This window comes from Hyaena hyaena, unplaced genomic scaffold, assembly GCF_003009895.1.
Source record: "Hyaena hyaena isolate Hyena2069 unplaced genomic scaffold, ASM300989v1 scaffold_78, whole genome shotgun sequence".
Taxonomy (NCBI): Eukaryota; Metazoa; Chordata; class Mammalia; order Carnivora; family Hyaenidae; genus Hyaena; species Hyaena hyaena.
Genome location: NW_024080710.1, coordinates 3,380,436 through 3,521,744, shown reverse-complemented (window position 1 = coordinate 3,521,744; position 141,309 = coordinate 3,380,436). Strand labels below are relative to the sequence as shown.

Sequence of the window (141,309 nt, the reverse complement as noted above, 5' to 3'; positions counted from 1 at the left end):
CACACTAGGTAGCAAGTAAGGGCTTTTTTGTTTCCTAGAATGCTTCTATGTCTGATGTCTGGGTTTTTCCCCCCCATTAAATCATATTTATGGCAGAAACTAAAATCATTGATCTGAACCAAGCTTGTACCCTTTTTTTTTTTTTTTAATGTTTATTTTGAGAGAGAGAGAGAGACAGTGCATGAGCAGGGGAGGGGCAGGGAGAGAGGGAGACACAGAATCTGAAGCTGACTCCAGGCTCTGAGCTGACAGCACAGAGCCCGACGCGGGCCTCCAACCCACCAACTGTGAAATCATGACCTGAGCCGAAGTCAGATGCTCAACCAACTGAGCCACCCAGGTGCCCCAGCTTATACCCTTTGATGCTACAGGCTGCCCTCCTGTCTGCTGCCCGGAAGAGGGCAGAATCTCCACCACCTTGAGCTCCATCCACGTAGGTGGACTCCTACTTTCCCTCAGACAAAAAAGAAAATCCTGCAAAGAAAACTAATAGAAGAATCGGTTGTGCCGTTATTGGGTCTTTGCTGCAGATGTGGGAACTGTCAGAACCGGGGCTGCTAAGTAGAGCTGTGTAATCTGTTTCCGTTAATGTAAGATGTATCACAGCTTACAGAATTCAGTTTAGAGAACTTGAAGTCAGAAATTACCAGACCGGTTACAGGAAGTTTTTCCTTGTTTTAGGATGGGGAATAAAGTTATAAATCATACATTTGCATGTTGCGAGTGTGTCACAGTGCCCTACAAAATGGGGGCCAGGCCCTGCCCCTACCTCCCTGACACTCCCCAAACCTTCTGTTCTGCCCACTATGGAAAAAAACTTTTCAATCAATATCCCATGGACCAGCCTGTTTTGTTTATTTTTAATGTTTATTTTTGACAGAAAGACAGAATCCCAAGCAGGCTCCTCGCCGTTGGCACAGAGCCCAAAGCAGGATTCAAAGTCACAAACCATGAGATCGTGACCTAAGCCAAAGTCAAGAGTCAGACACTTGACCAACTGAGCCACCCAGGCGCCCCAACCTATTTTAAATTGTCACACCCTACTCCCAGATGCTATTTCTACTTTCTTTTTCTTCAGGGCATTTATCTCATCTAATATATGTCCTGTTTTTGTGTTTGTTATATATTTGTCTTCCCTATGAAGGAAGAGAGCTTTGTCTCTTTTTCTGCTATATCCCTTGCACATAGAAGAGTGTCTAGCACATAGTAGGTGCTCAATAAATATTTGTTTAATTCCCCCCCCATTTGCTTTCATGTAAGATTGTGTCTTGAAAGTGACTTGAAACTGACAGTGTCGAAAACCTGTAGCTCCATAAATAATTGGGTTTTCCCAAGGGGGAGAGGAGTGCTTTCTGGACCTGCCTTTTGTTCTTGCTTTGGATAGGTTTTCATTCTGAGAACTGAGAAGATGAATACTATTATAATCACAATCACCTTGTTTTCCAATATAATTGGAATATGTTCTCCTGAGATGGTGACATCCTTTGGGGAATAAACTGCTGTCTTGGTAGTTGAAAAGCAAAGCAAGGAAAATTCCCTGGGGACATGTTGCCTGACAGGGATTAGTACCCAGCAACCTCTAAAGGTCTGACTGGCTGCCTGACCCTTGTCTCCAAACAGCCATGGACTCCCCAGGGTCCTCACCCCTAATTTTCTATGATATTCCTCCTCCTCCAACCAAAACCCTCCTGGGGCTTCCTATCACCAAGACTAAAATCCAGAACCCATCCTGTGGCCTGTAAAGCCACGAGCGAGCTGGCCCAGGACTACTAATCCCTTTCCATCTTACCAGGCCTGCTCTGTACTACTAGAACCTGCCAGACCTGCTCCTGCTTAGGGCCTCTCTGCTTGCTGTTCCCTCCACTAGTCCTGGAGATAAGCACATGACTCACTCCTTCACCTCTTTAAGGCCTCCACTCAGGTGTCTCAGTAGTGCCTACCCCAACGTGCTATTTAGGTTAAATCCCTCACCCTGCCAGCCCAGAACTCTATCTCCCCTTTCCCTGTCGTTTTTCTTGTTTTTATACTTTGAGGATATTTTATTGGGCACATACAAATTTAGAATTTTTTTATAACTTCCTGGTGGAATTGAAAGCCTTTTCAGTAATATGGGAGATTAATCAACATCTCCTGAATTTTCCATCCTTCCCGGTACATACACCTTTTGTAATGTGACTTTGCAGCTCCTCCCAGAATCCGGGCTGGCCTGGTAACTTGGGTTGGCCCAAAGAACACGGCAGAAGTGATAGAGGTCTGAGCTTAAGTCTTAAGGAAACTTGAACGCACCCACATTCTCCCTTGGATCCCTGCCTCCGCCGTAAGAACAGGCCTGGGCTAGCCTGCTAAGGGATGTGAAGCCACATGGAAAAGAGCTGAGGTCATCCATGCCAGTCAACAGCCAGCAGACCCCAAGCATGCAAGCCAAGCCAGGATTAGCATAACCACCTACCTGACCTGAGGCTGCCCACAGATGCGTCTGTGAGCCCACCCAGGGCAGACTGCCCGGCTGACCGTAGACTCATGACCAGTAATAAATAGTTCTATGTTAAACATCTGCATGTTGGAGTGGTTTGTTACACAGCATTATTGTGGCAACAGAATTGATGGTTAATGCCTCCTCATTTGGTTCTCACCCTCAGAAAAGCTTTCCTGACTATCCAAGCAAACCAAATCAGCCTCCCAGTCCATAATACCACTGTATTACTTTCTCAGCAACGCATCACTCTCCAAAATGATTTGTTTACTTTTTTGTTCTCTGTCTCCCATACTAGATTGCCAACTACGTGAGGAGAGAGACCTTGTTCATTTTGTCCCCTGCTCTATCCTGTGCACCCAGCATAGTACTGCTATGTCCCACTGCGTGTGTTCAGTGAATGCTGTAAATGTGGCCAATCCAAGTTAAGATGTGCTGAAAATATAAAATACGCACTGGATTTCAAAGGCTTAGGACCAAAAAACAAAAGGATATAAAGTATCTGAATAATTTCTACAGTGATTAAATGTTGAAATGATATTTTAAATATATTAAGTAGAACATCTTACTAAAAATTACATCAGTTTCTTTTTACCTTTTTTAATGTTTATTTTTGAGAGGAGGAGGGGCAAAGAAAGAGGGGGACAAAGGATCAGAAACAGGCTTTGCACTGATAGCAGAGAGCCCTTACATTGGGCTCAAACCCATGAACGGCAGCGAGATCACGGCCCAAGCCAAAGCTGGGCACTTAACCAACTGAGCCACCCAGGTACCCCTCATTTTACCTTTGTTAAAGTGACTACTAGAAAAAAGAAATTTGAGGGGTGCCTGGGTGGTTCAGTTGGTTAAATGTCCTACTTCTGCTCAGGTCATGAGCGCACGGTTCGTGGGTTTGAGCCGCCATGTCAGGCTCTGTGCTGACAGCTCAGAGCCTGGAGCCTGTTTCAGATTCTGTGTCTCCCTCTCTGACCCTCCCCTGCTCATGCTGTCTCTCAGAAATAAAAAACATTTTAAAAAAAATTTTAAAAAGAAAGAAAAAAGAAATTTGTGACCTGTTTTATATTTCTATCAGTACTGATACAGAAGTTCAGTAAATATTTATTGAAGACAAATATTTGCTAAAGGCTTACTGAAAGGAGATATTAAGCCACAAAATGACATGTAAGAACCTTAAATACATATTACTAACAGGAGCCAGTCTGAAAAGTCCATGTACCATATGATGTTCTGGAAAAGACAACACTGTAGCGGTTGGTGGTTGCCAAGGATTTACGGTGAGAAAGCTGGGAACACTGAATAGGTGAAGTGCAGTGGAATTTGGGGGGCAATAAAATGATTTTGTATGATACTGGAATTGTGGGTACATGCTATTATGCATTTGTCAAAACCCATAGAAGTGGACAAGGCAAAGACTGAACCTAATGTCAAGTATGGACTAGTTAATGCATCATATTGGTTCATTGATTGTAGAAAATATACCACACTAATTCAAGACAGTAAACTATGAGGGCAGGGACAGAAGTATATGGGAGCTCTACTATAGCCTCAATTTTCATGTGAACCTAAAACTGTAAAAAAAAAAAAAAAAAAAATGTTTTTTTTAATGAATTCACTCAGGGCACCTGGGTGGCTAAGTCGGTTAACTGTCCAAGACTTGGTTTCAGGTCAGGTCATGATGTCACCGTTTATGAGTTCTAGCCCCATGTCGGGCTCCGCCTGCTTGGGATTCTCTTTCTCTCCCCCTCTCTGTCTGCCCCTCCCCTGCTTTTGATCTCTCTCAAATAAATAAACTTAAAAATGAATTCATCCTTGCACAGCCACCAAAAGGATTAAAAATATAAATTTAACCACTTTCCTGTTTTAAAACAAGTTCGGTGACTTCCCATCACCTACTAGAATAAGTTAACCCACTGCCCGACCCTTGTAGCCCCTTCGGCCTGGAAAGTCCTTCCTGTCCATTTGCAGAACCCAATGAGTTATACACCCTCCCATATAAGTCAAACATCCTCTATTCCTTGTTTCTATAAATTCTAAATTAAAAGTTGATACAGAAAAATGCATATGAAGGTTTGGTCATATTGGAGCTTTGTGCCTCTTTCTAAGCTTGGAAAATGGATATGGAAATGTTGAAAAAAAGTCTGATGGCCACAGGCAGGCTGGGGATTAATCTCCTTGAGATGGAAACAGCGGAAGCAGAAGAAGGCTATTTAATGTCATTGAAGATCTGCTTGGGCTCATCTCCCGGGCAGGAGTCAGTGGGATACCGTGCTGGGAGCAAGATCCATCCCAGCAGCAAGGTGGTGTTAGCTAACTGCCTGCCTCTGGTGATAGGAGACAGGCCACTGGGCTGTCACCTGCTCTGAAAGCCAATCTGCCCCTGACTGTTGCTCACCCAAGCCAGGATACCGGGGTGATTGAGTTTCAGGTATTTTACTTCCAGAGCAGAGGACAGTGTGGTAGTGGTATTTCCCTCTCTACCACCATATAGTGGGGCCTCAGGAGAACAGTGAAACACAGGTGAGCAGGCTTTCAGGTACTGTTTACGATGCAGATCTCCCTACATCTCCTCCTTTTCAGGAATGTTCTAATTTCTTTTTTTTTAATTTCTTTTTTTATGTTTTATTTATTTCTAGGAGAGAGAGAGAGACAGCGTGAGCAGGGGAGGGTCAGAGAGAGAGGGAGTCACAGACTGAAACAGGCTCCAGGCTCTGAGCTGGCAGTCAGCACAGAGCCCGACGCGGGGCTCGAACCCATGAACCGCGAGATCATGACCTAAGCAAAAGTCGGACGCTTAACCGACTAAGCCACCCATGCGCCCCAGGAATGTTCTAATTTCTGACCACTTTGCCAAAGGGAAATTTAAGGTATACTGAGCGAGGATAAATGACTTACTCAAGATCACTCAGCTACTTGACAGGTATCTGTTTTTCTCCAAGGGTCATGGGCATAAAGCATACGCTACCCTGGGTCGTTAACATCACACCAGGTAGAGGAACCCTGTTCTTTTAATGTCCTTTCCAGCCAGAGGTCCATGCGCCCTGGAGGAGTAAGGATATGGTTGAGACCTCAGAGGTGTTTAGAGGAAGAGACCAGGTTGGAGTCAGAATGGACTTGTGCCTGCGGGAAGGTATAACAAGCCAGGGAGATAATGTATCTGTGAACACTGAGGGAAGAAGGGCGGATGGGTGTCTACAAGGCCAGGCTTATTTACCAATATGAGGGCAAAGCACCTTGTCTTAACCAGATGACATACAGTCTCTTCCCACCCTGTCCATTGTGTCCTCTGACAGCATCCAGATGTTATTACTAGGATGGGTGTCAGGGATCCTCTACCATAAGCTGTTCTTCCTCCCTTCTCTCTGTCACTCGGCTGATCCAGGGAATCCACAACTGGCACTTGAGGCAGAGAAAATGCAGGAACTGCCATCTGTAAGAAATGCTTATGAATAACCTGGGCTGGCATTTCTTCAAGTGACATCTCCAGCCTTTGGGTGGGTAGGAGAGCTCCTCAGGGAACCCCCACCTCTCTGTATACCCCCCAGCCTGGCTCACTTGGGCAGCTCTGAAGATTCCCTGGGCTGAGCGGCCTATCCCAGGAGAATGGGAAAGAATTCTTTCCTTTGTGTGACTTGCTTCATTATGTATGAGTGTTACTGGCTCCCAGGGTTGAAAAATGATCATTCCTTTATTGGATTTTCCCAGCTTGAGGCTTTTGGAAGACCAGGCTGTGCCTGGGAGGATTTAGTGGATTAAATAACTCTGAAGTTGGGGAATTGTGGGGACCTGGCTGCATTCCAGGACCACAGTGGTGCCCTGGTCACCTCCACAGCTTCTCCCCAGCACACATGATTCCTGGGCAAGTGGAGTCATAACCTGCACAATTGGGACCCCATATCTAGCAGGGGCACATGCCCCAATTTGCTCTCTCCCTGCAAGGACAAGTAGAGAGTACGTGATGTCCCCATTCTAGGCAGAATCAAGTTGATGGCTTGTGTCATCTCATCCCAGGTTACTGCGTGTGCAGGACTTCGAACGCTGCATAGCAAAGAGTCGGCGCTCCTCCCAAAGTGACCGCGGGCACCATTATCGACGCTAGCAGCTGGGCAGGGCGAGGAACCCGACTTGATAAGATTTTGGCATTAACCCTGACAAACTATCGAATGTGGACCGGGAAACTCACGCCAAGGCTTTTGAAAAGCACCCGCTGTGACACCCTTTGGTGTCCTCTGCCGCCGCAGTAGCCGAGCGTGTTAGGCTCAGCCCGCCCGGCCAGAGGCACCCAACCTGGCGGTGGTCAGGGCTACCCGAGGACACCGGAACCCTAGCGGCGGCTTGGCGGAGGAGCCGCAGGCCGGGTTCCAGCCTACGAGCACCTGGGCGGGGCCTGGGCTCGGCTCCGCCCGAGGGCAACTCGGCGGGTTCTCTACCTGTGACCTGGATTCCTCTGCGCCAGGAGGGGGCGGAAGGCAGCGCCGCCGGGGTCCTCAGCCCGGAGCTTGCAAATAAGGGTCTCTTGATTGGGAAAACTCCAAATCCTGGTATCGGTGCACAAAGCAGCCTTTTTAAAGCGAGCGGCCGGGGCTGTGTAATAATTTACCCGCGTTTGTCTACGCACACCTGCCTCTCTCTTTTAGACCTACAAATGTTTACCCGGTTCCCACCCAAACCAAATGCCGGTTTGTTTATTAACCCCAGAGGTTTCAGCCGGCTTTCAAAGAGACAGATCCGGGCCGAGAAGGAAGCTTCAAAAAATTAACATTTCAAATGAAAGCGCTCCGGAGTTGTGGGGGAGGGGAGCGGAGTGGGGGCGGGTGCCAATGGTTGCTGGTGCCGCGGACTCCGCTTTGCCTGGGGGCGGGAGCCGATATTTACAAGACAGAAGGCGCCGCTCGGAGCTGCCTTTGTTGTGCGGATGACCTCGCGGGCATTTCCGAGACTGATCGATGGCCTGGGGGGACTAAGCCCGGCTGTCCGGCCGCGGCCCCGGGAGCGGATGTGGTGTGAAGAGCCAAGGCCCGTCCAGGAGCTGCACGGGTCCGGAGAACACGTCGGGGACGCTTTCGCCGCAGCGCCCCCGCTCTGCTGTCCCTCCTGGTGCTCGCAAGCGGTTGAGGGACGCACCGTGCAGCAGCAGCAGGGTTGGCCCGTCCACCTCCACCTTCGTTCCTCCTGCCCGCTGAGTCCCATCGGGGTGCGGCCTCTGAAGCTCCAGGAAGGAACTGTGCGTGCGAACCCGCGGCCGGGAGCTGGCCCTAGGCGTCCAAGGCCGCCTGGTGGCGCGTCGCGAGCTGCCATGCCCATTCAGGCACGCTTCGCGCTGTCGCGGCCTTTACAACCAGGTGCACGTTTCCTGGACGTCTCTGCGGCACTCACGTCTCCAGCGGTCACTTAAGCGTTGCATCCTCCGTCCCGCTGAAGCTGTTGTACACAACTGCCTCGGGGCCCGGCGGCTTCTCCGCCCTCAAACCCCTTGGCGACCCCTAACAGAACTCCATGAAATTGAGGTTACACTTATAATTAGCTGTGCACCCTTGGCTTCCCCATGCCTCGGCTTCCCTCGGGACAGGGTCCTGGGTCTCCTCCAGAGAATGAATATTTGCATGCAGGGTCTCCCATACTCACCTCAGGCTGTGCATCCTCTCCTCCGGAATCAGATACTTCCCAGAGGACCTCTGGGATTATGGAAAGGGAATGAGGTGCCAGTTTTGCTAAAACAAGGGCAATTTATACCAGACTCCCCTCCCCCTCCCAAAAGGGTTTTAGGAGGTAGCTCTGAGTTAGTGGCCTCGAGACTTCAGGCTCTGTTGATAAATTGCAAGGTCCAATCCCAGCCAGCTTTTGAGCTTTATCTCGCTCTGCCCAGAAACTGTGGGTCTCCTGACATTGCAGACTCCACAGTAGTCTCAAACTTTGAGGAATGGATGTGCTCTGTTAATTCGGTGCCCTGAAAAATACACGTGATCTCCCCATTTTGTACCTCGCTTTAGGCTCCAGGCGGTAAAATTTGTCCAGGCCCAGGTTTAAGAATCCTGTTCCAGAACCTTTCCAGGCTCCACTTAACCTGCTTAATCCTCCTTTCTCCTGCCAAGCTGGCTTACTTGTTATTCTCTAGCAGGTATCTGGGCCATGCAGCTTCGGTGTTTTTGTGTAACAGGCAGCTGCCTACACGAGTGCCCCCACTTGAAGTTCTTTCCCCACACTCTCCCCCCAAGCCAAGGGTCATCACCCCTCAACTGCTACAGAATTGGTTGAACCTTCTACCTGGAGCCTGCTGTCTCCTAGCCTTTGTCTTCATTGGCTTTGTCTCAGTCCCCATGACTGACACTGCCTGGGACAGGGCATTGACTTCCCTCTTCTGTGTCCCCTCTCCACCCCTGTAGTCCAGCCCACTCTCAGAGTTTATCACGTTGCACTGGTGACTTTAGGACCCATTTGATGACTTCATCTCCAAGATAATCTCCCAAGTGCCTAAGATGGTTCAGAAATCGCCAGAAGACACACAGAATAAATTCTTTTTTTTAAGTTTATTTTTTTTAGTAATCTGTGATATGGGAAAACAAAGGCAAAAGAAAAATAAATTTGCTTACTACTTACAGCCAGTTGACAAGTTCTTGAAATAGAGTGACCTTCCTCCAGGAAATCAGTTGCCTCCATGTTGACACTTTGCTAAGGGCAAAGGGCAATCTTAGCCTGACCCCCCAGAATCCTATGAGTCTACTTTAAACATATAGAAATTCCTTTGGAAGCCTCCTTTATCTCTATCTGCCAAGATGTATCTTGGCAATTATACTCCAAGCATATGGCCTACTGATAAACATTTGAAGAGCCTAGGACCCATTTGATGACTTCACCTCCAAGATAATCTCCCAAATGCTGCTTTGGTGCCACAAAGATGGTTCAGAAATCTCCAGAAAGCACACAGAATAAATTCCTTTTTTCTTTTTTTAAGTTTATTCATTTGAGGGAGAGAGAGAGAGAGGAAGAGAGAGAATCCCAAACAGGCTCCAACTGTCAGCGTGGAGCCTGATGCAGGGCTGGAACTCAAGAACCATGAGATCATGACCTGAGCCAAGATCAAAAGTCAGACACTTAACCAACTGAACCACTCAGGCATCCCCCCTTCTTAAGTTTATTTTTATTTGAGAGAGAGAGAGAGAGCGCGCTAGCAAGCAGGGGTGAGGCAAAGAGAGAGGGAGACAGAATACCAAGCAGTCTCTGCACTGTCAGCACAGAGCCTGATGTGGAGCTCAAACTCATAAACCATGAGATCACAACCTGAGCCAAAATCAAGAGTTGGATGCTTGACTGACTGAGCCACCCAGAATAAATTCATAAGCATCAGAAACTCTGCAGGATTCTTTTGCCTACAAGAAGCAGCATGGCTGGAGAACTATTTGGGGGTATCCCCAACTGAGGTCTCTGCTGATATTCTGTGGGCTGCTCTGAGCTCAGTGTAGTAGAACCACAAACACGTGTTGACAGAGGACTACTGCGGGCCAGGCAGCAGGTAGAGCGTTAGCAGTGTAAGGAGTGTGGGGTCTAGAAGATGTCAGCCCCAGTGTCTGCTCTCAGCACTTCCTGAGCTGCTCTCCCAACTGCATTAGTTTCTCCTTCCTCTGTGAATCTTTCCTTTCCTTTCTTGGGGCATTTACTCCACTATCATTTGTTACTTTTATCAGGGCTCACCAGAGCTAGGCCGGTACCCATCTAAAGGAAGGCCACCAAACAGGTGATAGTCAGGACAGCCTCCCACCCTGACTCTCAAAGGACAGCCAGGAAAGGGACAGGATTCCAAAGTTGGGCACTGGCCAATCTGGGGTGGTTGGGCCTGGGGACTCTAACAGGTGTTTTTAAATTTGGCTTTCTTTTTCTTTTCTTTCTTTCTTCTTCTTCTTCTTCTTCTTCTTCTTCTTCTTCTTCTTCTTCTTCTTCTTCTTCTTCTTAGTGAGCAGGATATAAAAATTATATCTAGCTCTCAGACCTTGGTTTCAAATACCATTCTGCAATTAAAGGAACCAGGAACTCATGGAGAAATGGCTGATTCCAGGACTGGTGCAAGAAATGTGTAAGACTGTGCAACTGAACCAATGTGAGTTCATTGCTGGGTGAGTCAGAAATTGTACCCGTTTGAGTTGTCGCACAAAGAAAACTTTCTGTAAAATATTTATTTAGGGGCGCTTGGGTGGCTCAGTTGGTTGGGCTTCTGACTTCGGCTCAGGTCATGATCTCCTGGTTTGTAAGTTCAAGCCCCAAGTCGGGTTCTGTGCTGACAGCTCAGAGCATGGACCCTGCTTTGGATTCTGTGTCTCCCTCTCTCTCTGCCCCTTGTCTGCTCACAATCTATCTCTCTCTCTGTCTCAAAAATAAACAAACATTAAAATTTTTTTTTTAATGTTTACTTATTTTTGAGACAGAGAGGGAGGAGGGAGGGGCAGAGAAAGAGAGGGAGAGAGGATCTGACGTGGGCTCCACTCTGACAGCACAGAGCCCAACACGGAGCTAAAACTCCCAAAGCACAAGCTCATAACCTGAGCCAACAGTGGACGCTCAACTGACTGAGGCACCCAGGTGCCCCAGAAAATTTTTGCTTGCAGCAAATAAGAAGATCACAGGGAATGGCTTCCAAAGCTGAGACTCCCTGAGCAAGGGTGGGTAAGTTCCTTTTATTTAGGGTTAGGATGAATATTTAGATAGGGAAGTCTTGGGGCACTTGGGTGGCTCAGTCGACTGAGCGTCCGACTTTGGCTCAGGTCATGATCTCAGTTTGTGAGTTCAAGCCCCGCATCAGGCTCTGTGCTGAAAGCTCGGAGCCTGGAACCTGCTCAGATTTGTTGTCTCCTTCTCTCTCTGGCCCTCTCTCACTTGTGCTCTCTCTCTCTCTCTCTCTCTCTCAAAAATAAATAAATGTAAAAAAAAAAAATTAGATAGGGAAGCCTTGTCATAGGATGCAGAGGCAGGCATAGGGGTTGCACATGCGCGTTAAGGAAACATGCCCATACACATTGCATGTTATGTAAATGTTCCTCCTTGGGCAGAGATTTTAGTATTGTAATGAGATAAAGGTAGTTGTCAGTTATTCTGCAGGTACCTCTATGGTCCATCTGCACAGGTATGCAACAAGGGTTAAGTTCAAATTGGTCTGGGTAGTCTGGGTTGGCTGGAGCTCTGGTCAGGGCAGTCGCTGTGGCTCATAGGTAAGCCGGAAAGAAGAGTTTAAGAGAAGATATGGGACAAAGGTCAGTGAGTACAAGCAGATGGGCAGTATAGGTCAGATCTTGGGGTCTAGCTGGTGACAGCAAGCCTGGAGTATCTCCTTGTGCCAGAAAGGAAGTACTGAAAAACAAACAAAACCCCACCAATGTGGGGGTGTCCAAGGGACACAGAAGCCAACTGAAAGTGCTCCTGATGGCTAAAACTGGAGCGATCTGAGTGATATGAATAGCACTGGATTGTAACCCAAAATATAAAATAAATATCCACGAGTCATACTGATATAAATGATTGGAAAAATAAATACATGGGAAGGAAGGGACAAATCTTCCATGCAGAAGAATTGCAACTAATGTATGTCGCTGGTGTGAGTTAGCTTAATCTCGCTATTCTTTTTGTGTGTAAGGGTGCTCCTGGGTTTTAGTTGTAATCTGACTTTAGGACACGCCGGGTTTGATCTCTAGTTCAGTATATAGTTCTCAGTCATGGCCACAAGTTAGAATCTCTTTGGGAGCTGCTAAGACCCAAAGTAAATTGCACTCCAGACCAAAAAAGTAAATTTTCCGGGCATGCAATCACGAGATACAGTAAGTTTTGAGATTCCCCAGGTGGTTCCAATGTTCAACCAAAGTTGAGAGCCACAGTTCCAGAGGGAGCCGGAGAGCCAGTACCAGTGGGATTGGCCTCCTTTTGTGAACTGGCTCCAGAGTCTGGGTCTTCCGGCATCACGTGACTCCTCAGACATACCAGGCTGAGTGTGGTTAGGAGTACTGTAAACCTCACCGAACGCGTGAGAATCCTGTTCTCTCATCACTGCCTTAACTTACACCTAGGAAATGGTAAGCCAATGAATTCAACTGATACTGGAATTTTATCAAATTACTGCTCAGACTTTGGGTCTGCTTTTTGGGTCTCTCATCCTTATGGCTACAAGAGGTTAGTACTTATTTTAGCACAATCGTAGAAAGTCCCTGGGCTGTTCCTTAGATTAAGAATGTATAGCATTTTCCTTCTTTTTAACCTGAAAACAATCTCAGACTTCCTTTTTTTTTTTTTTAACCAAAACCATTTGAGAGTAAGTTGCTGACATGATCATCCAATAATACTAAAATTCAGGTTTTCTCAAACAGGGTTCCTCAGTTGAATGACAGAAGAGGAGAAGATGATTTGAGTGACTATTCCAGTTTATCCCGGATGGTATACAATCAGCAGCATTATGCTAAATAGAGAATTAATGCATATTATATTTGGGGTGCTTCAGATATTAGGGCTTACTTCTCTCAGAAAACTAAATGTGGGGGAGCCTGGGTGACTCAGTTGGTTAAGTGTGTGACTCTTGATTTTGGCTCTGATCTCACAGTTTGTGAGTTCAAGCCCCACACTGGGCTCTGTGCTGACCCACGGAGCCTGCTTGAGATACTCTCTCTGCCTCTCACCCACTCCCTCACTCTCTCTTAAAATAAATAAACTTTGGAAGAAAAAAAATGGAAAGATGGATAGTTAGACAGACAGACAGACAGAGAGGGAGGGAGTGTGTGTGTGCATGTGTGTATGTGTGTGTGTGTGTGTGTGTGTGTTTCCTTTTGCTATCCAAGGAGCCTGGAAGACCAAAGTCCTAATAGCAATGAGCACACATAGCATCCAGAAATACCATTTCCCCTAAAAGAAGCCAGTGTTCTATAGCAAAATGGGAGATTCTAGGCTTAGAGCAGGGAACATACAAGATGAGCCCAAAACATCTTTAAAAAAATTTTTTTAAATGTTTACTTACTTGAGAGAGAGGCAGTGAGAGAAAGAGACACAGAATCAGAAGTGGGCTCCAGGCTCTGAGCTGTCAACACAGTGCGTGACATAGGGCTTGAACCCACAAACCGTGAGATCATGACTGAGCCAAAGTTGGACACTTAACTGACATCCACCCAGGCACCCCCAAACATCTTTGTAAACCAGAAAGCAAAGACTTGCTCAAGAATGTTGGGAACATGTCAAACAGACCTATGAGCCAGCATGAAGGGGCTCTGTGGTAGGAACCCCTCCCTAAGGAGAGAAAAAAAAATGAAGAAGAGAGGAGAGAAGACTTCAAGGTCACCTAGATATGCGCCCAGGTGCCTTTATCCCCCATGTTCTTGTAAACTGAGACAACTTAATCAGACTGCATGTTTATGTGTGTTACCATATATGGGACAAAGAAATAGAAATGTATATAAAAAAAACTATGCCATGTGATGTGGGCCACTCAGTTCTTTGGGTACAAACCCAACTGAGCAGTGCCAGCACGAATAAAGTTGCTTCCTGGAAAGAAAAGCCTTGGTGTCACGACTCTCTGTGCGAGAATCCTGCAACAGCTCCTCTGATCAAATCCGGAACAATTTGAGCCAGTCAAAATAAAGAATGACATTAAGAAAATATATCCCGAGGCACCTGGGTGGCTCAGTCAGTTGTGTGTCTGTCTTCGGCTCAAGTCATGATCTCGAAGTTTGTGAGTTGGAGCTCCTCATCGGGCACTGTGCTGACAGCTCAGAGCCTGGAGCCTACTTCAGATTCTGTTTCTCCCTCTCTCTCCCCTTCCCATGCTCATGCTCTGTCTCACTCTGTCTCTCAATAATAAATAAAAATGTAAAAAAATATATCCCATTGAAATAAAATAGTAAAGCATGAATCTATATGATAGATATTGATAAACGTATTGATAAACGAGTAAATTGATGAGGAATGGGGTATTAACAGAATTTCAAAATATCCACCAAATACTTATTAATTTCAAAGGGAAAACAGTGCTTATCAGTGGAGAAGCAGACACCCACTAACCATGAGATAATGACCTGAACCTAAATCAAGAGTCAAGTTAACCAAGTTAACCAGCTGAGCCACTGGGGTGCCCCCAACTTTCCTTCTTGAGAACCACGAATTCACACTCATACCTACAGTTCCCAATCCAACGTCACAGGATTTATGTTATTTTTCTCCTTCCATATTTGTAACTCACTCTTCTGACAGTAAGAAGCCTGGCTCCAATTATCCTTAATATATTTACTTATATGATCAATCCCCTGTATGCAAACCATCTTCCAGCACTACTCCCACCCCCACACGAGCACAGATGCCTTCCTCAAATACACTTGGATGCCAGCTCCCCACGCCAGTCTGTCTCTCCCACATGGATGCCTTCTTCATCCTGTGCCGGCTCTGAAAACCCATGTCACTCTTCCCTTCCGTGTATATGCCCTCCTCACTCTGCTCAGGGTCTGAGACACCACAAGTGGGCTGTCTCTCCATACCTCTTGTAGTTTTAAAATATATCTACAAATCCTTTGATACTCTTCTCTTCAAAAGGTGTAACCTATTTATCCTCTCCTTGATTATGGGTTCGATTTAGCAACTCACTTAAAAAAAATTTTTTTTTAATGTTTTATTTATTTCTGAGAGAGAGAGACAGCATGCACAGGGGAGGGTCAGAGAGAGAGGGAGACACAGAATCTGAAGCAGGCTCCAGGCTCTGAGCTAGCTGTCAGCACAGAGCCCGATGCGGGGCTCGAACCCACGAACCGTGAGATCATGACCTGAGCCGAAGTTGGACGCTTAACTGACTGAGCCACCCAGGTGTCCCTCACTTTTTTTTTTTTAATGTTTATTTACTTACTGAGAGAGAGAGAGAGAGGAGAGAGAGGGAGGGAGGGAGAAAGAGGGCACATGTGGGGAAGGGCAGATAGAGAGGCTCCATACCACAGTCAATGTGGAGCCCGGTGGGGGGCTTGAACCCAGGAAATGTGAGATCGTGACCTGAGCCAAATCAAGAATCAGCTGCTTGGGCACCTGGGTGGGTCAGTTGGTTGAGCATCCGACTTCAGCTCAAGTCATGATCTGGAAGTTCCTTGTGTCAGGCTCTGTGCTGACAGCTCAGAGCCTGGAGCCTGCTTCAGATTCTGTATCTCCCTCTCTCTCTCTCTTTTTTTAAATGTTTTATTTATTTCTGAGAGAGAGAGAGAGAAAGAGAGAGCGTGAGCAGGGGAGGGTCAGAGAGAGAAGGAGACACAGATTCTGAAGCAGGCTCCAGGCTCTGAGCTGGCAGTCAGCACAGAGCCCAAGACAGGGCTCAAACCCATGAACCATGAGATCATGACCTGAGCCAAAGTCGGACACTTAACCGACTGAGCCACCCAGGCGCCCCTGTCTCCCTCTTTCTTTACCCTTCCCCTACTCACCTTCTGTCTGTCTCGTTCTCAAAAATAAATATATATTAAAAATTATTTTTAAAAAGAGTCAAATTCTTAACTGATGCCATATGACTGTCTAAACTAGTTCATTTAAAAAGAGATCACTTCTTCCTGGCCTGCTCTCTGGGATCACTGGCTTTCAGGGAAGCCAGTTGCCATGTTGTAAGGATACTCAACAGTCCTGTGGAGGGAGCCATGTGTGGATGGGCTACATAGAAAGAAATCAACCGTTGTTAGTACTGACTTTTCAGGCATGAAGTGAGCCACCGTAGAAGCAGATCCTCAAGCCTCAGCCAAGACTTGAGATTATTTCAATCCTCAGCCATCAAGTTTGCCAGGCTAGATCTTAGACATCGTGGAACAAGCCATTCCTGCTATACCCTGTCTTAATTTTCAACTCACAGAACCTGTGAGATAGTAAATGATGATTGTTCTAACCTACTAGGTTTGAGGGTAATTTCCGGTGCAGCAAGAGAGAACTAATACACTTCCATTACCCTGCTCAAGTTGTGACATCATCACTGAGCTACCTATTGGCAGTGCGGTCCTTCTCACCCTTCTCGGGCTCTGACACCTATGCCCGAACACCCTCCTCCACAAATGCTCTCCTTACCCAATTCAGTCACCGCTACCTCACTCTGTGCCACCAGCGCTCCTTCCACTCCAGGTACGAATGTCTTCCTTTGTCCTACCTCGTGCCTTTAGAACTGAATTTTCCAGGAATGTAAAGGAAGAGATGAGAAGAGAAGAGAAGAGAAGAGAAGAGAAGAGAAGAGAAGAGAAGAGAAGAATAAACAAAAGTGGAAGAGGAATCAAAAGTTATGACCTTGTGCTTCTCAATCTCCTTCCTTCAATTGTCCAGCAGAGTCCAAAGCAATGGCATCACCCACTGTCCTTGATTTTTTTAAAGTTTATTTATTTCTGAGAGAGAGAGAGAGACAGAGTGCAAGTGGGGGTGGGGAGTGCAGAGAGGGAGAAGGAGACACAGAATCCGAGGCAGGCTCCAGGCTCTGAGCTGTCAGCACAAAGCCCAACGCGGAGCATGAACCCACGGACCACGAGATCATGATCTGTGCCAAAGTTGGATGCTCAACCGACTGAGTCACCCAGGCGCCCTAGCCACAGTCCTTGAATTCCTTCTTTCCTCTATGGTACTTTCTGATGGCAGCCACAAGAAGCCCCAGAGCCCTGCCTCAGTGGATATTCCATTATAGGCAACCCTATGCAATAGTTAAGTCAGTGATTTCATCATCACATGATGAGAACCTGCAAGTTCCCATCCCTAAATAATTACTGTTAGTTATCTATTGGTGCATAACAAATCACTCTACAATTTAAGGTATCAAAACAACACATACTTATCTCAGAGTGTCTGTGGGTCAGCATCTGGGCACAGTTTATCTGCACCTTCTATGTCAGTGTCTCTCTCAAGGTGGCAATCAAGGTATCAGTCAAGGCTGTGGGATTATCTGAAAGTTGACTCAGGTAAGATCCCTAGTCAAGCTCTCTCACCTGGTTGCACACAGGATTCAGTTCCTTATGAACTGTTGATCAGTTCCTTGTCATTTGGACCTCTCTAACATGGCAGCTTGCTTCATTAAAGCCCGCAAAAATAGAAGGTCATATGGCATGATGGACGTCACAGTCACAGTCTTTTGTAACTTAATCATCCCATCATTTTTGCATATTCTATTTGCTAGAAGCAAGTCACTAGATCTGGATCACACACTAGCTTAAATAGGAGGAGGGGAGGAACTTTGGGAACCATCTTAAATTATTTTATTTATGTTTATTTATTTTTGAGGGGGGGAGAGACACAGAGTACAAGCAGGGGAGAGGCAGAGAGAGAGGGAGACACAGAATCCGAAGCAGGCTTCGGGCTCTGAGCTGTCAGCACAGAGCCTGACATGGGGTTCCAGCTCATGGACAATGAGATCATGACCTGAGCTGAAGTCAGATGCTTAACTGACTGAGCCATCCAGGTGCCCCAAGAACCATCTCAAAGGTTGCCTCCAACAATTATCTTCAGCACTATCTAGGGAAGATGATCAGTTAGTCTCGTATTTTTTCCCTTTCCCTGGCAGTCTGTTGCCTACGCCTTATACCTTATATGAACTACTCTTTTATTCAGGGTTCTTCATTGCAAAATTAAAAACCAACTCTGGTTAACTTAAGCAAAAATTGTATACAACTAGGCTTAGAGTTCTAAACAATTACTGATATTCTCAAAACCACCACTAGACACATAGTAAACATTTCATGCGGTTTTGAGTGAGTGAGTGAGTGAGTGAGAGAATGAATGAACTAACAAACTATCCTACAGTAGCTGGATGTTATTTGCTGGTGTATTCAGTTTGGGAAAACTCTTAAAAACCAGAGCTTTTTTTTTTTTAATGTTTATTTATTTTTGAGAGAGAGAGAAGTGCACGCATGAGTGGGAGAGGGGCAGAGGGGAGGGAGACACAGAATCTGAAGCAGGCTTCAGGCTCTGAGCTGTCAGCACAGAACCCGATGCAGGGCTCCAACCCATGAACTGTGAGATCATGACCTGAGCTGGAGTTGGACATTTAACTGACTGAGCTGCACCCCCCCACCCCTCCGACCCCAGGTGCCCCTACAAACTGGAGCTTAATACTATGAAGCTATTGTTTGAAAAGCAGGATATCTATATTTACTCATTTGGAAAACTTTCAACAATGCATTAGTGAGAAGAGCAAATTCTAAAACATGAACCTGTTCTGAACAAAAATTCAGTTACATTTCATTCCAAAGAGTTATCAGCTTTTCACAATGGAGAAAAAAATAAAAATTCAGTTATTTATTTATGAAATTTGGAGATTTGCATTTCATTTCATTTCACTTCATTTCATTTAAAAATGGGCTCCACTGGGGCACCTGGGTGGCTCAGTCGGCTGAGCCACCGAGCCTTGATTTCTGTTCAGGTCATGATTCCAGAGTCAGGGTCAGAAATCGAGCCCCACGGCACTGAGCATGGAGCCTGCTTAAGATTCTCTCTCTCTTGCCCTCTGCCTCTCTCTCTTGCTTGTGCTTTCTCTCTCTCCCTAAAATAAAGTAATAATAATAATTAATAATAATAATAAAGTAGACTCCATACTCAATGTGGTGCTTGAATTCATGACCCTGAGCCAGCCAGGTGCTCCAAATTTGGAGTGTTTGGTTGTTTTTAAAAGTAGGCTCCATGCCCAACATGGGGCTTGAACTCATAATCCTGAGATCAAGAGTTGATTGCTTTGCCAACTGAGCTAACCAGGTGCTCCAAACTTAGAAAATGTTTAAAGAGAATTAAAGTAGTATCCCAGAACACATTGGACACCCCAAAGAGAATCAATATTGAGGGTTCTACCCCTTCTATGCAGAAGGAACTTTATCAGTTTTCTCGATGTCACACATTCTCTCAAGACTTAGGGACTTAAAATGATGGCAATAATCTTACTATCTCTCGCTGTCCCTGTTGATGGGGCTCAGCAGGCAGCTCCCGGTGGCATCTCTCATGCAGTTGTAGTCAAACCATAGCTGAGGCCTGGGCTTTCTCATGGCGGGAACCTCAGCGAGGCTTCAGCTGGCTCATCCGTGTGCTGGCCTGGGTCTCCTCACAACACGGCATCTGGATTTCATTTCACAAAAACTTCCTAAGAGGAGAGAGGCAGAAGCTGATCTGCTTTTATGACCCAGCCTTGAAACTCACGGCCCGTCACTTCTCTATTCTACCGGTTAGAAGCAAATTACTAGGGACAGCCCGTATTCAAGGGAAGGGGGATTAGACTCCATTCCTGATGGTGAGAATCTTCAAGAAGTTGTGGACGTATTTTAAAAACCACCACAGGGGTCGTTAAAGGAGACTGCTCTGGGCTCTGCAAGCAAAGGCTTCCCGGGCAAATGCAATGGCAGCTGAATGATGGGGAGGGCACACGCCAACTTCAGGGGACACAGAAGTGGGGATGGGCCCTGGATGTGCAGAATGGTCCATCCTCTGTGCCCAGTACTGGACCTCATCCCAGGTGCCCAATGTGCCCACTGCTTGAGTAGGCCCCTTCCTGGGCAGTGCTGTCTGACCTGGCAAAGGATGCAGACAGACCTGTTTCCCACCCCAGTGATGCTGCCTACTACCTCTTGAACTTGGATAAGTTACCTCCTATCTCTTTAGGGATTCTATCAGTCAGGGTCCTGGCAGAAAACAGATGACACACTCCATTGAGTAATTTGAGGAGAGTTTAATAAAAAGACTATTTACAAAGGTGTGAATAAGGTGTCGAGTAACCACTGGGGGGTTGTGCAGTACCCCAAGGCTGGGGACTAGAGACTAGGAACAATAGGGCCATCTGTCACCTCCCCTGGGCCTGAAGGACAAATCCTGGAGATAGAATGGCTGTGTGGAGGGCTACCCTACAGGCGGTGGAACCGTGGGTGGCAGGCAAAGCCAGCCCGTGGGGGTTCTGCAGCGGGAAATGGGGAACAAACTTGTCAAGTGCTTGCTTTCCTGTGTAGCACCTCCTGCTGGTGCTTCCCACTGGCCAAACCCAAAGGAAAGCCAGAGGAAGAGTGAGCTGGCTAATTCTGTCTCAATGGCTCAGCCTCTGGGGCACACAGTGGTTGGATAGGGGTGGCAAACAGAAGATGCCATTTACAGAAATTAAATGGAAAAATGAATGAAAACTTCTTGGCCCAGAGAAGACACGCTATAGCTCTAAGTACCTACATGCTGTTCAAAAGATGTAGAAAAGGTGATTCCAATTCACTGAGCTTTACTTTGCATAAAAATGCCTATGAGTGTTGGCACGCCTGGGTGGCTCAGTCGGTTGAGTTTCTGACCTTTGATTTAGGCTCAGGTCATGACTTCACAGTTTGTGAGTTCAAGCCTCTTATAAGTTCCTCTGCTGGCGCATCGAGCCTGCTTGGGATTCTCTCTCTCCTTCTCTCTTTGCCTCTCTCTTGCTTGCAGTCATGCACATGTGCGCACTCTCTCTCTCAAATTAAAAAAATTAAAAATGCATATGAGTGTGTCCTAACACAAAGGATTTAAATGAATGTTGGTTGTTTCTCCACTGGAAGGAGGAAAGGCAAACATCGCCTGCTGGAGGCATATCACAGCCTCTAACAGCATCTAGTGGTGGTTTAATGCATGGAAAAATGTAGGATTCAGGATATCCCCATTAAGGCAACCATTACAAACCTCACTAATAGTTTCCATCCAAATGTCATGAATTATCCAGGCCTCCCAGAATTTGGACACCACAGTTTAAATCACAACGTCCTTGGAACCCATCTAAAGATGAAACCAAGCAAAGAGCGCCGGCAGAAGATTCAGAATAAATTTCATAATCAGAGTGAGATGTGCTGCCTGACAAAAATAAAAATGGATGGGCGTGCTGGGTGGCTCAGTTGGTTAACCATCCGACTTTGGCTCAGGTCATTTTGTGAGTTGGAGCCCCGCGTTGGGCTCTGACACCTTGGAGCCTGGAGACTGCTTCAGTTTCTGTGTCTCCCTCTCTCTCTGACCCTACCCCACTCAGGCTCTATCTCTTTCTCTCTCAAAAAATAAACACCAAAAATAAATAAAAAACAAATAAATAAAAACTGCTGGTGAAGAGATCACTCCCATGTTCATAGCCAAGTTATGGGAAAAACCTAAGCATCTCTGAATGGAAGAATGGATAAAGAAGATACGTATTACCATATGATGGAGTATTTTTCTGGCATGAGAAAGAAGGAACTCCTGCCATTTGTGACAATAGGGATGAAACTTGGCAACAGTATACCAAGTGAGATAAGTCAGATAGAGAAAGACAAATATTGTATGAGATCTCTTATATGTAGAATCTAAAACAAACAAACAAACTCAGAAAGACAGGGGCTAGGGTGCCTGGGTGGCTCAGTCTGTTGATTCTTGGTTTAGGCTCAGGTCATCATCCAAGGGTCATGGGATCGAACCCCATGTTGGGTTCTGCACTGAGTTCCATTTAGCTCATCGCCCCACCCACCACCCCTCAAGCAACACTTAGTTTGTTCTCTGTATTTAAGAGTCTCTTATGGTTTGCCTAATTCTCATTTTTTAAAATGAGATACAATTGACATGGAACATGGTGTAAGTTTAAGGTATACAACATATTGGTTTGATGCATTTATATTGCAATATGACTGTCATTGTAGTGTTAGCTAATATCTCTGTCATGCCACATAATTATCATTTCTTTTACTGGTGGGAACAATTAAGATCTAACCTCTTAGCAAGTTTAATGTTTACAATATATGATACAGTTTTGTTGTCTGTAATCAGTGTACTGTGTATTAGATCATCAGGACATACTTCTCTTCTATTGTAAGCATGTACCCTTAAAGCAACATCTCTCCCATTCTCCATCCTCAGCTCCTGTGTTCAAAAAAAAATTTTTTTTTTATTTTAAAGACATTTTTTAAGAGAGATAGAGTGCAGGTGAGTGCATGTGTACACTGTGGGGAAGGGCCAGAGAGAGGGAAAGAGAGAATCCCAAACAGGCTCTGCACTGTCAGTGTAGAGCCTGACATGGGCCTGAAACTTATGAACTGAGATCATGACCTGAGCTGAAGTCCAGAGTTGGATGCTTAACCTACAGAGCCACCCAGGCTCCCCATATTCTACTTTGTTAAAACAAATATGCTTGGGCCTGAGAAGGATGAGAATGTGGAGGGAAAAACTCGATCAGACAGGCTTGGATATGTATCACTTATTTAGTGAGATTAATTATGCATTAAAAAGTAATTACAACACAAGGAGGGATAGTTCAGCCAGATAAGCGTCCGACTCTTGATTTGAGCTCAGGTCATGATCTCACGGTTTGTGAGTTTGAGCCCTGCATCAGGCTCTCTGCTGACAGTGTGAAGCCTGCTTGGGATTCTCTCTCTCCTTCAATCTCTGCCCTCCCCCGCTTGTTCTCTTTCTCTCAAAATAAATAAACTTAAAAAAAAAAAAAAAGGTCATTATACCACAAGAAGATACCACTTCATATGCTTTGGGGATCGCTATTATCTTAAAAAGTGAAAAATAAGTGTTGGCAGGGATATGGAGAATGTGGAGCACTTGTACGCTGCTGGTGGGAATATAAAAAAGATGCAGATGCTGTGGATAACAGTTCAGTGGTTCCTCAAAAAGTTAAATATAGAATTACCATATGATCCAGCAATCCCACTTCTCGGCGTATACCCAACAGAACTGAAAGCAGGAATTTGAACAGATATCTGTACCCCAACATTCATAGCAGCATTTTTCACAACAACCATGAGATGGAACCAACCCGGGTGTCCATCAACAGATGAATGGGTTAACCTGTAGTGACACATTTATATTATTAATGAAATATTAATCAGCCTTAAAGAGGAGATTTTGATACATGGTACAACACGGATGAAGTTTACAAAATGTTACGACAAGTGAAATAAGCCAGATATTAAAAACCCAAATATTTGGGCGCGTGGGTGGCTCAGTTGGTTAAGCTTTCGACTTTGGCTCAGGTCATGATCTCACGGCTCATGAGTTCAAGCCCCACATCAGGTTCTGTGCTGACAACCCAGAGCCTGGAGCCTGCTCTAGATTCTGTGTCTCCTTCTCTCTCTGCCCTTCCCCCACTTGCACTCTGTCTCTTAAAAATAGACAAACATTTTTAAAAAACCCTCAAATATTGTATGATTCCACTTATATGAGGGCTGTAGAATATGCAAAGTTACAGAGACAGAAAATAGAATAGAGGTACCAGGTTTGGAGGGAGGGAAAAATGTGGAGTTAGTACGCGGTGGGTTGTTTGGAATGATGAAAAAGTTCTGGAAATGGGGATGACCGAACAATGTTATAAATGCACTTAATGCTACTTAAGTGTATACTTAAAAATGGTTAAAACGGTAACACATTCGTACGATGTCTTTTACCATAATAAAAAAGATGTATAGATCCAAATGAAAGAAAAAAAGCAGTTATAAATCTCTTTATTGAAGTTTTATTGGTGTTTTCAGAGGAGTGAAATTAGATGCACATTTTAATTCACTTCTCTATCTGCTCAGTGAACATGTGTTAAATGAATAAATGAGTCAGATCTAAAAGAAGTCTCTTTGGATATACCCAGAGGAGCAATAACACTTGCCTTCACCCCTGAAGCCCTTTGTCCCACCCATCTGTCTTTTGAATTCAGAAGCACCATATGATCTCACGATCACTATTTTTAAAGAATCATACAATTTCAAATTGTAACTATGTTCCAGAATGTTCACTCTCACAGATTCTCTATCCTACCTTACCCTCAAGTTTTTACCTCCAATCACTAATTGGCTATCACCATCACCCGTGTGTATCTGTCACGGGTCCCAACAAGCTTCAGATCCAGCCTGACCTAGGACCCAGGACGAGCAGCATCTTCTCAGGAAAGCCTCTAGTGTTCTGACGTCTGATACCCACCCCCCACTGCTGCCCTGTAACACACACACACACACACACACACACACACACACACACACACACTTTTGAGATTTATGGGACCATTTTACCCTTTTCTCCATTTCTTTTCCAGGTACAAGCCTGGAGATCCCTTATTTCCTCTGATTTCCAGTTAGAGAACCCCTAATGCAATCTAGAATCAGATTCTTCAAGCAATGGAAACCAATTCTGACAGATTTAGGAGAATGGAATGTATAGAGTGAATTTAGGGAGATTTGGAGACACCGGCCTGGAAAATAGGCAAGTCCAAGGGAAGCTATGCAGCTAGAGATGCAGCAAAATTTTATGCTCTAACATGAAACCAGACATGTAGTGAGTAACTGCCACATCTATTTAGTCTGTCAATGTGGGACGCAGAATATCACCATTGCACCTATTGTTAGTCTTGGACGCTACTAACGTTGGTTTCAGGATACCTTCACTGCCCCCAGGACATAGATGGTGGCTTTGCTACTGGTGAAGACCTGGAAAGGATTCTTCATACCATTAGTTCTCACTTCAGGTTCTGGGGAGGATGCAGCTGATTAGCTACTGACCCTGTGTCATAGGAGCCTATGCCCTGTGTGCAAAAGAAGCGGGAAAAGCAAGTATTTGGCCATTATGGCTTCCATAGTGGAAAATGATGTCTCTGCCTTCCAGCAAGAGTCATAGGCAAGTTCATATGCCTGGAAGCCCTAAAAGAAAGTCAAAGCTCCATTTTACCATCTTCACTTAGATTTTTTGTTGCAGCCTCTGTGTTACTGGGCTAGTCACTGCCCTGGCATCAAATTTCTTTGCAGTGCACCACAGAGTCCCAGCAGATTTAAAGAAAAATTTTTTAAACCAACTGAAGAATGACCTCTGACATTGGCAATGAATGATGTTTGCTTGGATGGAGAAGGCTGTGTGTATGAGTCAAATAATTTGATCACATCCTCACTAGATTTGATGATGCCATTGTTGCTGGGTCTTTCATAATTCATTTTTTCATAAGGGTAATACTTGCTTCACATGTCAAAACAATGTTAAAAGGTCCATGCTTAGAAATCTTGATTGCACTTATGCCCCCAGTCAGCTCATTGCCTTCCCACCTGCCATCTATAGAGAACCACTTTTATTCATTTATTGTGAATCCTTCCAGTGTTTATTTATGCAAATAGAAGTACATACAGGATGTAATGTACAGCATGGTGACTATAATTAATAATACTGTATGAAGGGGTGCCTGGGTGGCTCAGTTGGTTAGATGTCCGACTCTTGATTTAGGCTCAGGTCATGATATAATGGTTGTGGGATGGAGCCCTGCGTCAGGATCCACGCTGAGTATGGAGCCTGCTAAAGATTCTTCCCTTTCGGGATGCCTGGGATGGTTCAGTCAGTTAAGCATCTGACTCTTGATCTCCAATCAAGTTATGATCTTGCAATTGGTGAGTTCAAACCCTGCATCAGGTTCTGCACTGATGGTGTGCATAGTCTGCTCGGGATTCTGTCTCTCCTTCTCTGTCCCCTGCTTGAGCTCTCTTTCAATCTCAAAATAAATAAATAAACATAAAAAAATTAAAAAAGGATTCTTCCCTCTCTCCCTGTGCCCCCTTCCCCGCTCATGCATTCTCTCTCTCTTTAAAAAATAAAAAAAATACTGTCTTGCAAATTCAGAAGTTGTTAAGAGAGTAGATCTTAGAAGTTCCTATCATAAGAAAAATTGTTTTGTAACTATGTGAGGTGATGGATGTTAACTAGACTTACTGTGGTGGTCATTTTGCAATATATACAAATATTGAGTCATTATGTTGTACACCTGAAACTAATATAATATTTCAGTTATACTTCGATAAAAAAGTGAATATAGATACATTTCTATTACTCATGAAGTTGTATCCATTAAATTTGTACAGCGTTTTGTATGTCAATCATACTTTAATAAGTGGCTTAAGAAACATTTGTTTTCTATTTCTCTCTTTTTCTTACAGAAACAGGTAGTACATTACTTACACTATTCTGTTTCTGCCTTTTCTTTTTCACCTCATTTTTTAAAGTTGAGATATAATTGACATAGTTGGCATATAATTAGTTTCAGTTAACATCTGTCACCACACAGTTACAAATTGTGTGTGTGTGATAACAACTTTTTTCTTTAAGTTTATTTATTTATTTATTTATTTATTTAGAGTGTGAGCAGGGGGAGGGGCAGAGAGAGAGAGAGAGAGAGAGAGAATCCCAAGCAGGCTCCGCACTATAAGCACGAGCTCGAGCTCCAAGCCGGGCTTGAACTCACCGACTGTGAGGTCACCCTGAGCCCAAATCAAGAGTCAGATTCTTAATCCACTGAGCCACCCAGGCACCCCAAGAATAGGTAAATTTAAATCCATCCCAAGGCTAGCCAATCATAAAAGTTTAATGAGCTGTATAATTTTCCAGGTTTTCAATGTATATATAGATTTTTATTTTTATATAGAAAGATTCACTGGGAACATACTAGTTTTGAATCTGTTTTTTTTTTTTTTTAACTTGACAATACTTTGAGGACATAGTGGCTACATCAAGAGGTATGGATCTACCTTATCCTTTTTAATAGCCTCATGGGCTATTGTATGGTTAACCAAAGGTTTAACTAATCTACTCTTTTTTGAGAGGGGATTGGGGAGTTGCTTCGAACTTCATTTGAGAAACAGAAGGTAAACGTATGAAAAGAACTTACAGGTTGGCCGGTGGCGATGGTCAGTGGTGGCTACTGAGGTGGAGGGTGAACCGCAGGGCTAAGGCCTTTACTTGTCTCCAGGCTGCTCGGCTTCCCAGCCACTGAGGCCTCAGGCTGCTGGGCATCGAGGCCTCCAGGGTGAGCCTGCCCTCAGGGTACAAAGAAGATACCAGGGTGGAATCCACACCAGGGGGCAACGTGTATTTTTGAGCAGAGCACGGGGAGAAGTAGCCATGCCCGTCCCACGTCTCTTCGCGCTTGCCAGTGATCTTCCATCCACTACGCAGTCCTTGCTCTTGACCGTCACCTCCTCCGAGGCGGAGCGATGAACTTCCTGGGACACGCGGATCTCCCTGATGCTGCCGCTGCGCTACTGGCGGAGCCCGAGGCCGCCGGCGGGCGCGGCCACCGTGGTGGGGCCCTTAGACCTCGGCCAAGGGCAGCAAGCGCACGTAGCCCGGCCAGCCGCTGTGGCCCAACCCCTGCGCTCACTCCCCGGGCAGCCCCGGCAGCCCGAAGGCCTGGTGGGAGAAGCGGCTGTGGGCCGAGTCTCAGTCCCAAAAAGGGTCTGAGCTGGGGCTCCGCAGGGGGGAGAAGGGCACTGGGCCCTCGGTCTAGCTGGCTCAGCTCCCCGAGTCTGGCTGAGGCTTGGAGGAGTCCCAATGTACTCTGGATGGACTTTCCTCCAGTTTTCTTATAATAAATTTCCTATAGTAAATAATGCTACAAGGAAAATCCTTGTACATCCGTTTCAGTTGGGCAGATGTTCCCATAGGATACGTTTGGAGAAGGGGAATTGCTTGATCAAAGAGTATACAGATGGAAACATTTTAATTTATTAAAATTATCTTTTTTTAAAAAATATTTTTATTGATTTCTAGGAGAGAGAGAGAGTGAGAGACAGCGTGAGCAGGGGAGGGTCAGAGAGAGGGGGCCACAGACTCTGAAACAGGCTCCAGGCTCTGAGCTGGCAGTCAGCACAGAGCCCGATGCGGGGCTCGAGCCCATGAACCCCGAGATCATGACCTAAGCGAAAGTCGGACGCTTAACCGACTAAGCCACCCAGGCGCCCCTATTAAAATTATCTTAATGTTAATTTATTTTTGAAAGAGAGAGAGAGAACGCAAGTAGGGGAGGAGCAGAGGGAGGGGAGGGAGACGCAGAAAACAAAGCAGGCTCCAGGCTCTGAGCTGTCAGCACAGAGCCCGATGTGAGGCTCCAACTCAGCAAATGCAAGATCATGACCTGTGTGGAAACCAAGAGTCAGACCCTTGGCGGGGGAGCCACCTAGGTGCCCCTGAAATTATTCTTAGTTGTATAAAATTATATGCATAGTCATAGAAGGTAAGGGATAGTTTCACCTCAGTAACCTGGGACATTTCTTAACTTTATTAGTTTTCCTTTTCTCTTTCTTTTTCTTTTTAATGTTTATTTATTCATTTTGAGAGAGACAGAGACAGAGAGAGAGCATACCAGAGTAGGGAAGAAGCAGAGAAAGAGGAGAGAGAGAATCCCAAGCAGGCTCTGTACACAGCCCAAGGCTGGGCTCCATCTCCCAAACCTGTGAGATTGTGACCTGAGCAGAAATCAAGAGTCCACCACTTAACTGTCTGAGCTCCCCAGGCAACCCTGAATTATATTTTTCAAGTCTTTTGCCCATTTTTCAGTTGGGGTGCTCATCTTCTTTTTTTGGCTTATATGTGTTCTTTGTGTATTAAGGATAATATACCACCAAGATATTGACAAAGTCAGCAGTAAGCTCGGATTGATGGGAAGAGCAGACCCAAATCACTTGCTTACAATGACATACCTAAAAGTGATAAAAGGAGCTCAGGGGTACCAGGATGTCCTGCAAAGAGATTTGAAGCATTCTGCAGAACACATGAGGGATAGATAAATTCCCACATTCCCAAAGCCTCTTCTGGGACACACAGTTGCAGATAATAAATCTATGTGTTTGTGTGCGTGGGGGGGGTCACATCATATCTTCTGGAAACTCAGTTGCCCCTCCTCCAACGCCAGTTTTCTGTGCATAAAACTGAAGCATTTCTGCACCTAGTCTAGTCTGAGCTGACTTCTTGTAATTTGGGGATGCAATGGCATACAATCTTCCTACAGTGTGGTACCCCAAAGCCTTGGCCGAGAGGATTTCTTGATTTATTGCTGCATGACTCTTTAATCTATATGTTAAAAAAGTAATTGATTAGGAGCAGATGGACCAAGGAAGAGGGGAAAGTGGGACTGAAAGGGCTTTATCTCCCTTAATCCCCATCAGCTCTCCTCAGGTGTCCTCTCAGCATTATTCAAATAATTTCCTAAAATTTATATTGCTTGTGAAATGTATAGATAAAAGCATCTTTGGAAGACTGCAGTTTAACTGAACTGGTCATACACTATTTATTCATTTATTTATTTAGGGAGGGGCAGAGAAAGAGAGAGAGAGAAGCTGAGCTCACCAGAAGTAGAGCTTGTGTTTACCCAAACTGGAACTTGTGCTTACCTGATGGGGGACTCCAACTCACAAACTGTGAGATCATGACCTGAGCCGAAGTCAGATGCTTAACTGATTGAGCCACCCAGGCACCCTATTTATTTATTTATTAAAAAAAATTTTTTTTAGAGAGAGCACGTGAGAGTGGGACAGAGGGGCAAAGGGAGAGAAAGAGAGAGAGAGAGAGAGAGAGAGAAAATCTTAAGCAGGTTCCACAATCATTGCAGATCCCAACTCGGGGCTCGATCCCATAATTCCAGAATCATGACCTGAGCTGAAATCAAGAGATGCTCAACCAACTGAGTCACCCAGGCACCCCAGTAATACACTATTTAAATGAAAAGGATGTACATGCCAAGCACTTTGCTACACAAAGCCCCTTGTCCCTCTTCTGGAATCGCCATTGGGTGGAGGGAATAATCCTCTAAAGGGTGACCTGGGGCCCCCAGTTGGGTTGGGCAAGTCTGGCTCTGGGGCGGGACACTGGTGGAGGAGAGTCTGAGGAGGAGCCCCTCACACTTGGGTGCCTCCAAGTGCCTTATCAGCTCTCCATGGCTTCTCTTCTAAATGACAACTAAATGACAAAGAGAGGTGGGGAGTATCTGTTTGAAATGATACTGTAGGCACTGGCCTGCACCCTAGTCCCGCCCTTGGTTTCTGCCAAGCTGGTATAGTGGGCACAATGGCGCCCCCTCTCGTGATGGGTGCATGTGGATCAGAGTGTGGGGGTGGGGGGCAGGCAACAGTCCCCGTTGGTTCAAAGTCTTCAGTCTCAAACTTCAGCCAGTCCATCTCTGCTGGTGCTTCATTTTAGGAAGCTGATTTCAGGTCAGCTGTTTGGATGTGGATTTCAACACCGTGATAAGTTAACTTCCGAATAGGAAATTTGAAAACAGAGTCTTTGTTCGATCTTTAAAAATTTAATGAAAATGTATCTACCAGATATTAAATTGTTTCCCTGCTGCAAAGTTCTGCTTATTAAATTTTACAGACGTTGTGGGGATGACTTGTTCTCCAAGGACAAATAGATATATTCTGGTTTTGTATTGGGCCCTGCCCAGGCCTGAAGGGGAGCCAAGGGAGTTCTCCTGCCCAATTGCCCCGCCTCCAAAAAGAAGACCAGGGCATGCCTTCAGGCCAGCAGGAAACAAACTTATTTGACTTATTTTTCCCCATTCTGTGGCTTCTTTTTCTTTTAAATATATTTTTAAATGTTTATTTTTGAGAGGGAGAGAGAGGGAGGAGGGGCAGAGAGAAAGGGAGACACAGAATCTGAAGCAGGCTCTAGGCTCTGATTTGTCAGCGTAGAGCCCTACACGGGGCTTGAACTCAGGAGCCGTGAGATCATGACCTAAGCCAAAGTGGGAGTCCCAGCTGAGTGAGCCACCCAGGCACACTCCCCCCCCCCTGCACTCTGTGCCTTCTGATTAATCTTTTTTATTTTTCGACATATTTGTGCACATGAAAGACCTCTTTTACAGATGCAGTCACTGAGCCCCACGAACTGCGGTGTGAAGCCCCAGATGCCATAGCAAGTTGGGACCAGTGCTAGGACTGGAGGCTGAGCTCAGAAAGGCACAGCAGGCTGACAACATGCCAACTGTCTTCTGTGCCTGCCAGGGCTTCTGGCATTTTCTAGTCATCCTAGCACCAGGGGCCTCACCGGGTCCCTGGGTTAAGTGCTTCATGGAGACAAAGAGCACCCTAGCATGGTGGTGCTGAAGCCCTGTGAACAGATGCCCACCCTTCCCCACTTGTGGCAGGCAGGTGGCTGATGGAGGGCTCCCCCCACACCGTCCCCCCACCCCCACCGGCTCCAGCTCCCTACCTGCCGCCCCTCGCTGGGACTCTGCGAACCTCCCTTCCCCACATCTGTGCACTGTGCCCTGGGAGCCAGCACCATCACAGCCGTCCTGTCCTAGAATGGCCAGTCCTGTATCAAGGCTCAAATGCCTCCTCCTTCCCGGCACTCCACAGCTGGAACCGGTTGTTGGAGCAATTCATTATGTCTATCACTGGAACAATTAATTAGTTACCCATGTATCCGTCTGTCCCACCAAGGGTTTGCGAAAGCAGGAATTGTTTCTTGTACTTCTCTGTAACTCCCGTGCCCAGCGCAAGAGGGCCCGACTGGTGCTCCCTCTTTTTGTGGCCAGTCTCCCTGGGGCGCGGTTCTCTGTCTGAGGAGCCACAGTGCCACCTAGCGGCCAGCTGGCTGTACTGATGGTGTTCGCCGGGGGCCCTTCCGCCCCACCCCCTGCTGGTGGGGGCGTCTCACTGCCGGAGTTGACAGGTGGATCACCTTCCCCGTAGGGCCTTCGGGTAGGGTCCACCACTTGGGTCAGTATGGGAGTGGACCGGCAGACAGGTGCGCCCACTGCCTTTGGGATCCTGTTGCTGCAGCTGCTGGAGGCGCGCGTCGTTCTACTCCTGTCCTGCTGTTCTTTCTCCCTTCCCAGGCTATTAAAATGCACTTCCAAGGCTCAGCTCAGCCACCGCCTTCTCCCCTCCCCCCTCCCATACCTGCCCCGACAAATCTCTAGCTGATGCAGCTTAGATTCAAATCCCGGCTTCGCACGTTATCTCTTGTGAGACCACAGGCGAGTTACTTAACTTCCCTAGCCTCAGTTTATCTATAAAATGGGAATAATGATAATACTACATGCCACGGGGTTGTGAGGGATAAATGAACCCAGACAGGTAAAGTACCTGCAAGTGTAGTGCCTGCTTAGTTTGTACTTTTGTTCCTCAGTCAGGTATACCACTGTGGTATAGGACTGTGTCTGATCCATTTTATCCTCACCGCGCTGGCATCTGCCAGGAGCCCAGAAGGTGCTACATCTGACAGACGCAGGGAAACAGGCAGGCTTTGATTTGGGTCTTAGTGAGGAGTAGGTGATGGGGGAAGTCCCTTATCTTGGTCCTGGCTGTGATACTGTGTGGCCTTGGACATGTCACATCATCTCTGGGCCTCAGTTTCCTCATGAGCAAGTGGAGGGGGTTAGGCTATATTGTTACAAGTCCATTCTAACCCTCCTGGGAGCCCATGCTCCCTGATCCGTTTTCCCTCCCTTACCCACAAGCCCCCCCTCCTTTTTTTTTTTTTTTTTGGATTGACAAGACTTTAGTTACAGGATAAGGCTTCCCTGATCCCTGATCAGGTAAGAGCTGTATTCCAGAGAAGGAGTGATTTTGGCTTTGAGAGAGAGAGGAGCAGCTCTGGGACGAAGGGAAGGGATGTATTCCTTCCCCAGGAAAGTTGTATCTATTATAGGGTGAAGCTAGGAGCAAAAACACTGTAGGTCTGGGTTCAGATGAAGAAGAAAAGCAGTGACCACCACAGCTAGGTCTAGGAGAGGATGGGGTTACCCTGGTATATGTGGCGTCTGAGCCTGGGTATGGCTTTCCAGACTGGTAGCAATTGATAAGAAGCACTCTAACAAATATGGCGCATGCTAACCCCGTAGGCAAGGAGGAAAAGTCCTCTCTGATGCAAGGTGCCAAGATCTTGGGGGACAGAGGGGCCATGAGCAGCTGAAAAATTGTATTAAACAAATCTATGATTTGTAATATAACCTACAGAAAGTAAAGGTCTAGTGGTGTCTGGGTGGCTCAGTCAGTTAAGCCTCCAACTTCAGCTCAGATAATGGGTTCGAGCCGGGCGTTGGGCTCTGTGCTGACAGCTCAGAGCCTGGAGCCTGCTTCCGATTCTGTGTCTCCCTCTCTCTCTGCCCTTCCCCCAGTTGTGCTCTGTCCCTCTCTCTCAATAAATAAATAAATAAATATTGAAAAATTTTTAAAAAAGAAAGTAAAGGTCTGACTGAACACATATGAGTTTTCTAATTCTGAATGGATTCTTCAAAGCTATTTTCTTCATCTAATCTGTTTTTAGACCCATATCTTGAGTATTTAATTTGTGCTATTATGTTTTTCACCTTCTGAAACTTCAATTTCTGGTTGTTGGTTTTTTTAAAGATTTTGTTTTTAAGTAATCTCTCCAGCCAACATACTGGCTCAGACTCAGAGCCCCAAGATCGAGAGTTGTATGCTCTACTGACTGAGCCAGCCAGGCACCCCAATTTCTGTTTTTTGATTTTTTAGTTTCCAACTTTGTATCAAAAATTCAATTTTTACCCTAATGATCATACTAAGATAGCTTTTTTCTCACTTATGTCTAATAAATGTCCCCTGTCTGGACAGTCTGTGGAAATTTTATCATCTATTGTTTATGTTGGTTCTTGTTCTTACTTTATTTCCTTCTGTGTCTAGTTATCTTTGCTTGTGTGCTGAAAATTGTAACTGAAAATTTTATTGGGGTAATTTTTTTTAATGTTTTATTTATTTCTGAGAGAGAGACAGCATGAGCAGGGGAGGGTCAGAGAGAGAGGGAGATACAGAATCTGAAACAGGCTCCAGGCTCTGAGCTAATTGTCAGCACAAAGCCCGACCCGGGGCTCGAGCCCATGAACTGTGAAATCATGACCTGAGCCAAAGTCGGACGCTTAACCGACTGAGCCACCTAGGCTCCCCTGGGGTAATTTTTTAAGTCTTTTTTTTTTTAAGTGTGTTTATTTATTTAGAAAGAGAGAGAGAGTAAGGGAGGGGCAGAAAGAGGGAGAGAGAATCCCAAGCAGGCTCTGAGGTGTCAGGCCAGAGCCCAACTCAAGGCTTGATCCCACAGCCAACCATGAAATCATGACCTGATTGAAATCAAGAGTCGGACACTTAAGCAACTGAGCCACCCAGGAGCCCCTAGTGGGGTAATTTTAAGACTAGGATAATATCATCTCCCTACAGAAAGGATTCTCAGGGACTTTTGCAGATGTGTAGGGGTATTAGCAATTCAGAAGCACCTTAAGCATTTTCAGTGCTTGAGATTTTTCTGAATCACCCAGAGTATTTGACACTGAGCTGAAGTACGGGAGAGAGCTGGTTTATTTTCTGTTTATTCTTCTGGGGTACAGCCATTCAGGATTACCGTTCTAAGCATGGGGTGGTTTTCCAGAATTGCTCCTCCCTTGCAAGGCCCTAGATTCCAAGTTACATGACCTTAGCTCCCTCAGCTTTTTAGCCACCTCTTCTGATTGCAAAAGTGGCCCAAATGCTGAGGCCTCCTCATTGGATTTTCACCTTTTCTGAGCTATTGTCTCTTGCCAATAATTGGCAAGGTGATTCCTTGCTACCTGTTAGCTTTTTTCTGTTTATAGGAAAAAGCTTTTTATATTTCATATGAATTATTTTAGTTGTCTTCAGTAGGAGGGTAGTTCTGAATTATTTAGCTCACTATTTCTGAAAGTGCTGGTTTAAAATTGTGTAATGGCTTGGTATCTCTCTAGAGCATTGAGAAATGCGGAAAGACTGACAACACAGATAATCTGCAATCATATATTAGATATCAAAATACAATGATTTTTTTAAAATTTTATTTTAATTCCAGTGTAATTAACAGACAGTGTTATATTAGCTTAGAATTCAACAATTCTGAACGTTACTCAGTGCTCGTAACGATAAGTGTCCTCTTAATCATCTTCATCTATTTTACCCATAGCTAGACCCACCTCCCCTCTGGTAACCATCACTTTTTTTTCTATAGTTAAGAGTCTATTTTTTTGGTTTGTCTCCTTTTTTATTTTTTTGTTTGTCAAAGTACAATGATTTTAAGTATTTTTTTTCTTATAATTCAATACTGAGGCACTGAAAATTATATGTAACTATTTATTTCAGGATTTCTGATCCTAGAAACCTGGTCTTTGGAAACTTTATTTGTGGATGTTTGAATTATTCCTTTATAAGGACATTTATAATCGAATTTTTTTAAAATATTTTTTTTTATGTTTTATTTATTTCTAGGAGAGAGAGAGAGAGAGAGAGACAGCACGAGCAGGGGAGGGTCAGAGAGAGAGGGAGTCACAGACTGAAACAGGCTCCAGGCTCTGAGCTGGCAGTCAGCACAGAGCCCGACGCGGGGCTCGAACCCACGAACCGCGAGATCATGACCCAAGCGAAAGTCAGACGCTTAACCAACTAAGCCACCCAGGCACCCCTATAATCGAATTTTTAAAGTTTATTTATTTTAAGAAAAAGGTAGAGAGAAAATGAGCGGAAGAAGGGCAGAGAGAGAGGGGGACAGAGGATCCCAAGCAGGCTCCATGCTGACAGCAGAGAGCCCAATGTGGGGCTTGAACTCAGAAACTGTGAGATCATGACTTGAGCCAAAGGTGGTCGGTCAACTGATTGAGCTAGCCAGGTGTCCCTATAACAGAGTTATTCATAATTCATAGACAAGTAGTTAAACTGCTTCCATAGGATGGGATATTGTGCAGCCATTAATAATGTAGGATAATATCTAAAGGCTTAGACAACTAATCACATCATATTGAGAAGTGAAACTAGTGGAACTAGTAATATGATCCCTTTTAATATATTCACATATATTAAAAATATCATTCAAAACATATTTACTAAAATGCTATGTGATGGTTATGTTAGTTATGTTGGCATGGTGAGATAGATAGTGATTTTTACTCACTGTTCTTTTTGTATATTTATAATTTACTAAAATGAACATTTATTACTTTTGTAACAAATGTTGAACTATAAAATAAAATACTAGAAATAAAATAGGATGCTCTTAGGATATTGCATTGAAATTTTTTATCTACATAAATAACAGCATTCAGGTTTAAGATGTCTTTATGAATATATAGTATATGTCAGCTTCCTTCAGACATATATTTTCATTAATGCTTGTAAGTGTTCAAGGTTCAATCATAAATGCAGTAAAGGTAGGAGCAAAGCAGTCAGAGCTCTATTCAAAAAGAAATCAAGGGTGGGTCACCTGTGTGGCTCAGGCAGTTGAGTGTCCGACTTGGGCTCAGGACATAATCTCAAGGTTAGTGAGTTTGAGCCCCATGTCGGGCTCTGTGCTGACAGCTCAGAGCCTGTAGCCTGCCTCAGATTCTGTGTCTCTGGCTCTCTCTGCCCCTTTCCCACTTGTGCTCTCTCTCTCTCTCTTTCTTTCTCAAAAATAAATAAACATTAAAAGAATAGAAAAGAAAAGAATCAAGTGAACAGATTGATTGATGCAAGATAAATGGTATGACTTTCGTAGTCAGTAAAGGTCTCCAACATACTAAAGGCCAAGTAATGGGCACTATAATTTACCCTAGTAGAACAGATGTTGAATTACAAAAATCATACAAATACTGCAAAAATAGAAAATATAAGAATGGAAAAATAACAGCAATATTCCTGTACTCTGCTGCAGCAACACTTAACATATTAAGATATGCAGGCAGTTGAATTATCAATTCCAACCACCTACTTTCTTCCCTCTAAGAGGATTATATGTGTAATCTGCAGTGTCTTCCCAAAACTAGAGTGTACTTTCCTACCCCATTGTCAATGACTTGCTTTGGCCAATGAAATGTGAGCAGGAGTAATATATACTACAGTCAAGCAGAAACTTTAAGAGCCATTAGATAGTTCATCCCTGTCTCTTGATTGTTTCCCTTGGTCATGAAAATGGCATGTCTTAAACAGGGACAGATCCTTCAGGTTGGTCTCAGAATGAGAAAAAGCACGAAGCAGAGCCCCACCACTAATTCATAGATATCAACATGTATTGTGAATGAGAAATGTGTATTATCATAAATCAGTGAGATTAGTGTTGGGGGGATGTTTGTTATCACACCAAAGCTAACTAATACATATTTCCTCACAAATACAGTAGCAACTCTCTTAACTGAATTGTACTTTTTTTAAAAAAAGTTTTATTTTTAAGTAATCTCTATACCCACTGTGAGGTTTGAACTTATAACCCTGAGATCAAGAGCTGTATGCTCCACTGACTGGGCCAACCAGATTCCCCTGTACGTTTTTTTGTTTTTTAAATGATCTATATGCCCAATGTGGGGCTTGAACTCATGATCCAGTGATCAAGAGTTGCATGCTCTACTGACTTGGCCAGCCAGATGCTCCTTAACTGAATTGTACTTAACGGACTTTCCAGGTTGACATGTGTTCTCTTTTCCTTCTTTAAAACATATTCATGTACTCACACGCACACACATGCACACACATTAACAATGCTCATGGGACACTGAAAATCCAAGGCTGGCAGGCCACTTTCCATGATGAGTGCTCAATTCTGTCTGATAAGCCAACAAAGTGACCCAAATCAAGATAGATGAGAGGGCTGTCAGATAAACTAGTTTGAGGTTCTGAGATGGTTGTGACTCAGTGTTACATAGCTGTCAAGAGAGAGAGCTCTGGAGAGAAGCTGCCAAAGGCCCAATTCCAACTTTACCATGTGGTAAATATGTGACCTTGGTCAAATTACTAACATAGACACCAATATTGATACTCATTTTCAGACTCTTTCAGAAAACAGTAAATAATAATCTAGTTCTGAGCTGGCTCTCCAAGGGTCATCTCCCCACGATGACAATGTCTTCCATTAAAATTGAGTGTGTTTTGCTGGAGAACTGTGGGCGTGGTGAGTCTCGGGTGTGGGAGGAGGCACCCAGCTCTCCACTCTTCATACATAGTCCTGCGAAAAAGGTTTGTCAGTGGGATTCTCTCAGCAACTGCAGCCTGTGACCGTGGATGCCTCCGTCAGCTCCGTGGCCCCTCGCCAGTCAGGAGGCTATGTCACTACCATTGGAACAAAGTTCTGTGCTCTGAACTGGAAAGATCAGTCAGCAGTTGTCCTGGCCTCAGTAGATAAAGACAAGAAAATTGATCCGCTGAGAGATAGTTTGCTGGCTCCATGGCTGAGGAAATGGTCCCTGCAGTTCTAAAGCTGCACCACGGTCCCTATACTCCCTCTTTCCTGACAACTGCCTGGCAAAGTACTATGACCAGTAGTCTGGGTTGGTCCCTGGACCACAAGACCATCTATTACATTGACAGCTTGTTCTACTCCGTGGAAGCCTCTTGACTATGACCTGCAGATAGGAAAGATCTCCTACTGCAGATGTGTTCACAAGCTGGAGAAAAAACAATTCCCAGAGGGACTGTGTCTTGATACCGAAGGGACGCTCTGGGTGGCCTGTTACAATGGAGAAAGAGTGACTCACTTAGATCCTGAGACAGGGAAAAGATCCCAAAATGTGAACTAGCCTGTTGATAAAACTTCATGCTGCTTCCAAAGGCAGGACTTCTCTGAAGTGTTTATGACCTGTGCCCAGGATGGAATGGACCCCTTGGATCTTCTGCAGCTGGTAGAATTTTCAAGATAACTGGCCTGGGAGTCAGAGGAATTCCTCCTTATCTCTATGCAGAATGAGTGTCAGGTCTTCTTTCCTACTGGAGGCTCTTTTGATAAACAAAAAGTTCTTTGAAGGCTTTTGAATCTCTAGAAAATTCTAGAGCTAAAATATCAATCTAGTTACAAAAAATATATAAAGAAAGGGGCGCCTGGGTGGCTTGGTCGGTTGGGCGTCCGACTTTCGCTTGGGTCGTGATCTCTCGGTTCGTGGGTTTGGGCCCCACGTCGGGCTCTGTGCTGGCTGCCGGCTCGGAGCCTGGAGCCTGTTTCGGTCTGTGGCTCCCTCTCTCTCTGGCCCTCCCCTGCTCACGCTGTCTCTCTCTCTCTCTCCTAGAAATAAATAAAACATTAAAAAAAAATTAAAAAAAATATATAAAGAAATTATATGATAAGTAGAGTTATATTTTTATTTACAATTTTTAAAAGGTAGAGCAAATTTAGTAAGGGGTGGCAGACAGGTGGTTTTGATAACAAGCTACATCTTCTGCAAAGGTATTCTAGAAATGTAAAGGATTTTGTTCAACTGTCAACCAGCCTCATGATTCTTTGCAAATTGCTCAAAGGGGAGGGGAGGGACCATATCTGTTCTGCATTCCATATTTATTATACCTAAAGCTTCTAAAAACTTATAAATTAAGGCCTGGTTAAAAAATAATAAAAATCTAGCCCTTAAAATCCTCTCATAAGATATTCTCTAAACTACCTCAGTTAGAAAAACAAACTTTTGCATTTTATTTTGTTTTATTTTTTAATATGGAGGATGTCATACTTAAAAATAGAGAGATTACTGTAATCATCCCTCAAGTGCTCATCACCCCCGGCTTGGCCAATTATCAATTGTGGCCCATCTTGTTTCCTCTTTACTCTCCCCACCAACACACACACACATACACACACACACACACATACACACACACACACACACACACACACACTTCCTCCTTATCTTCTCCTCAACCTTTACTGGATTATTTTAAATTAAGTTCTAGACATTATATGTCTATAAGAAAATAACAGTTTTTTTTAAGTTTTTATTTTATTTATTATTTTTTTGTTTATTTTTGAGAGAGACAGAGGCAGAGACAGAGCATGAGTGGGAGAGGGTCAGAGACAGAGGGAGACACAGAATCCAAAGCAGGCTCCAGGCTTTGAGCTGTCAGCCCAGAGACCAACACAAGGCTCAAACCCACAAACCATGAGATCATGACCTAAGCCAAAGTCAGACACTTAACTGACTGAGTCACCCAGGTGTCCCAAAGTATTTAAGTAATCTCTGTACCCATGTTGGGCTCAAACTCACCACCCGGAGATTAAGAGTAGCATGTTCTTCTGACTGAGCCAGCAAGGGACCCCAGAAAAGGACTATTTATTTATTTATTTATTTATATTTTTTAGTTTATTTATTTATTTTTTGAGAGAAAGCACAGGGGAGGGGCAGAGAGAGAGAGAGGAAATCCCAAGCAGGCTCTGCACTGTCAGCACAGAACCGAATGTGGGGCTCAAACTCACCAACTGTGAGATAATGACCTGAGCTGATATCAAGAGTCTGCAACTTAACCAATTGAGCCACTCTGGTGCCCCAGAAAAGGATTCTTTTAACACAAACACCATATCATCATCTCATCTTTGAAAACAACAATCATTTCTTTAAAACATCTAATATCCAGTCAAGGGTCCAATTTCCATGATTGTTTCCAAATGTTCGTTCTAGTCACACACTGTACTCTGTTGACATGAATCTTACATTTCTTTTAATCTAGCAAAGCTCTCCTCCTTATTTTTAACCTAAGCAAACAATATCGATTCTTTGTCCATACCCTAATCTGTTGTGACCATGTCACAAGTCCCAGGGACATTTGCTTTTCCCACCCTTTAGTAGACAGTGCTTTGGAGGTTTCCTCAGTGTTACACCAGCCTCACACCTCCAAAGAGGGGTCAAGCAGGTCCCCATTTCCACCTATGAAAAGTGCACCATAAGAAAACTTATTTCCTTGAGACCTTTTTGATGGTAAGTAGGGAATTGGAATTCTCAAGGCTTTTTGGTCTTGTTCTTAAGAAATGAGGTTTTCAAGAAACCTGTTGGATGACTCAGCAAGAGGCTCTAAGGGACATAAAAACACTGGGGTTGTTTCCCAAAATGTGGAATAAAAAACCAAACACTTATAGATTGAAATATTACTTTGTAAAATACATGGTTTAAAATATGAGTAGCTAAATTAAGAAACTAGATAAGCACAGACATAACTATTTCTTCTGTATCTCAAAAGTTTTACATATTCATAATGTACAAAAGTTAGAAAAATTGAGGTATTTTGATAAGGAGTTGGCATGCATTGGGTTATATAAGGTGCTTTTTCAGTTACAGAAGGAGACTCATTTCCTGAGAAGACTCTGACTCCCCTTGTCCTTCTGCATTTTTAAAAAACATTTTATTTTATTATTTTTTTAACTCTGTGAAATCACTCCTCTTTCTATTGCCCTTGATTAGGTTTCCAACTTTGTCCACACAAAGAACTTTCTGGAATATGCTCTGGATTTGGTCCCTGGTCATTGACCATCCTCAGGTACAGCTAGCTCTGCTCCCCTTTTATCTGCGGTTTGGCTGGCTTCTCACTGATTATCTTCCCCTAGTTTTATACATCCTTCAAGATACTTGGGAGCAATTGCTCAAGGCAAACCCAACTTCAATGACTTCAAACCTTAGGAGTCAGGGAGTCGATTTCCTTTTTCACTACCTCCCTTAGCCTGGAGGGATACTCCAGTGGCTTCTACTTGGCATTTCCTATTACAGTTTACTGTAAGTCCCTGAGCAGCTTCATGGAAGTCAGGCCATGGAGAAATGACCCTGATGACTGCTGCTTCATCGGACCTGCTGTTGACACTGGTCAAAGCTTCAGTTGTCATCTGGGGCTATTAAAGCCATGGATGGTGGACCAAGTTGGTGGTCTGAGTATCGAGGAATCAGTTCTATCTCAGAGTGAGGATCAGTTGTAACTGAATGTTCGGGAGATTCCTCTTTACCTGGCACAGTTACTGGGCAAAATCACACGCCTCTTGGTGAAAAACTAGGAAGAAGGTGCATAGTATGCACTTGTGCAGTTAAAGTTCATCAGGGGCCTCGTAGGTCTGCAAATAGGCTTACCAGGGGCTGCAACTCTAGTAAAGTAGGGCCTCTATTCACGAGACCTAGAGTACATTTGATTATACAGTTTACATGCAGTTGGATGATGCTGTTGCCCAAGTATTTCTTGCTCTCTACCTTTAGGGCACCTGCTTGTTTGCACTTCTTACTCCCTGGGCTTGAGTGGGGAACTACATGACTAGGTCTAGCCAATCAGTTATGATCAGATGACGTGTGCCACTTCAGCACCAAAAACGTCTAATCGCCAATTAGTCACCCTTCAGAACTAGTCATGTTTGTGAGTCTGGCAATGTTCAAGATCTTGACAGCCTTATCACCCTACATCCTAGAGTGAGAAAGTCAAGTGAAAGGGATCTGGCAATCAGCAATATAGATACACAGCATGAAGAAGAAATAAGCCTTTGTTATCTTATATCATTAAGATTTTGACATAATCGGGGTGCCTGGCTGGCTCAGTCAGTTAACTGTCTGACTTCAGCTCAGGTCAATCTCTGGTTTGTGAGTCCGAGCCCTGCATCTGGGCTCTGCTGTCAGCACGAAGCCAGCTTTGGATCTCCTGTCTCCCTCTCTCTTTGCCCCTCCCCTATGATCACATGCGTGCGCACTCTCTCTCTCCCCTCCACTCTCTCAAAAATGAATAAAACGTTAAAAATTTTTGAAAAGATTTTGACATAATCTAGCATACCTTTTGTTTTTGTTGCTTTTTTTTATTACTCAACAAAGCTTCATTTTTTTATTTAGCTTTCTCACTCTGAGCTTGTGCCTTCAACACTTTCACAACATCGTCAATAAGGAAAGCACGCTTGATCCTATCATGAACAGACTTAGCACACAAGGAGGCACCCTAGGCCCTGCCGACATGTTTTATTCATTCAGGCAACCTCTTAAGAACTGTAGACCTCACAACCTCAAAACACGATCACTTCCAAGTTGGCCTGGGTCCACGCCACATGTAGATTTTGGTGCTTTCCCAATCTACCTGGTGTAAAGGTAAATGACTCTATTACCAGGGGTTTAGGACAGCCTAGTTTTGTTAGAGGCTGTATCATAGGACAGCCTACGACGATGTGTCAAACACTCCACTATTCTGAATGCCTATGGACGCCGCCCCCAGAAAAGAGTTAGCATACCATGACACAGAAATTGATGCCAGGAGATGATGTGTGCCTTAACAAAAACCTGACTCTTGTGGGGGCGCCTGGGTGGCTCAGTTGGTTGAGTGTCCAACTTTGGCTCAGGTCATGATCACACAGTTCGTGGGTTCAAGCCCCGCGTTGGGCTCTGTGCTGACAGCCAGCTCAGACCCTGGAGCCTGCTTCACATTCTGTATCTCCCTCTCTCTCTGATCCTTACCTGTTCACACACTCTCTCTCTCTCTCTCTCTCAGAAATAAATAAAACACTAAAAAAAATTAAAAAAAACAACAACAACAAAACCTGACTCTTGTGGCCTTGACTTAGGGGTTCAACTAATGGGGCAAGAAAGCTGGCTTTGGAAGCTGTTTCATATTGATACATTTGACAAAACCATCACCTGCAGTTACTTGGAAGGTAGATAATGAACCTAGTAAGCTTGTGATCCGATAAGCTTGCAGCTTGTGGTTCTGGAAGAGTCCAAAACAACAGATGTTAGTAGCTTGTGTTGGTTGGTGTTGACTGTATATTACAAGGGACTTCAAGAAAATGATATACTCAGGAAATAATGAACCAATTTATTGTAAGCAGGAATGGAAGGGAACAGAGAGAGTTTTGGCAGTCTTCATTCCATCCTAAGGCCTCTTCCTTTGGCTTGTAGATGGACCATCTTCTCCCCTTTGTCTTCATGAGGTCTTTTCTCTGCATGTGTCTATGTCCTAATTGCCTCCTCCTCTTCTTCTCCTTCTTCTTCTCCTTCTCCTTCTTTGTCTTCTCCTCCTTCTCCTTCTTCTTCTTCTTCTTAAAAGTTTTTTTAAATTTATTTGGAGAGAGAGAGAGAGAGAAGAAAGAGAGAGAATCCCAAGAAGACTCCACACTCAGTGGAGTACAGGGCTCAGTCTCATGAATCTTGGATCATGACCTGAGCCAAAATCAAGAATCAGCCTCTTATCCAGCTGAGTCACCTGGCATCGTCTTCTTATAAAGACACCAATCATACTGCACTAGAATCCACCCCAATGACCTCATTTATTCTTAATTATCTCTGTCCCTATCTCTGGGCCATCTGGCTCACTCAGTCAGAGGAGCATGCAACCCTTGATCTCAGGGTCATAAGTTCTAGCCTCAGGCCTGGTGTAGAGATTTCCTAAATAAATGGAAGTTTAAAAAAAAGACCTTATCTCCAAATATTCTGAGGTCCTGGGAGTTAGGACTTGTACATATGAATTTGGGGTGGGGAGTGGCATAATTTAGCCCATAAGACTGTCTGACCAAGCTTCTTGGGTTTAACGTACCTGGAATTAAATAGATGGAGATGAGAAGAAAGAACTGTGGTTGTGTTACTGTAATTAAAGCTGATTGGAAGCTGATTGGAATCGAATTGTTTAGAATGATAATGTAATGTCTGGGCACCTGGGTGGCTCAGTGGGTTGAGCGTCAGACTCTTGATTTTGGCTCAGGTCATAATCTTATGGTTCATGGGATCAAGCCCCATGCCTGACTCTGCTCTGATAGTGTGGAGCCTGCTTGAGATTCTCTCTCTCTCCCCTCCCCTTCTCTGTCCCTGACTCCTGCTCAAATGCTCTCTCTCTCTCAAAAAAAGAAAAAATAAAGAATGATAATGAAATGTCACTCCCTATTTACGGTAGTACTCCTTGCCTTAAAGTCTAATTTGATCATAGTAGAGCCCTAACAGGTGTTTTGTTCTTTTTTTTTTTTTAACGATTAATGTTTTTAGATATAACACTTCCATTTGTTTTCAGTTTATGTATAAACAACAGATAGTTGTGTTTTGCTTTATTGTCCAATCTGACACTGCCTTTTAACGTTTTCTCCAGTTTTATTGAGAAATAATTGACATACAACATTGAATTAGTTTATGGTGTGCACGATTTGATCTATGTATATATTGTGAAATGATCAGCACAATAAGTTTAGTTAACATCCATCACCTCACTCAGTTATACATTTCTTTATTGTAGTGAGAACTTTTAAGGAATACTCTCTTAGCAACTTCCAAATATACAAATAGTAATGTTACCCAGTCACCATGCTGTATATTACATCCAGAGAACTTACTCATTCATCTTGTGAGTGGAAGAGTTGGTGCATTTTGACCATCTTCACTCTTCCTCTTACCTTTCACCCTTTGCCTTTTAAATTAATTGGATTTAATAATTTTTATTTAGCGTAATTTTTATGTGGTTGAGCTTAAGTATTCCATCTTATTGTTTATTATTTGTCCTATTTGTTCTTTGTGTCACTTCTTTTGGCCTCTTTTGGGTCAACTGACATTTCTTAGTATTGTATTTCATCTCTTTTGTGACATTTTACTTAGAGCTTTTTGCACTTGATTTTAGTGATTGCTCTAAAAATTATAATATGCAAACTTAGTTTATCAAGTCACTGAAATTCTGCAATGAAGTACTTCAGATATTGTTTATGTTTAGTTTTAGAATTTGCATTTGGTTTCTTTTGTAGAATTTCTACACCTCTCCTAAAATTCCCATTTCTTTACTTTTTATGTTTATCTTTTCTATACATTCTTCAATGTACTTTCCTTTAAAGTTTATTTGCAGCGCGGGAGTGGGGGGGGGGCGGTGAGCTGAGAGGCAAAAGGAGAGGGAGATAGAATCCCAAGCAGGTTTCCTACTGTCAGCTTGGAGCCCAATGTGGGGCTTGAACCCACAGACCATGAGATCATGACCTGAGCTGAAATCATAGTTGGATTCTTAACCAACTGAGCCATGCAGATGCTCCCGTAATACTTATTTTTAAATCCTTGTCTGTTATTGTCAATATCTTTATCATCTGTTGGTCTGCTCCTATTGACCATTTCCCTCCATATTATGAGTCACATTTTCCTGCTTTTCAGCATGGCCAGCAAATTCTTAATGGCTTCTAAATATTTTGGTGGATAGAATTTAAAGACTCTAAATTTTATGATCTTCCACTTACAAACGGTGAGTGTTGTTCTTGGAGGAACTTAAACCACAGGCAGCTCATTTTGATCCTGTGAAGGATTGGTTTTAGACGTTTTAAAGTGGGTCTATTTCAATTTTGTCCTTAGTCCTAGGATATAGTCCTTAGTTCCAGGAAGAGGTCTTTACTTTTAAGGTGTGGCCATCCCAGGGTTTCAGTGGAAAGCCAGAATGTTTACCAGACTTTTCCAGCTTGACAGGATTTGAGCTCCAAACTTTTGTTTCTCTAGCATTGGACAGAGGTTGAAATTTCCATTCAACTTTCGCCTTCCTCTGTATTCCTTGGAGTTTTGCCCTAAACATGTGCAGTAGGAGTCAGCCAAGTATTCAGGAGAGTTTGTTCACAGATCTTGGGATTCTCCCTCTGGTGCATTCTTCTTTCTGGGATTCCCCCCTCAATTTTAGCTGAGTCAAAGTCAGACACTTAACCAACTGAGCCACCAGGCATCCCTTTACTGGCTTTTTTTTTTTTTTTTTTGCCTTTTAACTTTGTTTATTGCATTTTCCCATAGATAATATTTACATTTTTAAAAAATTATTTATTTTGAAAGAGAGAGAGAGGGCATGAGTGCGGGATTGGGAAAGAGGGAGAGAGAGAGAATTCCAAGCAGACTCCACCCTGTCAGTACAGAGCCTGAGGCAGGGCTCAGACACATGAGCCAAACCATGATATCATGACTGAGCCAAAACCAAGAGCCAGAAGCTTAACCAACTGAGCCACCAAGGGGCCCTGATAATATTTACATTTTTATGTAGACAAATATGTCAATATTTTCCTATGTGTCTTTGTTTTTCCTGAAATGTCTGGGAAGGGTCTATATTATTCTAAAAATATACGCATATTGTGGCACCTGGCTGGCTCAGTTGGTAGATATGACTTCTTCTCTGTGGTTAGTTCAAGCCCTTGTTGGGTGTAGAGATTATGTAAAAATAAAATCTTAAAAAAATATATTCTTGCATACTTTTTCGTTGGCTTAGTTTTGCTATTTTGTTATAGCTGATTGTTTTTTAAGATTTCATTTTTAAGTAATCTCTATACCCAACATGGGGCTTGAACCCACAACCCTGAAATCAAGAGTTATATGCTCTACCAGCTGAGCCAGCCAAGTACCCCATGGCTGATTTTTAAAACCATTAAATCTTTGCTCTGAGATTTTTGTGAAAGGGACATCTCTTTTTTTTTAAGTTTACTTATTTATGTGGTGAGAGAGAGAGCAAGTAGGAGAAGGGCAGAGAGAGAGAAAGAGAGAGAGAATCCCAAGCAGGCTCTGAGCTGTCAGCACTGAACCCAATGTGAAGCTTAATCTCACAAACTGTGAGATCACAACAGAAGCCAAAATCAACAGTAGGACACTTAACCGACTGAGCCACCCAGGCACCCTGGGACATCTTTTTTTTAAAATGAGTCAAAATCATCTATTTAAAAGTTTAACTATGTTGTTTATTGAATAATTTAACCTTTTTCCAGAGTTTAGAAGTGTATCCCTGTCACATATAAATGACTAGATGTGTGGTTCTGTTTCTGGGCTCTATTCTGGTTTCTTTCTTTTCTTTTTTTAAAAATGTCTTATTTATTTCTGAGAGAAAGAGAATCAGCACGAGCAGGGGAGGGTCAGAGAGAGAGACACAGAATCTGAAACAGGCTCCAGGCTCTGAGCTGTCACCACAGAACCCGATGTGGGGCTCCAACCCACGAACCGTGAGATCATGACTTGAGCCGAAGCCGGATGCTTAACCGACTGAGCCACCCAGGCGCCCCTCTATTCTGGTTTCTATTCCACTAATCTGTTTATTTATCCCTCTGCTAGTCCCACAGTATTTTATTACAGTAATTTTCTGGTACATATTTTATTTATATCTGGCAAGACATGGCCTTCTCCTTGTTCTTTTTTTTTTTTTCTTTTTCCAAAAATTTCTGTTTGCATGTATTTCTTCCTGAAGATGACATTTTACAATCAATCCCTTGGGTAGTAAAAACTACGTTTGAATTTGTTTCTATTGCAGTGTCTCAGGCAGCATAGCCTCACTAACAGGATTGTCCCTGCTCTAAGGCACCTGCTCACCTTGTTTCCCCACAGAGGCAGCCTCCAAGGGCCTGAGGTCGCTAGGATTGGACAGAGGCGGGGGTCTGGCTAACGCGGGGCCTCCACGGCGCCCTGAGGCTGTGATGAGGCCCAAGCCATGGTACATGGCCTCCCGGGAGGGCTGCCTCTGATTGCCGACGGGAGGGTATGGAGACGGATGGGAACGGGACTCCTGGGTCTGTGCAGGTGGTCCTTGCTGGCTAGGTGCCCCTCGGAAAGCCCAGGCCAGCTCTGCGCGCCGGCGCTGCACCTGGACGGGTGCCTTCTGCTCCTCGGGGTGTGGAAAGGGCCAGCAGGTGGGGCTCCGGGCGGCCTCAGGGCTGCGGGTGCAGAGCGAGTCTCCCTTGGGGCCAGGTGCCACGGTTTCAACTAAAATCAGGACCTAGAGACAGGTCACAACTGTTACCATTATTACTTACTATTGTTTAGGACACTCAAGCAGAGAAAATGAGAAAACGATGGGGCACCTGGGTGGCTTAGTAGGTTGGGTGTCTGACTTTGGCTAAGGTCCATGGGTTTGAGCCCCTGTCCGGCTTTGTGCTGACAGCTCAGAACTTGGAGCCTGCTTCAGATTCTGTCCCTTCCTCTCTCTCTGCCCCTCCCCGGCTTGTTCTCTGTCTCTGTCTCTCAAAATAAAATGAAGACATAAAAAAAATTTTAAAAAAAAAGAAAGAAAATGAGAAAACGAAATACCTGATGTGACATCTGGTAACAAGAAGTGAGATCATCTATTTCTCAGATAACTGGACACCTGAAGGAACCTAATAAAAAAAAATCTGAAAAAGGTCAATTTGGGAAGTTTGTTCAATCAACCTAGACATACCGAAATCTGTGGCCTTTGTCTCTTCTAGCAGCAAGAACCTTTATAAATTAATTTTGCAAGAAAATTATGTAACATATTTTAGACAAACTATAAGATCTCAGTGAAACAGAGAAAATAAGATCTGCCCAAATGGAAAAGCATAATACTGATGGGAAACTAAAAAAAGAAGTGTCAATTTTTTAAAAAAATCAATATTTTCTACTGAAAGCAATTCCAACCACCTCAAATGATAATTATGGTCTTTGGAAGGAGAACTATTTAATGAAATTATCTTAGAGTTTATTTGGAGGAGTAAGTGCCCAGAGCAATCAAGAAATACACAAGAATAGGGTCTCCAGCCTCCGAGGGCCATACCTTGCTCTAGGTGGCTGAGGAAGTCGCCTTCTGAGCTCCCTGTAGCCCACTATGGGAAGCTCAGGGTTAATGGTGCAGGCAGTCGGTCCCCTCTGCTCACATGATGCCACCCCTGCACACCCCTTTCCTTGTCAAGCACGTGATACCTAGCTAGCTTTCTCCCCATAGAACATAGTTACACCCCAGCACCGCCTGCCAAGGAGACCTGAGGTCACCAGGAGTGATGGGGGCTCCCCAAAACCTTAACCATATTCCACCACAGATTGGTCCAGGCTCGCTTACATTGGGGGGGGGGATACTCATACCCTTGGGTGTGTGAAGTCCTATCAGTTCCTTCATCAAGGGCAATGTTATTTTTATTATATCCAGGATCTTTGAGAGCATCTCAGTTTTCTCCAGTAAACTACCTTCACCATATAACATACAGCAGAGAGGCTCCTGACCAATCCCCAGGCAGGGGTAAGACTCATGCTAGAAAACACAAATGTCAAATTTTTAAAAATGTTTATTTATTTTTGAGAGAGAGAACATGAGCGGGGGAGGGCAGAGAAAGAGAAGAGGACAGAGGATCCGAAGCCAGCTCCACAGATAGCACATAGCCTGATGCGAGGCTGGAACTCACAAACCATGAGATCATGACCTGAGCTGAAGTCAGATGCTTATCTGACTGAGCCACCCAGGTGCCCCTAAAATGTCAAATTTTATCAAATGTTCTCTAATTGTCAATGAAGATGGTCATAGTTTTTCTCCTTTGAACAATCACTATGTCTGTTCTATTCATCAATTTCCTAATATTGTATCTATCCATGCAATTCTGGTAGAAACCAAACTCAGTCATGGTATATCAATTTTTGATGTACTGTTAGATTCAATTTGGATTCTTGCTTTGCTATTTGTAAGTGCTATTAGGCCTTAGTTTTCTTGTATTTTTCTGAGTCTTGGCTTCAAAACAATGCAGGAGGCTGTGATGTTTATAGGGAATTGTAAACTTAACTAGCTATGAAATAAGGAACAATAGACAAAAATCACTGCGTCCTCCATCCCCTCCCTTAACCCCCATCCAGTGTGGTAACTATTGTGCTTGACTTCCCCAGATTTACCCTCCCAAATCCTTTAATGATTCATCTAAGTCAATGCTGTCTAGTAGAACTTTCTTCAGTGATTCAAATGTTCTGTAATATGTGTTGTCCACTATAGTAGGCATAGCCACATGTGACTGTAGAGCACTTGAAATGTGACTAGTGAAACTGAGGGAATGAATTTTTAATTTTGTTTAATTTTTATTTTAATTTCAATAGCCATATGCGGTTCAAGGCTACCATCTTAGACGATGTAGATCTAAACCAGTTGTGGTCCTAAGGTCATTTTCCTTGCTAGCAGTTGGTTTAGGAATGGGCATTTGACTCTATCTTAAGGGAAAAATACGTGGGACCCTCCTAATAAGAGGACATCCCTCTTCTTCCTTGGGGTATCATTTCTAAAAATGACCCTTCCATCCCTTAGGCTTGGATCACTCACCAATAAATGAGACCATTTTAGCACAAGCTTAAGACGATGCCCAATGAATGCAGAGGAAGGCACAGTTAGGGAAACCATGCAAAAGCAGACTGGGAGCCCTGGTGGACTGAGATTACAGCATCTGATTCTGGTTGTCTGTTACTGTGGAACAAGCTACCCCAAAGCCCAGAGGCTTAAGCCAGCAACTGCATCCTTATATCCCACAATTCTGTGGGTCAGGAATCTGGCAGGGCTCTGCTGCACGATTCTTCTGTACACAAGGCATGAACTGTCATTCGTATCTAACCAGTAGATGGCAAGGCACAAGGTGGCTTCCCTCGTGTGCCTGGCACCTGGCAGTTATGGCTGGAAGTCTGGGCTCTGTTGGACCATCAGCTGAAGCAGATGCATGTGGCTTTTGCAGCAAGGCAGCCTGAGTCACCAGACTTCTTGCAAGGCAGCTGGGGCTCCCCACACAGAGTGTCCCGGGAGACAGAAAGCAGAAGCTTCCAGTCTCTTTTATTATTATTATTATTATTATTATTATTATTATTATTTTAAGTTTATTTATTTTTGAAAGAGAGCATGAGCAGGGGAGGGTCAGAGAGCGAGAGAGAGAGAGAGAGAGAGAGAGAATCCCAAGCAGGCTCTGCATTGTCAGTGTGAAGTCCGATATGGGGCTTGAACTCACAAACTGTGAGATCACGGCCTGAACCGAAACCAAGAGTTGGATGTTTAACCGACTGAGCCAACCCAAGCTTCCAGTCTCTTAAGGCTGGGGCCCTGTCTGGTACAACATGGCTCTCACCATATTCTACTGGTTAAAGTAGTCACAGAACCTGCCCAAGTTCAAGGGGAGGGGACCCATCTCGCCTCTCAATGGGAGGATGTTGAAGAAGTTGAGGCCATGCGTTCAATCTACCACCCTGGCAATGCTTACTGTAGACACCACTTTGAGCCAGGGCAGCTGAAACCATGTTAATCACACTCTCAGCCTGCATATTTCTCATCTCCAAAATGTCCACTCTTGCCCTCTGGGCCATGGAAATATTTGGGCAGTGGGTTCCAACTCCTTAGTGCTACCCCATTCCATAGGGCGATTCACCTCTACCTTTCTGGCCCACCACCTCTTCTTCTGCAATCTCAGGCCCTCCCCTGGCACTTTCCAGCACCTCCCCATGAGAACCAAGGGTTAGAGAACCAGAGTGGGTGTGCTGCCAGACACCCAGCTCTGATGGACGGGTGCCATTTTCTCCTACAGCTGCTGAGAAATGCTTGTGCTCGATCTGGTCCATGCACCTCCCTGTTTTCACTCAATCACTTGTCAGCCTGACATTTTGGGTGACCCTTCTGGAGGGCCACCTGGTACCGCCACATCCTTGAGGCACAGGGAAGGCTTGGATCTTCATTGGAGGGAGTTTGCTGAGCTTGGCACAGCCTTGTAGTGCAGGCCATGTCTGCCTAGTGCCCCCACCCCAGACCCTGTGGCTCCCCTGCCCCCACATTCTTGCTGCATGTCTCCTCCTGTGCTGGAGCTTGTCCCTACTGGGATGCAAGCAGCCGCAGGCCCGCTTGGCACCTGTGCATGGACGTGGGCCCGCTGGGCCAACCTGTGGAGCTGTGGGCTGCAAGACACAGATGGGGTGGGCCCCCGGCTTCTAGCCACTGGCTGGCTTATCCCACCAAGCTGCGGTTTACGCAAACAGTGCGCCACCACGGCCCTGGGATTCAGCTCTTCTGGTGCCCACTGGGGCCATGAGGGGCACCACACATAAGCACAGGGGTAGAGAGGCCCTGGGCATGGGCACCCAATAAACACAGCAACTGGGAGACGAGACTTTGTTTTCCCCTTCTTCCTCTGAGGCAGACTTCTTGATGCCACGGTGGTTCATACAGCCCCTCTTCAGGTGTCCTATTCAGCCCAGCGGTCCACGTGCCTGTTACAGCGCTGGGGTCAGCTCCCTCAGCCCTCCCTCAGGCCTGCCCTCCCCCTTTGCTTGCCTCACTCCTGCTTCCCTGGGATTCACTCCTCAAAAAGTGTTGGCATCTAAGCTTTTGCCTTAGACTCTTTCCCAGGGAATGCAGGCTAAAACAAAGCTCCTTCTTCACACTTGGTTTCACAAAAGTCCTGTGACATCAGTTCTGGTCAAGCAAAGTCACTTAGCACCTCCCCCTGTTTGCTGGGCACCAGGAGAGACTTCGGGGACATGGTGACGAACACAGCAGGTGCGGTCCTTGGTCCCAGGGCCCTTGGGGTGGGGGAGGCACCAAGGGAGGTGAGGGGGACAGACATCCCACTGTACAACAGACATCGAAAGAATAGGAAGGGAAATTCTAGAAGACTTATATCTGTTGGTGGTCAATTCTAGAACCTGTAAGCAGGAGAAAGGGAGCTGCGGCTAAATTCATTAGGAATTTTGTCTGCCACGGGGCGCCTAGGTGGCTCAGTCGGTTGAGTGTTCAACTCTTGATTTCAGCTCAGGTCATGATCTCCCGGTTTGTGAGTTTGAGCCCATGTCAGGCTCAAGCCCTGTGCAGAGCCTGCTTGAGGTTCTCTCTCTCCCTCTCTTTCTGCCCCTCTCCCACTCTTTATTTCTCTCTGTCTTTCTCCCTCTGTCTCTAAATACATACATACATACATACATACATACATACATACATACATACATAAACATTAAAAAAAAGAAAAAGAAATTCTGTCTGCCAGATAATCTCTTTCCTGAAAGCCTACGAGGGTGGGTGGGCTGCAGGGCTGATGAGTGAGTACGGGCGTCACCGCAGTCATCTAAATGGACGCTGGCCAAAGCTCTTGTTGCACCTGTGGCCTGCTCTACCACACAGGCTGGAGGACAGGACGTTCTGGTGGACTGGGGAGAGGATGACAAGTTTGGAATGTTAAACCTTCGAGTGGGGGGAGCCCTCCCTATCCCCACAGAGGGTGGACCAGAAGTTGGGAATCCACTTGTGATGACCTCAGACCTTCCTTCCCACTCTGGCATTCTGTGCCTCACTGAACTTTGGGAGAATTTCATTCTAGTCACTTGTCCTATGCAGCAGACATTTTAAGTGCTCTGCCCAGGTCCTATGGGCACCATTCGCCGGTCCTGTGCCCCCACCCACCCCCATCTAAGGGCTGGCATCTGGGAGCTCGTCACCCCTGGAGGGAGCTTTCTAAATGCTTGGGTGTTTAGGTACCTGCGGGGTAGCCCACAGCAAAGAATTGCTCGCTCAGCCTCCTTGTCCTGAGGTTGGATTAAATTCTAAGGGTAGTTAGTTTACACTCAAGAGTTCCCCGTAGCCTCAAGTGGAGGCTAGGACTTTGCCTGCCATGACACCTTTGGCCACCTTTCACTTCCCCTACTCTTACACTACTCCCAGGTCTGGCTGGGCCCTTCCCACACTGACATTTCTCTGTTCTTGAATTTGAAGTCCCAGGAATTCCAAATCAAAAGAGGCAGAAGCATCATCGGGATGGGCCCTCAAGAGATGGCCAAGAGGTGGCTCCCGGGACCCGATGCAGGTGCGTAGGGGACAGGATCCAGGGGCAGGCATGGTAAGGTGAGGGCCTGCAGTGCACCAGCCACAGTCCCTCCTCTTGTAAAGCTGCAGGGGTGCAGGAAGAAGGGTTCAAGGGAACCTTTCCTGGGCCTCACCTGGGTCAGCTGTACCCAAACACAGTGCCGTGTCATGATCCAATCAGGAGCCAGCTGGGAGCACAGGAAGGCTGAAGCCAGAGCCAAGACCAGGGCAGAGGGGGAGGAACAGGGATGTGGAGGTAGGTGGTTCCTTCATGGGCCTCCCGGAGAACTCCTGCTGCTGTGGCCCTCAGGGAGGTACCTAAGTGCTCAGCTAAGTCCCTTCACCCTGCTCAGGGTGCCCCTGAGACCCAGCACTGAGGGAAGGTCTTGTCACTCCTGCTACCGGTTTCCTCTTCAAAGCCCAGCCCTGCTACCAGCTCCCGCAGACTTCTGTCTTTGTGTGCTCAGCAGGCACTGGACCCAGGAGGGTCAGGAGGGAGCCCTGTCCCAATTGTGAGGCTCAGGGTGCCCACCGCCTTGAACCTAGGCCTCGCACCTAGGCCTCTGGGATTCTAGTTTCCCCAGGGGCACTAACCAGAGGCAGGAACAGCAAAATCTGTAATGGAGAGAAATGCAGATCAGCTGTCTGCCATGAGGTCAGGGATTCCCCAGGGATTCTTTCTTATGGGGGACACATCACTTCTGTGCAACAGGTCTGAAGGTCAGAAACCTGAACCCAAGGACACTCCAGCTCAGGGCTGGGCTGCTGGGAGAGGGGTTTGAAGCTCCTGTTATGCTTTTCAATTAGACCTGGGGTTGGGGGGGCATGTATTAAAAACTTTCAGGTTTTTAGGCTCAGGGTTCTGTACAATCAAATATTGTTTTTCTTTCAAGTCTCCGCACTTAGGAAGTTTGTTCTAATCTGGGCTTTTCCATTCAGCACAGTCTAGGCGGGTGCTGCATGTAGGAGTGGCCCCGATGGGGAGGGGAGACCGCAGACAATGGGGGAAGCCAACTCTCAGAGTAGGGACCCAGATCCCTGATCCCGCTAGAATCCCACTTCAAGAACTTTGGGAAGGTAAGCCTCCAAAAAGACCAAGTTGATGTACAAAGATGCATATGGAGAATGGAGAAACTTACAGTTGATTAAAACTTCCCCATGGATGTTCTGTCCCCCAGTAACTAACAAAATGAACTACAAAATAAATAACCAAACTCCAGCCTTTTGAGTAATTAACCAACCATTTTTAGAAGACAGAGCAGAATACAGGTGCCCTACCAAAGACAGGCAGTGCCTCAGTGTGGTGCTCCTGGGCCTTCTTGCCAACTCCTGACTCTACCTGTGCCCTCTCAACCTACAGAAAAGGGGAAGAACACAAAAGACCTGGCCTTGTAGTCACCTCAGAGCAGAAAGCAAACTGGAGACTTCAGGGTCAAGATGGAAGATGGAACTCTTGTATCTAAGTTTACTGTCTCTCAAAAACTTCCACTTCACAGTCAATGGACATTTGAAAGGCATCATCCCCCAAAGATGGGGAGAATGAGAGAGGAAACTGCAAATTATCGGGAACCTAGAAGCAGGTGGGTAAGTGGAAACTGATTCAGTAGCCCTGAGAAAGCCAAGTCCTAAACTAGCAATGGGAACAACCATGAATCGCCCACAATCACTCGATTACAGGGTGGCATCCACCAAAGTCTTCACTGTGAGCAGAGCCAGGTACCTTGGAAGAGGTGAGGGGGAGGAGGGAAGCCAACAGGGGGAAGGCAGGATGCTGTTTGGAGCCCTTGGCATCCTCCCCACTCTGCACAGCTGTCTCCCTGTCATATAGAAGATTGCAGGGTCTCCTCTGGAGTGGGCAAATCAGGGGATCTCTGCACTGGGGGGAGGTGGGCATCAAAGGTACTGAGCATGGGGGTACTGAGCCAAAACAGGGGCTAAGTAAATACTGAGGTGAGTTCTCTCCCACCATCCCTCTTCTCCACCCAGCTCCACTCTGGGAAAACTGATATCGGGGGCCCCCAACAAAGAGCCCAGCCAGATATCCCTGTGAAGAAGCAGGGGTGAGGAGACACTGTGCCTCCAGCTTCTTGGGAGGAAAAACACCAGCCTACTTCCTGCAACATGGCGGCCGGGTGGGAAAGAGGTCCAGGGGCCAGTTTGGGCTCCTATGAGGTCGCCTTGGAGGGCTGCTGTGAAGCAGCTCTGTGATGTTCTTTCTAGAATGTGGGATCCTTAGGCCTCTTGGCTTCTGCTTTGGGACTTTAACCAACAACGGGAAAAGTCCCTTTCCACATCCTTCTCAACAAGAGTCAGTGACATAAGCCTTTTGTTTACAAATATGGAGATAGTTAGCAGAAGAGATACTAAGGGGTTGACAATGGTTGCTTCCAGGAGGTGGAGCTAGGGGAGTAGGAGGAACGGGACATGGGACAATTTTTCATATAAACTTTTCTGTATGATTTCATTTTTAAAGGATGTGCTGGTATCAGTTAGATCACACAAATAAAAACTACAAAACAATCTCAGGAGTTCTCTTGCCCTGGCCTGTCCTCGGGGAGTTGTGAGGCAGGGGGAGCTCTCACTCTTCAAACTCACCACAGGATTCCTCACCCGGCCACTGCTGGGGACACAGGGTCCCGAGCAGGGAACACATGGGCAGGGCTGGCCAGAGCAGCTGGTGTGAAATCATAGGCTTCTTAGTCCTTGGGGAGAAGCTGTGAAGTGTTTGCTCTCAGAACCAGAGTTCTGAGAGGCTTTTAGATGGTGAGGGAAAGGCCGTGTCCCTTGATGGAGACCACAGCATCTCGGAGTGAGAAGAGCAGAGGGGCAGGCCCAGCTGGAGGGTCCGTGGGGCTTGAGCCTGGGCCTCCACCCGCTCTGTGTAGACAGGCAGGGAAGGGAGGACCCCTAGGCTCTGCAGGTCAGCCCACCTGGGTCCCAACTCTTAGTTTCCAGGTGACCTCCATGCTCTGTCCAGCCCTCTCCAGGAGGCCCAGCAGCATTCTGGACCTGGCCTGCAGTGAAGGCCACTTTCGGCTCTCTGGGCACGGAGCTCACTTGCTTAGAGTGAGCTGGATCAGGATGACAAATGGAACACTTGGATCTAAGTTTGCTGTCTCGGGGGCAGCTGCCACACCCAGGGTCCCCTTACCTCTGGGTGGCCAAGGCCTCCTGCAGACTCTGTCCCCGCTGGGTACTGGTGAGCTCTGCTGGTTGCAAGGAAGTGAAGTTTATCTGAGCCAAGGGGAAGGCAAGACTTAGAAGCCGGCACCAGGGTTCAGGGATTGGGATGGATGGGAGGCTCTGAGGCCCGGCAGTTCTTACCAGATTCTGGCTGCCTCTGGGGACCCAGACAAAGCTAGGCAACCAGGCAGGAAGGATCGGAGGGTTGTCACAGGCAGGCCTATCCCCATTCCTAAGACCTCCAGGCAGCCTTTGCAGGGTTGTCGGGGGTAGGCCCCTTCTAGCCCCTCACAACCGTGGCTTCCACGTCCTGGTCTCTGAATCTTCACCTCAACATCTACTCCACAGTTTTTTGGTTTTTTTTTTAATGTTTTATTCATTTCTGAGAGAGAGAAAGAGAGAGAGAGAGAGACAGCGTGAGCAGGGGAGGGTCAGAGAGGGAGATACAGAATCTGAAGCAGGCTCCAGGCTCTGAGCTGTCAGCACAGAGCCTGATGTGGGGCTCGAACCCACAAACTGTGAGATCATGACTTGAGCCGAAGTCAGACACTTAACTGACTGAGCCACCCAGGTGCCCCTACTCCACCGTTCTTAACCCTGGTGCCAGGGACCCCTGTGGAGTCCTGCGGAGCTATGGAGCCCTTTCCAGGCATGTTGCATAAAACGCATAAAGTCTAATACACAAGATCACCAAGGAAACCAATCACAGTGAAATATTGTTACTAAAATATTAAACAACAAATGTGTGAGGGAATAGCGTGCATGCTTCCTTGTTAACAAGTCAACAAGATCTGGTGGCAGGTGGAGGCAGGGCCCGTAACTGGGAAGTAGTGCTGAGCAAAACCAACCTTGTGCCGTTACACAACAACTCCACCGTCACCTAGACATAGCAGTGATATCCATTGGTAATCAAGGCCCAGGTTTTGTCCACGTTTGTCACGAAGGGAAATGCTAAATTTCAGCCAGAGGTCAGTGCAAACAGTATCACTTTTTTCTCACCCAAGGTCATGGATGCCCTGAACTCTACCTGCAGACGCCGGGATAAGAACCCTGCCTCTTCTGCCTGCCTTCCAGACTTCGTAGCTCTTACCATCATAGCCCTTGCCATGCACCTGGACTTCTCAGCACCAGGCATTTTCTGTATGTTTCAGGAGGTCAGGCAGGTCTGGTTAGAGTGTGTATTCAGACCTTGACCAGAGTAGATGCATGTTGGAGGATGTGGGAGAGTTTGCTCCTGGGTGTAGGCTGTAAAGCCACAGCGCTGTGCAGAGCAGATGAGGCTGGAGCTGAGGGCACTGGGACAAATTGGGGGTTGGGGGGACAGGGCTCGCCTGTGAGCTCAGGTGTGTAAATGGAAAGCAACAGCATAAAGATGCAGGTGTGGTGCCTAAGACTTCGTGTTAGGCAGTGTTTAAAAAACTCCTGGTGCCTAGGCCCTACCCTAGGCTAACTAAAATCAAAGTCTCTAGGAGTGGGCTTTAGGTGACAAAATTTGTACTGTGCCAACATCAAAGCCAAGGCTTCCTCTCTTCTGCCTCAGCAACCCCCATAAGCTTGGGGCCCTGACTATGGGTGCACAGGCCGGAGCACCTACACATTTTCTCATGAATGAAGCAAGTTTTAACCCTTTCATTCTATGGATGAGGAAACGGAGTTGCAGAGATTGCTGTTCCTTGTGACTTCCAGATCCTGACAGCAGATGGAGATAGAGCTAGCTGGAAGGCCAGCCAAGGTCACCTGACCTGCTGGGCGGGCATGAGAGGAAATTTACAATGTTTACAGCTTTGGGAATCCTACTGCAAAACTAACAGGTCCACAGTCACATCAAAAGACAAAGCCAATTCAAATTCAGGGATTTCACCCAGAAATCTTCCAGGTCCATGCTTGCAATGCTCGGCTAAATGAGGGCTTATGGGGTTACTCACTGAGATCAGACCCAGACATGCATCATATGCTAGACTCACTCTTCACTGAGAACATCTCTGTGTCTCTGTGTCTTATGTAGATTTCCATCCTGCCCCACACATGTTATCTCCGAGCAGTCAGAAATAGCTCTGGCTCTCAGAAATCAAAGTGGATACCCTCCTCTCTTCCTCTCCTCGTCCCCCAGACAAATGCACCACTTTGTAGGGACAAGCTCAGAAACTGGTCGAGATCAGTTAAAACACTGTGAGGAAGAAAATTGTTCTCTTGCTGTTCCAGCATGTTACCAAAAGGTCAAAACAAAATGTGTAGTCCCTAGGGTGGTTCGAGCCTCTCTCTGTGGGAACCAGTTGGGGTGCTCTGCATGCCACTAGGAAATGTCAGAAGCTCTCAGGAATGAATCTCATTGTTGAAATCTGGTCGCAAGTTCTTGCTTTCCACGGGCTGCTGGGCGTGCCCAAGGTAAATGCCTCTCTAGGGTGTATAATCAGTTTTCAAGTTAAAAGTTTGTTCGTTTAGCTTCACTCAATTTTCCTTACTTTCTGTTTCCTCTCTTGTACCCATTAACCAGTTCTGACTGGCTTAGACAGAAACTCCCAGCTAAGGGGAGGACGTGGCCAGTGTCTAGCGGGGAAGACTGCATCACTTCCCTCCTGATAACACAGAAAGCATGTCCAGGGCAGCCACTATAACGGATGCTAGCCCAGAGCCGGGCACACTGCTGTTGTTTGATAAATGCACAGTGCTCGTCTGGGTATGAGATTGGAACTCCCAGACTGGACTCACTGAAATGTCACACATGGACTGGGCAAGATGGTCATAGGGGATACCTGTTAGTGCCTGGCCAGGAATGTGGGTGTCAGAAGGCACCAAAGCCAGGAGCTACCGTAGGTGCTCCTGTGGGTAGAGGAAAGGGTCCCACAGTGCTGTGTAAACGCTGCCCCATGGCTGCACCCAGGCTAGTCCCCGTTTTGGCTCTCACAGGCTACACAGGAGGCCCCTGAGTGGGAACACCACAGAATAGAGAATAAATGTGGGAGAAGCCACAAAGAGGTGGGTCGCAGGGACCCAAAGGACACTTGGATGCCTCTGTGGACATTAGCATGACCGATAGGCTACTTAGCTGGCTCCCTGTGGGCAGGCCTACACTGATGGAAGGGCATGGATGGCGCTCACAGCAGGTGAAAGGGCAGAGCTACACCTGCTACTCTATAGCAGAGGTTAGCAGAAGAGCAAGACTTTCTGAATTTCTGAATTTATGCCCCCTACCCCCATTCTGGGCCATGGGAAAGAGGGCCCTATCCTGACAGGGTTACAGACAAAACCAGTTCCAGGTGATGGGGGCACGAGGGGGGGGGGCGGGCAGGTGAGCTGCTGGCTAGGTGCCTACAAGAACATGCTCATTGAGACATTTAATATTCCCCTGGCAACAGCTCCTGGGAGTTTCCCAGGAGTCTCTGGGTAACCAGATAGCCCTTGCCAGCCTCAGGATGAGGAAACTGATCCCTAGCACCGAAGAGGATAGGAATGACATGCAAGTGGCATTACAGGGCTGCCTGCTAGACCAGTCAGAGAGACCTGCCTCCCTGGACGCTGGTGCTGTGGCCAGAAAGACAGAAATGCAGGAGCCAGGGGCCTGCCCTCCTGGCTTTTCTTATAAGAGCTTGTAGGACTTCTCTATAATAGACAGGAATGCTGGGGCTCAGAGGAAAGTAAAGTTGGCATCAGGGCCCTGTGGACAGTGTCCATGACGCTGGTTGATTCTGGTCCCCCAGCAAGTGTGGGTGAGGTGTTAGCTGATGACTCAAGGCTGAGTTGTGTGTAACCCCTGCTTGATCTAAGAGAAGATACTACACCCCCCTGCCTCCCTGGATCCTTGGCTTTGCAGACGCCCAGGCCCCCTATGCCACCTGAGGGCAGCTCTCAGGCCTCTGACTTCCTATGCCCCTAGAACTCCCCTAAGGATGAAGGACCTAGAAGGCTTTTCCCACCTCCAGCCATGCCAGTGAGGTCTGAGGAGCAAGCAGCAGGTCAGTGGAGAGCTGTGGGTGAGGGCTCCAGGTACCACAATGCACACACAACCCCTTTTTTCTCCGGCACTAGGTGTGTGTGTGTGTGTGTGTGTGTGTGTGTGTGTGTGTGAGTGTGTGTGTGTGTGTGTGTGTGTAAGGGTGATGAGTGTGATTGCTCATAGACTCCTAGGCCACACTGAACATAAGCATGACAGGGGATGGTTCAGGGAGCCCAGAAGCTTGCCAGCAAATAGCTGGTACCTCTGCCCACCCAAGGCTCAGGCCACCCCTCCATGAGCAGGCCCTGGAGAGGGGTGAAAAAAATCAAGGAGCAAGAACACCTGCAGGTGAACTGAGAGAGCTGATCTCTCTGCTGCGGTGGGGGCCCCACACCATCTACTGGCTACAGTGGCAGGTTGGGGGCCGGGTCGAGGAGGGATAAGCTGTGTGCCCCACTGCCCTTCCTGGCTCTTTTCTCTGTCCCTGGGAACCACACCTGTCAAGCTCCCCCTCCCTCTGGCTTCCAGGCCGCTTTGGCTGTTAGGAGGCAGGTGAGGAAGACACGAGACCAGAGAGGACGGGTAGGAGTTCATGCCCCACACTCTGCTCACCATGGCACCTCTGCCGGCAGCCACATCCCCACCCAGGCTCCAGCTCCCACTAGTGAGCACTCTCTCCCCACATCACCCTACTGGACAGCTCCCGCCCTTCGAGTCCCAGGGGGTTCTTCAGGGGGGTCAGCGGACCCTCCTTCTGCTGTCCTTCCAGCCTTCATGACAGCACGTGCTGCTCTTGCTAATCCCTGGGTTGCCTCAGTGCACCCTCAGGGCAGCTTCCACCACCCCTACGTCCTCCGAAGAGTCTAGACTAGCACCTCACCCATTTAATGTGGATAGGTCAGCTGATTCAGTAGGTCTGGAGCGTTTCTAGCAAGCTCCGGGTCATGCTGATACAGTCGGTCCGTGGACAGCACTTTGAGAAGCAAGGACCACGGAGATTTTCCAGGGACAACGTGCAGGCTCTCTGCGGCGCAGTAGGTCACAAAGATGAAACCAACAGCCTCGTTTGCGATCCGGGGAGGGAGACGACACAATCAGATGACAATCACTATAAATGACACAATTAGCGAGTGCCCCACAGGATGGACAGGGGGCTGTGAACAGTTGGGTCCTCAGGATGGCTTCCTTGACACCTTGAGGTGGCGTTGGAACAGAGACCCGGAGAAGGGGTGGAGGGAAGTTTCAGGAACAATGCATGCGCAGAAGCTGGGTGACAGAGGGACTGTGTGTGGTCCGTGGACAGAGAGGAGGCCAGCCTTGCTGGGGCACCGTAAGGACTCCTTGGTGAGTGAGCCCAGGAGCCCAGGCACCAGGTTGGCTCCTCCTCCTCAGAAGGAGGGTCTGTCTGCACCTGAACTTGACTCCCCATGCAATCAAGCCTCCCCTTCCCCTATGGCCTGAATCCAGCTCCCAGTAGGGTCCTCGGGTGCCAGCAGCTGGCATTCTCAGATACTTCCCTCCTCAGCAGGCAGCCACACCCAGACTGTGCGGCACCTGCGCCTGGAGGCTCCTCCTTGAAAACAAGGCTGTTCTGGGGCCTGCGTTCGGCGGGGGTTAGCAGGCCTCTTCTTTCAGTGAGCTAGGTGGTACTGTGTTATTTTCCTTCACCTCCTTGCCAAACTGGGGTTTGTTTGGCTGTCTCTCAAGAGCAATGGAAGCCACCAAAGGATGAAGCATGGGGTTACCTGACTGACTTCGTGGTTCCAAATGACGTTAGGGCTGTAGCATGAAGAATGGGCTGGAAGGAGGCAGGTAAGAGAAAAGGGGAGGCCATGAAGAGAGGAGCCATGTGTGGGGATGGAAGCCTGCTGTCAGCTCGGGGAGACCTGGGACCTAGAAGCCCCCAGAGCCAGCAACTGGCTCTGAGCACTGAGATCAGCCTGCCCTCAGTGACCAGACCGACCTGATTGGGAGAAGAGGTGCCACACCCACCTCCAAGGGAGTGGGTGCTGGTCAGGGTGGGGCCTGTGAGGGGTTTGAGGACCCCTCCCTGTTTGTCTCTGTGCTCACCCCTGAGTGGAGTGGGCCCCTGGGACTGTCGACAGAGAAGCCAGGATGGGCATGGGAAGGCTGGGTCCCACTCTGAGCCAGGCCTGGAGAGAGACCTTGGCAGGGGCAGAGTGGGAGCAGAAGTGGGGCCCACGGGTGAGAGCGCAGCTGGGCACCCGCGAGGTCTGAGGAGAGTGATGGCAAGCCAAGGGCTTCCCCCTCCGTCTCCCCACCGCCGGCCTTGGACCCGTGGCTTGTAACTAGGACAGCTTGGGCAGTGGCGTGCCCACAGGGGACAGTTAAACACTGTGTCCTTGGAGGCTGAGGCTGCCATGTGACTCTCCTGGCCCAAACTGGACAGCAGGCTCTGAGCAGAAGCTGGGTGCAGAGGTGTGGAGCCTGAGGGCTGTGGGGGGCCCGCCCCTGAAGCGTAGCAGCACAGGACCAGGGGCTGGGACATCTCAGCTTCGCCTCCAAGGGTGGCTGTGCGTCAGTCATGGAGAAGGTCATTGTAAAATGGACCACGGGCCTCTGAAGGCCCCAGGCGTGGGGGATTCAATTCCTCAGGGCTTTAGGAGTTGTTTTGAGGCCTATGTCTCCCAGGGTGTGGCCCCTGCTCATCTGTCCACCCACAAACACTTCTGGGGGCCGCTGGTGCTAGTTACTCTATTTGTTTTTTTCTCCTAATTACCAGGGTGGAAAGTGGGGGAGGATAGTGAATGGGACTTTGTGTCAGTTCAGAGTGGCTCCCAGCTGAGATCATTAGGTAGAGCCCCGTATTCAAAAGCCAGCAGTGGGTAAGTCCACGCTGGGTATTACGGGGAGAAATGAAGCCAGGGTCCAGCCTCACCCACCACCCACGTGAACCTCTGTGAGACTGACATGGAAGGTTTCAGGAGGAAGTGTGTCTGAACCGTGAGGTGGCGCTTGTTGGGAAGCATAGCTTCTCTCTCTGACTGTGGGTGCTCCCCCCAACCCCAACACCACCCAAATCTGAGGCTCAAAGAAAACTGTTTGTAAAGACATGGGGGGAGTCCTGGAGGAGGGGACAGCATATGTCCCCACTCCAGGGCTCCACAGATCTCCACGCTGCGCCTCAGGACACGCTCCCAGGTAAGATGTTCCTGGAAGCCGAGTGGCCCCTGTGCAGATCGCTCGGCTCTGGGCTCCTCACTTCTCTCCTGCTGTCTCCTCTAAGAGGGGACTCTTCCCCCCCTGACATTCACTCATCTCAGCCAGGCCTGGGTTCCCAGGTCTCTACCAGATGTGCCTTTTTGGATTTTTAAAAGTATTTATGCTTCAGTAAAAAAGTTTATTATCTGGGCACCTGGGTGTCCAACTCTTGGTTTTGGCTCAGGTCGTGATCTCACAGTTTGTGAGTTTGAGCCCCCGCCTCAGGCTCTGAGCTTACAGCGTGGAGCCTGCTTAGGATCCTCTCTCTCCCTCTTTCTCTGCCCACCCCCAAAAATAAATAAATAACATTTTTAAAAAGTTGTATTATCAAAGGTAAGAAATAAACAAAATGCCTTGTGATGTGATCTCACCCTGATTGTGTGATATCCCAGCATATCTTCAGCTTCTTCATCTGTGGAGTGGGTGGCCAGCCTTGGTTCTGTAGGGATGGTTGTGAAGATGTGAGGGGCTCATGTGGGCTGAACCTGAGGGCAGGGTGCCCCCTGAAAAGGGTGAAGCTGGGTGCCACAGGTTTACCTGCCTGCTGGGCAGCCCTGGGCGTCATTGAGGGCAGCGGAGGCTGTTCTTGATGAGCTCAGGGAAGAGAGAGAGCCTTGCTAGAAAGGAGGACAAAGCCTCCCATCCAATGCCCAGGAGCCCAGGCACAACAGTCTCCCCTGACTCCCCTCACACACACACACACACACACACACACACAGACACACACACACTTTCACACATGTATGCCACGATCATCAGACTTCTGTGGACAGATACCCAGGGACCTGTATCTGAGGGAACCCGTAGGACTGAGCAACTGGGCATGTGCACTCCTAGCTCTGCTACTTAAAGGTGGGGACAGACCCCGTGGCTGTGAGTCGCCATAGCTGTGACACTCATTCCTTTGTGCTTCACTGGAGATAGCAGTCATCAGCTCCAAGAGCAGCTCCAGGCTCGGTCCCTGCTGGATGCAGGAACAGGCAGCCAGCCGACCAGACAGGGGTGCTGAGGATGAAGGAAGTTTGGGAGAAGGGGCACAGCTAATATCCTGAGTTCCTTGTGCCCTTGACTTCTCTGTGGGCTTGAGAAAGGACTGCCCTACTTCAGGATGAACCTACCTTCGGAGTCCAGAACCCAGGAGCCCAGCTGCGTGGCCACCCCAGCTTCCCCCAGCAGGTGGGACAGCTACTGGAGCATCACCTCCAGCCTGGGCCAACCTCTGCCCATCAATCCCACGGTAAGTCTGGGGCCAGTGTGTGCACACCCAGAGCCTCCCCTCCCCCGGCCCTGGCCTCCCTGCTGGGAACACACAGGGGCTTTGACCAGGAGATAGAAAAGGTCTGAGCTCAGGGCGCCTGGGTGGCTCAGTCAGTTAAGCGTCCGATTTCGGCTCAGACATGATCTCAAGGTTTGTGGGTTCGAGCCCCATGTCAGGCTCTGTGCTAACAGCTAGCTCAGAGCCTGGAGCCTTTCTTCAGATTCTGTGTCTCCCTCTCTCTCTGACCCTCCCCTGCTCATGCTGTCTCTATCTCTGTCTCAAAAATAAAAAAAACATTAAAAAAAAAAAAGGCCCGAGCTCTACTGTGGGACCTTGGGCATGTTACTGGACCTCTCTGAGTCTTTCCTACAAAGAGGACAAAGAAGAGAGTGTGGGCAATGTCTTTCCCTGTGGAGTGCATTCGAGGAACAGAAAGGTCAGCCGTAAAGGACAAGGCGCTGGAATGGCCCAGACCTGCCCTTGGTTGCACCCATTCTTTTCTGAGGGTGGTTGGATGCTCCATGGAGCCTTCCATAGTGGAAGGTGTACCCTAGGCCTCTGGATTTGCCCATCCCAGAGTGAGGTGTTGGGCCCTTCTGCTGTATCCATGATTCTGGCCAGGGCCCCAAGACCTTACCCTACCAAACCCACTGTTAACTGGGGAGGGCTGGCTTTTAGGACCCTGGGATGCTGGCCTATATCCTGGATAGGATGGGAAGGTTCTATAGCTTTTGGAGGAAAGACCGAGACTAAATTGTTCTCCTTCCCAGGAAATGAGCTGGGGGAGAGGGGTCTTTAAAGCCCTTTATACTGGCCTATAGGGTCATGACCTCCCTGCAGTGACCCTGGGAGACCTAAGCTTTTTTTTTTTTTTAGTTTATTTATTTATTTAAGTAATCTCTACACCCAACATCAGACTCGTGACTCCGAGATTAAAAGTTGCATGCTATTCTGAACCAGCAAGCCAGGCACCCCCTAAGCTTTCTTTTTAAAGGAAAATTCCTTTCTTCTCTCCCATGCTAGATATCAAGGTCAGCCCTATCCAGTTATACTGTGGGGGAATGCAGCCTTTACTTTGAGGCTGGGGGTCTTGAGGAAGGAGGGTTCTACCCACTTCCACCACCCGAGTCTATAGGGCCTGGAATACCACTGCCGACCACCTTGAGTGCTTGGGTCAGGGCCTATACAGTGGAGAGGAAGCCACCCAGGGGATAGCTCTGCCTTCTCCCCAAGGAAAGGTAGACTTGTTCCAGTCATGTTCCTCCTTGACAGACATGTGTCTGTCTGTCCGACCAGCCTCAGACAGGTGATCCTAGAAGCCTCATGCTTCTGTGTCATGGTATAGGAGTTCAAGCTTGACTTTAGAGAGACCTGCATTTCCACTCTGGTTCAGTCACTTCCTAGTAGTGTGGCAAGTGGCTGTGCCACTCTGAGCCTCAGTCTCCCTACCTGCCCGATGGAAACCCTAACCCTTCTTTCTCAGGGTTATTTGAAGATGACAGGATAACGCAATGCTCTTATTCCTCTGTCTCTCCGCAGGTAGCCAGGGCTCAGGCTGCTGCCTGGATCCCTTTCCCCACGGTTGATGTTCCGGACCATGCCCACTACACCCTGGGCACAGTGATCCTGCTGGTGGGGCTCACGGGGATTCTGGGCAATCTGATGGTCATCTATACCTTCTGCAGGTACCTGGTTGGTGGGCATGGGCACTGAGGGCAGCTGGCCAGGCAAAGACAGGGCAAGAAGTCTAGTACCAGCTCTGCCAGGGCCCCGTTGAGCCTGGTTGGGGACACCATGGCCAAGCCCTCAGTGGTCTCAGGGCAGGCCTCCATATTCCAGCTTAGGGAAAAAAGTAGTGCAGGGCAGCTTGAGTGGCACATGCCCACTGGCCCCAGGCACAGTTTCTGTGTAAGATGAATGTCCTTATGACACATGAGCCTCTGCCCATTCAACCCTGTTCTCAGCTCACCTCCATGTCACCTGCCCCAGTGGGTATCCTTCCTCTGCCTCGAAAAGCAGCCCAGGCAACAGGATCCTTAATCCTCTGGACCCTCCGCAACCACCCTTGGAAACCACCTTCAGCTTCCTTCCCCATTTGCCCCATTCCTGGACCAAATAGTGGGACAGGGAGGGGAAGAAGTGAACCCTGACCTTACTACCTATTAGCATACGGACTTTGGACAAGTGACTCATCCTCTGGGAGTCCATTTACCTTGTTGGCCAAACGGAGCTGTGATTGACCTCATGGAGTCAATGCGATGATTAAGTAAGTCCATGGCTGTGCAGTGCCCATCAAATATGTGTTTGAATCCTGGCAGTGCCACTTAACTGAGCATTGTTATCAGGAGCAAGCCACTTCCTGGGTGGGAAGCGCAGTGTTCCCATCTAAAAAAGAGGGAGGGCATAGATGCAAAGATGGATAATTACGGGAGAGAAGTCTGTGAAAGTGCCTGACCAGTAGGGCATAGCCTGGGTCGTCCCTGAAGTCTGCAGAAATACTGGAATTAGGGGAATAAGGAGGGCACCTGAGGAGGAAGGTGTGAGAAACTCTTGGGGAAGGCAGAGTCTGAGCACATGGCGGGAGGAACCACTTGGGAGAACTTGGCCTGGAGGGGTTCAGAGGAGTGAGGGGTGTGTCCATTGAGAGTGTGGGTCATGCAGGGGGTTCCAGAAGGAGAGGAGGAAACAGATGCATCCTAGAGCTAGCTCCTGCTTCTGCCGGACTGCAGAGCACTCTGGGGGTGGTATTGCTCTCCATACAAGGCAAGGGCTGCTGTCTTTCGGGGGCCCTCACTTCTCAGCCTACGCTGTCAGGCTCCAGAGCTGGTGCTGGCTGGGCAGCAAGTTGGATTGTGGCGCAATGGCTGGTGCCTGTACATGTGTACATGACTGCATGTGCAGCGGCATGTGTGTGCGTGTGTGTGTGTGTGCACACGTAGTTCAGAGGCACTTCCTGACAGCTTCCGACCGTCCACAGGAGCAGAAGCCTCAGGACACCGGCCAACATGTTCATTATCAACCTCGCGGTCAGCGACTTTTTCATGTCCTTCACCCAGGCCCCCGTCTTCTTCGCCAGCAGCCTCTATAAGCGGTGGCTCTTCGGGGAGGCAGGTAGACGTTCAGGGTTCCCTTCTGCTGGAGGGAGGAGGAGGATTGTGGTGGGCCACGCCCACAGTGAAGGGTGGCCTTGGATGAGGAGGCGATCTACTCTTCCTGGGCAGAGAACGTGCGGCCACCCTCAATCTCGTAAGCGAGCCAGAGGGAAGACTCAACTTCTGGGCCAGACTTACCAAGTGGCCAGGGTGGAGAGGGGCTCAGGGATGCTTTTCTGGAGAGAAGAGGGCAGGAGCTAAGTATGTGGCATCCCCAGGCCCTCCCTCCCCTGGGGTACCTTACGGGCTCCTGCCGAGGTCTGAGGTCAGGGACCTGTGCCCACAGGCTGCGAGTTCTATGCCTTCTGTGGGGCTCTCTTTGGCATCACCTCCATGATTACCCTGATGGCCATTGCTCTGGACCGCTACCTGGTGATCACGCACCCACTGGCCACCATCGGGGTGGTGTCCAAGAGGCGGGCGGCGTTTGTCCTGCTGGGCGTCTGGCTCTACGCCCTGGCCTGGAGTCTGCCACCCTTCTTTGGTTGGAGTAAGTGAACTGGGGGAATAAGGAGAGGGGAAGATGAGCAGGGAGGGGCATGTTCAAGGGGCAGGTGGGTAGACTTGGGGTGGCCAGCTGGCAGGGGGGCCAAGGGAGTGTTTGAGGCTCAAAGCAAATGGATATTCAGGGCATATGACTAGCAACAGGGGAAACTGATGTACCATCAGCAATCAGAGGATGTCCTGGGCTCCCCTCTCCCGGTACAGGGGAAGACCACATGGCCTCTAGGTGGTGCGAGGTGACAGATGCATCTGATGCTGAGCTGCAGTGTCAGACATGCAGGTGTTGGGGGTGGGGCTTCAGCCGGTAGGAGCATTAGCAGGGAGGTACCCACCTTTTTGTGGCAGGATCAAACACCTGGCCAAAATCTGGTGGAGTAAGACCCTGGGGCTATGGTGAGGTCTCTGTTTCAAACCGGCAAAAATAGGCAGCAGCGGGCTTTGCCTGCTAGAACTGGCTTGGAAAGCTCCCCTCCACATGCACGGATTTCCTCACTGAACTGGGAAGGGCAGGGCTTGGGAGCAGGGTTCAGGGATCCCAGAGCCCACATCCAAAGCCCCTGCTGGAGGAGGAGCCTGAATCACACTACCCTGAAGGCTGAGCGCCTATCCACCCGCTTCCAGGCGCCTATGTACCCGAGGGGCTGCTGACCTCCTGCTCCTGGGACTACATGAGCTTCACACCATCAGTCCGAGCCTACACGATGCTGCTCTTCTGCTTCGTGTTCTTCCTGCCCCTGCTTGTCATCATCTACTGTTACATCTTCATCTTTAGGGCCATCCGGGAGACAGGCCAGTAAGAACTGGGTGCAGAGGAGGGGCTAGATGGGAGGGTGGCCACACCCCTTTCCAGGGCTGCCCCTACCCTGCCCCCAGGCTCATATCTGCACCCACCCAGGACATTCTCACCCCAGGTGGGCAAAGACACGGTAAGCACATGTGCATAGGGGGTGGGCTGTCTAGAGGTGAGCACAACCTGGGTGCCTGGAGAAGTCCCAGGAGACAGGGGCTTCTGAGGAGGGGAACTTTAGGCTTGGTCAGGAGGTCTGTGAGGGTAGAGAAGACATCACAGGGGGACCCACAGGGAGGCAGCTTAGGCTGGATGTGGTGGAGAACTTTCTGGGAGTCAGGGCTTCCTGTACTGGAGGGAATGACCAGGTCCGGGAGGCCTCCCCCACAGCGGCCATGATCACGGCACCCACTGCAGCCAGAGTGGGGTCAGACTTGGACTTTGCACCCATCCTAGGGCTCTCCAGACTTTCAGGGCCTGCGAGGGCGGTGGTAGGTCCCCCCGGCAACGGCAGCGGCTGCAGAGAGAGTGGAAAATGGCCAAGATCGAGCTGCTGGTCATCCTTCTCTTCGTGCTCTCCTGGGCCCCCTACTCCGTTGTGGCCCTGATGGCCTTTGCTGGGTGAGCAGTACCCAGGGGGCTGGGGCAGGGGCCGGAGGTGGGAGGGAGGAGGGTCAGGGGACCCTCCTCAACCCAAGCCCCTGCCCAAGCCAGCCATCCTCACACCTGAAGTCTGGTCTTACAGCCCTGTTCATTCTTGGGGTGTGAGGTTCCCTGCGGGAGATGGGCACACCACCTGCTGGAGGGACTGGAATGCACACATGCGGTGTCGGGGGGTGGGGGGGGTGCCTGGGCCACACTGGATTTGACCCGAGGGCCTGCAAGGGCCACCAGGTCCTGCCAGATCCCATGGGAACACATACCTCTCCCTGAGTTTCTGGCTCCCTCTTCACCTGTGGACACCAAGCCAGGAGAGCCGCTCCCCTGCCACCTGCCAGTCCTTTGTGGCTAGAGTCTGGGGACCTTGATGTCCGTAGCAGCGTGGACTTAGGGCAGACTTGAGAAATGTTTTGAGACAGTGATACTTATTAATCCTGGGATGTATTTGGGTATGAGACCTCCTTGTGCAGGATGGCCTGGTCCTCCCCAAGGCTCTCTGGTGAGGGGAGGAGCCGGGCAGAGGGCCAGAGTCACCAGGGGTTGGGAGGGCTTACTGCCAGCAGCACAGGCTCCAAGCTATAGTGGGACCTGGCGCAACCTCCCAGCTTGGCACACCTTCCTCTCTGCCCCCCTCACTCAACTGCTCCCCAGATTCCCCGCTCACCTCAGATCAGAATGCACCCGGCATGGCAGTCCCTCTCAGGGGGCTGACTCGGCTGTGCTGGCTTGGGCCAGGCTGGGCTGTGCCCCACAGGGCCTGGACTAGACAAACAAGGTTCCTAAGAGGGCAGATGGGTTGTGGAGGCTCTAGGAGGGCCAGGTGGCAGGGGGGACCACAGCTTCTCTGTCCTAGGTACGCGCACGTGCTGACACCCTACATGAACTCCGTGCCGGCTGTCATCGCCAAGGCCTCTGCTATTCACAACCCCATCATTTATGCCATCACCCACCCCAAATACAGGTGCGGCCCTTCTCCGGGACACGGCCCCAGTCCCCAGGCCCACCCTCATGGGCATGGAGGGCCTGAGGCAGTGAATGGGGGCATAGGCCGGCCATCTTTCCTATCTCTCGTATACACAGGGCCTCTAGCAGCTGGGAGCAGCCAGTGACACTGGGTGGGGTCTGGAGCTGCTGTGACCCACCCCCCCTACTGCCCCAGCTTCCCAGGGGGCTCAGCTTGGAGGGACATCAGAGCCTCCTGGACAGTGTCCATTCCCGACTATGGGATTTTTGGAACCAGGGCCAAAAGGCAGCCAGGATGGCCAATCAGCAGTGCTACCCCCTACAAACAGAAGCCCCCAGAGAGCAATGTCCTGGAGAGACCACAGTCTGGAGAGGTTCAAGGGCCCTGGCAGAGGTCTGGGGGTGGTTCTGGCCCAGAGCGCTCTCTGCTGATAGAATCCCAGCACAGCTGGCCTCTTCCATAAGGAGGCCTTCAGTGCTTTGTTTTGCCTGGTGGTGTCAGTAACTCACCGCCCTGCTGAGGCCAGGGGCAGGCTCAGAGGCTGCCTAGGAGTGTCCCTGGTCCTCACTGGAAGAGATGTGGCTTGGGCCAGACACATGAGAGCTGAAACCAAGCACCTTGCTGAACCTGTCCCCCAAAGGCTCTCCCTCCATGCCCATGGCCTCTGTGTCTGTCCATCCCCAACACTATGAGCCTGTCAGTCTCCTTCACCCCAGTGTCTGTCTGTCCTTCCTCATCCCCTCCACTGACTGCCAGTGTCTTTTTGCCCATTGTCGTCACCCTATCAACTGTCTGTCCTCATAACCACAACGTCTGAAACTCCCCATTTCCCCAGTGCTTTCTGTCCACTCCCATTAACCCCGTAGCTGTCTGTCCATCCACCCCATCTCCTGGTGTCTGCCTGTCCATCCCCCTAACCAGGTGTGCTGTCCTTGCAGAATGGCCATTGCCCAGCACCTGCCCTGCCTGGGGGTGCTGCTGGGCGTGTCGGGTCAGCGCACGGGCCCCTACGCCAGCTATCGCTCCACCCACCGCTCCACCCTGAGCAGCCAGACCTCAGACCTCAGCTGGATCTCCGGACAGAGACTCCAGGCATCCCTAGGCTCGGAAAGTGAGGTGGTAAGCCCTTGCTGGCCAGCACCTTGCCCTCCTCAGGCCTCTGGGCAGGGCTGCCTCTGAGACTCAGGGACCCTCAGGACCCTGGGATGCGGGCAGGAAGAGCCCCACACAGTTGCTCCATGGCTTTCCCTTGCACCATCCCCCCCCACTGCCTGACAGGCAGGGACCCTGGCACCAGAGAGGCAATGCATTGGCCCAAGGTCACCCAGTAACAGGGCCAGGACTGAACACGCATCTTCCAACTCTAGGCCATCTCTCTTCCATGCTGGCATTATTCCAGGGGCTTAGAGCCACGGCTTGGAAAGACAGGCATTTGTGGCCCTCGAAGGGCCTCCCATGAGACAGGCAGGAGCTAGCTGTCCCCAGGAGAGCCCTCTGTGCTGTGGGCTCCTGTCTCCCACCCACACCTGGGCTCCTCCATCATTGTAACTACAGGGCCCTTCATGGGCCTCGCTAAGAATCTCCACTGACCTCTTCCCATTGTTTCCGTCCCTGGGGGTCTGCGTTAAGGGGCTGAGGGAGGAGTTGTCAGAGGTCCCTTCCCTGAACCACTGTAGTGCATGACATCAAGGAGTAAATCTTCTCTGTCAACAGAGGCCTAGACCCTCGTGAAGACAGACCCATCCCACATGCTTAGGAAGACACACAAGTGCATGTGCGCACACACACTAGCACAGGCAATCAGAGTTTGCAGGGATTTGGTGACCAGCAAGCCTACAGTGTCACGGTCCCTGCCTTAGTGAATACCTGTGTGGACAATGGAGAAACACTTGGCTGGGGAAGAGGGCAAGAGCAAGACTTTGGGATGTCCCTCTCACCTCACAGTGACTCTCTCACCTTACCCAGGGCTGGATGGACACGGAGGCAGCAGCGGTGTGGGGGGCTGCCCGAGAAGTGAGTGGACGTTTCCCCTGCAGTCAGGGCCTGGAGGACATGGAAGCCAAGGCCCCTGTCAGTCTCCAGGGACAGGAAGCAGAGACGCCTGTGAAGGTGACTGGGCCGGGCACCTGCCAGTCTGTAAGGGGGTGGGGACAAGGGGCAAGTAGCCCAGGGAGTGGCCAGGAAAGGGGAACTGTTCTTGTGGGCGGGCCCAATGCCCTCTGGGAATCGCTCCCTCCCCACTCAGCTATCCCTTGCCTGCGGTGGGTGCCTGGGGGTCTCTGTGACTCCAGGATGCTCTGAGCAGACCTGAGTGTGGTCTGTGACCATGCCTGAGAGTGTCTGTGTGGTTGTGTGACCCTGACTATGCACATACATTGCTGGTGGTAGTGGTTCTGCAGTGCTGTGATGATCGTACAGCATGTGTGGGAGTATGTGTGACCGTGACAGTGTGTGGCGTGCCTGACTGAGTGGAGCGTAACTTGTGTATGTGTGTGACCATGTGCCCGGCACATGTTCTCTGTCCCTGTGACACCACAGGGCATAGGACTGAGTGTGCCCCAACATGTCTGCTCTACACTGCGTGTGACCAAGTGTGGGTGGCGAGTCCCTCTGTGTGATTGGAGGCTGGATGTACTGGGGGGTGGGTGCTGTAAGCTGTGTATGTGCTCGCTGTGAATGCCCTGAGATTAGGATGTCACCCAGAATACTTGTGGCTATTAAAAGAAAGCCAGCTGTCAGCCCAAGTGCCTATGGAACGGAATGTCGATGGCGATTAGAGAAGGCCATATTCTGGAACGCTGGAAATGCCGTGTGCACAGGCCCTGAGGCTACCCTTCCCCCTCAGCTGACAGCTCTCTACCTGGCCCCACTGTTCACACCCACACAACACCCCCAGCTCCTGGGATCTCTTGGGCTTCCCCAGCAAGCCCGAGACCAGAGACCACGTCCTGCCTTACTTCCCCAAGGCGGCCCCCTGGGTGTTGCAGAGAGGGGGAACCCTGGGCTGCCCCTTCCAGTTGCTGAACTTCCACCTCTCCCAGGGAGCACGGCTCCCTTGATTCTCCAGCTCCAGGGAGGATTCACTCCCCAGCCCTGACCCTGGGCACTGTGAACAGCCACAGAGGCCAGGATAGAGACAGGCAGTGATGAAAGACAGGCAGTGTGTCTGTCCTGGAGGGAATACTGGGCCAGGCTGGGGCACTGGGCAGAGAGGGACAGCACATCAGCCATCACCTAACACGTGCGATAAGCACTGCCATCGAGGTATCAGTACACAAGGTGCTGAAGGCAGAGGCAAGTCCCTGAGGGCTCCCCAGGAAGGTGGAGGTGAAGCAAGGGTTGCCAGGCTGGATGGGGGTCATGGTGAGCGGTCCAGGCTGAGAAAACAGCCTGCGGGAACAAGGGGTGCCACTGGGGAGCTTGGCGTGTCCTGGAACAGAATGTTGCTCTGTGACCCGGGAACAGCCAGAGGGACTCCGGGAGCTGGTGGCAGGGATAGAAGAGAAGAAAGAAGGGCAGGGGGCAGTAGGAACTGTGCGGAGGCCCAATCAGATACTGACCTGAGGGGTCTCTAGCCTTGACCCTTGGAGGACTTAGCGGGGATAGGCTCGCTCAACCTTGCGGGGTGGTGGGGCTCTGGAAGGGCAGCCGGAATGGAATGAGCCGGCAGGGAGAAGCCTGGAGGAAGCTGATGCGGTAAGACGGGCAAGAAATGAGGTGATTGCGGCCACAGGGCGAGAGGAGACTCAGGGCCCCCAGAAGGAGTGGAGGAAGAGGACACTGGCCGGTGGGGGTGAGGAGAGCTCAGTCCTGCCTGACTGCGGGAGCCTGGGGGCAGCCCAGGGGGAGGTCTTGCCGGTGGCCTTAGATATTACAGGCTCCATCCTCCAGGCCACAACATCTACGGCCACAGAGAAGGCCCATGCCCCAGCCACGACACAACCTGGCTCCTCCACGCAATGTCCCTTAGCCACTCGGTGACCCTAAACAATGGAGGGTCACTGGGAGACTTGTCCCAGTGGGACACTCCTGAGGCTAAACACATGTGTGCTGTTTGCTTTCAGACCAAGGGGCTGCTCTCCAGCCGGGACCCCAGGATGTAGGGTGCCCATTGGCTCCCCTTTTCTTCCAGGACACATCCAGCTCCCTCACCTCCCCCTCATGCACACAGACCCAGGATCACCCCATGAACCTGCAGGCTTTGGAAGTGGCCCTGTCACCCAGGCTGTGCTGGATTCGGGGCCCCGCCCCACAAAACTCCTGCCCTGTCACATGCTCTGCACCCACTTCTCATCTCAACAGCCTGCACCCCAGGCTCCGCCCAGGCTCTCCTGCTTCCCGGAGTCATCAGCCTCTCCTCAAATGCTGTGTGCTGTGATTGTCCAGGCGATGACAATGGTGATGGCTCCGTGGGACACGCCAGCTACTTATGAGCTGTCTCTGCACCCGGGCTGGGCATTTCACTGACATGAGCAGGCCAGCACCCCGTCTCCGGCAGCCAGCAGTGGAAGCTGAGCACAGACTTTCATGCGCCGGAAACTGTTCTTCACCATGACCCCCCTTCCTGTTTCCCCAGTGCTGTTTGTGCCACGGCCTGCACTCTTGTGCACACATACATTTTCAGGCACACTCTCCTACCTGCGCGTGTTTGCATGCACACCAAACACATGTGTGCACACACTGCACCCGTGGCTTGTCAGTGACCTGAGATCATCTCATGGCTCTGACAGTGTATGGGAAAATAAAAAGCAGAGAAGCATGGTTTTTACCTATTGGTGTCACAGTGGGAGGGAGACCCAGGGTCTGGCCTCTGATGCCCCCAGCAGCCTCTTTCTCTCCTCCCTCTGTCCCCATCCTTGCAACTCTCACTCCTGAAGCCTCCATCTCAAACTGTGAGGGGCAGAGCGGAGAAGGGACAAAGACCAGGCTTGTCCCCATCCCCACCCCCCAGTAAGCTGCTGTTATCAGGGAAGCGGTTCACGCCCAGCCTGTGGGCACCAGCTCCTCTCTGGCTGGCTCTCCCAGGGGAGGCAGATGGAGGGAGGCTGGCCTTCCCCTTTAAGAGCATCCTTCCCATTACCCCTCCCTTTCCCCAGAGGCAGCATCAGGCAGTGTGGGTTCCAGAGTCCAGAGAAAGAGCAAGCAGCTGCAGGTACTGCCTAGCGCCTAGCCCTGGGGGTGGGGGTGGGGGCTTCCCCTCCCCCTACAGGATGGGCTCCTTTCTTTCCCCACACTGGTCAAGCCTTGCTGCTGGGTCTTTTCCGGCTTAGCAGGACAGACCCCACCCAGGAAAGGGGGCAAAGCTGGAGGTGGGGATGGATGGGAGGGGCCCTGGAAGAGGAGTAGGGGATGCTATGGGGAGGGTGGGGTGCTAGCCATGAGCTTCCTGGACTTCCTGGCTTCCCGGGCCAGGCCTGGGCAGCCTGGGCTGTATGATACACAGCAGAAGAGGTGGCGTAATGGGGAAAAGAATACAGGTCCCTCCTTGGCCTCTTCTGCTTGATATTTTTGTGAACTTGGGCAAGTTACCAAATGACCCTGTGATGTGGGGATGCTACCATGTGTGTCGTATGTGCCAGGGCAGGAGGTGGGGTGATGGCAGCTGGGAAGTCCTCACACCCAGGCCCACACGGAGTCCTCAGGGCATAGCCTAGGCTAGAGCCTTCCCAGAAAGCCGAAGAAGGTGTCACCTTCACCTTCTCCGAGCCTCAGTTTCCCCAGCCAGAGCCAGTTTGGGCCTTGATCTATCTCCAGACCACACAAGGCCTGAAGTCTCTTCTGAGGAAGGGCTTGTGGAGGTATCTTGGCCCAAAGAACACACTGGCTGGAGTCCCAAGGGGCCCAGGTCCCCAGGTCCCCACCCGGAACACACTGTCTTTGGGTTACAAGCTGGACATACACTGCACGCACTTACCCCTCCTTATGCCTTCTGGCCCCACATCCCAGCAGCTGAGCAAATGGCATCTCCTCCCCTCCTCCCTGCCCCCTGCCATTCCAGTGCAAAGGGCATGGGGGCCTGGCGTGCGACATTGGCAGCTGGAGCTTTCCATGCTGCTGTCAAGTTTTCCAGAGCACAAATGAGACAGGAGAGCCAGGAATAACCTCTGGGCCCCTAGAGGGTCTGGAGGGTGTGGGCCTGCCTCAGACCTGCTTTCGGACCCTGTGCCAAGACCCTGTGCCCTTCACCCCCATGCCTGGCCTGAGAATTGGGAGGTGCCTGCAGCCACTGGGAACCCATTATCTGGCACAAGCCCAGTAGGAATGAGCACCATTCAGGTGCTCCAGCCTGGCCTGGATCCACTCCCTGTGTGACCTTTGAGAAGTCACTTAACCTCTCTGAACCCTGGTTGCCTCAGGTCGAGGTTGGAACCTCTCAGGCTCTAAGGGGATAATGGCATGAGGGACCTGGAGCTGAGCTTTGCCATGACCAGAGATACTGTTATTATTTGATCATTTTCACTGCTGGACAACCCTGGACCAGTTGCCAATCTCCTGAAGAGAAGCTCTGTCCAGACCAGCTGGAGGCTCAGCTTGGTCCCAGGCTTCCTACTGGGTAAGCTACAACCTCAGAGACCTCACCGGGGAGCACAGGGCAGAAAGACACAAACTGCAAAGCCCCTGCCCAAAGTATCTCAGCCGTAGTCTTCTGGGCAAAGGGGTGGATCGAACTGGGCAGAGAGAGCACACATCTGGGCTTTCCAAAGGGCAGAGGGAGCAAGGAGGAGGGAGCATTATCACTAACCTGGCCAGTCCCCCATCCTGCCCCCTGGGGGGTGCTGGGTGCTGGACACCCCTCCCCAGGGGCAATATTAGCCGTGTGAGTCACGGTGGGAGGCTGCGGGCGGGCAGAGTGTAGGGTTACAGTCCATTTATGGGCGCAGCAGAGGGCAGATATCAGCGTCGATGGCATTCATTCCCAGCTATTCTTAGGAGCCTCTCAGGAGCTGCACACAGCCTGGCCGGGCAGCAAGGGACGGAGCAGGCAAGGCTGGGGGTCGGGGATAGGGGTCCCGGTATAGGCTGGGGAGGTGGGTGCATGAGGGCCCTCTCACCCTTCTCTTCTCTTGTTCACAGAGGCTGCCGCTGTCAGCACCAGCATGTCTTATAGCGTGACCCTGACCGGGCCCGGGCCCTGGGGCTTCCGTCTCCAGGGGGGCAAGGACTTCAACATGCCGCTCACTATCTCCCGGGTGAGTGTGCACTGCCCACACAGCCTGGCTCCCACAGGGGAGGGGCACTCTCAGAGGAGGGTGTATGCATCCCTCTGCCATCCTCCCTGAGGCTCTCGGAGAGCAGAGCATGTCCCATCCCCAGTCTTGGGGCTGGGACTGGCTCCAACTGGACACTGCCGGCCACAGGCCCTTGGCTTTGGCCATAGCTGTTGTCTACCTGAACTTGCCAACGTGTCGTGAGTTTGAAACATGGGCAAGTAGTGGGTGTTTTGAGCCAAGAAGGAAATGCCAAGTTTGCTGGGAAGGCAAGCTGGTCAACAGAGTATAGCACCTTCCTAAGCCCTTCCCTGGGGAGAGTGGGCTCAGGGTACCCCCAAGCCTAGAGCACCTCCATGGAATGGGGTAGCTGCTCTGGGGAGAGGGCACTCCTAGCATGGAGAGAGCAGGTGACAGACCAGCAGATAGATAGATGGACAGACTGATGACTTCAGCTGCCCTGCTGCTGGGGCTCAGAGCTGGGCTAGGCTGGTAACTGGGCTCCAGCACGCCCTTCATCCCAGGCTCCAGGTAACAGCCTCATCTCCACTCCCCTTTCCTGGGCCTGCTGGGGCCCATTTCCTCCCTCACCTGGCCGGGCCCCTACTCATTCAGCCACAGTTGCTCTCTCCCTGCCTGTCTGACATCTTATTCCTTGTGCTCACCTGGGGAAATGGTCCGTGTGTCGTGGAGTGTCTGTGGTCAGGGAACAGCCTCCTGGGGGTGTCACAGATCACTGGGGATTGTCTGAGTGGCTCTATGCCTCGCCGGGAACACTCAAGTCCAGAGAGGCAAGAAGCTAGATCTGCTTGGGAGAAAGCTGTTTATGTTTTAGCCACGGCCCTGTCCCCAGCACCTATAGCGGTGTCTAGAACACAGTAAGCGTTCAGTCAACACTTGTCAAGGGGCTCTCCAGCAAGTCTGGCCAAGCTGCGGTAAAGGCCCCGAGGCTCAGGGTGGGCTGTGAGGTGTGAGAGGGCAAAGGTAAGCCCTGCCTGATGGGGTAAGGCTGCGGCTAGGCTCCTGCGCTGCTGGTGTGGGCACAAGGGGGCAGGCTGAGGCTCCAGCCTGTCACTGGAGGGTGATGGATGGGCCAGGGAGGCTGGACCCCTGCCCACTGAGGGACAGGGAGGACAGCAGAGCTCTGATGTGGGTCTGGGAGTGGAGGGTGGGGGCGAGCTGGGAGGCACTGAGGTGGGCATCCAGGGGAGGCCTGCAGGTGCTTGGCAGAGGGGAGAGGGAGCCAGTGCCCCCATGGAGGAGCACTCCTGCTTGTGGAACATGGTGTGGGCGCTTGGGGGGACCCCAAGAAGGAGAAGCCCCATTCACTGGTGACATAAAGGCTTCATAACAGTCATGAAAGCCACAGTCTTCCAGCGGGGGGCACTGGCCCGGCTCTAGTCTGGGGAAATGGCCAAGTTCTCCATCCCACTGGAGTACTGGCTCATCTGACCTGAGTCTCCACCCTTCCAGACCCACTGTCCTGGAGACCGCAGGGTGCAGTACTAAAAGGACACCCAGAGGCTTGCATACCTGCCTGATGATGTAGGGATACATGGGCATTTGAGCCCTAGTAGACACAGCCCCTCGCCCCAGGACCCTGCACAGCTCCCTACCAGCAAGGTTACAGGTTTCCTGTCTGTCCAAGGAGACGCCGTCCACCCTCACTGTCATGGACTGAGCCCACGCCTCGGACTGAGCCCAAGTCTTGCCCAGCCCCACAGTCCTCCAGGCCTCATGCTGGTGCTCCCTGCCCCATCCCTACGGGTGGAAATTAGTCTCCCGTCTCAGTGGCACCCAGGATAGTCAATGACCTCACCCAGGATCTATGCACCACCTGGCCTCGGCCAGCCCAGGGCTTATATTGCAGCATAGAGGCCTTAAGCTAGACAGCAGGAAGAATGTCTTCACCGGAGGGAAAGGGTGTATTGGGAGGTAATGGAGCCAATGACTAGGGGGGACCTTTAAAAATAGAACCCGCAGCCCAGGCAGGGCATGGGGGGGTAGGTATAATGGCCTCTCAGCTTCCTTCAGAGGCATGCCTCAACTCACCAAGGCATGGAACAAGCTGGGTGGGTGCTGGGTCCTCCCCAGGGCTTAGGACCTCTTGACAAATTTCTCGGGTGGGCCACTGATATCCCAGACTTGCGCATCCGAGGCTCAGTGTGGCTGGCCAGGCAGGACCCGGGACACTCCCTCCAGGGCTGTGGTATTTCCTGCTGGGGCTCTCTAGGCCTTTCTGGACCAGGAACTTCTTTCTTCCTCAGTGGGATGCAGAGCCAGTGGATGCTCAAGTGTCCCGGCCTAAGCCTTTGCAACAGGACAGTGGAGGCGCATTGCGGCGGGGCAGGGGGTGGGGGCAGCAAGTGAGCAGGGCTTGCTCACTCTCAGCAGGGCTGACAGCCCCAGGCACGTGGACTGTAGTCCTGAGAGAGGTGGTCGGGCAGGCCGGGCTGGGATTTACCATCTCACTTCGGAGCAGGGCAAACTGAGGCTCCATTTGCTCAGGAGCTCCTGTGACCTTAGAAACCCCTGACTCCCTGGCCTGCCCCTCAGCCCTTTGGCTGAGGATTGGTAGCAAAGTCCTGAATGGGGCCTGTCCCCTGTCAGATGTAGGCACAGGATGCTTCTACTGGAAGAAGGCTGCCGCCCTCATGCTGGGTGGTACCTGCAGTCCCCACCCCACTCTGCCCACCAGAATCAGCCTTGGGGCCTAGCAGCCCTGCGGCGCCCCCCCTGCCCCGCAGCCGCCCTTCTGTGGGTCTCCGAGTGACGCTCCACAGAGAAGTGGGTTCAGGAGGGAGAATGGGAGGGTGGAGGGGAAATGCCTTTATTTATCCTGGACAGGTGCGGCTGGGCCTGCAACTTGAGCTCCCCTCTCCCCCCCACCCCCCAGCCGCAGCCCCAGCCAATTCTCCAGGAAGTGGGGGAGGGGTGGGAGCAGCCTCTAAGGAGCAGCTCCAAAGGCCCAGCCCACCCGGTCCAGCGGCTGGGGCCGTGGTCTGGGGCCTTGTCCTTGGCGCGTGGTGCAGCCCTTGACGTTATTGAAGAAGCGTGTGCTTTTGTCTGGCTCTGCCGCTCACAGTTGTAAATTCTGTGCACCTGTTGTTCCACTGAGGTGGTGGTGAGGATGGGGGAGCTGCAGGGCTGAGCCTGGACCTGGGGCGGGGGAGGGGAAATGGGTGCCTGTCTCCCTGCTCCAAGGCCTCTATCCCTTACAGCCTTGTTCACTCGGCCTAGCAGGCTCTCCAGGGGCACCAGCCCAGAAGCTTTCATTTCTTTGCTGTTTTTTGGTTCCAGTATTTGTCAGATCTCCTAGCTACAGTGGGGACGTAGAGGACAGAGGTTCCCCTGGGAGGGGGACGGGGACAAGCCGAGACTATTCTGGGGCAACTGTGCCGGCAATTCCTGGAATTTCGAGGCCCTAGTGCTGTTTCTTGGGCAGCGCCTAGCAGTGCTGACAGTCTGTGCTGTTTATAGCCACACTGAAGGTCAGGCAAGCCTCTGGAGGGCTGCCCTGAGGCCGGCCGGGGCCTTCCCGATGAAGGAATGGGGAAGATAACCGGACCGAGGCCCACAGCTGGGGAGTGAATTCTTGGAGGTCCCCAGGCCCTGCTTCCCTCCCAGGTGCTCAGAGCTCTCTCTGACTCCGCGAGGGCCCTGAAGGGAGTGGGCATGAGGTTGGCTGGGCCCTGAGGAGCAGCCCCTCCAAGGCCTTGGGCCAGGACCCGGGACAAGGGCAACTTCATGGGCAGCCCCAGGGCTCCTCAGGCTAAAGCCGCTGTAGGACAGCAGCACGTGTGAGGAAGGCCGGGCTTTCTGAGTGATGTTGGTGAGGCCCCGCTGGGGAGCTCAGTTCCCTGGGTCTCCATCCCTCTCTGCACGATGCCCCATCATCCAGGGACTGTCCATGATTGCAAAGACCGCCCCCCCCCCCACCATGCGAGGCCCTCACATTCCAGAACACTCTTTCTCCACCTCTTTGGAGCCGGGAAACACCTCTACCCAGGACCCATCCCAAGAGGCACGAAGTGGACTTTACCATGCCCCAGTGTTGTCTGAAGTCCACTGAGAATGAACCCAGGACCGGGAGCACAGAAGTGTGGGAAAAGAGAAGAAGAGGGAGACTCAGAGGGCTCTGCAGGGAAGGGTGTGGTCAGCAAGAGAGGGGACCAGTGACTCCTCGTTTTAGGTACAGGGAGGTCACTTGCATGTGTGGAGTGGTGGGGGCCCATGCCAAATGGCTGGGTGGGAGAGGGATGGGAGACAGTCAGAGGCAGGACCTGCTGGTCATTCTTGGAGAAGCCTGGAGGTGAAGGAAAGGAGAGAGACATGACAGGAGCCAGTCAGAGCAGCTAAGGCAGGGAGAGCCTTTGTTTAAAAAGACTTAATTTTTTAAAATGCTTATTTATTTTTGAGAGAGAGAGAGAGACAGAGTGCAAGTGGGGGAGGGGCAGAGAGACAGGGAGACAGAGTCCAAAGCGGGCTCCAGGCTCTGAGCTGTCAGCGCAAAGCCTGACATGGAGCTCAAGCCCATAAGCCTCGAGATCATGACCTGAGCCGAAGGCGGATGCTTAACCAACTGAGCCACCCAAGTGCCCCTAAAAGACTTCATTTAAAAAATATATTTATTTATTTATTTTGAGAGAGCACGCAGGCAGGGTGGGGAGCAAAGAAGGAGGGAGAGAGAGAGAATCCCAAGCAGGCCCTAGAGCCAGACACGGGGCTCATGAACCGTGAGATCATGACCTGAGCCGAAATCAATAGTCGGACACGTAACCGATTAAGCCACTCACATGCCTCAAAAGACTTAATTTTTTAAAAATGTCGTTTATTATTTTTGAGAGAGAGAGAGAGAGAGAGAGAGGCAGAGACAGAGACAGAGCACAAGCGGGGCAGGGGCAGAGAGTGAGGGAGACACGGAATCCAGGCAGGCTCCAGACTCTGAGCTGTCAGCCTAGAGTCCGACATGGGGTTCGAACTCACAAACTGGAAGATCGTGACCTGAACTGAAGTCGGACACTTAACCGACTGAGCCACCCAGGCACCCAAAGACTTAATTTTTTAAGAGCAGTTTTAGGTTCGCAGCAAAATTTAGGGGAAGGTACAGAGTATTCGCACATACCCCCAGCCCCACACATGCATAGCACCCCTGCCCCCGTTATCAATATCCTGGCAGTGTGACACATTTACTACAAAGGATAAACCTATACTGGCACATCATTATCACCCAGAGTCCATAGCTGACCTCTGGATTCACTCTTGGTGTTGTCCATTCTATGGGTTTGGACCAGGGTATAATGACATGGATCCACCATGTAGTAGCATAGAAAATATTTTCACTGCCCTAAATATCTGTACAAGGAGAGGCTTTTTGAGCATAGACAAGAGCAAGGGTGCAGTTGGAGAGTGGGGCCATGGGGAGACAGAAGGTTCCGGCAAGAGGATGAGGGATGGAGCAATGCCCCAGGGGAGGCCAGATGGGAAGGGAGCAGAGCATGGCATGACGGTAATTTGATCACATAATGTTAAATGCACTTCAGGTTCCACGGGAAATCTCTTGGGGTGGTCAGCCTGGGTGGGTCGGGAGGAGATGCTGGAAGTTGCACAGTCCACAGCATCTACTACATACCCGTGCCCCACTCCCCAGCCCCTGCCACACCTACACTGGCAGATCAGAGGGGAAGGGAGGCAGGCGCCTGTCTGGTTTTGAGCACTGAGCATGATGGCTGGGAACTTCTGCAGAGCCCAGCTACCCTCTCTGCTGCCAGGGAGCTAGGGAAATAAAAGCCTGCGTGTATGCACCCGAGCCCTGGCCGGAGTCTTGCTTCCCCGGGACCATGGACAGAACTTCCTTCTCTTCCAGCTGATGCTCAGGCCCCTCTAGGGACAGCAGGCTGGCTCAGGACTGGTCATTTGGGGCTGGCCCCTCACACCCCACTCTCTGCCAGCCCCAGATCTTGTTTCCCTGTGGAGCCAGGGAGGCAACTGCCCAGCCTCCACCCCTCTGGCACCCTCGGGGGACAGGGGCTAGAGGCCAGCCCCTGTACCCCCTCCATTGGGAGCTTCCCTGAAACTGTCTCAGCTCTGCACCTCCTTACAGGATAACCTATTTAAAATATTTTTATGTCTATTTATTTTTGAGACAGAGAGAGTCAGAACATGAGTGGGGGAGGGGCGGAGAGAGAGACACACACAGAATCCAAAGCAAGCTCCAGGCTCCAAGCTGTCAGCACAAAGCCCGACTCGGGGCTCGAACTCACAAGCTGTAAGATTAAGACCTAAGCTGAAGTTGGGCGTTTAACCAACTGAGCCACCCAGGCGCCCCTACAGAATAACCTCTTTAAAAATGTAATCCTCACAGCAATCTTGGAAGAAGGGCATTATTTCTGTCTTTACACAGAGGGCGTAAAGGCTGCCCTGTACCCTCAGGTCTGACTCAGACCAGCATCTGTGCTCTCTGCTTTACGGCCTCCCCTCAAGGCACCCACGGTTGCAGAGGCCACAGTTGCTCCCTGGCATCAGCTAGTCCTCTCTCGGGTGCCCTAAACCACAGCCCAGCATTCTCCTGTTGAGGTGAGCCTGGGGCAATCTTGGCCCCCAAACACCTAAAGCCTGTCCTAAGGGGCTTTTGAGCCAGGAAGAGGTCCAGGAGCTCTGCCCACAGCTGGGCCCTTACTTGCGAGGTGGCTGATGATTGGGGAAGATTGAAAAAGCAGAATGGGAATGAAACGGGTGTTATGAAGAGTTTTTCAAATGCTCAAAAGAGGATAGAAAGACTTCAAAGGAAAAAAAATCCCCCAAGAGTGTAGTGGCTTTGGGTCCTTGGTGGGCAAGGATCACGGAGAGAGAGGCAGAGAGACAGACCAGAGATACACGGGGCACACCTCGCCTGGACTGCAAGCTTCTCCAGCCCTGGGCTCCGGGCAAGGGTCCCGGGGGGGGTGGGCCCACCCTTCTGCAGGGCAGGCTGCTCCTGAGAAGGGCATGGGGACATGATGGGCCTTGGGCAGAGCAGGGGGTGACTTCCTTAGGGTCCCTGTCTCCTCTCGAGGGCCCTGGGCAGAGCCAGAAGATCGCCATCTAGAAGAGAATTACAGCACCTCCACCCCCTTAGCCCCAGGGGTCATGGGCCGGACTCAGGGCAGCCACAAGCCAGGCCAGCTGAGCCCTGACAGGCAGACACAGGTGCAGGAAGATAGGCGCCAGGGCAGGCAGGAGCCAGCCCGGCGCTCCCCGTAGGAAGCTTGGCTACTGACCAGGCCCTGGGGAGGCTGAGCACTTCCCAGGGAACAAGGATCCCCTCAGTCTATACCTGTGGACAATGGGGAGCCAGGCAGGGCAGTAGGGAGGTGTGGTTACCCCACGCCTGAGGGTGACAGATGTCCCGAGGGCAGCTCCAAAGGGAGGGCATTCCAGATAGTCCTCTGGCTTGTCCTGGCTGATCTGGCCCCAGCAGCTCTTGGATGTCATTCTGGTGTCCTTGCTCACACTGTCATCCATGATCTTCTGGACACAGCTCCAGTCCTCCCTGGCAGGCATCCCCTCCACAGGCATGTCCCTCTGTCTCAGGGTCTGCAGAGGCCTCACCTGGGATCTCCTTGCTGCAGAGCAATGGCCCCCTTCTCTGTAGATGGTGAGAAGCATCTGCGGGAGCCCTGGTGGGGGGGTGTCTTGCTGTAGGGGAGCTCTGGTGTGGGGGGCAGCCCTGGTGAGGGGTGTTCTATGGTATGGGAGCCCTAGCGTGGGGTGTTCTGCTGAGGGGAGCCCTGTGGGCAGGCCGCTAGGACAGCAGAGGCTTTGTGCAATTCACCCCGAATGGAGGCACTCTGGAACCTGCCCTGTTCTCTGCAATGCTTCCAAACGAAGATGGACTGACTGATGGACAGGGGGACTGACATGTGACACAGCAACTTGAACAAATACTAAGGTAGAACCTCAGTAGTGGGTACGGGGGTGCTCACTATAGAGTGCTTCAGATGTCTACAATGAAGTGCAGGGGTAACATTGGTCTGAACATGAAGCCGGAAGGTGTACATGCACGGAAGGTGATTTTCTGCACACGGGCCCAGCTGGGCTACTCAGCTTGCCCTCAGGGGTCCCCTCTCAGCCTAGCAAGTGTTTTCTTTGGCTCTGTTGTTTCTTACCCTTTGTTCAACCCCTTAAATCAAAGGAAACCACACATTCCTGTCATCAGCAGAGGCTCCCTGTGGCCATGAATTTCGGGATATGGGGGTGTGTATTTTGGGAAAGCCCAAGTGGTTCCAAGAGACCCCAGTAGAAGGCAGCAGAGCAGGCTGGACCTTGCCAACCAGCTGGCATGGCTTCCTGGCAGTCTGTGGGTTGTTTCCCTACTATCCTTGCCTCGTCTCAGCAGATTTGGGGGTGAGGGGAGGCTACCCTGGGCACAGGGTGGCCAGTGTTTAAGAAAGTAGCACAGTGCCTAGGGCTGAAAGGGTGGGTCCACAGCGAGGCCTCACCCGCTCTTCCTGATACCACTAGGTTAGTACACGGGCTTCCTGGCCTGCCCTGTACAGCCCCCTGGGAATGGGCTGGAGGCTGGGGACTGCAGGTGGCCCTGGTTTGGATGAAAGTTCCTTGTGAAGGGCCCCGAGGGCAGGAGGCTTCCATCCGTGTCTGGTGTCTCGGAGCCCAGGGCCTGGCCAGAGGCCCACCCAGACCTGGCACCCAGGGTGTGGGACTTTCCCTAGGTCCTCTCTGGACTCCTTCTAGGATGGTCCCCCAGGCCGGGGCCAGAAAGTAGCTTCTACCAGCATTAGAAGCCAGCCTTGTCCCTGGGGTGTAGACAGGAAAGTAACTGCGGTGTGCCCAGAGAAGCCAGGACAGAGAGCTGGCTGGTGGGCATGTTGTAGAAGAAAAGCCAAGGGACAACTTGGTGGGGGTGGCTCCCAGAGGCTCTGCTTTCCTATGACGTCCCTGGGGATGAGGCCTTTGTAGCATTCTACATGATGCCATGGGGGAGGGGGGGCGCCACATGATGTCATGGGGGATCAAGTCATAAAGTCATTCTTTGTGTTATCAGTAGAGGGTAGGGCTTGCATGTGGTATCATGGGGAGAGGGTAGTTGGGGTAAGGGCAGTCTCCGTGACATTCTATGAGACAGCTTTAGAAGTGGAGCTTCATCACATTGCATCTGATGTCACTAGGGGCCAGCCATCAAGTTATGATAAGTGATATCCCCTAGACCCTCCAGAATTTGCATTTCAAGTGACATCACTGCAGAGGAGAGTACTACCAAATTCAGCGAGCTGTTACTGAGGGCCGGGCAGGCAGAATTTGTCTTTGTGCATGACATCATTGGGAGTACGGTCTGAGTCATTGTGACATCCCACGTGATGTCCCTGGGAGTGTAGCCTTCCTAACATTGGATGGGGTATTCTTGGCATGCAGCAGCCATAGCATTCTGTGCGATCACACTGTGGGGGGTAGGGTCCACAGACTCTAACATTCTGTGATGTCATAAGTGTGCAGGATTTGGGACTTGGGCCCCACACCCGCACCCCCACTTCTGGAAGTGTGAAGCCAACCACAGAGCACTGAACCCTGCCCCATGTCCCAGATGACCTTGCTTCCCCAGGCTGAGATGATGGCTTCCCCAGTCTCTGGCTACCTGCCACAGTAGCCCTTCCCTGGGATGCTTTTGCAAGGGTACATTTGTCCTGCCTCCTCACCTGGCAGAGTCTCTGGGGTGATGCTCAATCTTAGCTCTTACATATTCCCTCTCTCCTGGAGCCTGCAAAGTGCTCCATGGGTTTTGAAGGTGCAGATGTTACAGTAAGCTACCTGTTGTAACAAACAGCCCCCAAATCTCAATGGCTTAGAATAACAGAAGTTTATTTCTGTTTCTGCAACTTCTGATACAGTACTTCTTAATCATCTCTCCTCTCAGCAGTGACTCTAGGACTCAGGTCCCTCCGTTAGTGGCTCAGCTGTCTTCTTCTGGGTCTTCTGCATCCAGTCAGTTGACAATCAGAGAGAGTGCAGGATGGCAAGGATGGTTGGTAGGGGCAGGCCTGGAAGGGGCGCGCATTGCTTCCACCCACATTCCCGAAGCCTGAGCTAGTGTCATGTTTGCATTCAGACACAGAGCACCAGGAAACGAGGTGGCTGTGGGCCAGGAAGAGGAGTCAGGCTTGGTGGGCAGCGGGTGCTGGTCATAGTTAATCAGAGAGGAAATGGCGAGCCTCTACTGCATGATCCCAGGCGACTCTTCCCCGAGGACAGACCCACCCTCAGGCCCACCCTTGGTATGCTCACCCCACCATCTGTCATTTTCTCAGATCACACCGGGCAGCAAGGCCGCCCAATCCCAGCTTAGCCAGGGCGACCTCGTGGTGGCCATTGACGGCGTCAACACAGACACCATGACCCACCTGGAAGCCCAGAACAAGATCAAGTCTGCCAGCTACAACCTGAGTCTCACGCTGCAGAAGTAGGTGGGAGCTCTCCAGAGCAGGGGTGGAGCCTGGGGTGTGGGTATCAGGGGCTTGAGACAGAGGGGCTGTCTGACAGCAGTAGTGTGGGCCCAGCCTGTGCTACAGGACTGCACAGGAAAGCAAGGACAGCCTCTGGACCAGAAGGACAGGCCCAAGCCACCATCAAACACCTGCCACATCTGTAGCTCACTTTACTGATGAGGCTTGGGGGTGCGGTGGCCACACTGCTATCAGTGATTGGCCAGTCAGGCCTGAAAGCCAGGGTCTTCCCTGCCTCTTCTTCACCCCAGATGGCCTCCCAAGGACCTAACATGGGTACAGAGTGCCTAAGGACCATGACTTCTCCAACTTGGCGGGGCCCAGTACCTTCCTGGGGTCGCCCAGTTTGTGGGGTGGACAGTGGGCCTCGGGCTCTCTGGTGCTCTCCTGTCCCCAGCCCTGCCCTGGGAGGGACCCCTGGTCCTAGCAGCAGATGTCTTCACTTGGTCCCCTTTCTGGTTTCTCCAGGTCTAAGCGCCCCATCCCCATCTCCACAACAGCGCCCCCAGTCCAGTCGCCTCTGCCGGTGATCCCGCACCAGAAGGTAGGTGCTGACTGTCGGTGGCAGGCCCTGCTCTCCGCTGTGGTCCCCCTGGGTGGAGCCCCTGATCTGCCCGCCTGACCCTTGCCCAAGGGGGGCAAGATGGTAGGATGCGCCCTGCCCTACCGCTGCCCCTGCCGTGGCTGGCCCTGAGGGAGGTGGGGCAGGCCTCCAGGGAGAGGCATCCAAGCCCCCATGAAATACCAAGACACCGAGTGTCGGGGCCCCGGATCTCGTGGCTGGGCTGGTGGGAAGCCAGCTTAGGAAGTGGTGTTTTCAGGAGAGGGATCGTCCTCCCCGCCAAGTGGGGACAAGTATCTGGAAGGCTTGACCCCTTTTTCTCCTGAGGGTGCTGGGAGAAGGGTGGCCGGGGCATGAACGCTCGGGGTCCCCCAGTTTGAGCCAGCCACCCCAGGCGTGGAGGAGCCTGCTGCTCCTCAGAGCTTCTCCTCTGACATAGGATCTCGCCTTTTGGTTTCCACTTCGTCTCCTGACTGCACGTCCCATTAGCCCACTCAGAAGTGCTGGGAGTAGCCAAGCAGTGGGTGCAAGGTGGGCACATCTCACCACCGTGCCTGCTACCCCTTCCCAGCTCCCTCCAAGCAACTCAACCCCTTGGGACCAAGGGGCTTGGCCCAGAGTATGAGAGGCCCGCCTCACCCCTCCTGCAGGGACCCACTCCCCACCCATCCCTGCATGACCTCAGACTGACCCCTGTCTGTCCAGTGAGGCAGAGCGGATGATAGGCAGTTGGGGGAGGGGACAGGAAGAGGCTGACCCGGGGTTTGGGGTGGGTGACAGGTTGGGGAAGTGAGCAGAAGGCTGCTTGGGCAAAGTGGCAGAGGTGGACTGTTGGAACCAAATGTCAGCCCCCCGATGCCCTCCTGCACCTCTACTCTGCCCGTCTACCGCCGGCCCCGGGGGCCCTCTCACTGGCCATGTGGGGGCATCTCAATAGGGGGTCAATGGAGCAGAGGCCGGGCTGTGCCCACCAGGCGCTTCCACTCAGGGGAGTGGGGAGCAGACATAGGATGGAGGGGGTTCCCCCAATCACCGGAGATGCCCCCCCTTTTTCCTCCAGCCCTGTAAGCAGGCTGGCTTGGCCTGGCTTTCTGTGAGGGGCTTGCACTTTGCCCAAGTGGATGTTAGCCTCAGGGCCAGGGACCATATGCCTCCCTCCCCCCCCCCTCCATCAAACGCTTCCCTTTCAGGAGCCTGGCCTGTCCCCTTCTGGGCTCGGTGCAGCGGGCTGCAGGCTGCGGGGTGGCAGGCTGCTGGGTGCTCGCACTAACACCTCTGTTTCAGGTCCATGCGGACACACTGGGACACACGTGGCCTCTAACTGCTCTCTTCTCTCTCCCCTGCATGGCGCTGCCCTGTGCCAGGACCCTGCTCGGGACTCGAACGGCAGCCTGGCGGCACTCAGCCCCAACCCCGAGGCGAGGGCCAGCCTGGGCACCCCGGGCACCCCGGAGCTCAGGCAGACCTTTAGCTCCTCCTTCTCCCAGACCTCCGTCTTCTCCTCACACACAGAGGCCTCTGACCCCAGCCCTCCGTGGGGCAGCCCGCGGGCCAAGGCCAGCCTGGAGGGAGCTCCGGACTCACCCAGCCCGAGAGTCCCGCAGGGCCCGAGCCAGCCAAGGCAGTATAACAACCCCATTGGCCTGTACTCGGCAGAGACCCTGAGGGAGATGGCTCAGATGTATCAGATGAGCCTCCGAGGGAAGGCCTCAGGTGCTGGACTCCCAGGAGGGTAGGTAACCGGTGTGCAGCTCTCTGCTGGTGGTCTGGGGCCACCACCGGGGTCCTCAGTGCTCACAGAGGCCTGGCCGGGCGGTTGGAGTGAGGAGCTGGCCTCAATCAGCTCATGAGGGCAGCTCGAGCTGACAGCGATACAAGCAATAACGCTACTGGTATGTTTGCCATGAGCCGGCTGTGTCATTGCTTTGCACAGCCTGGGGTGACATGTTAGATCCTGCAGAGGGGGAAACTGAGGCTCAGAGAAGGCTAAGCTGAGGTCCAGCTGTCCAGCTGCTAAGTGGCTGAGCAAGGCCTGAATGTGAGACGCTGACTCCCAAAAAACTTTCACACCAGCCCGTCCCCCAGGACAAGATGAAGCCTGCTGCCTCTAGGAACTCTGGGGCAAGCCTCAGGCTGGTCCCCCCAGGGAGTCCTGAGGCAGGAGCAGGGAAGAATTACAGAGGAGGGAAGGCAGGTTCCTTAGGGCCGGGAGTGGTCTGGGCAGGCTGCCTGGAGGAGGGAGCACTTGAGCTGGGTGCAGAAGATTCAGCAATGGAGTGAGTGTCAGGGACTTGTAGGACTGACCCTCAATAGAACAAGGCAAGGAAGCAGGACCCGGAGGAGAAAGGGGCTGCACAGGATGGTAGTCTACTCCCTACCCACTGAGCTCTAGCTAGTGGGCCCTGCAAGTGTAGAAGCTAAAAGAACCTATGGTTGGGGTGGACATTCTTGAGGGGCTGAGGGGAGGGAGGCCCAAGCTGAGCACGCTCTAGCTTCTAAGCCCTTCAGGCTTATTGTAGCTCATTCTAACTTTGCGGTGCGATAGGTATAATTATCTTCTCCTGCCCTAGAGGCAGAGCAGGCCAAGGCAAGGCAATGTGGCTCAGTGGTTAGGGGGTCAGGGCTCCTCTGTACATGGACACGAGGCTGTCTATGCCTCAGGATTACTGGGAGGGTGGGAAGAGACCCCACACACGCAGCACTGAGCTCTGTTCCGGCGCACTTGCTGTGTGCTATCTGGTTCACGTGGCTGATGCCCTGAGTCAGAATCAGAACCCAGGTCCATCTGACCCACACCCATGCCCTCCCTCTGCTCTTGAAGGTACCTGTGCCCCATGAGTTCACTGCTCCCCTGCGGGTTCCCAGTTTCCCCACACCCATCAGCTCTTCCTGGGATCCTGGGTGAAGCTGGCCTTGGACATCCCACAGGCCGGGCTCCTGGATCCTGGCTTCCTTAGACCAAACTGGCAAAGCCATAAACCCCTGGGCATTTTCCAGCAAGGAGCTTGAGAAAACTCAAGAAATGGCAGAGTAGAAATGACCTCCTTCTGCCTTGTATAGGCCGGTAGCTTTTTCTGGTCTTCTCTGGGACTGCCCCCTGGCAGGGAAGTCAGCCTCTGATAGATTGAGACCTCCACAAAGCCCACCTTCAGTGACAGTAAGATCTCTCCTTATGGAGCCCTCACTCTGGACTTGGGGCCCTGTAACAGTCTTGTGCTTTATGTAACACACCCTCTCAGCAACTTCAGAGCTGGGCATCGCTTTCCCCATTTTATCTCTGGGAAATATAAGCTCAGGGTGAGTGATTTGCTGAAGGTCACACACAGCTCATGAGTGGCAGACGGGGCTGGTACCAGGTCAGCTTGACTCCTGGTGGTAGGGACCTGACGACCTGCCCGGGAAAGTCAAAGGCCAGCCACACCCCTGTTTCTCATGGCTCCAGAGGTGCTTTTGCGTTGGTGCAGAACTTGACAAATGTTAAATTATTACTTGAGCAGTAGGTCAATGGTTTCTCCAAGGGGAGAAGGAGTGCAGTGTTTCATCCACAGTAGAGGCTGACACCGTGGTCCTCGGGCACTGCTGGCTGGAAGGGTGGAGTCCCTGACCTGTGCTAGCCAAGCCAGCCCTCGATGGGTTGAGGCCACCACCTCTGCTAAATGTCTGAGTGCTCGAAAGCGACAGGGTTGGCGAATGCTAATCCTCACATCCATCCGTTGCACACCAAACCCGTGCTGAGGGCTTTACACACAGGATTCTGTATAATCCACACAGCTCGCCCGTATGGGGGGCACCACCATCTCAATTTGTGACTGAGGACGCTGAGGCGGAGGCGGGCGGGAACCATGTAGAGTCACAGTGCTAAGAAGATGCAGGGTCAGGATTTGAACTCTGTCCTGCCTGGCTCCAAAAGGAGGCTCCTTCCCCTCCCCCCTGGGCAGCTTGCGATGTGATTCCTTGGCAGCTTGAATCCTCTCGGGAGGAGTGGAGAGAACAAATAGGGGTGCAAGGGCAGCTGGGCCGGGCCGGAGCATCCCTGCAGACCCCCTTCTCATCCTCTGTGAGCCAGCACTGAAGGGCAGTATCCCCCAAGTCACTAAGTACAAGGGCCCCTGGGCAGGCCTTACATCTTTGGCTTATTCTCCCCAACACCTGGGTGCTGGCTCCTCTCTGAGCCGTCTGCTGCAGGCTTCTCATTCTCCCAGTCTTCAGGCAGAAGCAAAGCAGGGGGCAGGAGTCAATGCCAAAGAAGGTGCTGGCTGCCAGGTGCAGGAACAGGGAAGGGCAGAGGCAGCAACCGCCTCCCCCCCCTCAGGCCAACACTGCCCTCTGCAGGGGACACTGGGCTGGACAGGGCAAGAGCTGACCCTGCAGCTGTCAGCACTGGCCAGAAATGGAGAAGGGACAGAAGACCTTTCCTAATATAGCTCAGCTGGCCGCTATTTGAGGCTAGAGGACAGAGGGAATTTTATCAGCTCTGAGACAGTGCAGGGCCTGGGGCCAGAGGCCCCCTGGCTTTGGCCTGCTTCCCCTCAGTGGGGCCAAGGAATGACCGGGGTCAGGCAAGTTGGGGCCCAGGCTCTCACAGCCAGAGCTGAGAATGGCCAGATCTGGGATGGTGGCAGCATTTGGGGGCCACCTTCTGCACTCTTTCCCCTCTATGACAGGGCCATTGGTGTCTTCAGGGTCTGCCCTGCAAGGGATTTGCATTTAAGGAAACCTAATGCAGGCAACGCCTGCCAGGAGGAGATGAGGCTCCAAGAGTCTCGCTCTGGACAAAAATGAGGGTGGCGTTCACCTTGTGTCCAGGCTGCCTGGGCTGGAGCCCTTCCCGCAATAAGCCTTGGACCTGTGCTTCTCCAGAGCCTCCAGAGCATTCCTCCATCCTGCCTCGGTGACTGTGCACAGGGCCTTTAGGGGCCAGGGCTGCCTGCCCCTCCTCTGGGAGGGAGAGTACATCCCGGGGAGGGGGGGTGTGGGTAACCCCGCCGCACTGCCAATCCTGCTCAGGGAACAGAATTCCCAGAGCTGGCCCCCAATAAACAAGGGCAAGTCCAGAGCCACTGTCGGGCCGGGAGGCACGTCCGGCCTTGGCTCTGCCTGGAGCAGTCACAGCTGGTCCTGTCTCCCTCTCCATCTTTGTCTCTTGGGCTCTCCCGCCAGGCTGTATGTGGTGGAGTCACATACACAGTACGTGAGCACCCACGAAGATGGACTAGAAAACCCTTACAAAACACAGCTTCGGGGGCTGTGAACCAACTGAGGGGGAAGCACTGCCATCAGCACCTCTGACCCAGACAGAGGCTGTGACCTTGACTCTGAGCTCTGCCCCCTCTCCTTGGCACTCTCCTCACCCAGTGCCAGTCAGGGCTGGCGCCGCCTCCACAACGGCTGGTCTGAGGATGGTCCCGGGGCTCAGGCCCCTCCTCCCCCCACCCCCCGGCTGGACCTCACTCTCATAGCCCTGTCTTCTCTGCTCTTTCTCTCCTCCCCAGGTGGTAGTCAACTCTCCAGCCAAGTTAGTATCAAAGGAAAGCATGTGCGTGCGCTTGTGTGCCTATCCTCGCATGCGACCGTGTGTCTGTTAGTCTGGACGGCGTGCGCCTGCGTCAGCATGGGTACATGTGTGTGCATGTGTGAGTGGGGGTGCATTCGCGTCCCTGAGCGAGCCTGCATGCGTGTGGAGCTGCAGGTGTGGAGTGGAGGCCTTGGGGAGGGGTGCCAGGGCTCTGTCTGATGCGCCCTTTCGTTCCCCATTTCCTGCTGCAGCTGTGTAAGACCAGCAGGCCGGCTCAGGGGGGCGGTGGGTGGAGCGCGTGCGGAGCTTGTGCTGGGTTCCACGTGAACCTGAAGACGTTGCTGTCCTGGAGGGACCCCGCATAAGGGCTGCGCCTGACCTTCTTTGCCCCAGGAGGGCACTCGTCTGTTAGAGGGGAAAGCCCCGCTTGGCAGAGACGGGTGGCCACACAGCTAGTTGGACTAGAGGGGGACTCAACAGCCTAAGTCCTGCTCCAAGGAAGAAACACTTGCACTGAAGCATCTGGAGGAGAGGAGAGCCCCGGGCAACCGGGCAACCGAGAGGGTAGCCAGCAGGATGAGCCTCTTCGTGGAGGAACCTGACTCACAGTCCCCATGGGTGCGCAGTGGGGCTGCTTTTCGCCTTTGGGGCATTCTGGACTCTGCTTGAGCTGCCGCTGCCTCTCACGCGTGGCCCAGCTCCTGTCCCCTGCCCCCAGTCCTTTTTGTCTCTGCTTCCATGCTGGTGTGGTGAGAGAGCTTTCAATGCCTGGCGCCCCCTGCTGACCCTGAGATGCAGCTCAGACTGAGCCTAGACCTCCCGGGATCTGGGAAAGCCAAAATGGGCAAGGAAAACCTTCTGCAAAGGGCTTTGGAGGAGGGTGCTGAGGATTTCCCCGACCAGATCCAGCTGTCCACAGTTCAGGGGACTTGGGCAACTTACCTGGGATCAGGCCTTGGGAGGTCTCTCCAGCACCAGCCCTCATCTTGACCCCCTGTGTAACACCACCTGTTGCCCTTTTCTCCTTCCACCTCTCTTCCTCTTCTTCCTCTGCTCCCCATGCTGCCGTCCCCCAGTGCTGACTACCAGGAACGGTTCAACCCCGGTGCCTTGAAGGACTCTGCCCTGTCCACCCACAAGCCCATTGAGGTGAAGGGGCTGGGTGGCAAGGCCACCATCATCCATGCGCAGTACAACACACCCATCAGCATGTACTCCCAGGATGCCATCATGGACGCCATCGCTGGGCAGGCCCAGGCCCAGGGCAGTGACTTCAGTGGGTAAGCGCCTTCCCTCCACAGTCACTCATCGTTCACCGCCTACACCACTGGCTGGGCCTCCTACTTGTGGAGGCCAAGGTACCAGCCTGCTGGGCGCCATCAGAGACTTTAGGCATCGGGGACCAGTTTTCCTCCCTCGCCTTGGGCCCCTCAGGGCAAGGCCGTTGGAGGGAGCCAGCCTTTGCCAGGGACCTTCCAGAACACGGTGTTCTCTCTTCAGAATCAGTCTCACAGTCAGCTTTAGAAGGGTGGAGGATTGAAGAATATGGTGGTGGCTCCAAGTGCTTTTCACAGCCTCTGCATTTTCCCTGGCTCCACGGGGGGGGGGGGGGGGGGGGGGGGGGGGGGTTGGTTTAGAAAGAAACTTCTGGAATCCTGGGTCACATTCTGGATAAACCAGTCTTCTTACAAACTAAGCCATTCTTTGGGGGAAGTTGCTGCGTTCTTCCAAGGATGAGAGCAATGCAAATACGTGACCAGGTTTCCTGCTTGGGAGGGGCCTCTGGACCAACCATCCCAAGGGCTGTTGGCACTCAGCCCCGCTGCAGAGCCTGGGAAGCACCCAGGACTCGGCGTCTCCTCCCCCTGTTTGCTCGAGGAAAGCCTGGTCTCAGGGCAATGGCATTTAGGATGTCCTTGGTTCCTGGAATTTGCCTGTTAGCAGTGGTTGAGGAACTTGAGTGTTGAATAGGGAAAGAGTTGGCTGAAAATCATTTGTGGAAAAAACTAATAGTACAAATATTAATAGGAAAGTCTCTCTTTCTTTCTCTGTCTCTCTTAGTCTCTCTACTCCCTGTATCTGTCTTTTCCTGTGTGTGTGTTTCTCTGTCTCTTTATCTCTGCCTTCCTCTCTGTCTCTGTTTCTTTCTCTCTCTCTTTCTGCTCCCGGTCTGTCTGTCTGTCTACTCTCTCAGTCTGTCTTGGTCTCTCTCTCTCTCCTTTTCTCTCTCTCTCTCTCTGACACACACACACACACACACACACACACACACACACACACTGTTTTCTCTTTGAGAATATCATTGCTGTTGACTTTGAGAATTGAATGATTATCTCTTTGGGCGACGTCTTATCCCTGAGTCGGGATCTCAAGCAACTCAAGGCAAGAAATCTTAAAATGATGGTTGTACTTTTTCCCGAAGTTAGGAAAAACAGATGTTGTAAGAGGGATTCAGTGGTTTAAAAGTCCCAGATAACTCCTGTAGTGTTTGGTCTTTGCAGAACCCAGCCCTTGTGGCCATGACATACATGTCACATGCAGGTTATACGGGGCAGGCTCCAGGGGCCAAAGGATGGAATGTTGTGTGGATTTCGCGCCTCTCCTCTCGGGCACACAGTGCCTCCTTTGGGCCACCAGGGGGCAGAGGTTCCTTGCCCTGAGCCTCAAACCTGCCAGGCTCAGAGCTGTAGCTCTTTCGCACAACTCTGTACAGTGTTAATTTATTTAATCCCACCGTTCAAAGCAGACAATATGACCATGCACATTTAGAAACACAACCATTAGCTCATATGTACCCAGGAAAACAAGGCTGCCTGACTAAGCCAAAAAGTTAACGGGGATTTCCTGTTAACATTTGTTTGCCATGTGTGCCCTTGCTGTGCTCCTAAAAGTGGTAACATCGCCAACGTCGCCAAAGGGACGTTCAGTGGAAAATGATGGCAGAACTGCTCTTCACTAACTTTATATCTTCTGCACCTCGGGAAAAGACGGCTCTCGTTTGGTTTTACCGCTAGGGCACCGGTGATTTATTTTAACGTGATGCACCATTGATCTAATCTAGACTTCTCAGAGTACCTCTCCCATCCTCCTCCCGTCCCCTCCCCTTCCCTCCCCACCCCTCCCCCTGAGTGCCTGGGAAGCAATGTGCTTTCCCCTTCCTTCTAACTTGGCCCTGCTGGGCTGGGTGCCAGTGGTAAGAGCTGCCTCTCTGTGCCATGAGGTCTCCGTTTCTGCTGTTAATGGCCATGATTCCTTCCTCACTGACAGTTTTCTTTTTGTCTTTCTCTTCCTCCTTTATCCGCCCCACTCCCATAACTCGTTTCTGACTCTAACCCTGCTCCCTTGCGTGCGCGCTGCCCCTCTCCATCCCCTGATGGATACACACTCACTGCTGGGCTTTCTTCTGCTTGGCAGGGCGTCGCCGCTGGCGTAAGTAGACCCCACAGTATCTGTTCCGTCGTAGTCGTCGTCGTCGTCGTCATTGTCGTCGTCTGTCTGGTTGAGGGGTGGTGTGTGGGTTTGGTGGGATATGTCTAAGGACGGTGGTTCTGTCCATGGTCTTCCTCACACCCACCTCACAGCCAAACGACATGCTTGCAGCCTATACCAGGCAAGTGCTTTCGGGCTGGGCCTCAAATACTGTCACTGTGGACACAGAAATCAGAGTAATGGCATCACACCGCCTCCCCTGCACCCAAGGCTGGAAGTGTATCCTCTGTGCTGTGCTTTGCTGGGGCTCCTTGGAGCCTTTCCTTCCTGTTTGCACTGGGACAGCATAGACCTGAATGTCTGAATGCACACTGGGCCATTATTCAGGGAAGAGGGCAATGAGGGGGCCCTGGGAGGCCATTTCCTAGGATCCTCCCGGGAGGTGGGTCTGGAGGAACCGGCGCCTGTCAGTACCGCCCATGGGAGGTGAAAGACGAGTCAGATTTGGGGGCAGCATACATGGAAGTAAGTGTCTAGAAGTGACCTTGATGTTGTGGTGGTGACCGTGGAATGTTTTTGGTGGCAAGAAGACCATACTGCGAGTGGCTCCAGAGAACCCCAGACCCAGGGTCCCAGGACTGGAGGGCCTATGCATATTCTCCCTGAGCCCTGGAGTCTCAAAAGGAACAGGAATTCCTTCATCTGCCCCCCAATGTCTGTCGCGGCAGCAACACAAGTCCCTGGTCTTCGCACACCATTGTGGGGAGTGGTGCCAACCATGTGAGTCCCAGGGGACTCACTCTTGGGAGCTTTCTTGAGCCCTTGGAGCTGTGGAAGGAACAGGAGAACGCCTCAAGGGCATGTTCCAGAGAAGTGGCAGCAAACGCCTTCCGTCTGCTTTCTGGACCACAAAGCTGTGTAGCCATGCTCAAGGGCAGGGCCTGGCCTTGGGGCTACACCTTCCCTCTCCCGTGGCAGAATCCACCCTTCATCTTTCCCTTCTGGCAGACCAAGGAGTCCTGGTTATGTGTTCCTGCTGAACCTCTCACCCAGAAGTAGCAGATCCTACCTCTGTTTTGGGAGCCCTTGGGTCTCCTCCTTATGCCAGAAATGGCCTCTCCCAGTAAGGACCCTCTCTCTCCTCTGCTCCAGGCTCCCCACTGCTGGACCCCAGAGGGATCTGCTGGTCTTCCCCATCTGATCCTAGGCTGCCGGTACCTGTAGCTCTCCAGGGCAGGGCAGAGCCTTTAGGGAAGTCGGGGTGGAGGACTCTGCCCATCTTGGCCACCTTTCATCACCTTCCTCCACCTCTGCTCTCAGAGCATTCTCTGAGCCAGACACTGGAGACCAACCCTGAGAGATCTGGGAAAGTAGGCCAATACTTCCATTCAGCTCCTTGCAGAGAGGCTAGAAGACATGGGCTCTGGGGAGGTCCCTCTCCTAGCCAGCTGGCCCTCTGAAGGGTAGGTATAGGCAGTCATAGCAGCAGGCAAAGGGGCACTAGACAGAAGAAGTTTGTGAGCTGGGCCATGTTTTGAGGTGTGGAGCGTCTGGGATGTGCAAGGACCCAGGGGGCAGAAGTGGCCTTTCTGAGCCCACATGACTGCAGTTTGATGGAAAGGCCAATGGGTTGGGAGTCAGGAAGCCTGAGTCCTGACTCAACAAAGCCCCTACACCTGGAGCTAGTCGGTCAGCCACTCTGGACCTCAGTTTCAGCATCTGTAAGAGGAGAGCGCTGGGCCACTGGGTCATAGGGTGGAGATCCAGGCTGTGCTGGCTTTGAACTTGTCCCAAGTCCACCCTGATTCCTGGGAGGATAGGTTAGACAGTCAGGACTCTCCAGCTTTTGCTGGCCAGGGTGAGTGGGGACCCTATAACCTACCCTGCAGTCTGATTCAGGCTAGGAGGCACTGGACCCAAGAGATTCTGCGGTCCGTTCTGGCTCTGCTATAGGATTCATTCATTTAAGTTTTGAGCACCTGCTATGTGCCAGACCCTGGGAGTCTGAGGGAAGGTCGCCAGGTCCCCCTCCAAAGGCTGGGCTGCCGTGGAGCAGAGGAAGAGTGATCCTCCCTTTAGCTCTACCCCCAGGTCCCCCAGACCAGATCCCGGCCCCTCCCCCCACCGCCCCCCAATCCGCAGGCAGTGCCAGGCCACACATGCCTGAGTTGCCTTGTTTCTCACACTGCCTCTCCACCAAACCTGCCCGTTTTTGCTGAGTGGAAGGCCCCAGTCCACTTTCAGGGCAGCCATGGCATTGGTGACTCCCTCTTGGGATCCAGAATGTGTGAGGAGGACAAGGAACTGACCCTGAAGAAACCTCTGAGTCCCCTGAATGGCCTGTCGTCACCCTGCCCCAAACTCAGGAACGGTTTGGGGAGGTTGAAATTATTTCTAAAGACCTATTCTGCTTCCTCTTTCCTTAAAGGAGATCCCGACGGGGGTGGGGGCTGGGATGTGGGTGGCTCTTCAGGCCTGTGTGTGGAGTGAGCCCGGGGTGGGGCAGGGGCTTGCCAAGAAGGATCTGAGAGGAATCACCGCCTCGCTTTGGCCACCCTGAGCACTGAGGACCCAGGCCGAGCCCATGTCTCAGGCTTTCAGATGGCAGTGGGTAAAGGACACGGGGAGTTGAGGGAAGTCGGGGTCACCAACTGGTGCGCAGGGAATGGGGGTACGAGCAGATAAGCCACGGGGGTGGTGTGGAAGGACAGGAGCAGGGTTCCAGCCTCGCCCTCACTCACGGCCTCTTTCTGCCTTGCAGGAGCCTTCCTATTAAAGACCTTGCAGTGGACAGCGCCTCTCCCGTGTACCAGGCCGTGATTAAGAACCAGAACAAGCCGGAAGACGAGGCTGACGAGTGGGCCCGCCGCTCCTCCAACCTGCAGTCTCGCTCCTTCCGCATCCTGGCCCAGATGACAGGGACGGAATACAGTAAGTGAGGCCGGGGGTGGGGCACGAGAGACGCTGAGGGGCCAGGAGGGCCCTGTCCCACAGTCCTAAGGCCCACAGAAGCCAGGGAGCCAAGCCCCCACCCCACCCCCACCCTTCCGGCCCTTGAAGATAAGTTGGTTTCCACAGAGAGCTAGCGGTGTGCTGAGCCCCTCTGGGCGCTCGGGAAGGTTGCTGAATGACATTGGCCTTCTGTCCAGCTCCCTGACTCCAACATTAGACCACACGCATGCAGGGGGCTTGTGGCCAAAATGATGGCCCGGAGCTGGGATAAGAGGAACTTACAGGTCTGTCCCTCAACTGTACCTTGTCCTCTGTGTCCCCCTTCACCCCCTGGACTCTGCCCAGCACACAGCCTTTCCCTGCCACCATTTACAGGCTGGGGGCAGTAATTGTTCCGTCATTGGTGGGGATTCAACGTCCACAGCCCTGGGGGGTTTCTTCCTATATTTCCTGTGATTCCTCCTGATCAGCAATTTTCTACCCACAGTGCAAGATCCTGATGAAGAAGCTTTGCGAAGGTCAAGGTAAGTGCCTGGACTCAGGCTCTGTGGCCTTGTCCCTCCTAACCCAATCCCTCCCCAGGCAGCCCCCGGGTCACATGAATAATGGAAGGAACCTCTCAAGTTCATGTATTTGGAAGCTCCTGGCCCCTAAAGGGCCCCAGCAGATGCTGGCTTGGGGCCTTTGTCCCAGGTCACTGAGGTAGGTGCCTGGAGCTGTCTCTATCCCCTGGGCCCAGGCTGCAGGAGTAAGGATTCTGGGCTCTCCTGGCTCTGTCCCTGGGCAGGGGCAGGACTGCTTTGGCCTTTGCTGGGCTGTTGAGAATGAGGGCATCTCTCCCTGTGAGGGCACTGGGCCGGCTGCCTTGCCTGCCCCACTCATCTCAGAGCCTGTCCCCTGTGAGTCTGGAGGCTAGGCACTGGGAAGCAGGCTCAGGGAGGGCTGTGCTGGGCATGGGCATCTGACCTCGGGATTCACCTGTCCAGACCTACGCTGACGTATTAGTTCCATAAATTGCTCAAAGCACAATAGCTCTGCTAGGAAGTTCAAGCCTGGGTGTGGGAAGAGGCTTGTGCAAGGCTAAGTGTCTCAGGGCCTGGTCTCCCCAACAGCGGCAGGCCTGGGGCCACAGCCGCTAACCTACCACCTGCATCTTGCCAGGTGCTCATGGGCCTGGGCATGAAGGGGGGCATGCTGCCCTGGAACTCACTGGAACCTGCTAGGGCCTTCCATGGTGAGGCATGGAGCCCCCGAGGATTGTGTTTCCACTTCCGGTGGCAAATGTTGTGCATGCTTTTTTTGGGGAGAGTCTGGCTTGAGCCAGCGTGTCCTTTGGCGACCTCTCTGTACGTGCCTGGGGCTCAGAGGTGCTCTTTTACCTGGGGCCAAGCTTTCTACACTTGCTAACCAGCGTGTCGTGATCCCAGGATCGCGTGGAGAGTGGAGCTCTGGGGTCAGCTCAGAATTGATGTGGATTTTATTTTTGAGCCTCCATTTTTGCCAATCTAAGCTGCTCCCACTTTTTGGCTGGGGCACCCCAGCCTGAAGTGTGGTCCCCCAGGCCTGCTAATGATGGCATGCAGTTCCAGGAACGGTTCTTAACCCTCCAGTGCCTGCAATGTGTGTACACAGAGCCTGAACTGAGATGACGTGTGATTTAGCTCAAAAGTTAGCGTCTCGCTATTTTAAGGGTGACTGAGCCGCCAGCGGTCCTGCTCCCGTGCTCAGTGGTTCCCTGCTCGCTGATTTTGTTTTTTCCACCTTCCTCCTTGAAGCCACCCACATAGATGTTGCAGGGAGCAATGCAGCTCCAGGTACTGCAGGGGCTTCTGTAGGGATCTGGAAAGAGGGCCCTATAAGAGGCTCCATCCTGCTTCCTCCCTCAATTATGGGCCCCCACCCTCAGAAAGCGGCTCCCCCCACCTCCCACAGGCACTGCCTTGCTGTCAGCCCTCTGCCCTAGGATCTCTGGCCCTGCGGTGAAGGCTCTGGGCCACCCAATTGCCCAGGGCTGGAGAGGCATACGCCTTCTGCTCCTTTCCCTTTCCCTGACTGTAATTTCTGGAAAGTTGTCCTCAAAGCCTTCCCCCAAATGTCTATTCTCCCCACAGTCATAGGAGGTGGGTGGGCATTTTCATTTCACTGAATTCCAAGCAGACTGAGGACCTAAGAGTGAGGCTTGTAGTGGGCACTGTGATCCATTTCTGTTTGTGATTAAAATCCGATGCAGTGACCATGGCCACTGGTCCCAGTGAGGGCCCCGGGGCTGCCCAAGTGACCCACTGAGAAGAAGGGATCATGCTTGTCCCCACCCAGCTCCCAGCTGGGCAGGGATCTTGCTCCCCAGGGGGCTGAGCCCCAATCCCACCCTTCCCACGGTCCCAAGTCAGAAGCTGCTCTCCCAGACCCTACTGGCCTATCTTGGTGGCTCAGGGCAGCAGCCTCTTCTTTCTCCCAATTTAGCAGCACTGACAGGAAGGAATCTTAGGGTGTTTCAGGAAGGGTGCCTCCCTAGGGTGGGCTTCACTGCACACCATTTCCACGTAGCTGACTCCCATAGAACCTAAGTCTGCCAACCCTGGGGACTGGTAGCCTGTCCAAGGTGACAGATAGCTTCTATAGGCTTGTCCGTGTGCAAGGGTGCTTTCTTCTTCCTGCCGCCATGTGGCAGGGAGACAGGCCGGAATGCCACGGTGTCAGGCTGCAGCACGGGTGGCCTCAAACGAGGGCAGGTGGCGGTCTGCGTGTCAGAGGACCCTGCAAACTCTCCCTTTGCCTGTCTCTGCTCCACCTCCCAGGCCTGCTGCCCACCCCTGAACCCTCTAGAGTCCCAGAGCATTTCAGAGCCCTGCCCTCTTCTTGAGGTCCTGGCTCCTGACACTCAGGGTGTCTTGGGTGCCTGGTAGCTGGTAGCTTCCCTCTGAAGTTCCAGTGCCCACGTGCTGGCCAACCCAAGGCAGAGCCTAATCTCCAGGGACCTTATCCTCACAGGAGAGGCAGGCCGGGTCCCTAAATAGCCCAGGCATCTGCTGTGGACTTGGCTCCCCTCCTGGGAAAGACCCCAGCACCTCAGCACACTCTTTAGGCAGGCTTAGACAGTAGCCTCCTGCCAGCTCTCGCATGGGTGCAGGTAACAGTCTGGCTCCTGGCCTCCATCTAAAGTAGCACTAACCGTGCCTCCATCCCAAAGCTGAGCCTCTAATCTCAGAGAGGTCATGAAGCTTCCCTCTGACCTGGGGAAGGCACTCCAGGGGTCAGATGGCTCAGAAGGTCGGGTCCACGTTGGGCAGCCCTGACGAGGGTGGGCGTGGGGGCAAGCTTCGCTCTGTCCTTGGCAGGGCTTGAAACTTCAAAGCATGGGGCTCCCGCTGCTTGGGTATCACCATCCCAGGGGACCCTGGTGTGTAACCCAGACGTCCCCCGGCCCCCACCTTGTAGCTCCACTGTCTATAAGTGCAGTTTCTGTATTTACCCGATGCTCACCTATGTAAAGAACTCTGCGCCTCTCTGAGACCCCAGATGTCAAGGAACAGAGTTGATTTGAGAGACAAGTTCACGGGAGAGTTGAAGGCGAGGGTTGGAGATAACAAGCGTTTCTGGATTTTTCATTCTGGGCGTTCTGTCTAGCAAGTTTGAAAACCACACCTGGAGAAACCAGGACTCTGCCCCCGCCCCCGCCTTGGGTGTCCCTGAGAAGCCCTCGTGGGGTGTCCCAGGACTTCTGATCCGTTCTCTTCTGCCGGCTCCCCTCTCGCCCTGCCCCATCTCTTCCACCCTCTCCCAGCTCCTCTCTTTGGCAGGTTGTGAATTTACTAACAGCTGCAAGCGAAGCAGGCTCACTGGAGTCGCTGACTCTCAGGGACTGTCACTGAGCACTGATGACAAAGGCTGTGGGCCTGGCTGGACAAAGGGTCACACCCGTGTCCTGGGTGGTCTCTATGGGGTGGTGGATTGTTGCCATGCATAGTGCTACCAGCAGGGCCGCTGCTTCTTCCTTCCGTCTCTCCCCAGCCTCAGAGAGGCAGGCAGCGGGAGATGCCGGACAGGCAGATCATAGTTCTGCGGCCGAGTTTCTGTGCAGTGTGAGGCCATTCGCGTGGTGTCTCTGGGCCTTGGTTTCTTCTTTGGTATCAGTAAAGTTTGGTCCCAAACAGTGGTTTTCAACTATGTTGGCAGTGGGTCCATTTTGTCTAACAGCATCCTATACAGAGACACAATATCAGGACTCGAGGCGTTTCGAGGGGGGTCCGCCACGTAATGTAGATGTGGGAAGGGGGCAAGGTATATATGGGAGGGTGCAGGGCTACTAGGGAAATGTAAGACCAGCATTGCCCCATCTCTGGTTTTTAGAGACCTAACGCCGATCTTCCCGGCTTTCATTTGCTGGCAATTCACTTCTCAAGCTACTTATTTTTAGATAATTGCAGATTGGCATGCAGTTGTGAGAAATAATACAGAGAGATCCTACATTTCTTTTATCCCCAAACAGTAACATCTGGCAAAACTACAGTAAAATATCCCAACCAGGCTGTTGACACTGGTATAGCCAAACACAGAATACTTCCATCACCCCAAAGATCTCCCCCTGTTGCCCATTTATAGCCACACCCACCTCCCTACCGTGGGCACCCTCTCCTCAACCTGTGGCGACCACTAATCTGTTATCTGTTCTCCATTTCTATAGTGTATCATTTCAAGAATGTTCTGTATATGGAGTCGTATAGCCTGTGACCTTGTGGGACTGGCTTTTTCCAGGCAGGCCAATTCCCTGGGGATTCATCCAAGTTGTCACGGGTACCATGGGTCATTCATTTGAACCGTTCACGGTTCCTCCCATGGTCTGGATGTAGCAATTAATTTTTAAGAGGAGTTTTAAACACTGCCTGAGTTAAACACTGCGTTGGTGGCTAGATGTGGCCCCCGGGCCACCAGTGTGCACCGCTGGTCTGGAGGATGCTAGCAGCCCCTCCAGCCTGGGAGATGTAGGATTCTGGCTGGCATCTGTGGCACTGGCCTGTCCCAGGCACGCCCTCTCCTCCATTTCTATGTCTCCGGCTGCTCCTTGCCCATTTTGTCCTATGCCCTCGGCTTAGCAGACTGTGGGTTGAGTCCCAGAGGCCCTATTGGTGGGAAGTGGTGGCAGGTCCTGGTCCCTATACGTGTACCAGTGGTCTCGTGAGTATGTGTGTGCACATTCGTGCCTGCCTGGCTGTGCTCAGGCCTGGGCAGATGGGGGCAGTGGGTGGAATCTGAAGGCTTCTCTCTGGGGATGGAGAAGGCTTGGCAAAGGCCAGGGAAGCATAGGGAGGTGACAGGTCTGCTCACCGAACCTCAGCATGGGAACAGGCGTTCCTCTTTCTTGATGCCCAGCTTGGGGACAGAGACCGTGCTAGGCCCACCTGCCTATTTGGTTCAGACCCGAGAGCCCACAGCCAAAGCAGCCCTGCCCAGCCCTAACCACATGGGCCAGGGAGAACCCAGTAACCCCCCCCCGCCCCCAACCTGGCCTTTGCCCAGCCTGCCCTCAGGCCCACTAGCCAGGCCCTTTCTCTATGGCTTCCTACGCACTCAGCTCTGGGACTTCAGTCCCTCAGTCCTGGTCTTCAGGACTCTGGTCTTGCCCCAAACCAGTCCTGACTATCTGGAAACTACTCCACGGGTGGCAAAGCCTCTCCAAACCAAACTCCTACCTGCCCCATGCCCCCTGCCCGAGCTGTCAGACAGGGGAATGGGACACATCCCCTAACCCCTTTCTTTCCTCCTCTCTTCTCTCTGTCTCTCTGTCTCTGTCTCTGTCTCTCTCTCTCCGTGCCACAGGGAAAGGTTTGAAACGGAACGTAACAGCCCACGTTTTGCCAAATTGCGCAACTGGCACCATGGCCTTTCCGCCCAAATCCTTAATGTTAAAAGCTAAAAGGCTATGTGGAACCCCCCCACTCCTCTCAGGCTGGACCCCACCCTCCACCCCCCACACAGATCTGGCATGTGAGCTCCACGGTGATGCTTGAGAATGTAGAGGGGTGCTGGGGTGCACCTTTGACAGCCAACTGTGGCAGTTCTGCTCTCTGCTCCCCCAGAGCTGACGGCCGAGGCCCAGCCCCACACAGCACTGCACCCACTCCTGCCCACCCCCCCAAGTGCAACCCTTACCACCCCCCACGTGGCCCCCGCCTCTGCTCCCCTGCCCAGGGCCTTAGCCGTAGATCAGAGAGGACGTGGCAGGGTTTGCTGGCATCACACCCCAGAACCAAGGGAAACAGAACATGGTTGATTTCTCACTCCCCTCAGCTGCTAGGAGAGGCAGCCTAGCCTAGTGCCGTCCTGAAACAAGCCACCTATAGATCAGGGTCCCGGGAAGAGGCTGACCCCCGGCCCCACTGGCTCCCTCGCTGCCCTCTGGAACCCGGGCAGCCCGGAACAGGGCTCTCTGCAGAGTAAGTGGAAGGCCCAGGGTAGATGAGGCAGAGGCCCCGCCTGGCTGTGGTGAGATTGGGCATGTGCTCTCCTCTCTGTGCTGTGTGCGCTGGCTCCCTAGTTCTCTCTCCTGTACATACAAGCATGCTTGTTCTGAAATAAAGAGGATTTCAAATGAACCAAACCAGCCCCCGTCATGCTGTGCCTGCGTGCATACCACTTGAGAGGGGCATTCCGAGACGGGGAGACGACAGGCACCACCAGGAAAGGGGCAGGGGCAGTGCCCGCTGGGGCTGGGACCTGGCGCAGCTCTGCCTGCTGCGGATCTCCTGACTCAAGGGTCCCACCCGGGCTGTGGAGCTCAGGTGGGCCGGATGGTGGGTGGGAGTCTGTGCTACAGCCCGGTGGACAGCTGTGGCCTCCCACAGGGCAGTGGGCGTGGGACCAGCGGTTCTGGAAAGCCCCCTACCTCCCCCCGCACACACCCAGCCACAACCAGCAGGCTGCGCCACCCCTCCCTACTGATCAGAAATCACCCCCATCCCCACCATCGTGCCGCAAGCCCCTCTCCCAGGAAGGCGCTGTCATGCTCAGCCCTAGTCCAGGAAGCGAGCGCAGGAGCTCACCTGGACAAAAGAGCAGTTCACAAGAGAACTGCTGGGGGTCGTCAGTGGGCCAAGGCCATGACCGAGACGAGAGGAGGCAGAAGATGGCTTGCCAGAGGCTTGTTCATGTGGCAGGTGGGTGTGGAGGACCTCCAGCTTGGTCTTGCTCCCAGCCCCAGCCACTGGTGGCCTTGTCCTAGTCCTGAGCATTTAGGAAGGGCCAAGCTGACAGGCTCATGTCCTCCCCACCCGCCTGTCTACCATCAGCCTATCCCCTAATTAGGGGAACCACAGGCTGAAAGTGTCAGAAGGCAGATGCCAAGGTCTATCCCTCAGGATTCCTGAGCCATCCGCATAGCTGGACTGGGCCAGAGCCCTGCTCCGTCTCCCACCGCCTGGGCACAGGCTTTCTTTTTGGCTTCTAGGGACTTGGCAATCCCATCTGAAAGGGATGGCCAGGGAGAGAGCTCTATCCTGTCCACCACACTGAGATGCTCCCCCAAATCCCCCACCAGCCTGTTCTACTTTGGCCTCCCATTTCTTCCTGCCTCTAGCAGTCTGAGTCCAGGGCCAATGTCAGGTCCAGGCAGGGCAGGCTGGCTGGGGCATCAACAGGGGAGGGTTGCTGTGGACTTCTGCTTACATCTAGGCATCCTGGAGCACACCATATTGAGCTGACCTTTTATTAAGGACTTCCAAGGCCCAAGGGTAGGTTGTGGGGCCAAGAGCTGCTAGATAGGGAAGTCCCAGGCAGTGGGTATCCTGAGGCTGGTTGAGGACCTGGGTCAACCAGTCAGAGCTGGTGGCTTCACAGACTCCTGTCTTCAGCCCCAGCCCATTGGAGTCCTCTTGAAGCCCTGGAAGGCCCTCATTCGCTTTCCAGCCTGTCTGGTGTCTTCCCAATGACACGAGTGCATTGTGTGGCCCCAGGCCAGTGGTCTACATAAAGCCCTCTAGAATAAACAGAGAGATTTCCTCATCTGGCATTAGTCAAGGCACCATGCCTGACTGCTGTGGGTGCCAAAGGAATCAGAAAGGACCAATGTGGACAGTGGCTGATCACAATGCAAAGTTGGTCCTGTGAAGTCCAGAGACAGGGAGCACTCCCCACCCACTGCCCCCCGCTTACTGCCCCAGCAAGTGAGGGTCAGAGAAAGCTTCCTGGGAGAAGGCATTTGAGTGTTTGATCTTCATGAGCCATTAGGATTAGGGCAAGTAGAGGTAGGGAAGGCTGAACAGGTGCTCTAAGCAGAGAGAAAGGGTGCTGAGGAGAAGAAGGGGTGACCCAGAACCCCGAGTTAATCATTTTGGCTGGAATGGAGGGAATGCAGAGGATGTTATGGTTTGTGGTGCAGAGCTGGGATGGCAGCCTTAGGGACATTGTATTCTGAAGGCAGTGTGGAACTAGTGAAGGTTGTAGGGCACCATTCACACTACAGCCTGTAGGGATCGCCGTACACTGTTCTTGAAGGGTGTCGTTGGCATAGACTACAATGACGATGGGGCCCCTGGAATTGTGCGGTGCAACAGCCTCATTGCAGAGTGATATGAGCAGTGCTATTCCCTGAGCAATAGCCATCCGGTTGCAAGATGGAATGCCAGCTGGGTAGGTGGCAGCATGAGTAAATTCAAGGCCAGCCCCCTGACTGGTGTTCTGCCATCATCCAATCAACAGAGATGTTCACATCCCATTTTCTTGACTAATGCAAACAGCATTATCACCTGAATAATGGCAACCACCTCCCAGCATGATCAATCATACCTCCACCATCACCCACAGCTCCAACCGGAGCTCATGACCGCAAAACCCAAGAACTGGCAACATCACCAATACCATCCTCAACCTTTCCGTACATATTGTCACCGTCAGTAAGAGCATCAACCAAGCCCTGCCATTTCCTCCATGAAGAGCCATCACAACAGAGCAAAGGTACAGGGTTGGCACAGTCTCCTTGATGCCAACCAGGTTGAGGGAAGAGTGGGCTGAAGGGGGATCTGTAGCCAGGCTATTTTTGTCCCTCTGGCCATACCCTTCCCATGCAGCTGTGAGCATTTTAGTATAGGTGGTTCGGTTTGGTTTTTGCTTCAATATTTAACATGGATTATGGCTGAGTCAGGAAGCAGCTGTTGAATCATAGACCAGGTGGCAGTGATCTCATGGGCACTCTCTTTAGGACTGCATCCAGGGCCAAGAAAGTTCCCTACTCTCTTTGGGGTTTCTGGGGGCCTGTGGAACTTCAGGCCAGAATGCACCTGGACAAGAACCCAAAATCCTGCAGGACGCCCTCAGTGCCGCTCCTATTTCCCTAGGCCCTGGCTGCTTGGTGTCTGCCTACAGCGGCCGTAAATCGGATGCTAGACCATGAATTTTCCTAGGACCCACATCCAGCTCCCCCCACCTCCCACCGAATCTAGTGTTCCTTTGGAGTTATGCCCAGGGAAGAGCAGCAGGTAAGCTGGTCTGACACAGAATTGGAGCAAACAGGCACAGGCAAAGCCAACTTCCTGCAGAGTATTGTCTCTAGTCCAGATATTTTCATCACTCTTGTCCCGAGTGGTATCTTCAGTTCCCAGAAGCCACTAGAAGCATGCAACAGGGTCAGGGAGAACCAAAAAAGGAGACAGGGTGTTTTATGTTGGCCTGAGCCTCCCTAGGCCATACCTGCCCCTGCCATGAGGAAGGTCTGAGGAGCCAGCTTGGCGCCATGGCCCAGCACTTTGCTGAGGCTGCTGCTTCACAGGCATGGCTTCCTGAAGCCAGCTTCTTTCATGGAGGGTGGGTGAGCGGTCTCATGGCATTGCTGCAGGCCTGAGAGCTGGGCTCCCTGAGGCTTCCTGTCGGAACCACCGAGCTGGCAAAGGGCTGGACAAGACATGGCCAGTGCTCTGTCTACCCTGAATGCTTCCCACACAGTCAATGGAGAAGAAGGACACTCCCTTTCATAAGACAGTCAACCTAAAACCTCACAGTGTCTCTGGTTCTCTTCTTCCCCAACCCTCTCAAGCTGTTTCATGCCCTTCTCTACCGCGCACCTCACTGGATGGAAGAGAGAACTTCAGCAATGCTTTGGTAAAGAGCTCACGGCCCACTTGCATGGCTCCCTGGGACAGACCTCTGCAGCACCTTGCTACTCAAAGTGTGGTCTGTGGACTACGAGCAGCAGCAACCCCTGGGAACTTGTTAGACATGTAGATTCTCAGCCTGCCCCAGACTCACTGAACCAGAAGCTGCAGTTTAACAAGATTCCCAGGTGATTTGTCTTCATATTAAAGACTGAGAAGCCTTGTAGTGATTAGGGCTCATGCCCTTCTCTGCCTCTTGGCAGCTGTATGATGTTTAGCAGAGGTCCAGATTCAACCTCTCTGGATCTTAGATTCTTCATCTGTAAAATGAGGATCATGATACGAATCGCTCAGGGAGGTTGAAAGGATCAAATGGAGTGAAGCTTGTCCAGTTGTTTGGCACAAGTTCTGGCATATGGTAAACACTCACAGAGGGAAATTAGTATTTGAATTCTTTTCAAATAAGTGTGTTTTGTTGGGGTAAGATTCTTCTTGACTAATCGCAAGGAGAAGTGTCTTTCTTCCTCCATGGGGGGGCCACTTGAAGTATCGGGTAATCCTTCAAATCCCAAGGCACCTCACTCATCCTTCTGTCACTGCCAATAAGTTCCAGGAGGTTGAGTGATTGAATTCTCTCAGTCTCCGTTCCCTCGTCTATTAAGCAGAATTGATAACCAGAGGGTTGTTGTGAGGAATTAAAGACATATACCTGGCATGCAGTGTAAGTTCAGTAAATAAATTACAGAGCACGGGCCAGGTCATTTCCACTCGCAGGCGCTGCGTATCCTGCCGCTGTTGTAGCAAGTACAAATCTTAGTCCAAAGACCCCAATGAGCAAAGAATGTGCATTTCTTTGCTTTCCTATAATTTAATTTTTAGTCTCTGCCCTGCCTTTCAGATGGCAGAAATCTAATCCCATCACTCCAGGCTTTGATGCTCTTCCTTCGCCTGGAATGGTTTTGGAGATGCAGTGCTTACAGGATGCCAAGGTGGAGGGGGTGCTGGACACGTGGGCACTCAGTCCTTGGTCATGGTCTGCCTGTGCTGACATCTGCTGGGATATTCCCAACCTATGGGGATATGCTGGTCTACACTGGAAGAGCTATGACCTCTCTTGTTCCCAGTTACAGGGCTTCTCAAATGTGCAGGAGCTCAGGACCATGTCCATGTCACTCTGGGGTGTGGGAAACCCTCGATGATGGCTTGGGGGGTCTTTGGCCTGTCTTGGGTCTGTCTGCTCCTTCACCATGGGCATGAGGGACCTTGGGATCCTGCTACTTCCCCAGGATTTAACCAGAACAGGGGCACAGCTACCTCTATCCTTGAATCCTTCATGCCACATTGCTTCCTTTCTGGTTCAGATGACCTTGGTCTCCCTGGCAGGTAGATTTCATCCCTCTTCCAGATGCTTTCAGTGTCCTGGGTCCTCCAGAGCCTAAGCCCTTGATGTGCAAATATCTTACCTCTGTTTTGTGCCTTGTATCATTCCTTCTCAAATGCAATGCATGCCTCTGACTAAATGGGGAAGGGCAAAAGAAAAAGCAAAACAGGATGGGGGAGGAAACTTGGTTGGTACTTCAATCTACTTTTCCACCGCACTGTGTTTTTATGATATACACAGAGACAGAAAACTTAGGAAGTACACAAAAATAGTGGTGTGTGTGGAAACTCACCGGGCTTGAGCATATTTTCAGTGTTCTTGTGGCCCTCCAAGTGCTCTGAGCCCTTCCCTCTTGGGGTCCTGGCTGGCTCTTCCCCTGAGCTTGGAAACACGCCTACTGGAAGATTGTGCTCGGTTTGCAGTATAGATGGTGATTTCCACGCAGCCTGCCTCTGCTGCAGCCAACAGCCCCATGCAGAAGACCTCCTTGACCTGTTGTCTTTTTCGGTCCCGCCTCATCAGCACCCCTATTGAGCATGCTCCAGTGTGCACCAGCCAGGCCGCCACCCCGCTGCTGCCCGCTTCTGCCCAGCTGCCTGCTGCTGCCCCTCCCAGTGCGGCCTCGCCACCCTTGACCACAGCCACTGCCCATGCTGCCACCGCCTCTGCTGTAGCCCCTGCCTCGAGCCCTGCGGACAGTCCAAGGTAACGGGCCCACAGGTGCCGACCCTGACCTCAGGGAAGGTAGGCAGGAAAGGCCTCAACCTGGGTCCACCTGTCGGCAACTGTATCCAGCCCTCAGAAAGGCCCATGCAAGGTGGTTAGGACCCCGGGGGTCCTTGGGAAGCCAAACCTAGCACTGCCTGGTGTTAAGAGTGAAGGGGAGACTGGGGGTCACCGCAGGGGAGCACACTGTGTATAGTGTAGCACAGAGACTGGAATATGCTGCCTGGCCCCCTAGTACCCACCCCTTCTCTCTCTCTCTCTCTCTCTCTCTCTCTCTCTCTCTCTCGTACACACAGACACACACACAGACACACACACACACAGACACACACACACACACACACGCATGCTGTTAGATAACAAAGAGAGACTTTGTGCTAAGTCAGTGTTCCTGGAACTAGAATCAGGGGGAGAATGAAAATTGTCCTTGTGGTCTGGGGAAGTCAAGGGAGGCCCTCTGGAGGAGGGAGCAGATGCAGCATTGACCTTGGTAGGTAAGGTGGATCAGATTTGGGCAGCTATTTAGCGACCTGCTTGTCCTCTTTACCCTCTCGGCTCTTGATGGAGAGCACACTAACTCCAGAGGTACCCGATGTCCTGGGATGTACATCTCTGCTCCACCCCTTACTGTCTGTAATCTACAGAAAGTGACTTAATTTCTCTGAAGATCAGTTTCTCATCTGCTGAGATGTTTAATGCAACATCTATTTTTTTAGGATTGGGACAGAAAACGTGTACATATCACCTAGCACATAAAATGCTCTCGAGTATTATGAGTTATTGCATTTCAACCTGACCTTCTGGATACCCGCAAAGGCAGGGCTGGGGATGGCAAGAGGGGAGAGGGGGTGTTGCAGTTTGCAGAGGATGCAGGTGTAGGGAGGTGCAGGGGGCATGCTGTAATGACCGGATGGGCCTAGCTCTTTCTGGGCTGCATGGAGCTGTCAGGTTGGTGTTTGAGGTCACAGCCAGCTTTCCCAGTTTCTCATGCTCCCTTCCCAGGGTTTTGCTGGAGAGGACACACTTCTCTGGATCAGGGTTCATAAGCCCCTGGCAGGATAAAGGGTGGGCAGAGTGGCCCGCAGACCTGTGTGCTGCACCCCTGCCCCCAGGCTTCACAAGGACCTAGGTGGTGCCAAGCCCAGCCTTTGCCCAGCCCAGCTCAAGCCTCAAGGGTGAGCCCCATCTGGGCCTCCGGGGGTTGTTTTATTCCAGCTTCCTGGGGTCACTTAGCAAGTTGCTTCCCCTCTGCACACCAGAATCTCTTCAGCTAAGGGCACCAAGAAGAAACTTCGAAGAGGGTAAGAAATGTCTCTGTTGTTAAGTGAGAAGATGCCTTGCCAATTGGATGGAGGAGCTCTAGATGCTGGGGCCCTGCTCACGGACAAGCTCCAAAACTATGCTTCAGGCCCCATGTCCTCGGTGGCCCAGAGCCCTCAGGCCTCCCTCAACAAGGCAAACTTCTCCTTCTTGGCCTTGCAAAGGGAGATGAGGCCTGGGTGGAGGTTGGAGAGATACCTGGAGGGCTCCCAGCATCAGGCCGGAGCAGAAGGAGCTAGGGGACCACACCAGCTACCTCCCTGTCTACCCAAGGGTGGGATGGAGCTAGAGGGAGCCAGTGGGAGGCAAATGGACACCTTAGCCTTTCTTGGCCTCAAAATCCTTACTGGATGTCATAAGCCTCTGCTTCCTCCCCTAACACCAATCTTGGACAAAGGACCTGTAGCTCCTGAGTTGCTGGGAAAGCTTCCCCCACTGGTGGGAGAGTCTGGCTAAGCCCCTCTGACCCTCAGCCTTCTCCCACCGCTGTGGAAGCTGGGCACCCCTTCGACATTGTCTCTTCCTCCTCCACTGAGGCCCCTATTCCACTGTGGTTTATCAGAGAAGCAGGCAGGTCCAGGGAGGGGAGACAATGGCTTCACCCAACCAGAAACATAACTTGGTCCGGTAAGTCTGCACACCCCCCAGGTCTGGGACACTGGCTGTCTGAGGCTCATTCTACCTCCATACTGTCTGGGCAGCACTACACACCCTTCTGAATCCACTCAGGAGCTTGTCCGTGGGTCCCTAGCTCAGGACCACCCCTCCCAGAGCTCTGGAGAAGTTACTTCCTTATCCTGTGACTCTGCCCAGCACTTGGGCCCATGGAGAACAGTTGGAAGTAAGGCTGCAAGCCCTGGACTGGGGGAGGAAGGTATATATCAGGGGCTCACTTCCCTGGCATCCCCATCAATGACCCACTTGCCCTGGGTGTGGACATGTGGTCCTGAACGGGATCCGAAAGACGCAGGGAGAGACCAAGGGTGTATTCAACAAAGTGTTCTTTAGCTTTAAATGAAAAAAAAAAAGGGGGGGGGGGCCTGTTCACTGACAAATGACATTGGGAAACCCTGAATAAGACAAAGTTGAACATGCTGCTTAACTCCAGTTCTTGGAGCCTTTAGCTCTCCAAGGGGAGAGGCCAAGTACGGCATTTCCTGAGGGCAACGAACTGGGGCACTTTCCCCCCATTGCTTTGGTCCCGTGGTCCCCGGGTCACAAGTGGGAAAAGGCTTTAAGGCAGCTACCTCAGTGGGAAGAGGGCAACAGGAATGCTGTGCAGAGAAGCTCGTGTGTGTGTGTGTGTGTGTGTGTGTGTGTGTGTGTGTATTGGGGTGCTGGTCTCCTGGCTTCCCATGTGACCTCCCTGGATCACTCTTACCCAGAAACCTGGGACTTGGCGGCTCCCTCCAACAACAGCAGAAAAGGGAATGGGGAGGAGGCCAGTGGTCTGAGGCTGTGACATGACCCAGGAGGTCAGAAGGTGGAGGGACCTCCTCCATCTGTCTCTTCCCTCCTGCGTCTGCCCCTCCAGCCGCAGCCCCACCCTGGCAGTCTCTCCCCAGGGAGTGAAGGGCTTTCTGTCCGTCTTCCTGTCTGGCTGGTGGTTTTCTCCCCTCTTTCCTGAGATGGTGACACCAGCAATGGGCTGTATGGCTCTAACCAGACACACGAATACTCAGCCCCCAAGAAGCAGCTTCATCCCCAGTTAGACCCTCATGGTCTTTCCTTCACAGCCTCTGGCAAATGCCCAGGATGGATTCCATCAGGCTTCCTCCTCACAGAGGCTTCTGAACACACGGGAGCCAGCCTGCCAGGGTTGCAGGCCCCAGGGCCTGGGTGGGGCTGTCCTTCTGGCTGCTAACTCCTCCCCCTTGGTTCTAGGCCCCAGGCCTCTGCCTACAGCCCCGCCAAGGCGACCTCTCCGGCACCTGCCACTCATACATACAGTGAGGCCCCAGCTGCCCCTGCGCCCAAGCCCCGAGTTGTCACCACCGCCAGCATCCGGCCTTCTGTCTACCAGCCAGGTGAGAGGCAGAATGGAGGGGACGCTGTCAGGCTGGACGTGGCTTCTAGGCCGCATCCCGAGAAGGATGGTGACCAGCGAGGGCCAGCTAATGAGGCTCAGCCGTCCTTCTCGCTAATGTGGGCCAGAATCCTAGGGAGCCTGCCTCTGGCCCTGGTGAGATGGGTGAGTGGTACCAGCCAGGGGCGGAGCCTCCCGGCTCTTAGGCAGATAAGGTTCCTGGCTGGGGATTTCCAGGCTCAAGGTGAAGGAAGAAGAGAAGGTTTAGAGGGGAGGAGCTTGTTTCTCCAGGAGTCTGGATCTAGCTCAAGCTGGAAGACAGGCAGCTGTAATGAAAATGCCATGGGTTTGGGACAGTGACCCCGGGCAAGATGCTCATTCTGTCTGGTCTTTTGGTTTCCTCAGCCGAGGCAGGACAACGGAGGCTCAGAGAGCACATGTGATAAGCAACAAAATGCTCTCTGTCCGTGGCTGAGCTCACTTAGCTGTCTGTTCCATTGCTCTGGTCTCCATTCTCATCACTGCCCAGGGCCCCTTCACAGGGATGAGGGCTCACTTCCTTCCTTCCTCAGCAAAGTTTGGCCTGCTCCCCAGAGCCCAAGGGCGATTCTCAGTCTGGCTTGTACCCCACCTTCCCCTGCCTGGCCCTGCTCAGACCCCTCCTCAGTGAACCTGAGGGCTCCTTAGCTAGTATCTTCCCAGGTTTGGGGAGGGTCCTGTGTGTCCTGGTCTATAAGATGTGCCCACAGGAGGGCTCTGGGCAACTACAGTCATCCAGGGCTGATGTCACCCTCCTTCCCACTGGATTCTGCCTCTTAACTCCGGGAGGGCAGGGCTGTGGCAGATTTTCTTCACTATATCCCCAGCACCTGACTCAGGCCTGACACAGAGGAGGGGGTCAGCAAAGGTAGTGAATGAAGGAATAAATGAATGAATGAATGAACACTGGTGAGGAACTCCAGTCGGGGGGAAGGGATGGGGAGGGAGAGGCTGTGAACTGTGCACTCTGGTGGTCCAACACACAGGGGTAATGGATCACAAGGGTTTCCAGAGCGGTACCCTGGTGCAAGTTCCATGAGTGGGTGAGAGAGGGTTTTAGGTGGGCACACACTTCTCATTGAAAGCATTGTACTTCCAACATATTTCTCTGTACAGCCATCTTGAATACAGCAATGATGACATTTTCCGCTTGCAGCAGTATACAAACTGTTCCCTGCCCTGCTCCCAAATCATCACATGCACAACCATCTTTACATACGAGAAAGAGGTGGACTGAGGAAGCCAATAACCTGTTTGGGAAGCAGGTAGCTAATTCTAAGGGAACGGGAAGGGGGCTCCTGCGTGTCATGCAAGAGAGGGGGAGTCGGTCCAGCAGTCATCAGGTAGAGGAACAGCGAAGTCTGGACTCAGGAGCATTCCTGTTAAGGAAAATGAGAGACCCCAGAGAGGATCCTCAGTGAAGCCGGAGAGCAGGGGAGGTAAGACAGGGACTGAGCAGGAAGGGCTCTGCTTTGGGGACCTTGTCTTGCTCTGTAGGGCCCGGGAGCCCTCATCAGCCCTCCGATTATAAAGCCCAGGCTGACCGCCGCAGTGGTAAAGCAGTTTGGGCATCGGGCAGGCTCCCGTGCCGGGCCCAGCTCTGCTAATCTAAGGCCTGAATTTCCCGCTCTGAAAATGAGCATGAAACTATGTAGACCTCCTGTTCTGGGGGAGAAAACGAAGGGTACTTGGCACACAGGAGGTGCCCTTCCCTGTCCTTTCCGACGCAGGGACACCAAGTTCTGAGGTTGAAAATCCACAGGAGTAGGGAGCAACTCGGAGCTGGAGGCAGTGGTGAGGACTCTCCGAGGGAGCTGGAGGACGCGGCCGCGCGGCGGAGACGGGGACCCCCGGAGGGAGGGTGGGAAGCCGCCCGGGTGAGCCGCGGCGGGCGGAGGCGAGGCTCCGTCCCGGCGCAAGGAGCCCATTTCCGTTCCGGCCCAGCCCGGGCTCGCTTCCCAGGCGGGTCCTTCCGGGCACCTTCCGGGGCGGACCCCGGGCTTCGGCGCCGCCGCGCCGGCCGCCGGCTCTCCTCCGCAGGCCCGCCAGGGGGCGGCAGGGCTCCGGGGGCGCCCCTCTCCTCGCCCCAGGGCTGGGGCCCAGGCGGGCAGGACGTGCCGGAGCCCCGGGGCGGCGGGCCTCTCTCCGCGGCGTTCCCAGGCGGTGCAGACGTTAACTCACGCCTGCCCGCAGGGGAGGAGGCGGCCTGCCGCGCCCCCGTCCCGGGGAAGGCCCGGCGGCTGGCAGGCGGCCCGGGGAGAAGCGGGGAACGCGGGCCCGAGCCGCAACCGTCCTTCGCCGTCCCCGGGCCCGGCCGCAGCTCCCCGCGGGGCTGCTCGGGGCCGAGGGTGGCGTTCGCAGCCCGGGTCTCATCGCTGGCGCCGGGGCTGGGCGGCCGCTCCGCGGGAGCACCTGGGGCCCGGGAGGCTGCGGCGCGGGCCTCAGCGTGGGCGGAGGTGCCCGGCGCGGGCCGGGGGAGGCCACGTCGGCCCGCGGGCCGGGCGGGGGCCGGCGCTCGCGGGGAGCCAGGCCCGACCTGGAATGAGTCAGAAATCACCTTGTTTAATTACACATTCCCGAGGCCGCCGAGTGCGATAGGGGCCTTTTGAACTTGCCAATTAGAGGTGAAATATCACCTTCTAATTTAGCCGGGCTTAATTCTGTCAAGCAGAAATAGCAACAGCCTCGGGCTCGGAGATGGGATATCAAGTCTCTCTCCCGGCACGTCTGGGGTGGCGCGGCCGGCCAGGAGCAAGGGCGCGGAGGGAAGGGGACTGTGGAGCAGCTGCTGCGCGCCGCTCTCACCCTCACCCCACCAGAGTGGGGGGGGGACGCCCTGTGGAGGGGGGGAGCTGCAGGCCTGAGCCTCGGGGAAGTGGAGATCCCCAGCTCTGGGTGGGCGTAGCCCTGAGCAAGGGAGCGGTCCACCGGGGTCCAGATTCTGGCGTGCCTCTCTGACCTGCGGAGACTTTCTCCGGGGCTTAGACAAGGGGGCTGGATCAGGGAGTCTGGAAAGCCTTCCGGAGGAGGGAGGAGAACGTCTGGCAGGCAGAGGGAATAGGGCTAGTGTTGCCGGAGGGAAGCAGGAAAAGTGGGCAAGGGCCCGATTTGGAAGGGGCTTGCGAAAGCCTGTTTTGCTGCCCAGGGGGTGGTTAAGCTGGGAATCTGGAGTTGAGTCCGACTGCCCAAGCTCCACTTTGGTAGTTCACTAGGTCCCTAGTGGTAATCACTTAGGCTCACCAAGCTTTATTCCCCATCTGTACAATGGGCTGGAAAATATCTGCCTCACTGGATTGCAGTGAGTATTACATGCAATAATGCAGGTAAAGGGACTGGCATATGAGAGCAGTCAGCACTTGGTGGCCACTGTTCTGATGAGGGCAGCACTGTTCAATAAAAATAAAGTTTCTTGTTAGCCACATTTTTAATGAAGGAAAAGGAGGGTGAAATTAACAAATTTTATGTAACTCAATATATTCAAAGCATCATTTCAGTATATAATCAATGTAAAATTATTAATGAGATACTTTATATTCTTCTTTTGTACTAAGCTCCGAAATCTGTATTTTATATTTATAGCTCTTCTCAATTTGGACTAGCCTCATTTCAAGCGCTTGCTGGCCACATAGGGCTGTGCATTGACACAGGATTAGGGTTTTGCTTTTAATCCTTTTAGCAGAGATCCCATACTTTACACACAAAAAAAATAGAGACAGAGGAGTGGGAACAAAATCTTGCACAGAACCCCGTTATATATACTAGAGAGGAATGAATCTGCTCTGAAGTTCTGCTAGATCACCTCTCCCCACAGCCCCTGCCTGGTGGTGTTCCCTTCATCACCCCTGCCCCCGGCACTTTGAGACCCTCTTGCTCTGGACACTTGGGTGTTATGCAAGGTTGTTAGAAAAGGTGACAACGCTTCAAATTTGGGCTTCACAAATGTTGTCCGGTATGTCTCACCACTCCTTTGAGGCAGGCAGGGGCGGCATACATTCCACCACAGGTGAGTAGACTTCGTCCCAGGTTATCTGATTACAGGGTGTCACGTCTCCCACCCCCACCCCCAGCATCCTACGGTCTCCTGGACAGTTAGTTACTCCTAGGTGACCATCAGGCAGTAAGGTGAACTGACAGTTCATCCAGACCCTGACACCCGGGAGGCACCATCCTCACCATCCTCACTAATTTGAAATGATGCATACATTGTGCCAGGCACTAGGCTAAGCACTTTCTATTTCTCATCTCCTTTAATCCTCGTAACTACCCTGTAAGGCACTAAGAATTATTAATGCCATTTTTAAAAAAGAAAATTCAAGCCCAGAGATGTTAAGGAACTTGCCCAAGGACACACAGCCAGGATTCAGTAGTGCTAGGCCCTGAACCTAGGGCTCTTGATGGTCGTGCTACATGTCAGAGCACGGGACCTCCTCCAGGTAGATAGCTCCCCTTCAATGACACACTGCATGGAGATTTTCTGAAAATCAGACCCACATTCTTTACAGGGGAAGCTTGGGGAAATAAAATGGCTTTGGAGACTCACTCTGCCACTTACTGGCTCTGTCTGAGCCTCAGTGACCTCAACTGTCAAGGGAACTAACCCAGATGACTTGTTATGTGCCAAGCCTACCCCCTTAATAAGTGGGGAGAAGACTGATTCCTCAAGGAGAGGGTTTTACCTTTAGGAGCCAGCATCGCTCCCAGCATGGCTCCAGGGCAGGGCTGCGGAGGATTTTACCCCTTTACCTCTCAGTAACAGAGCCTGATCCCTACCCACCCATGGTAGCCCGGGGGTTCCCATGTTGCCTGGCTCTGAAGGGCCAGTCATCTGGGAGCAGAAGGTAGAGTTGAAGCAGCAGGCCTCAGGCCACCCAAGGTGATTCAGGAGAACGAGGTGGGAGAGACCAGAGGCCGGTGGGGAACTTTAGCCCTGAGAAGACCTTCCTTTCCAGGCTGGAGACTGATGGGGGCTGCCTCAGCACCCCTCAGTATAGGCCATCCACCTAGGCAGGCTCAGGAATGGAGGGAGGCTGCCCCAACATGTTTCCCAGGATGGGAAGAATGAGGGCTCTTTCCAGAGGCTCAGACTGTGAGCTGAGGTGAGGCTTCTGGAACCATTCTGGCTGGAAGAGGAAGCCGGCTGGAATGTGTGTGCAGGCTCGGCAAGGGAGGCAGCGGCCCTGAGAAAGCTGGGTTTTGAGGGCCCAAGCCTCAGAGAGCTTCTGGTGAGGAGCTGCAGTGCTTTTTGGCGTTGTCACCCCAAAAGTGTTTTCAGCTCTCAGGGAGCAGCAAGGGGGGGTTCCAGAACCGGGGCAGTACGTTCTCGTCCTGCACTCTGACTTCCACGGTACTCTCTGCACAGCCACTCAGACATTCTCTGGTTCCCCTAAAGTGATGTGGGAGAGCATGGGTCTCCCAGAGGCAGCCACACACGGAAGTGAGCTGTCCCCCGCCGCCCGCCGCCATCTCTGCCCAGGCTTCCTCCGAACACTTCTCTTGACACCCTTACCCCCACCCCACATTGAACCAAGGTGAAATGTCCCCCAGTGCAAATCAAGCCAGACTGTTTTTCAAGACAACAATTGCAGCTGAACATGAAACCTGAACTTGAAGCCCCAACTGCCCTGTCATCGGCTCTGTCCCAAAGGCCGGACTAGGTCCAGGTTCAGCAAACACAATTTGAGGCATTTCAGATGTCAAAGCGCTGGTCAGAGTGTAACCAAAAGCATCTTCCAGTCAAGGCCAAGCTGACCCGCTCCTGAACCTCTTCCTGGCCCTGAGGACCCAGATATGAGGCTCGCCTGGCACCCCCGCCCCCATTCCCTGTCTTCTGCAGGCCTCTGGCAGCCAAGGCCTGGCCAAGCCCCACCCCACACAGCTGCAGATATTTATAGCTATGTCCCTTTCCCAGCCCTGTCCCAGCTCCCGAGGGCTCTTGCTCTGCCAGAGGCAATCTGGGGCATCAAGAAGTTCAGGAACGTGTCTTCCATAAGAATTGGAATTGTCCTGCTCTAATATTAAAGTCACCTTTTACAGTTTTCTGGCTGGGGGCGGGGGAAGTTGGGAGAAATGAATTCCTGATACATTTTTCTTTGGCTCTCTTTGCTTTGCAGTGCCTGCATCTACCTACAGCCCATCCCCAGGGGCCAATTACAGTCCAGCTCCCTACACCCCCTCACCTACCCCTGCTTACACCCCCTCACCCGCCCCCACCTACTCCCCTTCCCCGGCACCAACCTATACCCCCTCGCCAGCCCCGAGCTATAACCCCTCGTCCTCAGTGACATACAGCGGGGGCCCTGCGGAGTCTGCCAGCCGCCCCCCGTGGGTGACAGACGACAGCTTCTCTCAGAAGTTTGCCCCCGGCAAGAGCACCACCTCCGTCAGCAAGCAGACCCTGCCCCGAGGGGCCCCTGCCTACACCCCAGCAGGGCCCCAGGTGTCTCCCCTGGCGAGGGGCATCGTTCAGCGGGCTGAGCGCTTCCCAGCCAGCAGCCGCACTCCGCTCTGTGGCCACTGCAACAACGTCATCAGGTATGGTCCAGCCTTGGCTGTGAGCTGGGGTGCTGGAAAGGCGGGGGTGTGGGAGGCTCACCCACTCTCTGAGCCCTGGGCGGGGGGGGGGGGGTGTCAGGAATAGGGAAAAGACTGCTGAGCAGCCTCGGGCGCCTTTGGCTTGCCACCTAGTCTGACCCTCTTTGAGCTTTAGCTTCCATACCTGTGTGACACGCACTTCTCTGGGGAGTCGGGAGAATTCCATGAGGTAAGTGGGTGAAGCTCCCAGCACGGTGCCTGGTGCCAGGACCTCCCCCTTGGGCTAAGGCCGGGTTCTGGGAATTGTAGGTCTCGTCAGTAGGTTTATTGGGGATGTTGCAAGCTGGCTGACAGTGCTAGTTTTGACCCAGCTTTCCTTCAGGGTTGCTTCTGGGTCTTTCCACAGACAGGCCTGTGCTGCTCAGGGCTTTGGTGGGCATCTGCCACACTAAAAGGAAGACAAGTCATTTCATGGACCATAGGTGATACTTGTTGGAACGTAGCGTGTTTATAGTATGTGTGTGCTGGGGAGGTGAGCTTATATATGTGATAAGTATACTTTTATTTAAAAATAAAGTAACACAGGGACGCCTGGGTGGCTCAGTCGGTTAAGCGTCCGACTTCAGCTCAGGTCATGATCTCACTGTTTGTGGGTTTGGGCCCCGCGTCGGGCTCTGTGCTGACAGCCAGCTCAGAGCCTGAAGCCTGTTTCGGATTCTGTGTCTCCTGCTCACTCTGTCTCTCTCTCTCTCTCAGAAATAAATAATAAAAAAAAAATTTTTTTAACTTTTTAAAAAAAGAAGTGAAAGGAAAATAAAAATATTTTAAAAAATATTTTGAAAAATAAAGTAACACAGAAAAAAAAGAAACAAAGTACATTTGCTCACTAGAGACAAATTAGAAAGTTCAGGAAAGTGGGGCACGTGGCTGGCTCAGTTGGTTAAGTGTCCAACTTCGGCTCAGGTCATGATCTCATGATTCTTGAGTTCAAGCCTAGCATCAGGCTCTATGCTGACCTTGTGGAGCCTGCTGGGGATTCTCTCTCTCCCCCTCTCTCTCTGACCCTCCCCAACTTGTGCTGTCTCTCTCTCTCAAAATAAATAAACTGAACACATTTAAAAAAAAAAAAAGAAAATTCAGAAAAGTAAAAATTAAAATTTAAAACGTTCCCTTGCAGTCCCACTGCTCTATCTGCTAATCTGGAATTAGGCTCATTTACTGGGTCTAGGGTACTGGCGCTGTGGCCTTGAACAACTTACTTCATCTCTCTGTGCCTCAGTTTCCTTATCTGAAAATGGGTACTCTAATTCTACTCCTTAGGATTATTATAAGAACTAAACAAGCTAATAAATGCACATTTCCTCTTAGATAGTGCCAGGCACAAAGGCACCCCCGTTGCCGCAGTCATCTTTGCCCTTACAATCATCAGGCGTCAACTGAGTGGATATTCTACAGTGTGCGTCCATGGTCCCCTGTTGGCAGATATTGGAGCTGTTTTCCCCATTTCTCTTTATTGTAACTGATGCAACAATGAATGTCTTTTTGCACAGAGCTTTCTCTGAATTTCACATTAGTTCATTTGAACAGTCACAAAGATAGAGTTATTGGGTCGCAGCACGAATATTGTTGGAGGTCCTGAAATATCTGGTCTCAAGCTTGGTGCTGCTCTCTGCTTCCCCAGGGGCCCCTTTCTGGTAGCCATGGGCCGTTCCTGGCACCCGGAGGAGTTCAACTGTGCCTACTGCAAGACCTCTCTGGCAGACGTGTGCTTCGTGGAGGAGCAGAGCAACGTTTACTGTGAGCGCTGTTATGAGCAGTTCTTTGCCCCAGTCTGTGCCAAGTGCAACACCAAAATCATGGGGGTAAGTGGGCAGCATCCCTCTCCTCTGACCCTGTATTTTCCCCACTAGTCTCTTCCTGTCTCCAAGATTGTGGCCTCCCATTAGGAAGCCAAGAAGTGGCCGCCAACAGAGAGAGAACAACTCTTTCTATCCTACAAGGGAGTTGGTTTGCCACCAATGAACTAGGGAGCAAATGAACTTGAAGGGAGAGATGGTTACATGCCCCGGCCACACAGCTTGAAGTGTTGGCAGAGCATCTGTAAAATGAGCTATCGCTTCATGGACTGACCTCACCATGCACCCACACGTGGCCTTGACCCCCCTGAGCTCCATGCTCCTTTGGGAAAATGGTGGTCATAAGCAGTACCTCCCCACCATCTTTGATGGGAGGGTTAAGAATCACAGCTAGGTAACCACCTTCCAGATGATTCTGACACAGAACCTGGCACCCAGCAAGCGCTGCATGAGCAGGAACTCCTCTGCCACCACTCCCCCCCCGCCCCCCAGGCCTTTCCTGAGTAGGTAGAAGGCCCATGTAGTCCTGCTGCCCTTTGGGATGCTCCAGCAGTAGCCAGGGCCTGGTGAGGAAGAGCGGGACTGGCTTCCTCTCTCCCTGGGACTTTTCTGGCCTGAGCTGAGGCTGTTTCCCTCAGGAAGTGATGCATGCCCTGAGACAGACATGGCACACCACCTGCTTCGTCTGCGCAGCCTGCAAAAAACCCTTTGGGAACAGCCTCTTCCACATGGAAGATGGGGAGCCCTACTGCGAGAAAGGTAGGGCCACTGTGCTGTGGGGAAGCCTTTGTCCGTTCACATTCAACCATCAGGAGGCTCCAAATGGCAGAATCATGGTTTTCTGGGTGGGAGTTGGGTCTATAGCTTCTTTTTTTTTTTACACATTCAATCTCTGCTCCTTTCCTTGACCCAAATATGTGGATCACCAGTAGGCATCTTGTAACCCTTCATATGATTTTGATCTGGAGACCACAAGGTCAAGTCTAAAAAGGCTTTGTCTCTGGACTTCGAATTAGGTTCTGTCCCAGGCTCCATATTGGACTGGCTTTGTAACCCTGAGTGGGTTATTATACTTCTCTGAGCTTCACTTTCTCCATCTGTTAAAAGGGGGCATATAAATGCCTGCCCCATGAGTTGTAGTGAGGATTAAACCAGAGGAAGTGTGTAAAGCATCAAGCACGTGAAAGCCCCTTTCGCTGTCCCTGTCACATTCCTCCAGAGTCCCATAATCTCCCTGTCTGAATTCAGAGTTCGTCTGTTCCCCAAAATGCTACATTATTATCTTAAAACTTGGAGTAAATTATTGTAAATTCTGAAGACAAAGCACTCTATTAGAGAATTGCTGTCCTGGCTAATTAGCCACTCACTCATTTATGCATAGCCTGCCTTTTTCAGAAGAGGGCTTAAGGCAGGTTCTAACAAAGGTAACATGGACATGAAGGTTAACACAATAGAACTAGAAAACTAGCACCAAGCAGAAGAAGGAAGTTAGTTTTAAAGTAAGTTAGTTTACTTTAAAATCAGAAAGGAAAAAACACTCCAGTTCCTCAAGGGGAAAAGCAAAGCAGACTAAAATGATTTTCCCCTGACAATAAATTATAAAAGAAATTTCTTGGGTTCTTATATACTGGTAAGTTCTATTTTCTAGCTCTTATTAATGGAATGACTTACTCAGTCATTCTGTGCCTCAGTTTCCATATCTGTAAAAGGGAACAGATAATGACGTCTTTTCCCTTCTTATGAGTGCATGGTGATAATTATTAGATAATTAGTAGATAATGGATAAGTGTGTGGTTTTGTCAATACAAATTGCTATTATTAATTGACTAAGAACATTTACAGCTCCAATAATTTGTGTCTGAGGCTTGCAAAAGAATGACAGATTTCCACTATCACCACTGTCCCTCTCCACAGTGAGCCCCTCCCCCCCAAAAAAAATGATGGACATTTGGGTTGCTTCCACTTCTTGGCTATTGTGAATAATGCTGCTATGAACATGGGTGTTCATACACACAGTGTTTTTTAAAGTTTTTTTGTTTATTTTGAGAAAGAGACAGAGAGAGAGAGAGAGAGAACATGGGTGAGGGGCAGAGACAGGGAAAGAGAGAATCCCAAGAAGCCCTGTGCTGTCAACACAGAGCCCAACATGGAGCTTGAACTCAAAACAATGAGAAATCAAGAGTTGGATGCTGAATGGACTGAGCCACCCCGGTGCCCCTAAAAGACCCTGTTTTCAATTTTTGGGGGGTATATACCCAGAGGTAAGATTGCTGGGTCATATGGTATTTCTATTTCTGAATCTTTTAGAAACTTTCACACTCTTCCCATAATGCATAATGGTGTTGCACCATTTTACAATCCTACCAACAGTGCACAGAGTTCCAATTTTATTACATCTTTGCCGACACTTACTATTTTGCTGTGTTTCTTTTGGTACCAGCCATGCTAATGGGGGTGAAGTGGTATCTCTTGTCATCATTTTTATCAGCAACTTGGAGAAGACACAGAAGAGAGAATGCCAGAATGATAGGATCTCGACTCAAAAAGATTTCAGTCAATTGCCATGATGAGCTGACACTTTTGTATATGATACCTTGCGTATAAGTAAGGAAGATCAGCCCTTCATGGATGGGCCTGCCCCGGAGCAGTGACCCAGACTGGTGGGGTGTTGCGATCACCTGGGGAACTTTAAAGATATAAGGAACACCTGGGTGGCTCAGTCAGTGAAGCATCCAATTTTGGACCAGGTCATGATCTCCTGGTTTGTGGGTTCAAGCCCCGTGTAGGGCTCTGTGCTGACAGCTCCGAGCCTAGAGCGTGCTTCGGATTTTGTGTCTCCCTCTTTATCTTCCTCTACCTGCTCGTGCTCTGTCTTTCTCTCAAAAATAAATAAACATTTAAAAAAAATCAAGAATTTAAAAAATAAAGATATTAGAAAGAACAATTCTCAGACCTACGGATGCAGAATTGCATCACTCTACCCCCACCCAGATGATTCCATATTCAGTTAGGTGTGAGAATTGAGGTATGATCCCAAGAACAACAATATCAGAATCACAGAAATGCAGATCTTCAGGTCCCACCCCAGATCTGCTGAATCAGAAATTCTGAAGGGTAGGGCCCAGCAATCTGTGTTTTAGTGAACGCTCAAGATGATTCTGTTTGCAAACGACTGCTCTAGGAAAGCACTAGGCCCTTTTTCAGCAGAGAGCACCTGTGATTTGATGGATGGAAACCCTTTTACAATAGCAATAAAATCCATTAAATACAGGGTATGAATTCAACTCGGGGCATAAGAGAGTCAGTCAAAGAAAATTATAAAGACCTAATAGGAGAAATAAAGTAAGAAATAAATAAATGAGGAGCTGGATTATGCTCCTGGTGGGAAAGACCCACACACAACCTGACTTCCAATTATATTCTCATTTTTTAGGATAAATGAGAAATATATTAACTTTAAAAAATGTATTAGGGTCAAGACTTGTGCTACCAAAATTTAAAACAAAATGGCAGGCAGTTCTTAAGACCTTACAAAATCAAATATAAAACAGAAAAGCCAATCAGTAGGCAAGACTAGACATTCCATTGTAAGAGCTTAATCTTAGGCACAACGAGAAAAGGAACTGGTGTTTAGTAAGGCTTTCTGAACGTTCCTTTTACTTGTCCATTCATCATTTATCCATCGGATGGATGCCAGTTCCTGTGAAAGACACTGAGGATTGGGAGTGGGTCTGTCCTCAAAAACCTCAAGCAGATACATCATCATGTGATATGCTGGCACATAAATGGATAGTCAAGAGATAATGATTGAATGGATGAGTCAATGGAGTGAGAAGGTGGGGCAGCCCAAGATAAGCCCCCAGAAAGGTCATCTTGTCTCTCTTGGTTGGGGTGGATGATGAGGGCTTCCCAGAAGGAAGGCCTGGCCCAAAGGGTCACAGACATCCAGGTAGACAAAGTGGAGATGGCATTAGGTGAAGGAGAGAGAAAGGAACCCAGAGCATCTGGAGGCTGGGAGTAATGAGAGAGAAGTCAGAAGTGGGGGTGCAGGGCTGGCCCTCCCATGGAGGTGGGGTAGCCTATGGCCCTGTTTCTCACCCATACTAGTTCCTACAGAGCACAGAGTCAACTGTAAACCCACTGTAACTTTGTAAAGGAAGCAGAATAATGTTTTCTTAGCTCTGGTGAGGTGATAGATTTCTGCCTACTGAGGAAATGAAGTATGCTGTCAGAGTCAAGATTAACAGACTGTGATATATGTAACAACATTTGCATGACAAATTGTAATTAACCCCCAAAGGGGAAACCATACATTGGAAAAAATAGATGAGAGATATAACTTATCAAAGCTCAATGGCAAATAAATAACTGGAGACCGCATGAAGCTGCGGAAAGAGAATGAACTTTGGAGTCCATCAAGGCTCTTTCCTGCTTGTGTGAGGGAACCTCTATGGCCAGTCTCCTTGTCTTTAAAATGGGAATAATACTTCCTCACAGAAGAAGATGGTGAAGATTCACCAAGAAACTTAGGAAGGCACTAATATCGGACTGGTGCATAATAGGGACTTGGGTCACGTTTCCTTCCCTCCTTCTATCATTTATAAAACCATTCACAGTAAAAGCTAGTATTTTTTAGTGTTTGTGCCAAGTACATTCACACGCTTTGTCTTATTTAATTTGTACAACAACTCCACGACTTAGGTACTGAAAGATGAGACACTGAGGTGTTAGGTGCTTTGTCCCAGGTATGAACAATTCCTGAATAGAGCTGGGACTTGGGCTCAGTGCTTTTTTTTTTCTTCAGAACCCAAGTGCATGGGGTGCCTGGGTGGCTCAGTCAGTTAAGCAGTCAATTTTGGCTCAGGTCATGATCTTGCAGTTCATGAGTTCGAGACCTGCATCAGATTCTGTGCTGACAGCTCAGAGCCTAGAGGCTGTTTTGGATTCTGTGTCTCCCTCTTTCTCTGCCTCTTTCCCACTCACATTCTGTCTCTCTCTCACTAAAAAAAAAAAAAAGAAAAAAGAACCTAAGTTCATAACACCCCATGGCTCACTGCCTCTCCACATGTGGTCTAAGATGGCAAACAGGTGCACTGTCCCCAAGGGAATCTGAGCAGAAAAATGGTATAGTGAAGAGCCACCTTGGCAGAGCTGTGAAGAAACAAGTGTACTTCTAGGGGAATGAAGCCTTTGTAAAAGGCATCTAACTTCTCTGAAACAATCTGGAAGCGTTCTACAATGAATACTGTGGAATTGTGGCCACTGGGACCCAAACAAGCAGCTCCTGAGTTGGAGAAGCATGGGACCCAGCTCACTGTGTCTCAGCTGTGTGACTCTGGCGAGCCTCAGTTTCTTCATCCTCAGAACAAAACAAAAAATAACTCTAGTTCCACCTCTGAGAGATTTTTCTGAAGACTACATTTATTCATTGATTTATTGATTCACTGGTTCATCTGCTCATGCATTCATTCAACATGTATGTGTTGGGTACTGATTTGCGTGTCACACACCATGTCGAGGGTGGAAAGAAAGCAAATACATACTTCTACATAGACCATGACATTGAGATACTAGTAGATAATACTATCTATGTGAGAATGCTTGGTAGGCTGCAAAACATTATACAAATAGTACTTGGTATTATTATCTCTTTAGCTAAGAGAGGGAAGGGGGTCATGTCTTAACATAGTAGCTCAAATATTGTTTCTAGTAGTGAAAATTTGTTATCAACACAAATGCCCAATGACAGAAGAATTTCCAGGCAAAGAGCAGACTATAACTCCTAAAAATGTTAAGGGCTCTCCTTCTTCCAAACTAAGCATAGCTGTTGGGAAATATGATTTTTTTTTTAATTTTTGGGATTGATCTGTTTAGGTTATAAAAGCTGATAGAGAACAGAGGAGAAAGTCACTCTACAGAAAATGAGTGTCAGATCCAGAAAATGGTTTACAAATCAAACCAGCAAGAGTGGCAAGTAAGCCTGAATCCATACAACTCCACGACAAAGTACTGAAAAGGGAAAAAAAAACACACCAAAAAACCAAAAAACCAATCGCATAACTAAACATTTTGTCTGCAAAATGACAAGTAACCAGTTCAGTTGTACCCATTGCCCCGGCTCAGTGATATGGGATGCTGTCCCAGCATTGGGTCGGTGCATCCAGATGCTTCTCCCAGCCTGCCTGGATGCCTGATCCTCACTCTGCCTTTCGTTTCAGACTATATCAATCTGTTCAGCACTAAGTGTCATGGCTGTGATTTCCCTGTGGAGGCCGGTGACAAGTTTATCGAAGCCCTGGGCCACACCTGGCATGACACCTGCTTCATCTGCGCGGTATGTGTTTAGCCTAGGGTTCTGACTTTCTGAGAAGGGGCAAGAGGGACCTACCTACCCCCCTTTCAACTCTGGTCTTCTGAGACTCTATCATTTTTAAAAGCTGGCAAGTACTGAGAGGCCTTGATACGTCACAGTCAAGCAAAGCTTCATTACTAATAAGTATCTATAAACCAATGTGGCTTTGTTATTCTCCTTTTCATAAGGACAATAGAATGTCCTCCAGGGCCTGTCAGACCAGCAATGGGCCTCACCAGCAGTGCTCTCAACAGTTGGGAGTAGTGACGTGAGTTCAAGCCCCGTGTTGGGCTCTGTGCTGACAGCACAGAGCCTGGAGCCTGCTTTGGATTCTGTCTCCCTCTCTCTCTCTCTCTGCCCCTCCCCTACTCATTCTCTGTCTCTCTCTCCCTCAAAAATAAATAAATGTTAAAAAAATTTTTTTAAATAGTTGGGAGCAGTGAATGATGCCTGGGTTAGAATAGAGACAGATAGTTTCCTATGGTTATAAGATGTTTTAGATATGATGAAGTGATTGAAGGGTTTTCCCCTAGATTTTCACTGTGAAACACCAGATTGGAGCTTATTGACTTATCCTATGAAAAGCTGAGATATGGCTTCTTTTTGTAGAACGTTTAGGAACCAGGGCTGACTATCACTTTATTTTCCTGAATGGTCTTGTTCTTGATATGTAGTTGCCAGGAGATAAACCCTAGATTAACTATTAACCACACGCCATTTATTTCTGCTGAACAGCCGGGTCATTTTTCCCATGAGAGTGGCACTTTCCTTCCGAGGGCTCCGGGGAGGGGACAGGACACAGCAAGGAGCTCACCCACATCTAGACTCTGCCTTAGATTTAGGGAATATTCAGTCCTGAGAAGGGCCTGACATGTGAGTCTGCAATTGCCTGAACTTTATTTGGGAAAATTAATGTGCTGCTACTACGTTCTTTTTTCTTTCTTTCTTTTTTTAACCAGAGCTGCTCAAGGCAAAGTGTGGCAATGTATCAAATATCCACGCAGTTTAAACTTGAGCAATGTTTATAGACTGAGGAGATAGGGCAACCCTCGTCATAAAGTTTCCCACAATGCACTTCAGGTTTCTGCGCCACCATCCATGGGGTGCACTGTCTTGACCTGTGTTCGTTTGCTTAGGCTGATGTCTCAACATACCAAAATCTGATGGCTTCAACAACTGAAATGTCTTCTTCACAGTTCTGGAGGCTGGAAACCCAAGTTCAAGGGCTGCTTCTCTCTCCCAGCTTCTGGTGGTTGCCAGCAATCTCTGACGTTTCTTGAATTACAGCTACACAACTTCTGTCTCTGCCTCCGTGGTCACATGGCTGCCTGCCTTCTGTGTTCTGTGTCCTCACATGGCATTCTCCTCTGTGTGTCTCTCTCTCTATATGCTTCTCGGTTTCTTATAAGGACACAGGTCATATTGGAGTAAGGCGGGCCCGCCTTACTCCAATATGACCTCATCTTACCTTACATCTTAATTACATCTGCAAAGATCCTGCTTCCAAATAAGGTCATCACTGTGTCCCTGTGCTGAGTAGATTGAAGATACTGGGAATAAGGACTTCAGCATATGAATTTGGGGAAGGGAACAACACAATTCCATCTAAACTCTGATTTCTCAGGTTTTGTAATAGATTTTCTAGTTGCCTTTTGAGGTTCTTTAAATACACCAAGCCATTCCCCCCTGCAAAGGGGTAACAATGTAAATATATTGGCTTTTGGGTTGTCCCCTACAGAGCCATGGCTCAGCAAGGCACATAGGGCTGTCTGACCCTTATATTCAAGTCATGGCTTGTCTGATCCTAAGATGCCGCCTGCAAGTCTGGTTACCTAACTTCTAGAAGGATCCAAGAAACTTGGAGAAGGCCCAGGGCAGACAGTGGCACAGAAGGCCTATTCTCTAAGGGCAGGATAATGAGAGGTCTATGTCACATGGAGAAGTGAGCATGGGTCTCCTCCCACAAGCCCACTATTTTGGCTGAGGGTCACAGTGGCATAAATCCCAGAGAGAGATGAGAAGAAGTGGTAAAGCATGGGGTTGTTCAGATCGAGACTGCAAATAAATTCCAGTAAGGTGTGAGAGACCCATAGCAGTGCCCAAAGAACCCACCTGAAGAAGCCAGGCCCATCCTGTTCTTTGGAGAATCAGCGTGGTGAATCATTACATCTTCTTCCAAAGTTGTCCTGTGTGGCACGCACCACCCTGTTTAGATATATTGAGGTGGAATATGCTTTTGGTTTTAATTTTTGGGAAGCAATCTTTTGATTGGAAAACTGTGAGGGTTTTTTGGTGGGGATAGGGTCCTTTTCCCATCACTTTATATTTCCAAGTCACCTTTGATGAGCATGTATTTTCCTCTAACTTAAAAAAGCAAACGTAGTAAGAAAAGAAGATCAAAAACTAGCTCTCTCAGCTGATACATGCTGTTTTCCTAGCTGTTAGATCTCAGGAGAACACATCATTTTAGACTAATTCAATTTGCCACATATTTCTTGAGCTTGGGGAATATAGGAGCATCCCAGAACAAGTCTCTACCTTCAAGGAGCTTGGAATCTTGAAAGGAAAGCAAAGTTGACATATAGGAGGAATTAAAGAACAGAACAAGGCAGCCCCTGTAAAGTCCCAAGCTTAAAAAAGATGACTGAGAAGGGCTGCGTGGGTCAGGATGAAGGTTAAACTCTTGAATGGCATTGGCACTTGAGTTCTGATGGAAAGGAGGTGGGATAAAGGTGTCTTACTGTGGCCCCTCTTTTCCTCTAAGCCTTGTTGGGTTTCTAGCCCTTTCCCACTGGTGTGGGTATCAGGAAGGGATGGGCAGTGGTGTTACTTTTTGTAGGAAGTCCTCCTAGGGGGCTGTTGTAGCTGGCCCATTTCATTGCCTTCCGGCACTGTCCATGACCACCACTCCTTCCCAGCCAGGCCCTGATGCCACTTGACCATGGAGCCTGGGGCTTGGACCATCCCTGCTGTGCCCCTCTGCTGAGTAGTCTGGAGATCTCCACCATGAAGCCACCTTGCATCCCACACAGGGTCTCCTAACCCAAGACAATGAGCATGACCTCTCTATGGTGTTTTTTGACCTCCGCTCCATCTTATCAATGAGCCACCCCTGAAGCTCTGGCCTTTCCTCACTTCTTAGTCTTTAGTCTCCCAATACCCTCTCCAACTTATCCCAAAGTTCTCACAAGTAGCCAGCATTGTCCCAGACTAGACAGGAGCCCCAGATGCTGACAGGCAGCTCCTGGACAACTCACTCCAGAGCTGCCTTTCTATCTTCCCTGAAACCCAACCTCACTGTTGGATTGTGGGCTTGTCTTCACCAGCAGCTTGAGGCCACACAAGAGCCTGGTTACACTCAACATCACTGTACCCATCTGGGATATTTTCAGTCACTTTTTTAGATCATTGGTTTCTGGGACCCTTCGGCAGCCTTGTGCGATCCCAAGCACAACATCTTAATCTAGGTCATTAGGGACTTGAACAGGGGACCACGATGTTGCCACTTTTTTTTCCAACTGTCTTGGAGTGGTCACATCCTCACTGATCTAAATTCATCTCAAGAGCGTGATTTCTCTCTCATCATGCATTCTGTCTGTGGGAACTGCACCTGCACTTCTCCTTCTGATGCCAGCATCCTGGATGTGGCCCCCAATTCTGCTCCCCATCTGATATGTTCAGTGACCTCTACGACAGTGGGGCACACCCCAGCCAGTGTGACTTCTCAGCTGACTCTGACACAGTGACATATCGCCTACCCAGGGCCAGCCTGTGTATACCAGTAGTCCAACAAATGTGGAGGGCTACCTCTACATAAGTCTGTAAGCCCGGAACAATTTCCAGTAAGCATAACACCGCTCTGCTGTGGGGTGTGGGGAAAATGTGCTTGAAACTGGAGCCTTGCAGACCTGGACACAGAGTCCCAGCTCCATTACTTGCTATATCTTTGACTTAAGCAAGACACATGGCTCTCAGAGTCGCAGTTTTTCACCTGTGAAATGAGAAAAAGTCATACCTTCCCATAAGTTTTTGCAATTAAGTGAGATGATATATACAGAGTGTGAGGCCTCCCGCTTGGCCCACAGTAGCCTCAACAAATGTTACTTAGCTTTCTTCTTTCTGTGATGTCTCCATCTTCAAACTGCACTCATATGTTGCCATCATGAAGATATAAAATTTTGCCTCTTTTTTCTTTTCATGTAATATCTGCCTGCCTACATGTTTCTGTATTTGATTTATCTTTTGCATGGTGGCATTCCATTGGAAAATGAACCATAAGAATTTACTTGGTCGCCTCCCTATAGAGAAACGTTTTCATGGTTTTCAGCTTTTACTTGAGCACATGTTGTTCTGTGCAGTAGTTTCTACAAGATAAACTTCTCCCCAGTGTTATCGGGCGGGCAGGCACATCTTTATGGCACCTCTTCTGTGTTGTCACATCCCCTACTGAAGACTGAGCTGATTCACTGAGCTGTGTCCCTAGTAGTGCATAAGTGGGCTTGATTCCCTTTTGTCATTGTTGACTGTTGATTGATGCTTCAATACTTTTTTTTTTTTTTTTTACTTTTTGACTACAGTCTTGTAAGATTTAAGGTAACAAACAATTGAGGGGTTTGTTTGTTTGTTTGATTTCGTTAGATTAATAGATACCTAGTGGTCTCTCATGGAGACTTTATTTTTCCTTTACTTCTTGATGAGGATCATCTTCAATGATGTGTTTACTAATTTACTAATGCTATTTCCTTGGATGTTAATCACCTCTGTGGATATTGACTTATGATTCTGTACTGATTTGTAAATTAAAGAAAAAAATTTTTTAATTATTTATTTTTGAGAGAGAGACTGAGTGTGAGTAGGGGAGGGGCAGAGAGAGAGGGAGACAGACTCTGAAGCAGGCTCCAGGCTCTGAGCTATCAGCACAGAGCCCAACGCGGGGCTTGAACTCATGAACTGTGAGATCATGATCTGAGCTGAAGCTAGACACTTAAGCAACTGGGCCGCCCAGGTGCCCCTTTTGTAAATTTTGGATAGCATTGGTCGTTCATTTTCATCTTGCAAATTTTTTGTCTGCCATTTAATTTAATGGGAATTTAGTTCCACGTTCCTCTTTGGGAGCTTAAATTTGACATAGTTCAACCATCCACTCTGCCTATGTCATTAAGGACCTGTAGCGGGGAGAGACAGGCCCTGCCTCATGGCCGTCTGTTCTCTGTCCCCAGGTCTGCCACGTGAATCTGGAGGGGCAGCCATTCTACTCCAAGAAGGACAAGCCCCTGTGCAAGAAGCACGCACATGCCATCAACGTGTAGAGAGCCCGGAGCATCTGACGTGGACAGGCGGGGGGGGGGGGGGCTGCTCCTGCTGCTGGCGACAAAGGATTCAAGGAGGCTGATGTTTCTTTTTGGGGGGAAAGGGGGAAGACAGGAAGCTACTGAGCCCTTTTGAAGTGTAATTTTAGTCCTTCCTTCTGCACACAGATCGTGTATTTGCATAGTTCAGACTAGAAGCCAAACGAAGATTCCTAAACCAAGCTAGTAATTAATCCAAGGCTGGAGTTGTAATTCAGACGTTCAGGACAGAATTCCAAGAACTCTAGGGCGAAAAACAAAAAGTCATCTTCTCGAAGTGATACACTTCCCTGAGGTCACTAGAGCAGGGACGGAGCTCGGAGCAGTTATGGAGAATCTGAAGCATTCTGTGGAGTTCTCTGGCAAACAAAATGAAATGCCAAACAGTGCTTGCTGCGGGGTATTTTTAGAGCCATAGCTGAGGGCTTGTTAGCTAAGACCGATTGGGCTTTCCTCACCAAAAAAGGAAGTGTTATTCTATTACTAGCTTCATGGAGCTACCTCTGGGCATCTGACTTGAGACCTTGAGCAGAGTTGAGCGCTCTGAGGGAGTCCAGGCGCCTAAGAGGTGTTTTTTGGGAGCCTCTGGGCCGCTGACTGGGCTTCAGGAAGGCCTTTGGCTCAGGCTGCAGACGGCTGAGGAAAGATGGGCCCTTCAGCCGCCTTCTTTCCATCTAAAACATCCTATGTCCCCAGAAGGTTTAGCTCCTTTTTGAATTTTGATGGGAAAGTGTAATTGGGTTTTTTCAGTCTTGCTCTGCTGTGTGTGAGGGGAGGTTTTAAAGCGACTCTGGGTTGCGTCTAGCCTTTGTTTTGCTTTCGGAAGTTCCTGAGCATGAATGTTCGGTCTTGTGCGTGTGTTTCACTCCCAATCCCGTGACTGCTCACCTGTGAAGTCTTCCTCAGCACCCCTTCCTCCAACAGGCTTAATGCCCTGTGGACGAGAAGTGAGAGACAGTGTCTGAAACGGGACGGCAGGGTAGGCTGAGAGCGTGCCCCAAACTCCGGGTGGGGAGGAGGAAGCTTGCTTTCTGCCAGCCTCAGTAAAAAGAGAAGTGTTGGTGGGACTCCCACCGCCGAGCTGTGCCATCCTTCACAAATGTTCCTTTAAATGCAGCACAGCGATTATGTACAGTTGTGTTCGCTGCTGGAAGGAAAAGATGGACCGATACGTACCCATCTGCCATTTCAGCCAATGGTTTGAAAATGTAGGAGCTGAGTTGATCTAGCAGTTATTGAAGTGTTTATTGAAATAGCCTTGAGTCTTCAAACTTCTTTAAAGTATTAGTGGTAGTTTGAGTTAAGCAAGCATTTTAAAGCTGTTGAGTGATCAAGAGAAGCTTATTAGTGTCTGAGGTTAAAAACGGTACATTCTCCTTCCCTTTAGGACGCACTGTTACTACGCTCCTTGAACAAGGCATTGAAGTAGGCAGATTGACAGGGTGTTTCTCACTTGCACACAATACTTAGGCACTTTTCCAGCTCACTGCTATTCTCTCCTCATTCCCGTTTTGGATTTTCTCTTTGCATGTTTTATGAGAATGCATTAGAACCCTTTTTCTTCTGAGGACTGAGGCTTCCAAGGGACTGTCTTTCTACCAGCGTGTGTCCCTTCTCCCCGAGGGAGAGAGAAGTGGCGGGATGCGTCCCTAGCAGGAGATCCGTGTTTTTTCCCAAGGTTGTCCCTGAGGGAGCATCAGGAGGGATGTGAACATGCTCCTACCACGGAGTCCTCCTTTTTTTCTGTGGTGCCATAAGAAAGTGAATCTAAAAAGTACCAGACAGTAAAATCTGCTGGGAGTGACTACAGATTTTGCAGGCATTGCAAACAAGTATCTTGGAGCATTCTGTTATTTTTGGAAAGTTCAAATATACAATGATAAGGAGGTTGCTGACTGTACGGAAAAGCCCTAGGCAGGTTTTCTTTAAAAAAACAAAAACAAAACAACAAATTTTCATGGACTGGTCTTGAGGAAAGGAAAAAATGTTCCCTAGAGTTTAGTTTCCAAAAATATCTTTTAACAAGGTTTACACACACACACACGCACACGCATGTGTGATCACTACAAAGTACATGATCATTAAGAAGAAAAGTGAAGCATCTCAGAGGAGGACTTCATCATGGTCATTGATTGAATTTTTTATCTACATCTCAGAGCTAGTACAGATTCTGAGGGACTCTTTTCTTTACTAATCACACAACACAAACATAAAACCATTGAAAAAAATTTTTTTAACTTTTATCTACTTCTGAGAGATAGAGAGAGACAGAGTACAAGTGGAGGAGGGGCAGAGAGAGAGGGAGACACAGAATCCGAAGCAGGCTCCAGGCTCTGAGCTGTCTGCACAGAGCTGGACGTGGGGCTTGAACTCACAAAACATGAGATCATAACCTGAGCCAAAGTCAAACGCTTAACCGACTGAGCCACCTAGGCGCCCCTAAAACCATTTTAAAGGTAGGAGGAAAAGAAGGCCATTTTGAATATGGTTCCTTTGGTGTTTGCGAGTTTGGCGTAACTTTGGGGCTAAAGTGGTGTCTATTTCAAGTTAATATCAAAGATGACCTACAACACCAATTTTTAATGCTTCCCAGTGGGGAGGACACTTTGGACCTTCGGTTCTTGTCTCTTCATTGTTGACATTTATTTAACCCTTATAAACATTAACATTAATTTTTGCCATGGAGTGACTTGTGTCTGCAGTGTCTGTGTTAGGAATCTAGCTTGTGTAATGTTAACTGTTTACTCTTGCTTTGGGATTTTTTTAAATTTTAAGATTTCAAAATCCTACATGGTGGAATGTGGTGTGTTCGAGGTGTGTGCACAAAAATATTTTGCATGTTTGGGTTATCATTTTTTCTTTTTTCTTTTTCTTTTTCTTTTTGCCGGTGTGAATTCTACTTTTTAGCACAATAAAGCCCCAAAAAAGAATGTACAAATATAGATTTTTCTGTGTCAAGTTTTTTCACATGACACCAAAAGCAGATTATTTCTATATGGCCACAAAAAAATAATTTGAGACAAAAGAAAATGCCCTGTGGAGAAGAAATGCAAACAACTCACCTGCTCTATTGGCTGTGAAGCCTAATAGTTGTTTTATTGCCTTGTTTAGACAGACAAGGATATGTGAATAATACAAATTTTTTTTACCTACAAAGGGAATTTACCGGGTGAAAAAACACAGTGAGGACCAGGCTTTGCCTTTTCTTTTTGGAAAAGTTTATTTATTTAGCTAAAGGATGATTAAATATTCCATATTTATTTATTTTTATTCTGTTCTAAAAAGGTTGCTCTATTTTCTCCCATACCTTTTCTTTTGAAATAAGCTCAGAGACAAATCCTCTCATGGCATTTGTTTCTTTTTTAATAACAAAGACCTTCCTGGGGATACTATGCTTAACTAAACCAATTCACTCTTGCTTAAGGTATTCTGTTGTCAGGCATTACTTAAAAAGAAAGAGAAGATTTTCATAAT

The 141,309-nt window shown here is 50.5% G+C and overlaps 2 protein-coding genes, 1 long non-coding RNA gene and 2 pseudogenes across 5 annotated transcripts; 4 read left to right on the top strand and 1 right to left on the bottom strand.

Annotated features, from left to right (window-relative positions):
- The first annotated feature begins 5,253 nt into the window (after positions 1-5,253).
- On the top strand, positions 5,254-9,029 carry LOC120232755. The gene is made up of 3 exons (XR_005528640.1): positions 5,254-5,390; positions 5,495-5,600; positions 6,482-9,029. It is a non-coding gene; the product is annotated as an uncharacterized LOC120232755 (long non-coding RNA).
- Positions 9,030-27,073: 18,044 nt separating this feature from the next.
- Positions 27,074-32,592, bottom strand: LOC120232771 (annotated as a pseudogene).
- Positions 32,593-37,992: 5,400 nt separating this feature from the next.
- LOC120232770 lies at positions 37,993-38,833 on the top strand (annotated as a pseudogene).
- A 26,730-nt stretch (positions 38,834-65,563) lies between these two features.
- Positions 65,564-76,778, top strand: OPN4 (opsin 4). Of its 2 annotated transcripts, XM_039233776.1 has the most exons (11): positions 65,796-65,939; positions 66,038-66,046; positions 67,500-67,630; positions 68,923-69,056; positions 69,384-69,587; positions 70,223-70,394; positions 70,845-71,009; positions 71,902-72,009; positions 72,951-73,131; positions 73,978-74,121; positions 76,077-76,124. In XM_039233776.1, the coding sequence occupies exons 1-11, from the start codon at positions 65,796-65,798 to the stop codon at positions 76,113-76,115; spliced, it is 1,431 nt and encodes a 476-aa protein (XP_039089707.1). In that variant the 3' UTR covers positions 76,116-76,124. The 2 variants fall into 2 exon arrangements, with proteins under 2 accessions (XP_039089706.1, XP_039089707.1); XM_039233775.1 differs by lacking the exons at positions 66,038-66,046; positions 76,077-76,124 and adding an exon at positions 76,399-76,778 and having other exon boundaries at positions 65,564-65,924; positions 67,485-67,630.
- A 337-nt stretch (positions 76,779-77,115) lies between these two features.
- On the top strand, positions 77,116-139,800 carry LDB3 (LIM domain binding 3). 2 transcript variants are annotated; one of them, XM_039233711.1, is made up of 16 exons: positions 77,116-77,164; positions 78,369-78,565; positions 79,087-79,202; positions 89,522-89,673; positions 90,185-90,260; positions 95,771-95,793; positions 96,870-97,073; positions 101,984-102,153; positions 102,662-102,698; positions 114,160-114,342; positions 117,568-117,710; positions 123,859-124,279; positions 125,961-126,141; positions 126,774-126,894; positions 132,354-132,469; positions 137,707-139,800. In XM_039233711.1, exons 3-16 carry the CDS (start codon positions 79,110-79,112, stop codon positions 137,794-137,796), a joined length of 2,010 nt encoding a protein of 669 aa, XP_039089642.1. In that variant the 5' UTR covers positions 77,116-77,164; positions 78,369-78,565; positions 79,087-79,109; the 3' UTR covers positions 137,797-139,800. The 2 variants fall into 2 exon arrangements, with proteins under 2 accessions (XP_039089642.1, XP_039089643.1); XM_039233712.1 differs by lacking the exons at positions 95,771-95,793; positions 96,870-97,073; positions 114,160-114,342; ... (4 more) ...; positions 132,354-132,469; positions 137,707-139,800 and adding exons at positions 91,643-92,010; positions 107,992-108,742.
- The last annotated feature ends 1,509 nt before the right edge of the window (positions 139,801-141,309 follow it).

Coding starts and splice junctions, on each gene's coding strand:
- OPN4 (XM_039233775.1), top strand. CDS start 65,796: ATGAACCTACCTTCGGAGTCCAGAACCCAGGAGCCCAGCTGCGTGGCC. Junction 65,925..67,484: donor CTCTGCCCATCAATCCCACG/GTAAGTCTGGGG, acceptor GTCTCTCCGCAG/GTAGCCAGGGCTCAGGCTGC. Junction 69,057..69,383: donor GTGGCTCTTCGGGGAGGCAG/GTAGACGTTCAG, acceptor CTGTGCCCACAG/GCTGCGAGTTCTATGCCTTC.
- LDB3 (XM_039233711.1), top strand. CDS start 79,110: ATGTCTTATAGCGTGACCCTGACCGGGCCCGGGCCCTGGGGCTTCCGT. Junction 102,154..102,661: donor GATGACAGGGACGGAATACA/GTAAGTGAGGCC, acceptor TTCTACCCACAG/TGCAAGATCCTGATGAAGAA. Junction 102,699..114,159: donor GAAGCTTTGCGAAGGTCAAG/GTAAGTGCCTGG, acceptor CCGCCTCATCAG/CACCCCTATTGAGCATGCTC.